The sequence below is a fragment of the Dipodomys merriami genome, unplaced genomic scaffold (genome assembly GCF_024711535.1).
Source record: "Dipodomys merriami isolate MVZ:Mamm:240054 unplaced genomic scaffold, mDipMer1.0.p SCAF_30, whole genome shotgun sequence".
Classification (NCBI taxonomy): Eukaryota; Metazoa; Chordata; class Mammalia; order Rodentia; family Heteromyidae; genus Dipodomys; species Dipodomys merriami.
Genome location: NW_027204493.1, coordinates 1,411,353 through 1,555,531, shown reverse-complemented (window position 1 = coordinate 1,555,531; position 144,179 = coordinate 1,411,353). Strand labels below are relative to the sequence as shown.

The 144,179-nt window shown below is 40.5% G+C and overlaps 1 protein-coding gene and 1 pseudogene across 2 annotated transcripts; both read left to right on the top strand.

Moving 5' to 3' along the window:
• The first annotated feature begins 23,092 nt into the window (after nucleotides 1-23,092).
• On the top strand, nucleotides 23,093-24,168 carry LOC138840652 (polyadenylate-binding protein 2-like; annotated as a pseudogene).
• Nucleotides 24,169-56,108: 31,940 nt separating this feature from the next.
• Zfr (zinc finger RNA binding protein) lies at nucleotides 56,109-128,109 on the top strand. 2 transcript variants are annotated; one of them, XM_070040981.1, is made up of 20 exons: nucleotides 56,112-56,237; nucleotides 56,528-56,627; nucleotides 73,463-73,742; nucleotides 76,576-76,720; nucleotides 80,781-80,999; nucleotides 85,440-85,687; nucleotides 87,211-87,402; nucleotides 87,849-88,137; nucleotides 93,004-93,200; nucleotides 95,911-96,030; nucleotides 97,747-97,892; nucleotides 102,815-102,977; nucleotides 103,836-104,041; nucleotides 105,057-105,207; nucleotides 107,825-107,966; nucleotides 112,570-112,667; nucleotides 113,514-113,609; nucleotides 123,443-123,554; nucleotides 123,665-123,762; nucleotides 126,590-128,109. In XM_070040981.1, the coding sequence occupies exons 1-20, from the start codon at nucleotides 56,201-56,203 to the stop codon at nucleotides 126,767-126,769; spliced, it is 3,219 nt and encodes a 1,072-aa protein (XP_069897082.1). In that variant the 5' UTR covers nucleotides 56,112-56,200; the 3' UTR covers nucleotides 126,770-128,109. The 2 variants fall into 2 exon arrangements, with proteins under 2 accessions (XP_069897083.1, XP_069897082.1); XM_070040982.1 differs by lacking the exons at nucleotides 112,570-112,667; nucleotides 123,443-123,554; nucleotides 123,665-123,762; nucleotides 126,590-128,109 and having other exon boundaries at nucleotides 56,109-56,237; nucleotides 113,514-113,599.
• The last annotated feature ends 16,070 nt before the right edge of the window (nucleotides 128,110-144,179 follow it).

Here is a 144,179-nt window from a genome sequence, read left to right as displayed (position 1 = left end):
CAAGACATTCTTTACCACTTCTACTCCCTACTTCGCTTATTGAATCTGTTATCCTACCCAGTCCTCTTGATCTGACATTTTCCCCTCTCTTGACTCAGCCCTTCCCTATCTACCATGTTTCCCCAACTCCCAGGTGTCGGGTCTTCAACTGTCTCACGAAGTGCGGCAGCTTGCCCGTTCCCCAGCCTTCCTCAGAACCCGGGAGACAATCAGACGCAGAAGGGAGTCAAGCAGGAACTCCTTTATTAACACACAGCAAGCACTTTTTAAATCAACAAGACCGGTGGCATGGGAGGGGAGGAAGAGGAACCAATCACTGCCAAGGTCACACCCTATCCATGCACCTAAGCTTCCACGGGCTGGTTACACACTGTAAAGCAAATGGGGCTCTGCCCACTCAACTCCCTCTCAGCGCCATCTTTGCTGCCCGTGTGTTCCACACCCAGGAACCATTTTTTTCTCACTTGCACACGGTAGCTTTCTCAACTTCAAAACTTAGGGGGGGAACAAGGCCCAGGACACATACAGAAACAACCTCTGAGTTTAATACAAGGCACAAATAAGGAAAACTTCCACTCCAGCCATGTTGGATGACTTCATCGAGCAGAAAATTAACCCAGGAACAGGGCTGTTTCCTGTGAGAAACAGGAAGCTGGGCCCTGAGCCACCTTGAAGCTCTAATTCTCTAGATCCTCGTCATCTGGAAGAGAGGAAAGATAAAACCCATGAACGAAGGAAGAGTAGAATTCAACAAAATCTGAGCTGGAAATTTTGAGTCTAGACTAATAGACCTTCCAGACAACCTTACAAGTTACAGATAATGTAAATTGCCCCAGCTTGGAGAAGATGCTCCCTGCACAGCTACACAACGCGCCCTGCACTTACTTCATGTTCTGCTATCAACACTGGACATTTTAATCTTTTTTTTTCTTTTTACTAGTCCTGGGGCTTGAACTCAGAACCTTAGGCATAGCCCTTGAGCTTCCTTAAGAGCAACCTTGTCCTACAAATAGGAGTGTTCACCATGTGTCCTTCACTCTCATTTTTATTTTAATTTTTTATTGTTATTATAAAGATGGTTACAGAGGGGTTACAGTTACATAAGTCAGGTAGAGTACATTTCTTTTTGGTCAATGTCACCCCTTCCCTCCCCCTCCCCCAGACTTTCCCTTCCACCCCCACCCATAGTTCATTTTCAACATAGTATCTAGTGAGTATCACTGTTGCATTTGTTCTCCCTTTGGCCCTGTGTTTCTATGCCTTCCCCTCACTCCCACAGAGACAGATAAATGAGCATACAAGAGGAAGAGAAAAGAAAAGAAAAGCAGCAACAAAGACAAAGCCTCATTTCCATTTCCTGGAGTTCATTTCACCAAGTATTATTTTATATGATTAGAGTAACTGTCACTCTTGATGCCCACAGGCACCCCCTGGACTGGGGATGGAACAATTGGAAGTTTCAGATGCAAACTTGCACCCCTGGGGAGAGGGGATCAGTGGGCATGGATCTCAGCTTCCTTGACCCTTGAGAGTAGGACTATTTAAGACACCTCTGGGACATGCTTTCCGCTGGGGCTCTTAACGCTCAGGGTGGCAATTTGCTGGCCAGTGCCCCACATACTCCATTGGCTTGCTCTCTCTCCTCCCCACATCTTGCTTCCCATTGCCTTATTGGGTTTCTGTGAACTAATCCTGCATCAGCTATTTGCACCAAATTCATAGTTCCAGATATTTCTAAAGAAGCCTACACAAATACATTTCACTGAACTCCAGGGCAGGCTGGAAGAATCTGCTGTCACAGGATTTCAACTATGAACTGATAAGAATTGGAGAGAAATTTTTATCCTCCCCACCCCCGACACACACACACACACACACACACACACACACACACACACACACACAGCCTAGGGAGAACTTGAGGCCTTGAGTTCAAGCCCTGGTACCACAAACAAATAAGCAAGAAAACAAACAAATAAGCAAGTAAATAAATTCCTAAAAATGCTTTCTTTGTCACTTTGCTAAAAATTTATTCTTCTTTGTTGAAGCTGCTCTTGCTTTGAATTACCTTTCATTGGTTTCCCTAGTGATGTATGTACTGCATGTGTTAATAAAGTTGCTTGGTTTTCTCATTGCTCTTTCATTGCAGGTCCAGCCATGAATTTGAGGAGAAACTTAGTTTTTTTTTCTCCATGGTTGACAGGGCACTTCAAGCTCTGTTTCACTTTGTACGACTTCCATTTCCCAAATCTCCTCATTCTCCAAAATTAGAGCCTCACAACCTAGTCACTTCATCCCTATCTCAGACAGCAGAAAGAAATAAGGGAGAAGGCAACACCCTCTCCTTGATAATTGTTGTACATATTCTCCTCTGTCAATATCCCAATGATCAGACGGACTTTAATCTCATGACTACCAAGCTGCAAAGAAGTCTGGGAAATGTAATCATTACTCTGGATAGCTTCCCAGGTACAAAATGAGCATTCTATTTCTGAAGAAGAGGAGAACATACACTGAAAGACAATTAATGGTCTCACTACCAGCCTCCAAGACATTCTTGTTCCCTAGTTGACCCAGGAAAAGCAGAATCATTCCTGCTTGCCCCCAGAGAGCCCCAGGAGGCCATGAAGGCTTCCGGTCCTCAAGGAGCCCTGTTCCTGGAATGCCAGGTGGCCAAGGACTCTGCAAACGCTTCCAGAGATGCCAACCTGAAGAGATGGCAATTGAGGTCATGGATGTCCCTCCTGTCACAAGCATGTAAAGCTTCTAGCTTCCTCAGCAATGGTACCCAAGCAAAGAAAGGGACTTCAAGTTGACTGGGAATATGACTCTACTCTCTCAATGAGATGGGGATTATGGCAGCCAAGGAGTTGTTCACCAATATTCTAAGCTGTCTTCCTTGTGGGTAGATGATAGGATTTGTATTATTCTTGAACTCACATGTGGTCATGTGATACATGATGTGACTAATATGCAAAACTGACATGGGTCCTCTCCAGGCTGATAAGAAGACCTGGGATGGTGAATTTTATATGTCAGTTTGGCTAGACCACGGTTGCCAAATCTAATTGTTGTGATTAATCTTTCCATTAAGAGACTTAGAACAAAAACAGATCATCTTCCACAAGAAGAGTGAACCACATCTAACAGTCAAAGTTTACTTTTTTGGCAGTACCATACTGGAGTTTGAACTCAGAACCTCACACTTGCAAGGGAGGCTCTCTACCACTTGAGCTATGCTCCCAAACATTTTTTGCTTTTCTAATTTTTCGATAGGATTTTTAACTTTCTTTTCCTGGACTCAACTTTGAGCCTCCTAGCTATACCTTCCATGTAGCTAGGATTATAAGCATGTATCATAATGTCCAGGTTATTTGTTAAGATAGAGTCTCACGGGAATGGGAAGGTGGCTCAGTGGTAGAGCGCTTGCCTTGCATGCCTGAGGCCCTGGGTTCCATTCCTCAGCACCACATAAGCAAAAAGAAAAAAAAGCCAGAAGTAGTGCTGTGGCTCAAGTGGTAGAGTGCTAGCCTTGAGCTGAAGAGCTGAGGGACAGCGCCCAGGCCCAGAGTTCAGGCCCCACGACCGGACCCAAAAAAAAAAAAGAGTCACACCAACATTTTGCCTGAGCTGTTCTCAAGCCATGATCCTTCTGATCTCTGTCTCCTGAGTAACTGAGATTATAAGCAGGTTCTACCACATTTGGCTATTGAAGCTTGAAGGGAACACTGATGTTCCCTGAGAAAGAAGTTCTGCCTCCAGCCAACCTTCAGACTCACATTATAATATCAGCTCTTCCGTGGATCTCCAGCCTGATGGCCCACTCTGTATTTGTTTGGAGTTTCTGGGTGTTGCTTGGTGGCAGAGAAAAGGAAATCCTAAATTCACTTTCCTTGTCTTCAATTTCCTTCCAGATGGTTGTAGACACCAGAGTTCAGCTCCTAAAGCAACACAGCTTTTCTTTTCTATTCTCAAACCCAGGTAACTGATCACTGTTTTCCACAGGGCAGCTTCCTGGAATGCTTTATACATATAATGTATATGCATACATGATTCAGTATGTATATGTCACTTCTGGGCATCATATAGCCCCTTCTACCTTCTACAGGCTTACCTGTAATCACTTACAGGCTAATGTCTACTCATAAGCAATGTACTCAGGAGCTCATTTAAAAGGCAGGTTTGAGGTCCAGCTGAATCACTAGGCTGGACGTCAGCCCAGAAAGTTGCATTTTTGGAAGCTCTTCTCCCCCAGGTGGCTGCATGCAGGTGGGAGGCAGATGACTCCTGGAGAAACAGTGTCGCAGGGAGATGGGGAGGACTATTCGCACAGCCCATCCTGGAGGGTCTCCAGCTCTGACTTCATTTGTTTGGAGGTAGCTGAGCCATCTGCTCAGAACCTTAAAACAAAATAAACCAAAGTGACAAACAAAAGATGGAATGTTTCTTTTAGTAATTTCTGTGCCATTTGGCCCTATTCTTTCTGTTTGCTAGGGGATCTTGTCTTTTCAGTGATGCAGTCTTTAATTACACAATTAAGGACACATGGCAGTCCGTTCTACCATAGTTGGAGATATTTTTTTGCCATGTTTGCACAAGAACAATGGCATTCCTGACAGTAAACACAGGAGGGACAAGCAGCAAAGGTCTCAGAGGAAAGCTAGGATAATCAAAAGCTAATGCATACAGTAATGTGGTTTCTTTAGAAACCTGGTTTACAACCAACAGGCAAAAGCAGCACTAAGCATCACAAAGACATGATCCATTTGGCCAATTGAAGGGTTAATGTTTATGGCCTCCAGAAAGAGGCTGCAGAGCCCCACATCTGGAAGTAATTATTCCAGCCTGGCTCTTGCTCAGCTCATCAAAAAAATAAAAATAAAGTGAAATAATAAAAATTATAATCCCTGTGCCCCCTGGTGGTTAGGAGAGGAACTACAACTTATCACAAAAGCAAGAGATGAATGAACCCTTAAATATGTATTTTAATGTTTTCGTTTCTTTCATGCATATGTTTCTAACGCATTTATAAGATTATTTCTTTGTTGCTTTGTATGTCCCTCCCCCACAGTGTAACCCCCGCTTTCACTATATTTGATGTCAGTATAACATGTGGAGGAGATGGGGGCAAACAAGTCGTTTAAGGATTCAGGTGGACCTGTTGCAACAATGAGAAGTACAAAATGTCATGTCAAAACCAGCTTTACAATGTCGGTGTGGGGGGGAGGAGGGGGGTATAATTGGGTGGGGGGAGGGGGGAGGCTGGGAAGGGAGGTGAAGGGTAAACAAAGGAGGAGGCTGCAATGCTTGGTAAGAAATGTATGCATTATCCTGCCCATGTAATTGTAGCCCCTCTGTACAGTATGTTCTCAAATAAAATAAAATAATATTAAAAAAAAAAAGCAAGAGATGTTTATATTTTATATTTTACTACTCTACTATTCAGGGTCAGATTTGTAGGCACAGATTCATCCTCGAGTTACATAATGACATTCTGATATTTTGGTGACATCCCTACATTCACTCCATACCTTAGTGTAAGGTCCGTACCTGGATGGCGAGCAGACTCCACCCTCCTCGTAGCAAAGTCTCCACCCAGTACCTGCGTTACCTAGGCAACTGGGACACCTGGAAGAGGTCACATCTGCATCCGCTGAGGTCACATCTGAATTTGATGTGGCCACACCTTTCCCCGCCCATACCCTACATAAGGCCTAACCTAGGCCCAGACGCTCTCTTGCTCTTGCTCTTCTTCTCTTGCTCTTGCTGCTCTTTTCTTTCTCTCTCTGTTCTATTCTAGCTCACTCTCTGTTCTTTTCTTGCTCTCTCTCTTTCCCAGCCACGTGGTGTGCCAACCTTGCCTGGTCCCAGCAGCTCTACCCCTTACCTGAATACCACGTGAGTGCTACTGTTCTTACCCCTCTCTCTGCTCTTTTCTGGCTCTTTTCTCTCTCTTTCCTCTCTTCCCAGCTCTCTCTCATTCCCAGGCCTTTCCCAGCCACATGGAGTGCCAACTTTGCCTGGTCCCAGCAGGTCTACTGAATAAACCTACCCCTTACCTGAATACCACGTGCGTGCTGGTGCTGTTCTTACTCAACTACCTCTTTTTGAAAACCTAACATAAATGGTGCCGTGACTTGGATAAAGCCTTAAAGTCAGGATTGCTGGGATTTCTCTGTTTTTTTTTTTTTCCTCTTTTTTCTTTTTTTGTTCTTCCCTTTTTGCTCTGAGGAATACCCACAGTTCTGACGGCCTTTTGCGAACCAGTCTGTCTGCGGCGGAATCAACGCATCGATACCATTGCTGCCTTCACATCCACGTCCACACCATTTCTCTACTCTGGTGAGTGAAACTACTCTACGGCTCTCTGTCACTCAGTCTCTGTCCAGACGTGGCGCCACGCCAGAGAGCTCCTACGGCCTTTAGCTGAAAGGCCGGTCACCTCTGAAGCCGAGGACGCTTGGCTTTGGGGGCTTCGCCATTTCTCTCTAGAGGGCTCTGGGGGAAGTCGGGACACCGCTTCTGCCTGGTCAGCTCTCCTTCACTCACCAGACTGACTCTACTTTTTGGCTTGTGCCCTGAAGAGTGCGACGCAGGCTGGGTCCCGGGGACCCCCCCTCTAGGTTCCCTCTCAAAGGCTAGCCATTCTAGGTTTAAAAATTGTCAGAGTTTCCATTTGTTCAGGTTTCCGTCAATGCCTCATGAGACTTCTCCAGACTCCGTCCAAGAGACTCGCCTCCTCCAGACTTCATCGAGGAATCAACACCCAAGTGACAGCTGCAGCCTGCTGCCTTCTCCCAGCATGGACCACATCCCAGCCTTTTACCCCTAAGACGCCCCTTGCCAGCAGGAAGTAGCCAGAGAGAGTCTTCGCCCTTTTTCATAATTATCAAAAGGCTGGAATGTAAGGTCCATTCCTGGACGACGAACAGACCTCGCCCAGTACCTGCGTTACCTAGGCAACTGGGACACCTGGAAGAGGTCACATCCGCATCCGCTGAGGTCACATCTTAACCTGATGTGGCCACACCTTTCTCCCACCTGATCCCACTTCCCTTTACCTGGACACACCCTTTCCCACCCCCTACCCTATATAAGGCCTAAACCGCGGCCAGACCGCCTTTTTCCTTTGCCAGCTGCGTGGAGTGCCAACCTTGCCTGGTCCCAGCAGGTCTACTGAATAAACCCCTTACCTAAATACCACTGCGTGGTGCGGTTCTTACTCAGCTACCTCTTTTTAAAAACCTAACACTTAGCTGATGCTAATGCTTCATATTGCAAATATTTAGCATCTCTTAAAAGCACAGCTCTTGTCTAGCTCAATTGTATGCATTAAGTTGGGCTAGTCACCCACTATATGTCACAGAAAATGCGCCATATAAATCCCTAAGCCTGGCACTGGTGGCTCACGCCTGTAATCCTAGCTATTCAGGAGGCTGACATCTGAGGATCACAGTTCAAAGCCAGACTGGGCAGGAAAGTCCGTGGGACTCTTATCTCCAATAAACCACCAGAAAACTGGAAATGGCATGGTGGCTCAAGCAGTAGAGCGCTGGCCTTGAGCTCAAGAGCGCAGGGACAGCGCCCAAGCTCACAGTTCAAGCCCCACGACCAACCAAAAAAAAAAAAAATCACCAAGAATTAAATGTAATTTGTTGACTCAGTCTTTGTTGTTGTTGTTTTTTTTTTTGAAGCAACTTTATTGAGAAGGTTCCTACACTGACCAGCCAGGGCCACAGCACAGGCTCAGGAGCTGATACTGCGACCTTGACTCAGTCTTTTTTTTTTTTTGGTCCAGTCGTGGGGCCTGAACTCTGGGCCTGGGCGCTGTCCCTCAGCTCTTGAGCTCAAGGCGAGCGCTCTACCACTTGAGCCACAGCGCCACTTCTGGCTTTTTTCTTTTTGCTTATGTGGTGCTGAGGAATCGAACCCAGGGCCTGAGGCATGCAAGGCAAGCACTGTACCACTGAGCCACCTTCCCAGACCCTTGACTCAGTCTTAATGACACTCTTCACCATTTACTCCCAGGCTTTCTGTCCAGCTTCTCCCTTCCTTTGCAATCCCTGCTTTCCCATCCCACACATCATTTCTCATGACATCAGAATCTTCTGCTGGGGGAACTTTTGTATTTACACTGTGGCCCTGGTACCACCTGGCTAGCAAATTCACATCTTTCTGGCCCGCCAAATTAGGGGGAAATCTCACAACTCCTAACCTAGATAACATGAGGAAAAGACCTCTGAACATTCAAAGGGGACTGGTCATTAGCCAGACACGAATACTCAAAAGCAAATGTTTCACTTTTAACTTTAAATTTGTTATCTGAATGTCATAGTTCACATCTGTAACCCTAGCTACTCAGGAGGCTGAGACCTATAGGACTGAGGTTTCAAGCCAGACCAGGGAGAAAAGTCCATCTGTAAGCCTGGCCTTGAATCTCTCTCTGGATCCCTGTCTCTCCATGTGATCTCTTCTACCATTGTGATGCTATCTACATGAAGCCCTCACCACAGGCAAGCCAATGCCAGAACCATGCTCTTTAATCTCCAGCACTTAAACTCAATAAGCCTCTTTCCTTATAAAACCTCAGAAGTTTTGGTAAAGCAACAAAAGTAGCCAAATACAATATCTATCCCCAGAATGGAACTCTCTGTTGCAGGAAGAGATATTGGAATTTGTTTGTTGTCATTGTTTTTTTTGTTTGAAAATGCTCTCAGTGCTGGACATAGTAGCATACATCTCTAATCACAGCATTTGGGAGGCTGAGATAGGAAAATCTTGAGTTTGAGGCCAACTGGGGCTATTACAGTGAGTATGAAGCCATCCTGAACTATATACAGCCAGACCTTGCAGAAAGCTCAGAACTCACTGATTTTATGTTTCTGGCTCTGGAACCTCACTCACAAAATAAATTCTAACATAATCTTTTGATTATGTTAGAAGAGCAAATGTGGGCTGGAGCTGTTGTTCAGAGCTTAAGTGCTTGTAGAGCATCAGTGAGGCCCTGTGTTTTAGCTTGTGGTAAGGGATGGCCATTCTAGGCCTGAAAGTAAAGGGCACATAGAGGTGAAAACACTCGGGTACAGTAAACAGCACTAATTAGAGTGTGAACCAATGAAAGTGGCCAAGTGTTCAAACCTTTCCTTGAGGAGTATGAATAGTTCAGGGAACGTGGAACCCCAAAGACAGAGATAGAGAGGGCGGACACAGAACCAGCACAGCATGTGTGAAAATGTGAGATGCTAAAGAAGCCTCAGCTCTGAGGATGGACAGATGGTGGAGAACAGCCTTCAAGAGATGCTTCCATTCAGTCTGAGGACAGTGATCCGACTGAAACAAAACTGCAGACTGGAGGGACAAAGCAGATTTCCCAGGCCCACGGGCAACTTCCAGTGGATGCCGGTGTGAGAAACTGGAATGGCTTTCCTGGGGATCTCTGCTGAATCTCAACCCTGCAGGCCTGGGTGCTTCTACTGAATCTGCTGTAAGAGATGCTCAGGATTGATTGAAAATGCCTGTTCAGGACAGTGTAGAGGCATGTCATTGGATACAACATGGAGTGACCAGGAACGAAGGGGAAAATGAGATTAATAAGTTTGAAATCAGCTGGACGGCTAACAAAAGAAACAAAAACCATAATGACTACAAGAGGGCAGGAATGTCTGTAATGTCAACCAACTTTGACAAGAGAAGCAATTTAATGCAGGGTTCTCTAATTCACCTCTCGGTGGCGTTGTATCTCTGGATAGCTACCGAGCTGCCGAGCTCTCTAGCAGGTCCAGAAACAAAAGGGTTTCTCAGCCAGGCCTCCCTCTGTGATTTCCTTGTCTTGGTGGTAATCGTAAATTTCTAGACTAAGCTTTGTATATTCAGAAACATGGAATGGACTTGGATGGGATGGAAATTTGAATTACTTGAATTTCCAAATGTGGTAGGTATGTTATAGTCAAAGAACACAGAAACATAGGAGAAAGCGCAAAGATTCTGAGTTGTTTAATGCTGGACACAGTAGTACATATCTGTAATCCTGACCCTTGGGAGGGTTGAAAGGTCAAGTGTTAGAGGTCAGCCTCTATAAAAAGAGTTCAAGACCAGTCTAAACTATACAATAAGACCTTGTCTCAAAAAACAAAAACAGAAAAAAAAATATCAAATTATGTTTTCGCTCCTGTAATTTGTAATACTAGCAATAAGTTACATATTTTGGAACAATGCTGACTTTTAAGTGGTTATAACAAGCACTGTTTTGGCAGATGAAGCAGCAAGTTGCCATGACATGAAGATATGAGGTTTCCCTTCAATGTTGGATAAACTACATTTTGCTTAAAACCTTAGGCATGAAAGAGAAGTCACCACAGAAGCTAGCTTATTAAATGAAGAGCAGAGAAGAGTGTATTTGTCAGGTTTTTTTGTTTTTGTTTTTGTTATGATTTTTTTTGTTATAAAAACATCTGAGGCTGGGAAGGTGGCTCAGTGGTAGATCGTTTGCCTTGCATGCATGAAGCCCTGGGTTTGATTCCTCAGCACCACATAAGCAAAAAGTAAAAAGCCGGAAGTGGTGCTGTGGCTCAAGTGGTAGCGTGCTAGCCTTGAGCTGAAGAGCTGAGGGACAGTACTCAGGCCCAGAGTTCAGGCCCCACGACTGGACAAAAAAAAATCTGAAGCTGGGTAATATTAGCTAATAAGAGTTAATTTAACTCCATTTTGCAGGCTGAATGTACAAACAGCAAGGCATCTTGTCAGAGTGGTCTGCTCATGATGGGAGGACCTGGAAAAGAGACAGATACCATTGATAGATTTAGTCAGGGGCCACCCTCACGCCTGTAATCCTAGCTACTCAGGAGGCTGAGATCTGAGGATTGTAGTTCGTAGCCAGTTCTGGCAGGAAAGTCCATGAGACTCTTGTTTCCAATTAACCACCAGAAAACTGGTAGTGGTGCTGTGGCTCAAGTGGTAGAGCACTAGCCTTGATCTGAAGAGCTAGGCCCAGGCCCAGAGTTCAAACCCCATGACCAACATAAACGTGGGGAGGGGAGAAAATCTTCTTCCTTCCCTCCCCTCACACTCTCAACAATGCATGGTCTGTGGCTTTTTCCCTACCCTCCACTTTTACAATGGCGACTAGATGGACCAGGTGCACCCCAAGGACCAGGAGAGAGTCATAATGTCTCTCCAAGGACAAACTGACAGCTGATATTCATTATACAAGGAATAAAGTGCTTTCAAAAAACATCGTGCTCCTGACTAGAAAATTATCCGCCCTCAGCAACCCTATAGAGGTTCTGTTCTTGCTGGCAGCCAGTGGCTCCTGCCTGTAATCCTAGCTACTCAAGAGACTGAGATCCAGAAGATCAAGGTTGGAAACCAGCCCAGGCAGGAAAGACGGTGAGACGGTGAGACTCCATTTCTAAAATAACCAGCAAAATAAGCCAGGCTGGGAGTGTGATTCAAGAAGCCCGATTCAAGAGCACCAGCCATGAGCAAGCAAGCACAAGGCTCCAAATTCAAACTCTGGTACTGGAAATAAAAATTCTTTCCTTTATTATTATTTTTGTTTGTTTGGAGGTTGAAGGAACCTGATCTATCTCTTTCTCTCTCAGTATGTGTGCATTCCCCTTTTCCCTCCCTAAAAACCTCTTCTCTCACCCTGTTACCCCAATTTAAGCTTTGCCTAATGAAACTTTTGCTAAGTTTCATTTCTATTGTCTCCATCATGAAGCTCCAGTGTCTAACATCCTCATGGCAAGACAGAACATAAGAGAGGCTGGGGAGAGGCCAGGCTTGCTCTTTATAACAATCCTTCCTTGAGAACTAGCTAGGGTCCCACAAAAATTACATCAGCTTCTTCCCATAGCCAGGCTCCAATACTTCCTCCTAGGCTTCCCAGGACCAAGCTTTGAATAAACAAACGCCCTCTGGGGGATGTGCTTAAACCATATCCAAACCATAGCCAAGAACCAACATCACCTGTGACTTGACACACACACTCGCCAGGCTGATTGCTGCCATTCCACCTAGCCACAAGTGGCCTGCGGATTAAATCTGCAAACCCACTCTCAGCAAACTCAAGGTCTTGACCTTTTTATTTCCCACCAGACGTGCAGGTATCTGGTCCAGTTGTTTCCGCTTCCCTGGATTCAATTTAGCCTGGAGGTGAAAATCAAGGAGGTTCAAATTTTAGCCTGGAGGGTGAGAATTGTATATATCACAGAGTAAGTATCAAAGTGACAGAAACAAAGAGCAACCTTCAGGCTTTTACACCCTTACCTTTTTGAGTTTCTCTCTTCCCATTCAAGATGTCTCCATGGTAACTCACTCAGAGCCTGCAAACAGCCACCCCATGGGTCTGTGAGAGATTGGATTACTGCTCCCAGTTCTTCAGTGCCTTCCTGCAACAGAATTACAACATCCACAGCCTCCGCCGTGTGGCTCCTCAGGGTCTGGAGTAGGCACAGTACCTTCTTGTGACCCATGGGTACGATGTAATTTGTTAGTGGAATAAGTAGTGGATGTTATCTGGGCAGAGGGCGCTTGTTTTGTTTTGTTTTTACCGTGCTTGTTTGGTTTGGCCTGGCTTCTTCAATTTCTGCCGTCTCCTTGGAGATGAGTCATGTGTGGGGCAGACTTAAAGCAGACCAACAGCCTGAGCAGAACCACCACCGCTGGCCTGAGCACCTCTAAGTGAAATATATAGATGCGATGTTGATGTTGTTGGTGATGAATTATGATGTGCTCTGTGCAGAGCCATTGCAGTACAGACCACCTGCTCCAGCCCTCTTTGGGGGCCATCTCATGTTTAGTATGTATGTAGCTCACTCCTAACCAGATGTGCCCTAGCCACTGCCAGCTGTGACTGGAATTCTCTGCTGCTCTAATGCCACCTCCAGGTTTGCAGCAGCCCTGCGCAGGGCCCCGTCTCTGCAGCAGGAAGTCTCTGGCTCTGAACCCAAGACTGAGTTGCAGCCAGAGAGCCAAAGGAAGCTGACAATGTGCATGATTTTTCTCACAAGTTCTGTGGCCAAGACAGTAATTATGTTGCATGGGAGGAGGAAAATGGGGATAGGTACTTCTTTTGGGTTTTTTTTTCTGAAGTTTTAAAAATGATCTTTATTGGGTGCCGTGGCTCATGTCTATAGTCCTAGCTACCCTACCTGAGATCCGACTTGTCCTACCTGAGATCTGAGCTATAATCTGTACTCCTAGCTATCTACCTGAGATCTGAGGATCGTGGTTCAAAGCCAGCTTGGGCCGAAACTCGGTGAGACTTTTATCTCCAATAAACTACTCAAGAAAAAAGAGCAAAAAGAAGCTCAGGGCCCAGGCCCATGCCCAAGCCCAGCAAAGAATTATAATAACAACAATAATATTATTATCTTTAAGTAGTTGTACAAAGCAGTCCCTTCAACAAAGCAGTTTTTGAATACAACGCATCTTGCTCAATGTCACCCGTATCAACTCTCATCGATCCCTTCCTACTTACCCCTCCCCTTACTCTTCTTAATTTTGTAAACTATACATTGAATTCTTGACTGCTTTCTCCCCTACTTCTGTTAGAATTTGACATTTTCACCTTGTTTTTAAGTGAACCTTTGAGTTTTTGTTTCTTTGGGGGGTCCAGTTGTGGGCCTGAACTCTGGGCCTGGGTGCTGTCCCTCAGCTCTTCAGCTCAAGGCCAGCGCTCTACCACTTGAGCCACAGCGCCACTTCCGGCTCTTTTTTTTCTGCTTATGTGGTGCTGAGGAATTGAACCCAGGGCCTCATGCATGCAAGGCAAGAGCTCTACCAATGAGCAACCTTCCCAGCCCCCAACCTTTAAGTTTTTAAAACAAGTATTTCACATTGCTAGGGTAGACATTATCACAAAAGTAAAGCAAATAGTATAATACACTTTACATGTATATGCAATCATGTAACCCCCCAAAAAAAACCATCAATCCTTAACAATCTGGCCCATCCACACCTGTAACTCCCTCCTCTTCTCCCAAATTATATTAAAGCAAACCTCAAATATGGTGGTATCATTTCATCCATAAATATTTGAGTATGCTTTTCTTAAAAATATATTTTTTATGTACAGTGTGTCATACCTATAATCCCAGCTACTTAGGAGAAAAAGATCAAGAGAATTGCAGTTCTAGGAAAGTCTGGACAGAAAGCTATTGAAACTCCATCTCAACAAATGAGCAGTATGTAGTAGCACATGCAGATAACCACATTCAAAAGGGAAGGAATAGGAGAGAAAAATCACACACAGCCCAAGATGGCCCCAGGCAAAAAAAAAATCGTTAAAAATAAATCAAAAGTTTATTGCAGCATTATTTACCATAGCTAAGATATGGAACCAACCCACATGCCCCTCAGTAGATGAATGGATCAAGAAAATGTGGTATATATACACAATGGAATTCTATGCTTCCATCAGAAAGAATGACATTGCCCCATTTGTTAGGAAATGGAAAGACTTGGAAAAGATTATATTAAGTGAAGTAAGCCAAGCCCAAAGAAACATAGGTCCCATGGTTTCCTTTATTTGCAATAACTAGTATATGTCTGAGTCAAGCAGAAAAGGTCAAATAAGTTGATGTTAGGGAAATGAACCCTAAGATATGTATTCAAATGTTTTTTTTTTCTTTCATGCGATTGTTTCTAATACATTTATAAGATTATTTCTTTTCTTTTCTTTTTTTTTGTCAGTCAAGGGACTTGAACTCTGGGCCTAGGTGCTGTCCCTCAGCTCTTCAGTTCAAGGCTAGCGCTCTACCCCTTGAGCCACAGTGCCACGTCCGGTTTTCTAGTGGTTTACTGGAGATAACGGTCTCACAGACTTTCCTGCCCGGGCTGGCTTTGAACTGCACTCCTCAGATCTCAGCCTCCTAAGTAGCTAGGATTATAGGCATGAGCCACCGGCACCCAGCTGTAAGATTATTTCTTTGTTGCTTTGTATGTCCTCCCCCCCCCCCAACGGTATAACCCCTGCTTTCACTGTATTTGATGTCGGTATAATTTGTGGAGGGGAAGGGAAAAAACAAATCGTTTAAATAGGGATACAGGTGGACGCATTGCAACAATGAGATGTACAAGTCGTTATGTCAAAAATGAACTTTACAACTTTGGTGGGGGGAGGAGGATTGGGCGGGGGGTTGGGAGGAGGATGGGAAAGGATGGGAAGGGGAAACAAAGGAGGAGGCTACAATGCTTGATAAGAAATGTACTCATTATCTTGCCCATGTAATTGTAACCCCTCTGTACAATAAAAAAAAGAAAGAAAGAAAAAAGAACCCCCCCCCCCAAAAATAAAGTAAATAAATAAATCAAAAAAGAGGGGCTGGGAAAGTGGCTCAGTGGTAGAGCGCTTGCCTCACATGCAAGAGGCCCTGGGTTCAATTCCTCAGCACCACATAAACAGAAAAAGGTGGAAGTGACGCTGTGGCTCAAGTGGTAGAGCGCTAGCCTTGAGCTGGAGAGCTGAGGGACAGCTCCCGGACCCAGAGTTCAAGCCCCACGACTGACAAAAAAAAAAAAAGTGTTCATTATTATGCAATAAATCTAATAGTGTCAATTTGTCTTGTCAGTATTCAAATTTCCAGTTGCCTCATCTATGTGAGAAAATTTTCTCTTTCTTTTTCAAATGAGGTTTGTGATTTTTTTTTACATTAATAAAATCAACCTGCTTGTTTTGATTTGTATGTATTTTTCAAAGTACAATCAGGACCTCAATAAGTGTTTTAAATCTCAACACACAGGAGGAAATCATAACAGCAAAAATGATATAAAATAGAATGTTAAAAATAAAAATGGAACAGAAAAGACACAAGGGGACAGCAGGTATGTGCTCCCAGCAAAGTGCATTAAGGAATTTGGGTTCTCTCTTCCTTAAAGTAAGAAGGGTTCAGAGATTAAACAGTTTTCCTCTGTTAGGAGTCTCACTTTTTATCGTTGGTATGAGATCTATCTTAGAGGTTCTTCCTCCTCCTCCTCCCTCCCTCCCTCTCTCCCCTTCTTCCCCTGCTACTCCCCCCATTCCTCCCTGCCTTTCTCCCCCTCTTCCCCCTCCCTTCCCCTTGTAGCACTGAGTTTTGAAACCAAGACCTCAGACACACTAGGCAAGCATTCTACCCCTCAAGCCATACCTTTAGCCCTTTAAAAAACAAACAAAAACACCAACTTTTTTACTTTGTCTTTGAGACAAGGTCTTTCAGCTACCTTTGTCCAGGCTGACCTTGACTCAAAATCTTTCTACCTCCCAAATAGAATTACAGGCATTTACCACCAGATGCAGTTATTTATAGGATTCACTGCCCACATACTTTCAATTACTTTGTTACTTAAACCCACCACCACCACTCCCTACACACACAGAAGGTCTTGCTATATAGCCTATGTGGCCCAGACTGGCTTTGAACTCATGATCTTTCTGGGAACTGGAATCATAGACATGCACAACTATGCTCAGCAAGATCCCTTTTAATCATAGGCTCTCCCCCCAACTCTTTTGTATTTACCTATTGGGGAAACAAGGTTATTATCCTTTATGGTTTGTCAGAAGAAAAAACACCACAGTGTCTATTTTTCACTGCTCTCCAGCACATCATTGAATCCAGAAGGCTTCTGTGACCTCAGAAGGTATGGGGCTTTCTCGCCATCCATCTGCAGGCAAGCTGTGCTGCAACAGCTGAGCTTCCTCTAATTCAGTTCAGTGCTCACACTGTTTATCGGAAGTGGGTAGCCACAGGTCCCAAAGGTCAGAGGCTCAGTTCCAAGAGTGTCCCCCCTCTGTGTTGGATGCCAATCACAAGTTCCATGTTGTTTTTACCTGCACTTCTAATCAATCGGTTATATATTGAGGTCCCACCACTCTGTCCTTGGGTTGATTTGCTTGAGCAGCTCACAGAACTCAAAAAGACAGTTGCTTATGCCTACATCTATTCTTAAAATATATGTATATAATATATATATATATATATATGTATGTATTACAAAGGACATAGATACAGAGGTGCATAGGGTTTGTATGAGTCAGGGAAGGAACAAGAGAAGATTACAGAGAGCTTCTGTGTCCTCTCCTGGCACTCTGTCTCCAGGTGTCTGGAAGCTCTCTGCCTGGCCTGGAATTCTGTGGAGACTTCTCTGCATATGGAATGCTAATAGACAGAGTGGGAAAACCCAGCAAGGACTGTCAGTTTTAGCTTTCTTGCTGGATTCTCAGCAAGATTCCTCAGCCCAGGGTATGAGTATTCCATTCTCCTGGAATGAGAGGGTCTCATGATCTACTAATATTGGACAAGAATATGTCAGAGAATCTTTTTTTTTCTTTGTGTCAGTCATGGGGCTTGAACTCTGGGCCTGGGCACTGTCCCTCAGCTCTTCAGCTCAAGGCCAGTGCTCTACCACTTGAGCCACAGCACCTCACAGACTTTCCTGCCTGGGCTGGCTTGGAACCGCAATCCTCAGATAGATCTCAGCCTCCTGAGTAGCTAGGATTACAGGCGAGAGCCACCAGCACCTGGCTTATGTCAGAGAATCTGTGTGGGCAGTTACAAGATGGGAAAGAGGAGGAAGATTAGAGTTTCTAGACCCGCTTTGGAGAAGAGAAATTCTTGTTCTTATGGCTTGCCTCAAGGAAGGAGTGAGGAGCCAGGAAATAGTGCTGAAGAAAAATACATATTTCACAGCATCACACTTCCTAACACTTGTGGATTTTGCTTACTACATCATCTGGTAGCTTAAACACACTCAGTCTTCTGTATTTTCTAAAAACTTGGAGTTGGAATTAGATCAGTATTTTTCTACAGAAAAATCTGGAAAATAGAGAAAAGCACAAATAGAACAAGGCATAATTTCCTCAAAATTTCATGCTTTAAAATTTCTTTTTTAGTAGGACAGATCAAAACAGAAAACACAGCTCCTTCCCCTCTAGAAAACTCTCTTCAAGAGTAATCTCAGAAGCTGGGCACTGGTGGCTCACACCTATAATCCTAGCTACTCAGGAGGCTGAGATCTGAGAATCATGGTTGAAAGCCATCCTGGGCAGGAAAGTCCCTGAGACTCTTATCTCCAATTAACCCAGAAAACTAGAGGTGGTGCTGTGGCTCAAGTGGTAGAGCACTCACCTTGAGCTGAAGAGCTGAGGGATAGTGCCCAGGCCCAGAGTTCAAGCCCCATGACCTACCAAAAACAAAAACAAAAACAAAAATGAGTAATCTCAGCTAACAATTTGGGACTTGGAGGAAACAGTTCAAACTTGTTGTTGTTGGGCTTAAACTTGGGGCCTGGATGCTGTCCCTGAGCTCTTCAGCTCAAGGCTAGCGCTCTACCGCTTGAGCCACAACGCCACCTCCGGTTTTCTAGTGGTTTATTGGTGATAAAGAGTCTCATGGGCTTTCCTGCCCGGGGTTGGCTTTGAACCGCCATCCTCAGATCTCCAGTCTCCTGAGTAGCTAGGATTACAGCTGTGAGCCACCAGTGCCCAGCAGTTCAATCATTTTTAAATGAAGGAAATGTGATGATCAATTTTATGTGCCAACTTGACTGGGCCATGTGGTAACCAGATATTGGATCAAACATGATTCTGGGTGTGTCTATGAGAATCTTCTTCTTCTTCTTTTTTTTTTTTTTTTGGTCGGTCATAGGGCTTGAACTCTGGACCTGAGCGCTGTCCCTCAGCTCTTCAGCTCAAGGCTAGTGCTCTACTACTTGAGCTACAGTGCCACTTCCGGTTTTCTAGTGGTTTATTGGAGATAAGAGTTTCACAGACTTTCCTGCCCAGGCTGGCTTTGAACCGTGATCCTCAGATCTCACCCTCCTGAGTAGCTAGGATTACAGGCATGAGCCACTGGTGCCTGGCTGAGAATCTTTTCGAGTGAAATTTACTTTTGAAAATTGGTAGAACTTGAAAAGCAGATTATTCTCACCCCTAATGTTAATGGGCCTCATCTAACAAATTAAAGAACTAAGCTGAATGAACTGAATGAACAGGCTGACCCCTGGATGATAAAGGGAAATTCTTCCTGCCTGAGTACTTGAATGAGATATTGGTCTTTTCTCATTTTTCAGACTCAAACCAAATCATTGGATCTTCTTGGATCTCAAGCCTCTACCTTTACATCTAGAACATAAACTAAGAGCTCTTCTGATTCTCAGGCCTCTAGGGCATGGTCTGGGTCTACACATTAGCTTTCCAGAGTTCTCAGGCTGCAGACTTAAGATATAGAATTTTCTCAGCTGGAACCTCACATGTATAAAAATTCATGAACATTTAAGTCTCTTTATAAAACAATCTAGTAATTTGCAAATACACATATCCTTCTGCATACTTGAAATCATCTCTAGACTATTTATAAAGCTTAATATAATTGTTACAAACATAGTTGTTATATTGTGCATTTAGGGAACTTTGACAAGGAAAAGTCTATGTGTGCCAGGTGTTGGTGGCCCCCACCTGTAATCCTAGCTACTCAGTAGGCTGAGATCTGAGGATTGCAGTTCAAAGCCAGCCCAGGCAGGAAAGTCGTGAGACTCTAATCTCTAACAAACCACCAGAAAACTGGAAGTGGTGCTGTAGCTCAAGTAGTAGAGCACTAGCCTTGAGTTGAAGAGCTGAGGGACAACTCCCAGGCCCAAAGTTCAAGTCCCATGACTGGAAAAAAAAAAAAGGCTATGTGTTTTTTAAGTATAGGTTAATTTGGTGAGGACCACATTTTCAGTCTATGGCTGACCTAATTCAAGGTTGGGAAACTTGCAGATAGAGAAGGTTATATACCCTATTAGAGGCCAGTAATGACTACAGAAGACTAAGTGGAGGGGATGGGACTGGAACTTGAGCAAGGCAATGAAAGCTAGGTAATATTTAAGTATGTGTAGACAAGGACAGAGTCTACAAGGAAAGCAAAGTGAAAGAACCCTTAAATCTATTAAGTAGGCCTTAGTGGGGAAGCTGGGTAGATCTGAGACTTGGGGTTGTTGAATTACGCAAGGTTTTAGATGCCAATGAAAGGAATGTAGAATCCTATGGGCAAATATATATATATATATACATATACATACGTATGTGTATATATACATATACGTATGTATATATACATATCAATAACTACAGGTAGCAAGACCAAAGGCATGGTGTTGAAGAAGTTAGATGTGCATACAAAATGGTTCAAAAAGCAATATGTCACTATACACAAGACCAAGACTTGGAAATAACCTAAATGTATATCACTGGATGAGAGGTTAAGAAAAATGGGTTACATACACACATTGGAGTATCATACAGCTTTAAAGAAGGTGGTCCTGTAATGTGTGAAACAGAGGAACCGAGAGGACATTGTGCCAGGGAAAATAAGTTAGTCACAAGAAAGATGAATACTTCATGATGCTGCTGATCCAAGATACACTAAAATGGTCAAATCTGTAGAATCAAATAGTAGAATATTGATTGACAGGAACTGGAAAGGCGGGAAAAGAAGGGTTCTTTATCAGTAGGTATGAAGTTTCAGTTAAGATGAAGAGCTGCTGTGCCATGTCTTTATAGTTAACTGTACTGTATGCCTAAAAATCTATCAAGCTTGGTGTGGTGGTAGGCACTTACAATCCCAGTTACTTGGGAGGCTGAGGCAGGAGAGATCACTTAAGCCAAGAGTTAGGAGGCCAGCCTAAGCAATATAACAAGACTCCTTCTCAAATAAATTTTTTTAAGCCAGTGGCTCAGCCCTTCCTTAATCCTAGCTGAGAGGTTGAAGTTTTCATCCTAGCTGAAGGCTCAGATCTGAGAATCACACTTCCAAGGCAGCTTGGACAGACAAATTCTCAAAAGTCTGGAAGCAGACGTGTGGCTTTGAGTGGTACAGTACCAGCCTTGAGTTAAAAAAAAAAAAAGCCAAGCAAGAATACAAGGCCCTGAGTTCAAGCCCCAGTAGCAACACGCACACACACAAAATGTTGTAGTTAAAATAATATATTTCATGATAAATGTTCTCAATAAAATAAAATTTTGGGGGGGGCTGGGAAGGTGGCTCAGTGGTAGAGCGCTTGCCTTGCATACCCGAGGCCCTGGGTTTGATTCCTCAGCACCACATAAGCAAAAAGAAAAAAAGCCGGAAGTGGCGCTGTGGCTCAAGTGGTAGAGCACTAGCCTTGAGCTGAAGAGCTGAGGGACAGCACTCAGGCACAGAGTTCAGGCCCCACGACTGGACCCAAAAAAAAAACATAAACAAAAAAATAAAAAAATTTTTTAAGTAGCAGAATTGCTTGGCAAGTTCTATTTTGAAGGAGCACATGAATACCATTATCAAGCTGTATAAAAAAATCACACATGAGGGCCTGGGAAGGTGGCTCAGTGGTAGAGTGCTTGCCTTACATGCATGAGGCCCTGGGTTCGATTCCTCAGCACCACATAAGCAGAAAAAAGAAAGAAGTGATGCTGTGGCTGAAGTGGTAGAGCGCTAGCCTTGAGCTGAAGAGCTGAAGGACAGCACCTAGGCCCAGAGTTCAGGCCTCATGACCAACAAAAAAAAAAGAAATCACACATGACATCTACAACCATATTTGCTGCCCTCCAAAAGGAAATGAAGGTTTGTACAATGAGTGCCAACACTTTCACACCCTGGCTCCTGGATACACCCTCCTACTCTTCAGTCCTCTGGACTCTCTCCTTCTCATACTTTCATTGCCCCCAGGGTGTGACTCATTGACTCTAGATACATTTTAGCTACTAGCCTTGCTCAGTCAGCTTCAAACTCCCTTCATGTGTCTGCCTGACAAGAGAGACTTACACTAAATATCAGGTGCCATATTTCAGTATCTCGAGAGTCCTACTGCCAACATTTAAATTCTAGCTCCATCTTTTTCTGTGTAACCTGAGGCCAGTGCCTTAAACGATCTGTGCCTCTGTTTCTTCATCTGTGAAATGGGGCAAGTCACAGCATTTCTCATCATAGAGTTATTTGGAAGATTAAAAAGGACGATACATATAAAGGCCTACAATAATAATAGTGCTCTATCATTGTTATTGTTATTATTATTATAACATATATAAAGCAAGAAAGATATTTATTCTTCCACTACTCTATATGTTCCAGAGCTAGTGAAGTCACCAATAATCCTGAACTTTGGCCTCAGGATCTTGTGGCTATGTACTGCAGCTCAGATAGCTTCCCTGGGAAAGCTGGATTTCTACCCTGCTGGCTGGCTCCTTTTCCATTTCATCCACTTAAGGGAGTGCCTTTGTTGGGATTAGTTCCTGCCTATCCCTGTAACCTGCAGCTCCTTCCCCTGCAGGAAGTGATATCAGACATACAGTCCTCTAAACTCAGTGCCAGTTCACAAGTAATAACTGCTGAGTTTTAGAGAATGAGAACTGTATACATTATGATTTCAAGGAAAGAAAAAGTATTATCCTAGTCCCAAGTGGGAAGGATGGGTCTTTAATGAAAAGCCCAGTCATAGGCAAAAAGAGCAACACAGGAAGTATCACAATACTAGACTTCAAATTATACTACAGCACCATAGTAACCAAAAAAAGAAGCTTAAAAACAGGCACAAAGACAAGCCAGAAATAAAACTACACAGCTATAGCCATCTAGTTTTTGATGGAGTCAGAAACATATGCTGGAGAAAAAGACAGGCTTTTTAACACATGGTACTACAAAAACTAGTCAAAAGGTAAATATTTTCTGACTAGGACCTCAATTGCCCAGAAAATAAGAGCAAGAATAAACAACTAGGACTAGACGACATCAAATGAAAAGGCTTCCATACAGCAAAAGAAATAATTACAAGAATCAATCCACAGAAGGAGAGATAATCTTTTCCACCTATGATAAAGGATTGATATCCAGAATATACGAGCTGCATTAAAAATATGCAAACTACTCAATTAATAAGTGAGCAAACATGTTGAATGAACATTTCCCAAAAGAAGATATGTAAAAATGAAAATTGTAGCAAAGAAAAAAATATGTACAACTGTCTAACAAGACATGCAAAAGAAGAGCCCGCCTCCCTCCGTTTGATTGAGTGTCATGGGTGCCTCGGGTTGAAAGAGAGAGAGGGAGAGGGGGAGAGAGAGAGAGAGAGAGAGAGAGAGAGAGAGAGAGAGAGAGAGCTGGAAGCGATCAAAGCTTGAGTCAGGGAGATGGAGGAAGCAGCTGAGAAGCTAAAGGCGCTACAGAACGAGGTAGAGAAGCAGATGACCTGGAGCCACCTCCAGGCAATGCTGGCCCAGCGATCATGTCTATTGAAGAGAGGATGGAGGCTGATGCCCGCCCCCTCTATGTTGGCAACATGGGCCATGGTGCAACTGCAGAACTGCCAAAAGCTTACTTTCATGGCTGTGGTTCAGTCAACGGGGTGACCATACTTTGTGACAAGTTTATGGCCATCGCAAAGGGTTTGCGCCTGTAGAGTTCTCAGACAAAGAGTCAGGGAGGACTTCCCTGGCCTTCGATGAGGTCCTTTCTGGAGGAAGACAAAGCAAGGTTGTTAGCAAATTAAGATGAATTAAGACTTTGCCAGAGAACCACATGGACATCTAAGTACATAGAACAAAGAAAGGTTTAGAGGGGGGTGGCAAGACTCCTTCTCACAAGGGAGGAATGAGAAGAAGCACCTGCTATTGTCTGGGGTGACCTATATAACCTAGGAGGTTTAGGAGGGGCTAGAAGGGGCTAGGAGGTGGAGGCCCTGGTGTGGACATGTGGGCCAGGGGCTTCATCATGGTGCACTAGGATTTATGGCTGCTGTCCAAATAGTAAATAAGGGTCCTGCAGCTGCCCAGACCTGAAGGTCACTCTAAGGGGCTCACGTTATCTTCTATGGTGGTAGCTGCCCCAGAGAAGGGCCATCCCAAGGTAAAGGAGGCTGGAAGTTGATTATTTACTGCCTTTACTACATGGGCCTGGTGTTGCCTAGGAAGGGGGCATGCCAAGCTGTGGAGAGGGGAAGGAGTGGACTAAGCTATGGGAAGGGACTCATCTCGCTAACACAGGTGATTCCCAAACAGACCAACAGACAGGGCATCAGTACACAGACCCGGGTTTCCCACACGCCGGCTGCCCTGCCAGGACCAGAAACTACCACAGTTCCCCATCTCGATTCTCCAATGGTTTTAACAGCAGGCCCCGGGGTGGAGTCTACAGGGGCTGGGCTAGAGCGACATCATGGCATTGCCCTTACTAAGAAAAAAATAAAGCCTACTCAGGAGGCTGAGACCTGAGGATCGTGGTTCAAAGCCATCCAGGGCAGGAAAGTCATGAGACTCTTATCTCCAATAAACAACCAGAAAACCGGAAGTGCGCTGTGGCTCAAGTGGTAGAGAGCTAGCCTTGAGCTAAAGAGCTGAGGGACAGAGAGCCCAGGCCCGGAGTTCAAGCCCCATGACCGAGCTCCCCCCAAAAAGAACCAAAAATTGTGTATAGGGGGTGGGGAGAGGAAAGAAGGAGACCAAAAAGGAATAAAAAAGAAGAAAGAAAAAAAGATGACTTTGATGGAAAATTTTATTTACTTATTTTTCTGTCGGTCATGGGACTTGAACTCTGGGCCTGGGCGCCGTCCCTCGGCTCTTCAGCTGAAGGCCAGCACTCTACCACTTGAGCCACAGCGCCACTTCGGGTTTTCTGGTTGTTTATTGGAGATAAGAGTCTCATGACTTTCCTGCCCAGGATGGCTTTGACCCATGATCCTCAGATCTCAGCCTCCTGAGTAGCTAGGATTACAGGCGTGAGCCACCAGCACTCGGCCCCCAAAAAATACTAAGAAAAATAAAAAAAGATATAATGTGGAAGCGGGGAGAATCCCCCAACCAACCTGCTCTGGGGAATAGGGAGAGACCCAGGGGCTGGGGCCAGGGGCTGCTCATCCATCTGGGGATTCACCAGGGACAAGTCTCACATTCCCCTGCCCCCTCTATTCCCTTGGGGGCTGCTCAAGGGTAGGCGGGATGGGTGGTAGGATGGTTTTTGTTTTGTTTTGTTTTGTTACCCAGGGCTGTAGAAGGACATCAAAGTGTTCTGCTCTGTTACCTTTGCTCCATCTTCTCCCTGCCTATGGCAGACCCTACCTGCCTGCTCCTGTCCTGCCAAGTCTACTACCCACCCCACCCCTCTCTCCCAGCTCCCTGCCCCTCCAGATTGCCTGGTGAGCTGTTTCATCTCCTTTTGTGTTTCCTTTTCTGTTTTGAGTGTCTGTCTTTGCAGGTTTCTGTAGCCAGAAGATGTCCTGTCCACTCCCAGTGGCTCCAGTGTAAATTCCCCTTCCCCCAGGGGCGATGCACTACCTTGTTTTGGAGGGTTTGAAGGCATTTTTATTTTTCAGTTTTTTGTTTTGTTTTTTTCCCTTTGCATTTCTTGCCCTTTTATTTGGAGGGAATGGGAGGCGTGGGAACTGGGAGGTGAGAGATTGGATTGTTGTTGTTGTTGTTTAGCTCATTTCCGGGAGGGATGGGAATTTTTTTTTTAATGTGTAATGAATAAAGTTGTTTTGAAAATTTTAAAAATATGCCAAAATGTTCAACATCTTTAGCCATAAAGGAAATACAAATCAAGATCCACCTCTGTCAGAATGGCAATCATCAAGAAAACAAAGAACAACAGATGCTAACAAGGACTCAGGAATAAAATTTCATGCACTGTTGATTGTTGTATAAACTAATGAAACTACTATAGAAATCAGTATGGAGGTATCTCAAAAAAAGATCTGAAAGAGAGTAAATCAATACATGAGAAAGACATCTGCATATCCATGTTTATTGCACTACTGTTCACACTTGCCAAATGATGGAATCAGTCAAATTGCCCAATAAACAACAAATGGATAAAGAAAATATGGTACATATACCATGGAATCCTACTCAGCTATCAATAAACATTTTCAGGAACAGGGATGGACTGTGGATCATATTGAGATGAACCAAACTCAAAAAGCCAAATACAATGTACACACACACACACACACACACACACACACACACACACACACACACACACACACACACACAATTTGATTGTAACTGTAAGTCTTTTTGAGAGGTTCAGGAGAGGAAAAGAGATTGGTGATGGATGATAATACAGAAATGTTCTGTGTCTATGCATGCAATAAAAGGAAAGTCAGCAGTATGAGCTTCGGGATATATTTGCTGAGGCACGACTTCAGGCCAGATGGTGTCCTTGGGTCTGCTGATTGTCCAGCGGTGTAGTCCTTGCTGCTCTGTACCTTCAAGTCCAGTGTCAACCACAAGATAAGGAATGTAGTGACTGTGCCTAGAGCTATGCACACATTCTTGAATGTCCACATGGGAGGATGGGGAAATGGAGATAGAACAAGAAAAAGAAAAGAAAAACATGTTTGGTTTTTTTTCCTTTAAAAAAAATGTGCATAAAGCCAGGTGCTGGTGGCTCATGCCTGTAATCCTAGCTATTCAAGAGGCTGAGATCTGAGGATCTGGTTCAAAGCCAGCCTAGGCAGGAAAGTCCAAGAGACTATAATCTTCAACTAACCACCAGAAAACCAGAAGTGGTGCTGTGGGTCAACAGATAGAGCACTCTTCCTTGAGCTGGAGAGTGCAGGGACAGTACGTAGGCCCAGAGTTCAAGCCTCAAGACCAAGAACAACAACAACAAAAATGTGTATAATTTCAAGCATGCTGGCCAGTAAAGTTCAACAACTGGGTGGAAACTACAGTTTTAAGCACATTTAAGTGTCTGTTCTTGTTACATAAGTGAACTGTAGGCTCAGCACCTGTAGAACAGATTTGAAATCTCTCATGTTGCCATGGACCTTAGAATTTCCTCTCAGCTTTTCAGTCTCCCAAATCTCTGAAACTCTGGTTTCGACTTCCATTTCCATTCCCTTTTATGGGCCATAATCCTCCTCTTTGGCTAGTCTGGCTTGGATTTGACATGCTGCTCTACCCTTTATGGCACAGGGCTCTTTTATTTTTCTCTAAAAGCTTCATTAATGTTCGTTTTCACATTTAAATCTGCAATCCATCTGCAATTGATTCTGCTTCTGGCTGCAGTGTTTTACAGAGAATGGAACTGAAAATGGTTGTTGTGCTGACTGACTGTTCTTGCCCGATTCCAACCTGATTCTCTAGCACTCTCAATGGTCTCCTGTAAAATTCCCTTGTTACACATCAGCCAGGCTACTTTCTGTTCCTTGTACTCAAGGATCCTCCATTTTCACTCTCCCAGGAAAGTGGATGTTTCCTGTTTGGGTGGAGGTAGTAGGAAGGAAGACATTGGGATGATGAAGGAAGAAGTACATTGGTTACTATTGGTGGAATCTGACCTATCACATTTACTTCTCTTATATTGGAAGCTAAATATGCCCACTCCCAGACCTTTACTTAAGACTGAGTGGAATAGGTAGCCATAAACTTGTTTATGTTGAAGATACTGGACAAAGACAGTCAAAGCTTATAGTCTTGGAACATTAAGAGATTTGCCAGTAGGCTCTTGTACATTTTAATAGACTTTACTAGAAATAAAGTGAGTTTTTCTATGACTGAATCAATGCCACATTCCACCTACATCATAATGCTGAGGGAATCAAGGATATCATTTGTGAATAGAGCTGAATGCAATCTCACTGATGTAGGAGGGCTACTAGACTTCTCTTAGACAGCTGAATGCCAAAAGGCCTTTATCCAATAGAAGACTCTACAGTTTCTCTATGCCCAGGGTGCAGATTCTTATCAAAACAGTATTCGCCCACTGCTTCCTATGGAGGCAGAATACCATAATGGATAAAAGTTCCAGTTTTGAAATCTGGGGTTAATTACTTCGTTTATATGACTTAATTAGATGACCTTGGGAATGTTATTAACTTCGCAGTACCTCAGTTTTCTCATTAAAAATCTAGAGTTCATCAATTGTGCATGAGGCTCTGGAGGAGTCCATTCTCAGCACCAAAATGATAATAAAATCAACTTGCATGGTTGTAAGAATTCAGTAGGACAACTAGATCAGAGTGACATACAAAGCATTTTTACCCAGTTTTAACATGCTCTAGGTTTTTAAAGGAATGTGATGATTGTGTAAAGGGAAAGATAGTTACACTATGTTCTGTTTAGTGCTTCAGCAGATTGCTTCAGATTTCAGATCTCATCAGCAATGCTTTTTATTTAGCTAGTATACTACCTGATTCCATCTGTACTCCATTGCTTCATGGAGATTCTAGTGCTCTGTACTGAATTTTTCATGGTAAAGTTTTATTTTAATTAATTTTTTTGAGATAGGGTCTTGATAGGTTGCCCATGCTGGCCTTGAATTACCAATCCTCCACCTCAGCATCCCAAGTTTTAGGTAATTTTTTGTTTTAAAAAAGAAAAATTTAGGGGGCTGGGAAGTTGGCTCAGTGGTAGAGCGCTTGCCTTGCATGCCAGAGGCCCTGGGTTCGATTCCTCAGCACCACATAAGCAAAAAGAAAAAAGCCGGAAGTGGTGCTGTGGCTCAAGTGGTAGAGCGCTAGCCTTGAGCTGAAGAACTGAGGGACAGCGCCCAGGCCCAGAGTTCAGGCCCCATGACCGGACCCAAAAAAAAAAAAAAAAAAAAGAAAAATTTAGGGGCTGGGAAGGTGGCTCAGTGGTAGAGTGCTTGCCTCGCATTCATGACGCCCTGGGTTCAATTCCTCAGCACCACATAAGCAAAAAGGAAAAAAAGCCAGAAGTAGCGCTGTGGCTCAAGTGGTAGAGCACTAGCCTTGAGCTGAAGAGCTGAGGGACAGCACCCAGGCCCAGAGTTCATGCCCCATGACTGGACCCCAAAAAAAAAAAAAAAAATTTAAACCAGGAAAGGTGACTGTACCTGTCATCCTAGGTATGTAGGAGGTGATAGGATTGCAGTCTGAAGCCAACCCCCTGGCAAAAAAACAAGACTCCATTTGAAAAAAATAACCTAAAGCTAAAAGGGCCAGAGGTACAGCTTTCCCAATGGCAGAATACATGTCAAAACAAGCTCAGACCTCAGTACAGAAGGGGGAGGTAGAGGAGGAAGAGAAGGGGAAGGAGGAGGAAGAGGAGAAGGAACAGAAAGAGGAAGAGGAGGAAGAGGAGGAGGAGAAGGAAGAAGAGGAGGAAGAGAAAGAATGAAAAAAGAAAGGAAGGAAGAAAGGAAGGAAGGAAGGAAGGAAGGAAGGAAGGAAGGAAGGAAAGAAGGACGGGATGGATATAAGCAAGATGGTAAGTACTTGAAATCCCAGTACTCTGGAGGCGGAGGTGGGATGATGATCAGGAGTTTAAAGCCAGCCTACTAATGACAAGACCCTGTCTTAAAAAAAAAAAAAAAAAAAAAAAGAAAAATTAAATTAAAAATTTAAAAATTATAAGTGGAATAATTGACAACTTTAAGAATAAAACAGGAGAGAAGCAATATAATATAGTGGATTACGAGCTTCTTCCATTTGGCTCTGTGAATGAGAAGAAAAAAACCAAGGTAACAAAGAAAGGATTATATCCTGAGAGAAAAAGAGGAAGGATCATATAAGAAGTATCAGAATAGCTGAAAAGCCCAAAGAAACAAGAGACATTGAAAAGAAGAAAATAATCTGAAACTCTGACCCAGACTCCCTGGGGGAGATGATACCAAGGCCACAACCATACGAAAGGCAGCTCTGGCAGACCTAGGCACAGGACAAGCCTAAAAACCAGTGTGAGGATTGAGTGTGACTACTCCTATGTGGCCGGCTGGCAGTGGAGAAGACAGGCCTATCTCTTAAGAGTACTATAATCAGTAACACTATCTTGAAAGGGGGCTTATTGTTTGAGATTAAGCTATTCTGGGGGTCTGAAAACAAGAAGCCATGGACTCCGAGAGCCTGGGGACAGCCTTCCTCGGTGTCTGAATGAGAGAGAGCCTTCCAAGAGAGGTAATAGGAAGGGGGAATAACGTAATGTGGTAAGTCTAGGGAGTTTTGGCAATGATGGGTGTGGTGATGCTCTTCACCTCTGTGATTAGTGAGCTCATCATCTGAGTTTGGCTATAGAAATAGAGTTTCCAGAACTGTGGCTGACAGAATACTCAACCTCCACCTCTTGGTGGGAGTGAGTCTAGATACCAGGTCCCATGGATCAAATGATCTTCTTAGACTTCTTTCTCCCACAGAGTGGTTAACCGCTGGGTAGGGTATGAAAGCACAGGGAGCAGAAGATGGAGTTCTTGATTCTCTTAGTTCTCCCCTTCTAGTTTACAAGTCAGTGCTTTGTTTGCTTGTCACACACATCAGCATATTCAATAAAACAGCCCTAAATTTAGATGCTTGCTGCCCCTATACACAAGGGAAGCTTCTAAAGTGAATGCAGAAGATAAACACACAAACAAACTGAATGCAGCCCTGAAGCCAACACTTGATCCTTGACCGGCCCCACTCTCAGGACCCTGACTCAGGCTCTATTCTCAGGTCACATACAGTACTAGTGTGTACACTAGGAATCTTACAAGACATTTTAGCTCGTTAGTTTTCTTCCTTTTGACTAGTGCTTGGGATCGGGACCAGTGACTTGAGCCTGTGGGCAAAGTTGAGCTACTGAATACTCCAATCTAGTGAAGGTATAATTCATCAATCCAGTCACTACACAATTCTGCCTGTACATTGATAATATTTCAACCAAAAGACTGCAAATAATTAAAATCTCCACCTAGGCATCAGTGGCTCACCTAGCTACTCAGAAGACTGAGATCTGAGGATTGTGATTCAAAGCCAGTTCAGCTAAGAAAGCTGTATGTAGCTGGGCACTTGTGGCTCATGCCTGTAACCCTAGCTACTCAGGAGGCTGAGATCTGAGGATCGTGGTTCAAAGCCAACCCCAGGCAGGAAAGTCCGTGAGACTCTTATCTCCAAAAAACCACCAGAAAACTGGAAGTGGCACTGTAATAGAGTGCTAGCCTTGAGCACAAAGGCACCTAATCCTTGTCTTCTTATTCTTTTTTTTACATAAGCATTCTGACAATTGAACCACACTCCTAGCCTAGTGCTTAAGTTCTTTTTTTCTTTTCTTTCTTTCTTTTTTTTTTTTTTTTTTGGCAGTCCTGGGTCTTGAACTCAGGGCCTAAGCACTATCCCTGAGCTCTTCAGCTCACAGCTAGCACTCTACAACTTTGAGTCACAGCACCATTTCCCATTTTCTTGTGGTTAATTGGAGATAAGAGTCTCATGGACTTTCCTACCCCAGCTGGCTTTGAACCACGATCCTCAGATCTCAGCCACCTGAGTAGCTAGGATTATAAGCCTGAGCCACTGCTCAGCCCTGCTTTTAAATTGTTAATCAGAGAAATGTAAGACCATAAAAAAGAAATAAAACTATACAAATAGGAAAGAAAAAATTAATTAGCTGTTTGCAGATAACATGATCTTATATTTAAAACACCCTAAAGACTTTACCCAAAAACTATTAAATCTTATACTTTTGTCAAAGTAACAATACACAAAAACAACATTATTAAAGAAAAACCAACAGTAACATCTTCATACTAATAGGAAACAGGCTGAGAAAGAAATTAGCTGATTCCAATGATAATAGCCTTCAAAAATAAAATACCTAAAATAAATACGATGAAGTTAAATACATGCATCATTTAAAAAAAAACCTATAGTACCATTGAAGAGCTGGGTATTGGTACTCACGCCTGCAGTTCTAGCTACTCTGGAATCTGAGACCTGAGACTTGAAGTCCAAAGCCAGCTCAGACATGAAAGTTCATGACATTCTCATCTCCAATTAATCGCCAAAAAAAGCCAGAAATGGAGCTGTGGCTCAAGTGGTAGAATGCTACCTAGCTTTGAGCAAAAAAGCTCAGGGACAGCGTCTTGGCCTTGAGTTCAAGTCTAAGGACCAGCACAAACAAACTAACAAACAAAAACATTGAAGAAATAAATTGAAGAAGACACTAGATGATGGAAAGATCTTGCATTTTCATAGATCATCAGAATTTATTAGGAAAGAAATCTACAGATTTAACATGACCTCCATCAAAATCCCAATCTCATTTTTTACAGAAACAGAAAAAAAATCAATTCTAAAATTCCTATGGAAGTATAAAATACCCCCAAATACTCAAAGCAGTCTTGAGCAAAAAAGAACAATACTGAAGTTTTCTCAACAATGAACTTCAAGTAATACTACAGATTCACACTACCAAAACAGCATAGTAGTGGAGCAAATACAATCACATAGACCAATGGAATACAACAGAAGACCCAGAAAAAAGCACTGAGGTACAGCCATCTGATTTTCAACAAAACCGTCCAAGGCATCTGTTGGAGCAAAAACCAGCCTCTTAAACAAAAGGTGCTTGCTTTTGAAAACTGGCCATCTACATGTGAGAGACTGAGACTAGGCCTATGTTTGATTTTTGGACTCCAAATGGATCAAAGACAAAAGTTTGAGTCTCCTATAAGAAAACATAGGGAAAACACTTAAAAGCACAGGCATAATGGCTTTCTGATGAGACTTAATAACTGTTGCTGAAATAACAGCAAGAATTGACAAATGGGATTACATAAAACCAAAAGCTTCTGCACATCAAAAGAAACTATTACTTGAATTAACAGAGCCCACTTACAGAATGGGAGAAATTCTCTGCCAGCTATCCATCAGACAAAAAGTAAATATACCGAGTATATGAAGTACTTAAAAATTAAATATAAGAACAAATCATCTGATTAATAAATGGGCAAATAAATTAGACAGGTAGTTCTCTAACGTACAAATGGCTAGCTAATACAGGAAGAAATATTCTAAATATCCTAAACCATAAAGGAAATGCATATCAAAACAGCATTGAAATTTTATCTCTCTCCAGTTAGGATGGCATTCATCAAGAAAACAAACAACAAATGCTGGCATAATTCAGTGGGGAAAGAAAACTTGTATACTATTGATGGGAATGTAAATTAGTGCAAGCACTATGGAAATCAGTATATAGGTTCCTCAAAAAGCAGAAGGCAGAAATATCACATGACCCTACTATAGCATTCTTGGGCATGTACCAGAAGGAATGCAAGTCAGCATACAGCAGAGAATAGCTGAACATCCATGTTCAATGTAGTACTATAATCCAAGCTATGAAATCAGTCTACATGCTCATCAATTGATGATAAAGAACAATGTAGTATTATTTAGCATAAATAAGAATGAAATTACAGCTGGGCACCAGTAGCTCACATCTGTAATCCTTGTTACTCAGGAGGCTGAGATGTGAGGATTGAGGTTTGAAAGAAAGACCATGAGACTATATTATCTCCAATTAATCACCAACAACAAAGCTGGAGGTAGAGCTGTGGTAGTAGTAGTAGGGCTTGAACTCAGGGCCTGGGCACTGTCCCTGAACCTCTTTTGCTCAAAGGCTAGCTCTCTGCCACTTGAGCCACAGCGCCACTTCTGGTGTTTTGTGTTTATGTGTTAGTAAGGAATCCAACACAGAGCTTCAAGCATTCTAGGCAAGCACTCTACTACCATGCCACATTCTCAGCCCTGATATTATGTTTTTTATAGGATTGGAAATCATTATTTCAGTGAAATAAGCAAGCTCAAATACTGCAAGTTTTCTCATAGAATCTGGAGCTTTTAAAAAAATGATGATAAGATTGTAAAAAGAAGATTGCATAGGGGTGATTATCAATGAAACAGAAGAGGACAAAAAGAGAGGACTGTAGGAAGATGGTGAGTATGAAGTACACTATATGCATGCATGAAAATAGAATGATGATGGAGGGCCAGAGTGCAGCAGTGGAACTCACTAGATACTATGTCGAAAATGAACTATACAACTTGTGGGTGCAAATGAGAGGGAAAAACTGGAAGAGAGTGGAGGACTGACATTGTCCAAAAAGAAATGTACTCATTACTTGAATTATGAAACTGTAATGCCTCTGTACATCAACTTTATAATAACAATTTAAATTTTTAATAGAATAATGAAACCCATTGCAAGTGTTTAAAAGGGTAGAAAGGGGCTGGGAAGGTGGCTCAGTGGTAGAGGGCTTACCTCACGTGCATGAGGCCCTGAGTTCAATTCCTTAGCACACATAAACAGAAAAAGCCGGAAGTGGCACTGTGGTTCAAGTGGTAGAGTGCTAGCCTTGAGCTGAAGAGCTGAAGGACAGTACCCAGGCCCAGAGTTCAAGCCCCATGACCGACAAAAAAAAAGTTGGGAGGGGGAAGGAAAGGATAAAGGGTTTTAAATGAAGTGAATATAATCAAAGCACATTATATGCATGCATGGAAATGTCACAATGAAACTCCTTTGTAGAATTAATATGCTCTAAAAAATAACCAGCATGTTTATTTTTTAATGTATTTTTTTTGTCTTTTCTTTTTTTGGTACTAAGGATTGAACCCAGAACACTGGATTTGCCAGGCAAGCACTTTGCCACTAAGCTACATCACAGCCCAGAATATTTGAAAAAGGATGTTTGAGCCAGGCATGATGGTGCATGCCTATAATCCCAGCTACTTGGAAGGCAGAGATTGAGAGGGTCATGGTTGAAGGCCACCCCAGGCAATAAGTTTAGGAACATCACATCTTAACAAACAAGCTAGATGTGGTGAGGTAAACCTTTAATTCCAGCTAGAAGGATGCACATGTAAGGGAATGATTGTCCAAGACGAGCTCCACACAAAAACTTCAAGACCTTACTCAATAAATAAGTAAAGTAAAAAGAGTTAGGGTATGGCTCAAGTGGTCTCTACCATGACTTGTAAGCATGACACCCTGAGTTCAAACCCCAATATTTGCCTTGACCAAGTAGAGAATGATTCCTCTATGGGGCTATTTCTTTTTTTCTTTTCTTTTTTTTCGGTTATGGGGCTTGAACTCTGGGCCTGGGCGCTGTCCCTCAGCTCTGCAGCTCAAGGCTATCATTCCACCACTTGAGCCACTGCGCCACTTCTCATTTTCTTGTGGTTTATTGGAGATAAGAGTCTCATGGACTTTCTTAACCTAGCTGGCTTTGAACCATGATCCTCAGATCTTAGCCTCCTGAGTAGCTAGGATTACAGATGTGAGCCACTGACACCCGGCTCGGGCTATTTCTTATAAGCTTCATGTGCAGTGAGCATACAGGCTGAAAAATATACAAATCATGAATTAACAGACTTAATTACTTTTATGTTATCCATTCCTTACCCAATTTATAAATTATTTTTAATGTATTCATCCTCTCTGATGGACTCTAATATTACCAGCTCCTTCCCACTCATTTCCCTCTAACTCTCCCTATTTATAACAGATTCATTTTGCTTGTCTTGGACTTTGTGTAACATGACAACATGATTTGTACTTATGTCTGTTTTTTTTCCTGCTCAACTTTGTACTTGCAAGAATCATCCATGTGGCAATAGTTGATTCACTCCTACAGCTGGTAATGTATAGTATAGAACTTTTCAACTATTTGAATACGGATGAATACTTGGGTAGTTTCTAATTTTAGACTGATTTGAATGGTCACTTTTAGGGACATTCTTAGCCATATCCATTAGTAAACATACATCTACTCCTGAGGTACAACCAGGAGCAGAATTGTTGGATCACAAGTATGCATTATTGAATTTTCATAGAGTCTGCCACCTGCTTTTCCAAAATCATCGAACCAACTGGCACTTTTACCATGGCGATGACAGTTCCACTTGATCCACACTTTCATTTAGATATTTAAATGCTTCTCTCTAACCTCAAGTCACAGAGAATCTTGTATGTGGGAATTTTAGATTCGCTACACAAATACACAAGTGGGAGTGTATCACCCCAATATAGAATCTGTGACCCTCCCTGGTGGGTGGTGGGCACTGCTTAGAGCATTGTTGGCTAGTCCTTGGGGAAAGATTTTGGCTGTGCTTTATCCAAGCCAGCAGCAGCTGTGGAACACCCACTTTGTCCCAAAGAGAAAGTGACATATCCCACACCCTACCAGCAAAGAGAATGAGCTGGTTATTAAATTGCTCTGGCCTCTAGCTCAGCCAGGGCTACTGTTGTAGCAGGGCAGGGAGGAACTGTGCCCTGGTAGAGGAGGCTGGAGTAGGCAGAGGAAAGGGAAATGAGGGGGCTGGCTGACAGCTAGAAAGCAGATTCAATGTGAAGTGGGAGGGAGGAAAGCCAGGGTACAAATGACTATTTCTAAGATGTATGCAAATCAGATATATCAAAACTAGATTTAAATTGAAATATTAATACATTAAATAGAAAACAGTTTCTTTTGTAATTACCACACAAAAAAAGGACAACTAAAGAGAAAAGTAATGCATAGTACAACTAGTATTGCAAGAATTTTCTTCTTGGTTGCTCTTAAATCTACAGTACATTGGGTTCAATTAAACACCAGACCAAGCTCTCTGAGCAACTGCAAAATATTACTGAAGACTTGTACAATAATGGAACACATCCCACTCTTCAAAATACATTCTAAATATTCATTCATCCTAACACTCCAGCTTGCCCAGTGCTTTCCAACTGCCTTTCTGGAAAGGTCATATGAGCTGACTTAGTTTCCTTTTCCCTTTTTTTTTTTTTTTTTTGAGATAGCATCTCTCCCTACAGCCCAGATTCACCTCCAACTTGCAATCCTCCTGCCTCAGCCTCCTGAGTATTGATATTACAGGCATGACCCACCATTCCTAGCTTTGATCTAACTGTGTAACTGACTTGGCAAGAGTAAGAGAAGAAACAAATCAGGAAAAGGGAAAGAATACGTTAGAAAGTATAAGCACGTAGAATAAGGCACATTCATAAAATGTCTAGTAGTGCCTGGTAGGAGGACAAAGTATATACCAATAAGTGGCAGATGAAGCTGAAAAAGGACACAAGGACCAATTTTCCAAGGATGTCAAATATTGGATTTTATCCTGAGAGCTGGGTGAAGATAGTTTAATAACAAAGGAGTGTTTTGCTGGAATCATATTTGAAGTTAAGAAAATTACTCAGAAAGCATTGTATATTCTGGTTTGAAAAGAATTAGGAAGTGGTTGACAAAATCAGATAGGAAATGAGAGTTTGAACTGACAATTTACTTGAACTAACACATAAATATATGTGTGTATGCCTGTATATGTATTTATACATATATGTGTATTGCACATATGCACATATACGTTTGTGATTGTGTATGTTATGTAGTGCATATGTATAGCATTATTTTTTTCTAGAAGGGTCTCTCATTTTTTGCTGAAGGTCAATGTCCTACAGCAATCATACTATCAATGCCACTATGTAACCAGGATCACGATGAGCATACTCTACTACATACAGCTTTGTTGGTTGAGATGAACTTTGAACTCCTGAGTAGCAGGGATTATAGGCATGAGCTACCATACCCCATGATTCTTACATTATCTTTGGGTTGTAAACTTTTATTTGCTCCTCTCAATCTACTCTCCACTTTTCTCTACCCTGCTCTGTAATCAAAGAGTCTGAGCTAATTTGGAGCCCTAGCTGATCAGAGAGAGAGGATTCTATCCCAGCTCTCTTCCTTTCAGGCCAACAACGCTGGTCTAGTGTCCATCTCCATATATACCTTTCTTTTTTTAGGAGTTTCAGGATTTATTACTTTCCCTAATCTTTTAGGCCAAATTACCCAAAGATAAATGTATTGCTTTCTTCTGGGGTCCCAACTAGTATAATGTTCCAGGAGTGGCCAAAATAAGTCAAAATGGGGGAAAGGGAGAGGAGAGGGATTTGGAGTGAATGGAGCTTCCCATGAAGGGCAGCTGGATCAGGAGCTAATGAGTCTTCCCTTATATACAAACCCATTGCCTCAGGTACAGCACCTTGAGGGGGGGCAGGAAATCTGGACATAGGAGGCAACAAAGACGACATTTGGGCATGTACTCTAACCAATTACTAGGAACCCCATAGGCTGCCAGAGTTTTGTATGAAACAACCTGACAAAGATATTCAGAAGAAGATCTGGACTACGATTCCAGTTGCTTTGCCAGTGGGCTTTATAATACTCAAGGACATAGATGACAGATAAAGATGCTGTACAAAGCCTCTGACAAGCCTCAATATGAAAAGCAAGTAACAAAACCCCTTGGGTCTTGGAATCAGATTGTTCTCGGCCACAAGCTGTCCTTCCACATGAAAAGCAGTTCTTGAGAGATTCTAGGTTCTCAAAGAAACTGAATGAGAGTCTGTATGAGTCTATTTTTCTTTACTATAGCAAAATACCCAGACAGCATATCCTTACACTGAAAAAAACACTTATCAAGTTCCCAGTTCTGGAGATTCAAGGGCAAGTGCTTGGTGCTAGTGAGGCCTTGTGGTGGATAATCCATGGCATCAAAATGGCAGGAGCTTATATCAGAGGAAGAATGTCTCAAAATCAGAATCAGGGAGCAAATCAGGAGTCAGATTTGTTCTTATGATAACTTGTTCTCTTGAGAGCTCAGAAGTACCATGAGAGTACATTCAATTCATTCTAAGAACAGCTCCCCTTAGGATCTGCTTCCAGGCTCCCTTTAAAAGGTTCCACCTCCCAATATGGCCAGAATGAGGAGCAAGCTTCCAACATATGAACAATTGGAAGGCAATTACATCCAAACCATAGAAAGCTCTCAAGTTCTCATAGAAACACTCATCATGAACAGGAACTACCTGATACACAAAATCACAAGTGTATACACACACACACACACACACACACACACACACACACACACACACACACACACACACACACACACACGAGCAGTACAGAAGGCACCTAGCACCTATCCTATTACTTGGAACTCTCTTTTTCTAGCTGTCCTTAAAGCCTCAAGAGGAGCTCCTTGTGACCAGTTAATAAAAGAAGCAAACAAGGAAGAATCAAGGCCTGATTCATTGGTTCATTGTGTGGCATGCTATTCTGAGTTGAAATTAACTACTGCCCTGTCCCCAACACACATAGAGTTCTGAAATATAGTGTTACAGGGCAAGTTTGAGGATTTCCACTTTATTTTCTACCATATATATAAATATAAATATATATATGTATATATATATATATATATATATATATATATATATATATATATATATAAAGATAGGCTGAGTTTGGATCTGTACTTATTATTGTACTGGCTGGTGATTTAGTCAGCTAATCAGATGTGAGCAATCAGCGCCAGTTTAAGTATATGTTGTTTTAATCCAATTATCCTGTAATGTGTTACAGCATCGAAAAGAAACGAAGATCATATGTAAACACCACCAGTCTTCCAAGTAGAGGACTCCATACTTAGGTAAAAGGACCCTCTTGGCCCATCCCTTTGCCCAGCCACCCTACTACAAACTTAGTGGGTCCATGTACGAAGAGTGTATACATTTATTTAATCCTCACATCAAATTTATAATACAAGTAGTAGTAGGATTTTTTCTGTTTTATAGATAGGTAAAACATGACACTGGAGGTTAAATCAGTTGGCCAAAGTCATACTGCATCAAGAAATTGACCTAGGATTTGAATTTGCTATAAGATGCCAGTACTATACTGTCCAATATAGCAGCCATTCATAATACAAGATTACTTATATTTAAATTAACTTAATTTCTGTCACATCAACCATACTACAAGGGTTCAGTAGCCATATGTGGCTAGTGATTGCCATAGTCAGAAGTTAGAGGGCTTTTCTGTGTTAGCAGAAAATTCTGTTGGAGATTATTGCTCTGGAGTGTGAACTCTAAACCAATGTGCCATATGGCATCATTCACTGATATGATCATCAAGTTTTCTTGATGATCATATCAGTAGCTGAAACTCTTCTCCAAGTTGTATTTTTATAATAAAAATTGAACCCAGGTTCTTGTACATGCTAGGCAAGTACATGCTCTAACACAGAGTTAAAATCCAAGCCCCTCCAAGCTTTTAGCCATCCCTGTAGCTATCTTGAGTTCTGTGAGTTCTTTAGATTCTTAAGAATATGATACTGACACAATGAAACCTTCTAACATTGGTGTTGGGTATTAGACTTGGCAGTGAATGCCATGTACTAGAATGTCAAGGGAGCTGACAGAACTAAAATAGGCTGATATTTGCTTGTGTGATGATTGCCATGTCAGGTGGTAGTTGGGGGAGGGGAGAGGAAGATATTAAAGACACATGTCACTAAACCTTTGCTCTGAAGAAAAGGATACAAGATAAATTTCATTCATACCACAAATTTAAGTGCTTACTTCTTCTAGGCATAGTCTTAGGCACTGGAAACTCAGTGGCTGAACAGACATACCTTTTGACTGTGTGGATTTTTTTTTCCCCATGAGAGGAAGAGACAGATACCAAGCAAGAGGCAGTAAGTTTCATGAGTATTAACAAAGGCAAAGTATAAGATACCAAATAGACGCCAGATACCGGTGGCTCACACCTGTAATCTTAGCTACTCAGGAGGCTGAGATTTGAGGATCGAAGTTCAAAGCCAACCCAGGTAGGAAAGTCCGTAAGACTCTACTCTCCAATTAACCAGAAGAAAACTGGAAGTGGCCCTGTGACTCAAGTGATAGGATGCCCTCCTTGAGCTGAAGAGCTGAGGGACAGCGCCCAGGCCCAGAGTTCAAGCCTTCACAACCAACAACAACAACAACAACAAGACACCAAATAGAGAAACAATATAGTTTACATGTACTAGGAATTGTAAAGGAAAAATAGTCATACCCTAAAACTAGAAACACTAAAGTGTTCCCACTTATTTAGTGACCAACCAATAATAGGCACATTATTAGTCTAGACAAGTGGGAATCTTTATGAAGATTTCAGGAAGACAGCAAACTATTGTTGGTTAGATATGTTCTAGGGAGACAGTATATTTTAGAGATTCATTCTAGAGTCAGATAGGTCTACTTTGAATCCCTCCTCTGCCATTTATTAGCTTTGTGAATTCAGTTTTATCATCTCTAAATAATCACCTACCTCATTAGTTTTTGTAAAGGTTAAATGAGATACTTCATTATAATATATGTGTTGGTGTATATTTAACCTTATGTTCTGTTATTATTGTGTACAGATGAAGGTTTTTATATATCCATTGTACATAGTATTTTAGAGTCATAATTATGACTGATAACAATATATGCCAATCACCAATGTTAGAGATGGGTTTAAGAAGATCAGATCTACACATTGACAAGGAAGGTCATTATACATTAATAAAGGGAATGATCTACAAAGAGGAAAACACAGTGGTGAATATTTATGTTCCAAACAATGCAGCATCTAAACACATTAAACAAATACTCTTAGACTTATATAACATGTTAGACCCCAACACAATAATAGTGGTGGACTTTAACACTCCACTTTCATTAAAGGACAGGTCAACCAAATCAAAGATCAGCAAAGAAGTTTCTGAATTAAATAACACCATAACTCAAATGGACTTAATAAGTAAGCATCTATTAAGAATATTTCACCCGTCAACCACACAATTCACATTCTTCTCATCAACTCATAGAACATTCTCCAAAACTGACCATATCTTAGGACACAAAACAAGCCTGACCAAATACAAAAGAATTGAGATAACTCCTTGCATCCTTTCTGATCTCAGTGGAATTAAACAACAAAGCATACTGCAGAAAATACTCAAACATATGAAGACTGAACAACACACTGCTGCATGATACGTGGGTTACTGAAGAAATAAAGAAGGAAATCAGAAATGTCTTACAATTCAAGGAAAATGAAAACACATCATACCAGAATCTCTGGGATACTGCAAAAGCAGTGTTGAGAGGAAAGTTCTGAGTGGGCACATAAAGAAAACAGTAAATAACCTCAAGTAAATAACCTCATGATGCAACTAAAGCTCCTAGAAAAACAAAACCATGCCAACCCAAAAACTGCTAGACAGAAAGAGTAAAGATTAGGGCAGAAATCAATTAAATAGAGATTTTAAAGCTATATATAAAATCAATGACACAAAAAGCTGGTTCTTTGAAAAAATAAAATTGACAGACCACAGGCTAAATTGGTGAAGAACAGGAGAGACTCAGCTCAACAAAATGCCAAAGGAAACATTACAACAAACATCCAAGAAATCCAAAAGACTATGAAGGACTACTTTCAACACCTATACTCAGATAAGATGGAACAATTAGTAGGAATGGATAATTCTTAGAGACATACAAACTGCCTAAGCTGAACCAAGAAGATATAAATCATTTAACAAGCCCATAATATGTAATGAGATTGGGGAATTAGTTAGTAGTCTTCTAACAAGGAAAAGCCCAGGTCCTGATGGATTCACAGGTGAATTCTATAAGACTTTTAAAGTTGAACTAATAATGGTAGTCCTCAAATTTTTCCATGAAATAGAAAAATAAGAATCAATTCCATTTTATAAAGCCAGCAACATTCTCATTCCAAAACCAGGTAGGGATCCAACAGAAAAAGAAAATATAGACCAACCTCTCTGATGAACACAGATGCAAAGCTCTTCACTAAAATACTAGCCAACAGAATTCAGAAAGTAACAAAAAATCATACATTATGCCCTTTTTGACGATCTGCAAATTTAATGCAGCCCCCATCAAAATCACAATGAAATTCTTTACCTACATAGAATAAACAATCCAAAAATTTATATGGAACAAGAAAAGACCTAGAATAAACAAAACAATTCTAGGCACAAAAAGTAATTCTGATGGTATCACAATCCCAGACCTTAAGCTCTTCTAGAGAGCTATAATAATAAAAATAGCTTGATATTGGCACAAAAATAGACCTGAAGGTCAATGGAACAGACTAGAAGACTCAGAAATAAAACCATATACTTGGGCTGGGAATGTGACTTAGTGGTAGAGTGCTTGCCTAACATCCGGGAAGCCCTGAGTTCGATTTTTCAGTACTACATAAACAGAAACAGCCAGAAGTTGCACTGTGGCTCAAGTGATAGAGTGCTAGCCTTGAGCAAAAGAAGATCAGGGACAGTATCCAGGACCTAAGTTCAAGCTCCAGGACTGGCAATATATACATATATATTTATTTATTTATTTATAGATATTTGATAATGGAGCCAAAGATATACAGTGGGGAAAAAAAAGGTAGCCTCTTCAATAATTGGTGGTGGGAAAACGACATCCATATGCAGAAAACTAAAAGTGGATCCCTGTTTGTCACCATGCATAAATACCAATTCAAAGTGGATCGAAGATCTCAGTGTCAGACCGGAAACTTTGAAATCAGTGCAAGAGGGAGTAGGAGAAACACTAGACCTCGTAGGCATAGGCAGAAACTTTTTGAAAAGAGTCCCAGGGGCACAGCAGATAGGAGAGAGACTTGACAAGTGGAATTACATTAAAGTAAAAAGTTTCTACACAGCAAAGGACATAGTTACTAAACTAGAAAGACAGCCAACAGACTGGGAGAAGATCTTTACCAGCAATACATCAGACAAAGGCCTAATATCCAAAATATACAAGGAACTCAAGAAACTAATTTTTCCCAAAGTTAATTAATCAATTACTAAATGTGCAAAGGAGCTATGGAAAGACTTCTCAGAAAAAGAGGTAAGAATGGCAAAGAAACAAGTGAGGAAATGCTCGTAATCCCTGGCCACAAAGGAAATGCAAATCAAAACAACTCTCATCTCTGTACGGTATTCTCACAATAAAAAAAAAAAAACTCTCATTCCATCTCTCCCCAGTTAGAGGGGCCAACATCATGAATTTTAAACAACAAACATTGGTGGATATGGGGGCAAAAAGGAACCCTACTGCACTGTTGGTGGGAATGTAAACTAATGCAACCCTCTGGACAGCAGTCTGGAGGTTCCTCAAAAAACTAAATATACCACCAGCCATACCACTCCTAGGCATCTACCTAGAACATCACAGGATCCCTTAAGGACACTTGCACAGCCATATTCATTGCTACACTGTCCACAATAGCCACATAATGGAAATGGCCCAGATGCCCTACAATAGATGAGTGGATGCAAAAAATGTGGTACCTATATACAATGGAATTTTACACAGCCATTAGAAAGAGTAATATTATGTCATTTGCAGGGAAATGGATGGACCTAGAACAAATCATGTTAAGTGATGTAAGCCAAGCTCAGAGAGACAAGTAGTGGCACTCACACACAGTGAGACCAAAAGAGGATATCTTTTGAGTATCCTCAAAGGCACAATGCCTATATGTATCTGATCATACAAAATAATATTTATCAAAATGAACCCCAGGAAATTGAAATAAGAGGTTTTTTTCTGTTTGCTGTTTTTCTTTTCTTTTCTTTTTGTCTTGTTTGTTCATTTATATGTCTTTCGGAGTGTAAGGGAGGCACAGAAATGGAGGGACAAAGGGTAAAAAAAAATGCAGCAACAGTACTATTAGACATTATGTTGAAAATAAATAATACAGCTATGGGTGGAGATGTGAGGGAAAAACTTGAAGAGATGAGACAATGGGTGATATTGTCCAAAAAGAAATGTACTCTTGCCAGGCGCTGGTGGCTCACAACTGTAATCCTAGTTACTCAGGAGGCTAGATCTGAGGATCGCAGTTCAAAGCCAGTCTGGACAGGAAAGTCCGAGAGACTCTTATCTCCAATTAGCCACCAGAAAAGCAGAAGTGGTGTTGTGGCTCAAGTGGTAGAGCATTCACCTTGAGCTGAAGAGCTCAGGGATAGCATGCAGGCCTAGAATTCAAGCTCCATAACTGACAAAAGAAAGAAAGAAAAGAAATGTACTCTTTACCTGACTTATGTCAGGTAAAAGACTAAAAAAAGAGGATCAGATCTTTAGGAACAGAGCAGTAAGATGCTGGAATAGCCTTGAGCAAGGGATTAACTGGGAAGGAATATGGAGAAGAAAATTTTAGACACATAAAGTTTTTTTTTTCAGTATATCTGCAATTCCACTCTTAATTATATATGGGGAGAACTAAAAACAAATGTTCATACAAAAACTTGCATTATCAGAGAAGTGTAGGTTCACTTCTGTAATCCCAGTACTCCAAGGCCAAAAGTCTTTAATTTAAAGCCAGGCTGCACTACACAGTGAGACCCTAAGTCAAAAACCAAGACTTGCATACCAATGTTCATAGTAGCATCATTCTTTTTTTTTTCCCGTTGGGGTTAGTCATGGGGCTTGAACTCTGGGCCTGGGTACTGTCTCTGAGCTCTTCAGCTCAAGACATGTGCTCTACCACTTGAGCCATAGTACCACTTCCCATTTTCTTGTGGTTAATTGGAGATAAAACTCTCACGGGCTTTCCTGACTAGGCTGGCTCTGAACCACGATTCTCAGATCTCAGCTTCCTGAGTAGCTAGGATAACAGGTGGAGCCAATGGTGCCTGACGTAGCATCATTCTTAATAACCAAATAATGCAACAACTCATATGTCCATAAACATATGGATGAATAATCAAGATGTGGTATATCCAAACAATGGACAATGAAATTTGAAAATACTATGCTAAGTGATATAAACCAGTCACAAAACTTGTAAACTCCATTTAGGAGTCCAAAATTGAGAAATCTCTAAAGACAGAAAGTACTTTCATTGTTGCTAAGTGTTAAGAGGAATTAGAAATGAGGAGAGACTTTAATTGGGTATAGAATTTATTATGAAGGAGATGAAAATGTTTTGAAACTAGATAGTGGTGACATTGACCATCATTTTAAAGGGTGGTATGTGAATTGAATCTTTAAAAAAGCTTAATTGAAAAAACATTAGGGGTTAGACATTGGTGGCTCACACCTGTAATCCTAGCAACTCAAAAGGCTGAGATCTGAGGACTGAGGTTCAAAGTCAGCCAAGGCAGGAAAATCTGTTAGACTCTTATCTCTAATAAACTACCAAGCAACAACAACAACAACAAAAGGCTGTAAGTGGAGCTGTGGTTCAAGTAGTAGAATGCTATCCTTGAGTAAAAAAAACTCAGGGACAGCACCTAGGCCTTAACCACCAGCATGAGCGCACGCGTGCGCGTGCACGCGCACACACACACACACACACACACACACACACACACACACACTCACAAAATTAGGTTGGGTATGGCCAGAGGTTATCTAGAAAAAGATCTTTAACTTTCAAAGACACAGCCAATACATATTCTTGGCTTTTTTTCTTTCTTTCTTTCTTTCTTTTTTTTTGTGCCAGTCCTGGGGCTTGAACTCAGGGCCTAGGCACTGTCCCTGAGCTTCTTTTGCTCAAGGCTAGCACTCTACCACTTGAACCACAGTGCCACTTCTGGCTTTTTCTGTTTATGTGTTAGTGAGGAATGGAACCCAGGGCTTCATTCATGCTAGGCAAGCACTCTACCACTAAGCCACATTCCCAGCTCTATATTATTATTTTGATATTAATTTAAAAGACTAATATGAACAATCAACAAAGAATCACACTTAACAATAAGTCTTTTTATATTTTTGGTCCTAGATCAGGACTTGAACTCAGTACCTGATCTTTTTGCTCATTGGCTAGTGCTTTATCAACCAAGACATACCTTCAATCCCTGTTGGCTGGCACTGGACATTCTGGCAGCTTAAGTCCTACCTGGCTATCTGTGTCTCAAGGTCGCCTTGACCTGGCCTAACCACATCAACCCCTGGTAAGGGTAAATTTCCCCAAATTTCCCACTGACTTATGCAGTCTCTAACTTTCTCATTCTTACAGGTTCTCTCCCTGTATCTACTCCCCTAGCTTAAAGGCAGCTGCCCTTCTCCACCCTGATGGGGGCAGCCTGTCAGTCTGTCTGATGTTAAACCTTTCCTCCCCTCTCCAACACGTGTGGTATGCTTTATCTGGCTGAGACCATTAAATCTTATAGCAGCTTCTCCCAAACCAACATGGTAGAGATGACTGGGCTGTTTTACCAAAGTAGCTTTGAATTACCAGAGACACTCCACACACAGGTCTCTATTTCTGAGACAAGAGTTCCCCAGCAGATCACAAGAGCTTATTTAGAGGACCAGACATGGCTCTACCACTTCCAGGGGGACCCCTTTTCCATACAATGTCTTCTATACAAAATCATCCATGACAGATGTGGAGATACTCAGGGAAGAACCAAAAGGCTATCCTGCCCAAATATTACCCTGAAATGCCTGTGGGAAACTGTCACCTTTGATTTTATAATGTGATTTCATAATGTCCTTGCCCCTTCTATAACCATGCTCTTGAGGATGGTAGAATAGCCACAGGGCAACAATGCTAATAACAACCAACACTTCATTGAGCGCTTGTTACATGCTGAGCAATGTTCTAAAGAACTTTAACTGTGTGAATTTATTTACCTTTCACAACAGCCATATGAAAGGGGTGTCATTATTTCTTCAAGAAACTGACAGGCTTGCTCTTCAGCTTTTGTCCATCATTGTAGTATGTGTGCTTGGCCCAGCTTCTCATCATGTCTTCCTATGACATTTTCAGAATCAAGTAATTCCTAGCTAAGAAATAAAAATGAGTCGGGTGCCGGTGGCTCACACCTGTAATCCTAGCTACTCAGGAGGCTGAGATCTGAGGATCGAGGTTCAAAGCCAGCCTGGGCAGAAAAGTCCGTGAGACTCTTATAGAAAACTTGGAAGTGGCGCTGTGGCTCAAGTGGTAGAGTGCTTGCCTTGAGCTGAAGAGTGCAGGGACAGCGCCTAAGCCCAGAGTTCAAGCCCCATGACCAACAAAAATAAAAAAGGAAATAAAAAAAATCATCCTAGGATGCAGTGGATTCAGATGAAAACTGGTAACAAAATGATGTGCAACTCTAAAGAGGAAACACAGGAAGAGAACCAAGGAATAGCACAAGATGACATCCATTCTTATGCACTATCCTAGTCAACCATACTGCCTTCACTATGGACAGCTGGACATTTTCTATTTGGAATCTGATTTTTCTTTTTCTTTGATTGTCCAAAGAATGGGCTCAGTAAAAAATCTGTGAAACTTTTACAAAGAAAACTACACGGAGCTCAGAGATATTAAATAACTTACCTGAGGTTGCATACAGATGTGGGTAGAATTTGAACATACAAAATCTGGTCCTAGAAGAAGCATCTATGTCATAAAAATCTCTTATTGAGATAGTATAGTATGATCTCCTGCACTAACTCCCTCCCCTTTTGTACCAGTGGCTGTCACTGTGCAAGAAAACATTTAAGCCAAGTGCCAGCGGCTTATGAATATAATTCTAGCCACTCAGGAGGCTAGGATGTGAGGATCATGGCTCAAAGGCAGACCAGAAAGTTAAGTTCAGGACCCTTTTATCTCCAATTAACTAGCAAAAAATCCAGAAGTAGAGCTGTGGTTCAAGTAGTAGAGCATCAGCCTTGTGTAAAAAAAAAAAAAAAAAGCTAAAAGCTAGTGCCTAGGCCCTGATTTCAAGCTCAATTAATGGCAAGAAGGAAGGACGAAAGGAAGGAAGGAAGGAGGGAAAGAAGGAAGGAGGGGAGAGAGAAATCATAAGCAAAAAAGAAAGGAAGAGAGAGAAAAAAAGAAAGAAAGCAAGAAAGAAACAAGAGATCTCTGTAGATCATGCCAGGGTCCATGGTTCTCAGGTTGTTGCTTAATTAAGTCTTTCATACCTATTTCCTGTTGTTCTCTGTCCACTATTCATTGGTCAAAAACCCATGAAAGAGCTTCACTCAGATTCTGAAGAATTTTTCCTCCATTACAGTTTGACTCTGAGACCATAGTACTATGCCATATACAGTGTTATTCTTTTCCTCAATGAGCAGATCATTCTATGGCTTACTCTTCCACAATTTTTTACAGTACTGAAAGAATAATTCTGTTGCTCTGGTTATAGGATAGTAACTGTAAGGGCTACAGGCTCCCTCAGAAAAACCACTGATATTCAAAAGAGCAACATCAAAGGTATGCTGATGGACCAGGTGCCCAGCAAATACTATTAGGCATTCTTCTCATCACAATCTTTCACTATATCCCTGCTTAAAAAAAACTGCTTCCTATGCTTAGTAGTTTTTCTTCATTTGTGTCAATTAACCCGGTCCCCATGCTCAGTCTATATTCTGCCATTCATTTTCTACACTGCCAAGCCCTGTTAAATGAGATGCAAGTCCCCGGAAGATTCTTGCACAGTGCTAGCAGGAATCTAAATTTCAGAGCTCCTCTTTCAGAATTGCCAAGAGTATAGCCCAGACAGGTCTTGGAAAGCAGCCTAGAATTTCTTAGAAAGCTCTGAGACCTTTTGCCTGGCAACCCTTTGTTGTGTATTTGAGGAGTGGAGAAGTGTACCACCATAGTCTTGGACCACAAGCCCAACAGTTCATGAAGAGCAATGAGAGATTCCATAAAACTGCTGATTGTTCTAGCCTACATCTTCTTGCCCCAAATTGATCCCATTTTAAATCCATGTATTTGCTATTGCCTTTTGCCTTCACTTTTTTTCTTGCTTCCACTTCCTGGAGTGCATTTCAATAAATATTATTTTATATGATCTGATGCACATATGCATTGTACCTTCACTTTTATGTTCTTGTTTCCACAAACTGAACATAATCTGCATGGCTTAACAACTAAGGACCTAGTTGAGATCCATCCTATTGTTTCATTCTACTTGTACTCAAAAAAGGAAAGAGGAAGAGAAAAGAGGGGAGAGGGAAGGAAAGAGAAGGATTGGAGAAGGAAGAGCAACTAGATTCCTGAATAAAGTCAGGAGTTTCCCCTGAACGGCTGTCCTACCTCAATTGGCTCTTAGGAGTTAGGTCAAGAACCAGGTTAGCTCTCTTACTGGTCCTCCTGTCCTCAAATGCTATGCACTCCCTCTACCACCAGCCTGCATTGGGGAAGTCCCAGAATGCTTGAAGTCTGAACCTGTCTGAGTTGTAATCAATGTCTCCTCATTTCCCTTGACCTCAAATCAATGACTGTAATTATCTGTCTTAGAAAAGGATCACAGATTCGGTCTTGAGTTTCCTTTCCTCCTTGTACCCTTCCTGGACTCCCGAAACAACCACAGGTTGTCCCTTTGTAGCCCATGTTATTCCATGCCACCACTGCCCAAGCAGATACTATTTATTTTATGCCTTCAGAGGTCAAATCTTCCCTTTACTATCCTTTGTCCCATTTTTTGTTATTAAGAGGCATATAGGTAATGGGTTGGAATAACCCCATTCACATGGCATTTGCTATGAGGTAGGCAGTAATCTACAGCTTTGCATCTAGGAAGAAGTTAATCCCTATTCACAATTCTGATATAGATTCAATTTTTTCATCTCAATTCACAAAAAAGGGGAAAATGAGGAACAGAGAGGTTGGGGCTGAGTTCACACAGCAGCGAGTAATCAAATTGGGATTTGAAGCCGGCTAGGAGCAGCTACAGAGTCTTTGCTCTTATTTACCCTTGCTATATTCTTCTTGGTATAGTATTATAACCATTCTGGCTAATACACCTGTATTTTAATAAGGCCTTTGGGGTTTTTTTGGGGGGGGAGTCCGGTCGTGGGGCCTGAACTCCGGGCCTGGGCGCTGTCCCTCAGCTCTTCAGCTCAAAGCTAGCACTCTACCACTTGAGCCACAGCACCACTTCCAGCTTTTTTCTTTTTGCTTATGTGGTGCTGAGGAATTGAACCCAGGGCTTCAGGCATGCAAGGCAAGCGTTTTACCACTGAGCTACCTTCCCAACCCCTAATAAGGGCTTTTGGAATAACAGGCCTTGACTCAAAAAAGGCCTTGACTCTACATACAGCAATTTTCACTGAGCTAGGGGCTGTCTTTCTCAAGCTAGAGTCACCAGTGGCTACAGGACTCCCAATTAACATTTCCTTTTTTTTAACCTTTACATGCTAATTGCAGCTCAGAATTATGACCCTGAGGCACTACAGGTTCTTAAACTGCTTTCTGAAACATCAGAGATAGATTAAGTCCTGCACCATCTGGTTTTCTCCATTCCACAAATGCTTATCGAGTACCCATCACTAGGCACCCAATGTTGGCATTCTGCTCTTATAAAGATTATAGTTTGGTAGGTGAAATAGACATCAATCATCATATCACACAGTAAGTACAAGATTGTACCAGTGACAAGGCAGCCAAGGAAAGATGCCTGGTGTTCTGAAAGCATAATAAAGATCCGACTTAGTGAGAAGGTCAAGGGAGAATGAGAAGGGGATGACTGAGTTGAGATCTTCAGGCCTGAGGATTAAGCAGGTAAAGTGAAGAAAGGAAGGGCATTGTAGGCAATAACACACTGAAGACCTTTGTGGGTGTGAGTATGGTAAATAGGAGCCCCAGGTAGTTGGAATGGAGAGAATAAAGAAGGCGCTGAAAAGGCAGGAAGGGCAGACCATGTGAAGTCTGGTGAGCCATGTGGAAGAATTTGCTTTGCCCTATAAAGTGTGAGAAAACACTCCAAGGTTTGATCCAATTTGCATTTCGCACCATTTCTGAAAATGAAGGATGCCAAATATCATAACTGGCTGCCTCTCCTTTTCTGTGTTGACCCAGAAGATTGCATGCTGCCATTTTGCCTGCACTGGGAACACTGGGACATATACTGATATAATAGACCACTTACTTTTTAGTTGAAAACAGTGAATGAGTAGTTGATTTCAAAGAGAGGTACAGGATGGGTGCCAGTGGCTCACCCTATAATCATAGCTACTCAGAGGCTGAGATCTGAGGATCACAGTTCAAAGCCAGACTGGGCAGGAAAGTCCATGAAACACTTATCTCCAATAAACCACCAAAAAAACAGTAATGGTTCTGTGGCTCAAATTGTAGAGTGCTTGCCTTGAGCTGAAAGAGCTCAGGGACAGCACCCAGGCCAAGAGTTCAAGCCCCACAACAGATCACACACACACACACACACACACACACACACACACACACACACACACACACACACACACACACACACACAAAGGAGAGAGAAGTACAAATATCCAGCTTCATTTTCTGAAATTAAAAAAAATTGGTGCTATTGTACAAAATTGCTACCTATCTCCTACCATAGAGATGTTATTGACAGGTCTGTTCTACAATTTCATAAAGGTTAGAAAATCATGTTCAAACCATTATACTACTAACTGCCAAGGAAAAAAATCTAAGTCTTTTTTTCTCTCATTCCCTCCCTCTGTCCCATCCCTATCATAAAACAATTTCAACAAGTTTCATTGTTCTATTTTTATATGTTTATGAAGTACTTTCACTATATTTACCCATATTTATCCTCTCCACTGGCATTCCCCCCTCTCTCTAAAACCTGCTCCCCAATAGAGTATGTTTTATTTTCCTATCACTCTTTTTTTCATTTTGGGGATGATATTAAGTATAAAAGAGATTTCACTATGGTATTTCACATATGCATATATTAAAATTTAGTCAGATTAACTTCCTCCATTATTCCCTTTCCCCTTACTTCCCATTGTTCAAGAGAAAAACAGGCCAAAATTTTTTTAAAAAATCACATATATCTCTCTCCCTATATATAGGTACACATATGTAAGTATATATGTACATGTATATATGTGTGTATACATATGCATATGTATATATGATTGTAACAGTGGGGCTGCTTGCAGAGGGAGGGAAGAAGAGAAAAGAGAATTATGGGGGATAAATAATATCAAAATACCTGGTATTCTATGTATGGAGGGAGCTCTTATTGATTGAGGGAGGGTAATTTGAACTCAGGTCCTCAGGTTTATCAGGCAGGGACTCTACCCCTTGAGCCATGCTCCAGATCCAGAGAGCATAAGAAAACTCACATCACATCTTTTCTATTCTAGTTCTCTGGAAAACTCCTTCCTTAAGCAAACTCAAGTTTAGACTCCTCTACAGGCAGCATCTTTGAGGAAAATGCTGTTGTAAACAGTTATCACTACTGCCACACCTACTCCCACACCTCAGAACAGTCAGGGAAAAGAAATAAACACCTCTTCTTCTTTTTAGTTACCATTCTCTAAAGACCTGCCAAGCAACCAAACATAAAACTGGTCTAAACCCAATCTCTTGGGGCAGGTGATTAACACCTGTGTTTTCTCCCCCGCTTTTGTTCAAATAACTTAGTGATAGGTTCATAAAAGCAGTAGTCAGTAGGCTTGATTGCTCAATGAACTTCAAGGCAAATTACCTTTAAAATGCAGTAAAATGTGATGGAAGGAGTGAATCTGATCAAGATAACATATGCATATTTGGACATGTCAAAATGAAATGCCCTTCTACAAGTAATTGATGTTAATACAAGTGTGGAAATAGCTAGGTACTGGTAGCTCATGCCTATAACCTTAGCTACTCTGGAGGCTGAGATCTGAGAATCGAAGTTCAAAGCCAGTCTAGGCAGAAAGGCTGTGAAACCCTTATCTTCAATTAACCAGCAAAAAAAAAAAAAAAGTGAAAATGTAGATCAAGTGATAGAGCACAAACTTTGAACAAAAAAGCTAAAGGATAGTTCCCAGGTCCTGACTTCAAGCCTCAGTACTGAAAACAGAGAGGAGAAAAAAAAAAGAAATAAAACAAAATGCAGTTTTAATATCCTACATTTTCTTTTCTTTTTTTCCCCGTAGCAACACCCTTGGGACACAATAACTTTTGCCTTGGAGAAACATCAGTACTCTCAAAAACAATGACATTGACTTTTATCAAATGTTCTACAATTTCTCTTTTGAAATGAGTAAGAGGACAAATCAGACAGGTTCTCAGAACCTGTACTTTTGTAGGAGGTGTGGGGGAGCAGGGTTGGCACAAATAAGAATTGAAGCATTGTTTCTGTTCTGAAAGGAAGAATGTGAGATTAAAGGCCTGAATTCATGGGTGAGTTCTGATTCACCAGCTGAGTGAGTATTTAACATTGAGAGGAAGAGTAGCAGGGGGCTGAGAGGCATAGAGAAGGTAAGGAAGAAGTGAAATTGAGGTCTTAAGGTGTGATAGAACAGGAAAGAGATAAGGCAGCAGTAAATAGCCATCAGAGGGAGAGAGCAAGAAAGGAAATGATTGAAAATAAATTGGGAAAGAGAAATCTGTAAGAATGCAGAAAGCAAAGGCAAATAAAAATGCTATTCCATCCTTACCAAAGAAGTTCTCATGCCCTTTCCAACCATCTTTTTTGTTGGTGGTGGTCATGGGGCTTGAACTCTGGGCCTGGGTGCTGTCCCTCAGCTCTCCAGCTCAAGGCTAGCCTCTACCACTTGAGCCACAGCACCACTTCCGGTTTTCTGGTGGTTAAGTGGAAATATGAGTCTCACAGATTTCATGCCCCGGTGGCTTTGAACTGTGATCCTCAGATCTCATTCTCCTGAGTAGCTAGGATTACAGGTGTGAGCCACTAACACCCAGCTTCCAATTATCTTTTTTTTTAATTGGTCCTCCCTCACTTGTAGCCAAACTGACCTCCTTTTTTGTTGCAACCCCTGAAAGGGAGTTCCTGAGTTAGGATCTTAACTTACACTCTACTTAACTACACTAACCAACCTACTACTGGACTGTTTTTCTCACTTCCTCTACTCAATTGGACTCCCTAACTACACCCTCCACAAACAGCAGGTGTTTTATATTATTTGTTCTGATTGTGTGTGTGTGTGTTTGTGCATGTGTGCCACATGCAGAGTTGTCTCTGAGTTTTTGGTTTTTTTCTCAAGTCTAGAACTCTACCACTTGAGCCACAGCTCCACTGCACTTCTAGCTTTTGGGTAGTTAATTGGAGATAAGAATCTCATGGCCTTTCCTGCCTGGGCTGGCTTCACACTATCATCCTCAGATCTTAGCCTCCTGAGTAGCTAGTATTACAGGCATGAGCCACTGATGCCTGGCTGTGAGAAAAGTCTTTTTTATGGAAGTTGTTGGCTTCCTTTCAGTTAATCCTGAGAAAATATTTTTCTGAAGGGTTCCTGCTTTGGTTATGTGGCTTCAGCCTTGTTATTTACAGTTTAGTTATACATCCTTTTCCTGAGCACTTTAATTCAGACATCCTGCTAGGAGCTCCTTGAATTTTAATTACATCCTGTTAATTAAGCCACATCCTCTTGTGGATGTGAACCTGAGTTCAGCCAATCTGAGTAGAGGGGCAGGGCCTGCTGGGTTAGGGATAAAGAGAGAATAGCCTGCCTGCTCAGTGTGTTTGCTTCCAGACTTCTGGCAGCTAGTACATCCTTCTCCAGAAGTAAATTTTGCCTTGCTGATTACTTTCGAGTTGGTGACTTTATTCTTACATGAGACCTCAACATCCAGAGGTATTTCTAAAACTGGCTTGCCCTGTTCCTTTCTTTGTTGTTTTGTGCCAGTCCTGGGGCTGGGCCCTGTCCCCGAGTTTCTTTGTTCAAGGCTAGTTCTCTCACTTGAGCCACTTCCTGCTTTTTGGTAGTTAATTGGAGATGAGTCTCATGGTTGGCTTTGAACCACCATCCTCAAGATTTCAGCCTTCTGAATAGCTAGGATTTCAGGTGTGAGCCACCTGTGTGTCTGGCTTGCTCTGTTCTATTCTTAAAGCTAATACCACCATCTGACAGACGTTGTTTTGTCTGTTGCTTTACTCCTAACCCTTTTAGACTGTAAATTCCACATGAACAAGGACTCTGGTTTGTTCACTACTTGTTTTTCACAGCACCTGACACCTTTGGGGATCTTCAAACACAGGCTGACTGAAGGAGCGGGTGGGGTGGGCCGAGGGCTTGACCGGAGGCGGGGTTGGCAGGCCAGGGTGTTCTGGATCGGGCCTTCTCAGCCCAGCTCACTTTCCTGTCCTCCCCTCACCCCCCCCCCGCCCCCGGTTTCTCTCTCCCTCCCTCTTTCCTCCCACTTCAAAGGCTTGGAGAGACCAGCAGCGGGGAATGCGGAGCAAGAGGTAGAATCCGACCAAGCCCAGCTCAAATTCTGGTGAAAAGTGAGCGGAAGAGCTGACACACAGAGCACAAAACGCACACGCAAAAGTGAAGGCAAGCGGTGCAAGTAAGCGGGGAGTCGTCCAAGAGGCTAACAGACGTCACTCGCCCCAGTCACGTTCCCGACTCCCCCGCGGCGGGGCGCGGCGCGGCGCGGCGCTCCTCCTCGCCTTTCCTGCAGCGGCTCGAGGTCACGACCTCCCCATCCCCAGCGGACGCCTCCCGCCCGCACCTTACACACCCGCACCTTACACGCCCACTCTTGACACACCCGCCTCTAGAAGGCCCAGCAGGCGCCCGCGGAGGTGGTGGGGTGGGGCGGGCGGTGGGAACTACATCTCCCAGGATGCCGCGCGCGGGCACGCCTGCGCAGTGCGGACGGAGGCGGCGGTCTGTTCTCCGCTGAGGAGGAGCGGGGCTGAGGAGGGAGGCAGCGGGTGAGAGTTCAGAGTTCAGCAGCAGCAGCCCGAGCCCATGATTCCCATATGCCCTGTAGTTTCTTTCACCTATGGTGAGTCTAATATGGCCCGCCAGGCCTCTGCCCGGTCCTTCCCCGGCCCCGGGTGGCGGGGGAGCGCGGGGGTTGGGGCTGGCTCCGGGGAGGAGGCGGCGGCCGCCGCCGGGGCGTGCGAGTGAGTGCGGGCGCGCGGGGCGGGAGGCGGACGGCGGCGCGGCCGCGGCCGGGCGGGCCGGGGCGGCTTCTCACGGGCCTCTCTCTCTCTCCCCCGCCCTCCCTCGGTGTCCTGGTCCCTCCGTGTCTCTCCTCCCGCCATGGGACCCGACTCTCCGTGCCCGCCGCAGTGCCCAGCCGGCTGGGGGAAGATGCCAAAATGGCGACCGGCAACTACTTTGGATTCACCCACAGCGGGGCGGCGGCGGCGGCGGCTGCGGCCCAGTATAGGTAACGGCTTCCCGTTCTCTTCCTCCTCTCTCCCTGCGAGCCCCCGGGCCCAGGTCCCGCCGTCGCCACGACCCCGCGCCTGTCCCCTCCCCCCCCCCTGCGGCCCCGCGCCCCGGCCCCGCGGCAGGCCCGGCCCGGCCCCGCGGTCCCTGCAAGCCCGCCCCGCCCGACGCCGGCTGCCTCGGGGAGCGGCCCCCATCGGGGGCGGGGAGGGAGAGACGGCGAGGTGTGGGGACGTGGAGGGCCGCTGGGGCCTTCAGCGGCCCCGGTGGCTAAAATGGCCACCCGCGGCCTTGGAGCGGGGCCGAGGCGCCCGCCGCCGCCCGCTTGGGCCCCCCGTCCCGGCCTCCGCCCGTCCAGCCCCCGCCTCGGGTCTCCCTCGGGTTGGAGGATGGAGAAAGGGGAGCCGGAGGGACCTCGCGGGGAGGGACGAGTCGCTAGTCTGTCGGACTCTTCCTGCGACGCCTCTGTCCGTTCCCCAGGCTCCCGCCCCCGGAGCCCAGATAACGTGTCGTTGTTTCGGTACCTTCTCTGCCCTGAGCTCCCCGGTCCTCCCATCAAACCATCTGCCGGCGTCACTGCATCCTCCGGCTCCCTTTTACTTTTTCCTGCACGGAGAGATGTTAATATAGCAACCACCTGTGAATTGTGTAGTTGTTAGTCTGAAAAAGGATTTGCGAAGTTTCTAGTGTTGATAAAATGGACTGCACAGACTGGTTGCAGCTGCTGAATATAGGCTCCAGGTAGGCCAGTGATTCTCCACGGGGGTGTTGGCGAGAAGAAAATGCAAGTGAGGTTGCACTGAGTCATGGTAATGCCGGGGATGAAATCCCTACCTTAAGGCCAGCTGTCAATTCTGACCGGTCAGTGGTTTTGTATCCATCTTGTCAGTCAGAGACAAAGACGCACCGAACTAGATACCTTATTGTTGGGTCATTCAATTGATTCAAACTATAAGCACACCGAGCTCTTGAGTAGTAAGCATTATAATTGTTATATACGTATATTTATATATATGCATTAGGTTCATTAGCTATTGGTTAAACCCAGAAGATAAGGTTTTTGTTTTTTCACTTCGAGAGGCAGGCAGGTTGTGTAATGGAAAAATCTTCATTTAGGAACCTGAAGATCTGAGTGACAATCTCTTCTGCTTGATTTTGTATCCTAGAAGCCATTATATGAGTTTTCACTTTGACCATCTGTAAAATAGGCTACTGGGCAGGTGTTTTGGAGCTGAAACTAAGGGGGGAAATTGCCCTATTTTATGGGACCCTAAGATGCCGTTTATTGCAAGAAACATGATTTTAATGTACACTGAACAGAAATACATGCCTATGAAAAGCAATACTTCGGACCCATTGATTGTGTTGTTTTTTTGGTGCTGGTCCTGAGGCATAAATTCAGGGTGTAGGGCACTGTCCTTTGCTCAAGGCTGGTGCTCTACTACTTGAGACACAGCTCCACTAGGGCTTTTTTTGGTGGTTAATTGGAGATGAGTTTCATGAACTTTATTTCCCCAAGCTGGCTTTAAACCTTCATCCTAAGATCTCAGCCTGCCTCTTCAGTAGCTAGGATTATAGGCATGAGCCACTGGTGCCTGGCTTCATTGATTTTTTTTTTAAGAAATGTCAAAATGTATATAATTTTAACATATCCTTTGCTAACTAGCTGTAATGTTAATCAGGTTTGCTTTGTCGTCTTTTATAAAACCTATTAGAGCTGCTTGTGGAGAGGTGAGGGAAATCAACCCTTTTTTTTCCCTGGGAAATGAGTTAGTTACTGGCCTGGGCCATAAATCTACTGCTTAGCAAGTACCAAGTGTCCTAGAAAAGGCTGTATTCAGCCATTAGAAATTCTACTTGTCTTACACAGTATGTTCTGTTTTATAGTATCCACTCAATGATAGATTTAGGATTATTAACTAGTTTTGTGCCAGTACTGGGGATTGAACTCAGGGCCTTATACTCTCGCTTACTTAGCTTTTCCTGCTCAAGGCTGGCTAGAGCACTACCACTTGGGACACACTTCCATTCTGGCTTTTTGCTGGTTAATTGGAGATAAGAATCTCCGGGATTTGTCTGCTCTAGTTTCTAACCAGGATCCTCAGATGAGGCCTTCTGAGTAGCTTGAATTATAGACAGGAGCCACCAGCACACCTGATTGATACCTGGCTGGTTTGTAGATTTTTTTTTTTAAGTACATACTGTGTATGAGAATTTTTTGGGGGGGGGGTGTCAGAAATAAATGTTGCCAATTCCTTTTCTGCAGATTGCCTTTTGATTACCTAATAGTAGTTTGTGTTGAATAGAAATTCTTAATTTTACCGTATACCAATTTACATACTTTTCCTTTATGGCACAGGTGCATGGCAAGATTATTAATTGTTCTTAAATACTTTGAGCATTTTTTTAAAATGCAGGTAGGAATAAGGGAGGAGGACATGTCAATCTAAAGATACTTAATTTGGGGATTAAAATGCTTTCATATTTTATCAGTAACATCCAAATTACTGAATTGGTTATTAATTACGCATATGTTATGAGAGGACGAGCTTTTTGATACTAATGCATATATCACCCATACTACAAAGGGTCTTTGTCCTTATGTTTATGTTACATACATGAAAATAGTTTACATTTAAGAGCAAGAAATCACACCCAATACTGATACTTTGGTCAAGGAAGCTGAATAAGTAACAATAACAAGTTATGCAAAAATAAGTTAATGGTGTTTTTTCTTCTGGTCAGGAATAGTTTACAGTGAATCTTTTAGAGGTGAAAGATCAAAGCTTAGTCTGCAAAATTTTTGTTTTTGATTTGAAGAAGTCTCAACTTGGGGCCTTGTTCTTGCTAGGTACTTTACTGCTGAGCCACACCTCCAGCAAATCTTTTAAAACATTTGCCTGTGGGACATGTTAATGAGTTGCCTCACATCTTTCAATATAGATACTGAAAGTAAACATTTTATATGTAAATTTAATTCTAGTCCTTGGTTTTCATCATTGCTATGCAAAATATTGGGTGAAGCTTTAGACTTTCTTAAACAATACTGAGTTTGAACCCAGGGCCTTATGCATGCTAGGCAAGTGGTTGGTACTGAGCTCCATCTTCAGCCCTATATTGAAGTGTAGAGCTTTGGTATTCATGATGACACACTAAATTTTGGGTTAGGATACATGATAAAGAGGTCATATGAAGTCCCACTACTAACAGCTTTTAGTTTTTTTTTTTAATAATTCATGTTAATATTTTTGTGGTGAGCATTTACTCAGTCCTTATGCTACAAATCTTAATCTGCTGTTTTTCATAGTTTTCTGTAATTTTAAAAGACAAGTAAATTGCCATTCTTGCAGATGTAATCTTCAAGAAACCTTTCCTTGCATATAGATTCTCCCTCCTGCTTTGGGAATCCTGACATCCAGGAAGGTGCTGTACCACTGAGCCACACCTCCAACAACTTAAATAAAGCTATCAGTATATCCCAGGAAGCCTCTGCATTTTTTTATTGTTTTGAAGGGTGGGTGTGGGGGTCAATACTATTTGCAAAGTGCTCCATATAGTAACTGGTATATCAAAGTTAGCCATTATTCTCTAGGTGTTTGGAAATGAGGTTCGGAAAAGGTAAGGTTAGAAGTGTAAATCTGGATATCACAATTTGTAATTGTGAATATGGATGAAATCGAGAACATACAAGGCCTGCCACTTACCAAGTGTTTAGTAAACATGTTTTGAATAAATGAAAGAAAAAGATTAAGCTCTGGTTGCAAACTTGGGGAACAAGTTTGTGAGAACGAGGGGGGGAAAAACAAATGCTGACAAAGAATGTCCTTGAAATTGGAGTTGAAGAAAGATACTTTTTTGATAAGGAAACAGTGAGAAAGTCTTTTAAGCAGTAACTATATAAGGAGGACAAACAATGGTGTGCAGTTTATGAGGTTAGCTTTATAGCTTCTTTCTTTCCCAATCCAGTCCACCCAAACTATTTTTTTTATCATAAGTATGATCCATTCTTTACAAAATATAAATTTATAAATTTAGTCATAATGCTTGTCACCTAAGTTACTATCATCTGGTTTTCCTAGGTTTTTTTTTTTAAGACCTTACACACTTTTGTAAATACTCCTAGGGCATGTGCTAAAAAAAACCTAAATTGACATAGATCATTTTCAGTGTTTTTTTCATCTCAGTGTAAATGTACATATTGTACCCTGAAGAAATGTTAATATACTTGAGAAATGATGAAATAGTTTTTTTTCTTGCATACAGAGTTACAGAGCATTTGGTTTTAATTATGTTACCCATGAAGTTTTAGTGTATTCACTAGTTTGTAAGGTTCTTTTTAAGGCTCATGTGTAGTTTTTTGAGCAGTTGTATAGCATTTTAGTTTGTTTTCCTTTTTTTGGTCGGGGACAGAGGGGTAGCAGTAGTGTTGGGGTTTTTTGAGCTTAGGGTTTCAGGCTTGTGAGGCAAGTAAGTATTCTTTGAGCCACACCTCCACTTCTTTTTTGCTTTAGTTATTTCTTAGAGTGTCATACTTTTTGCTCTGGCCAAATCAGATCAAAGTTCTTCCATATGTGCTACTATACCCAATTTATTTATTGAGATGGGGTCTTGATAGTTTTTTTCTCCAGGCCAACCTTGAATTGCAATCCACAATCTCCCCTGCCTTGAGTGACTGGTAAGACAGTATACAACATCATTCCCAGTCATTCTAGAAAATTTGGGCACAATTATTATATAGTCAGTTAATATTTAACATTGATTATAGCCAAGCACCAGTGGTTCATACTAGTAATCCTAGCTAATCATGAAGCTGAGATCTGAGGATCATGATTCAAAGCCAGCCTGAGCAGGGAAGTGAGACTCTCACCTCCAGTTAACTACTAAAAAGCCAGAAGTGAAACTGTGGCTTAAGTAGTAGAGCAGTGTCCTTGAGCTTAGAAGTTCAGTGCTCAGACTCGAGTTCAAACCTGGGACTGGCACACACACAAAACAGTTATTGGTCTTCATGTTTACCAATGTCAACAATTCATTCTGAAATAATTTTCATTCATCCTGAAGTAAATATTTCAGAATTTTCTTTAGTAATGAGCTCCCTTTTTTTGGGGGAGGGGGGGTCCGGTAGTGTGGCCTGAACTCTGGGCCTGGGCGCTGTCCCTCAGCTCTTCAGCTCAAGGCTAGTGCTCTACCACTTGAGCCACAGTGCCACTTCCGGGTTTTTTCTTTTTGCATTATGTGGTGCTGAGGAATCGAACCCAGGGCCTCAGGCATACAAGGCAAGCGCTCTACCACTGAGCCACCTTCCCAGCCCCCCCTTCCTCTTTTTTCTTTGGTCCACTGCGGGGCTTGAACTCTGGGCCTAAGTGCTGTCCCTGAGCTCTTCAGCTCAAGGCTAGTGGTGCTCTTCCACTTGAGCCGCAGCGTCACTTCCATTTTTCTGGTGGTTAATTGGAGATAAGAGTCTCACAGACTTTCCTGTCCAGGCTGGCTTTGAACCGCAAATCTCAGCCCTCCTGAGTAACTAGGATTACAGGCCTGAGCCACTGACTCCCATCTTCCCTTCCTCTTTTTAATCTCAGAATATCTTTTGTTCTGTTTTGTTGTGTTTTACAGTACCTCTGAGTTATATCTCTAGCCTCCAAAATGTTTTTATTTTTTCTCTAATTTCCACTAAATCTCTGTAGGCAGATTTTTTCCCCCCTCTGGCTACTATAAAAATTTGTCTTTTAAGTTTATAGCCTCATTTGCATACGTGTTATGTATTCTGTTTTATTTACTCCTGTTTGGGGATTGTTAGGCCTCCTACATCTGAGGATTGTTGTTTTTCATCAGTTTTGGGGAATCTATGTTTAGCTATCTTTCTTGATCTTCATTTATCATACCAACTGATTATGTTAACCAACACTGTTCTCACCTAGAGTTTTTAACTTCTTTCATGGGTAATTTTTTTGGGGGGGAGTCAGTTATGGGCCTGAACTCTGGGGCTAGCACTTTACCACTTGAGCCACAGCACCACTTCCAGCTTTTTCTGCTTATGTGGTCCTGAGGAATTGAACCCTGGGCTTCATGCATGCAAGGCAAACACTCTGCCACTGAGCCACCTTCCTAGACCTTCGGTAATTTTTTGCCAGCATGTCTAATAAGTTATGTAAGAGCCTAGTTTCTGGCTTTTTTGTATACTGTACTTAATTTCTGGAAGTTCTGCTTGGTTCTTTTAAAAGTCCGTCTGAAGGACCAGAGGTTGTAGAGCATGCCTGTAGTCTCAGATACTCAGGAGGCAGAAGTAGGAGATCTTGATCTCAGTCTGACTCCAGGAAAGCCTGAAACCTCATCTGAAAAACAAACTAAAGCAAAAAAACCCCCAAGAAATAATGACCCAAGTACAAGTATGAAGACCTGAGGTCTTCTAATTATTTTTGATCTGTGCCTTATGTTTTTTTGTTTCGTTGTTTTGATCGTGGTGTTTGAACTCTGGGCTTGGGTGCGGTCCTTGTGCTCTTCAGCTCAAGGAGCCAGCCACTGCACCACTTCTGGTTTTCTAGTGGTTTATTGGAGATGAGTCTCACGGACTTTCCTGCTCTGGCTATCTTTGAACCGCCATCCTCAGATCTCATCCTCCTGAGTAGCTAGGAATACAGGCGTGAGCCACCGGTGCCGGACAATGTACCTTATTATTTTTTAAAATCTTAGTTTGAATAATGTCTTCTACCTTTTTTAATGTACTTAAGTTTTACAGATGTATTCATGGTATCTTGTTTAAGACTTTTTTAAAATTTATAAGCCTATTTCTTCGAACATTATCTATGGCATTTAGGGAGAAATGGGTATTTTGTGGCACTTGGAATTATTACTTGTTGAGAATTTAATTTCTTGGCTTAGATTCTGATTTAATAGCCCAAACCTGCAGTTTGTTTCTTTTATGACAAGGGCTGTCTTGTCATTTATGAGAAGAACTTTTTTCATCTTTACTCATCCAGGCTGAGACAGTTTCCTTACAGTTCTCCCTTAAAGACTGAGAAGAGCTTTATCCTAATCCACTGACTTTGATGGTTCCTTATCAAGGCCCCCAAATCCCAAACTATTCTTTCTCAGTTCTTTCTTGGTTCTGCTAACACAGAAAATGATAGGCATTTTATGTAGTATTCTGCATAAAATGGGAGGAGTTTTGGGGCTCTAGGTGAGAATATGATACCTATGTGCAACAGATTTGGAGTTCTCACCATTTGTTTATTGCTCATTCAAGACCAACATTTGTTGTTGGCAAGCTACCAATTTTAGACCACTCAAAAGTGTGTTAGGCTAACTGGTGCAACTTCATGAGCTCTTGTTACCAGACCATAAGAGGATGCAAACATTGTTCAATTTGGTTCACTTTTTTACATCCTGTACATAAATTTCCTTGCAGAGCAATGGCATTTGCAGGTCAGCTACTTTTTATTAACAGGTTTGATCAACATGTATTTGTCAAGAGGGTTTCATTGTAACATTTCCATACATGCTTACGATGTTAGACCTACAAGGACGAGCAGGTGCCATCAGAATAGCCTAATGTAGTTAAGGCTTTTACCTTTCAAGTTTCCTTTATCTTTAATAAAGAAATTTTTAGAAGTATTTTGTTCTTGTTTTTAGGTACCTTACATTACAGGAGGTTTTTTGTTCTCTTAGCTTACTTAGTTGAATCCTAAGTATTCATTTAGTGGTTTATTTTGAAAAATTGTCTTAAGGCCAGTTGTTGATTCAAGCCTGCAACCTTAGCTACTCAGGAGACTGAGATCTGAGATTCTTGGTTTGATATCAGCCTGGGCTGAAAATCCAGAAGTCCAGAAGTGGAGCTGTGACTCAGGTGGTTGAGCTGGCCCAACCTTGAGTGAAAATGCTAAGGGACAGTGCCCAGGTCCTGAGTTTTAAGCACCAGTACCAGCACATACACACATTCACACAATATATGTTTTGTATCTGGCCTATTTCATTTAGGTAATATAATGTCCTTAAGGTTTGTTTTTACCTTTAGGACAGAATTTCCTTCATTTTCAAAACTTGACTTGCCATTGTATATACCTTTTGGGTGTTTTTTAAAAATTCCTTTATTGGTGAATATTTGGGTTGTTTCTACCTCTTGGTTTCTGTTAATAGTTCTGAATGTCTTGAACACTTTTAAAATTTCTTTTGGACATATACCCTTAAGAGAGATTGCTGAGTCATATAATAAGCTGTTTTGTTTGTTTTGTCTGAGATGGGACTCCTAGTAATTTCATTCATTGGCTGGCACTCTACCACCTGAGCCATGCCTCAAATCCTAACAGTTCTTTTTTATAGCTCTTGTCATATCAATTGTACTCTTTTATATTCCTACCAACATTACATAAGAGTTCTAACTTTGTCTCTTCTTTCCCCTCTCCCTGCCCTTCTTCTCCCTCCCTTATTACCTCTCCATGCAGGGGATCAGAACCCAAAGCCTTGAGCATGCTAGGCAAGTACTCTATCACTGAGCTACACTCCAGCCCCAAGGGTTTTATTTCTTCCACATGTCTCAAACAATTGTCTTTATAGTAACCCTTCTAAATGGACAATGAAATGACAACTTGTGATTTTGATTTGAATTTTGATCATCTTTTCATATATTTTTTGGTCATTTATATATCTTTATAGAACGGTCAGGTTATTTGACTTTCTTGTTCAGTAGTAAGAATTCTTATGATTTTGGATTTTACTTTTAACAAATAGTTTGCAAATATTTTTTCCTGATCTCTGAAGTGTCTTTCACTCCAGTAGTTACGTTCTTTAATGAATTTAGGTTTGACGTAGTCCCTTTTGTCTCTCTTTGCTTGATTTGCTTGTGCTTTTGATGTCAGACTAGGTACCGCTTTGATCATTTTGAGTTATTGAAAGGATTCAACTCAATTTCTTTACATGTGGATGTCTCCTTTTCCCAGCACTGTTTGTTGAAAAGACTGGTGTTTGGCCCCTTTGTCAGTTATTTGACAGTGTACTTCAGGGTTTATTTTTGGTCCTTTAATTCAGTTCCATTGTCTTTTGCAAGTATTATACAAGTATAATGCATTGAACCTGTAGATCACTTTGAGTGTAGTTGAGTCTTATAATACTAGGTATTCTACCCCAAAGACATGGGATTAAAATGTCAAAGTATTATTAAATCATTTAAAGTAAAAAAAATAGAATCACAAGGTACATGTCTGTGTTTGGGAGGCTGAGACAGGAAGATTGTAAGTTCCAGTGTGGCCTGCATAGTATGTAGTCAGTGTGAGTTGACTACATGTCTCAAAAAAGAAGTAGCCAAAAATGATGGTACACAGTTATTCCAGTACTGAAAAGGCAGAAGCAGGAAGATGAAAAATTGCAGGTATGCCTGGGCTACATAGTCTGGCCCTATTCCAATTACAAAAATGCTGAAGACCTCCAACTTCTCAAAGATCTCTGGCATTCTGTTTCTCTTTGTTTTAGTGTTAATCTTTATATCATTAAATAATATGCTACTTCTGCTAGTTCAGAGTTTATCACCTGCATGCTATTTTATTTCCTGTATTATAGTTTAAACTTACTATATAATAGCTTCTCATGCTTTTATCTTCTCCCAAAATTCAGTACTGCCAAAAGTAAATAAATAGAAACTGAGATCCTTATTCTGATCCTATATGTAATTAGACAGAGTACAGAATTCTACATTAATAATCATTGTTGCCTGAGTTTTGAAGACATAATCCAATTGTCTCCTGCTAGCCCTTGCTGTATTCTTAGTCTAATTTCCACTTAGTTCTAGGGCATTATTTTTTCATTGTTTTGATTGTTTAGAATATTTTTTTGTGTTGCTATTGAAAAATACTAGTCTCAGCCAGGCGCCAGTGGCTCACACCTGTAATCCTAGCTACTCAGGAGGCTGATATCTAAGGATCACAGTTCAAAGCCATCCTGGGCAGGAAAAGTCCATGAGCCTCTAATCTCCAGTAAACCACCAGAAAACTAGAAGTGGCTCTATGGCTCAAGTGATAGAGCACTATCCTTGAGCTGAAGAGCTGAGGGACAGCGGCCAGGCCCAGAGTCCAAGCCCCGTGACTGACAAAAAACAAAAACCCAAACAACAACAACAAAAAAAAAAAACATTGAATTTGGAAATGTGCTTCTGTTAGTGAGAAATTTTAATTTCTTTTTCATCTAGTTAAATATTGGATCTCCTAGACTCACCCCTTGTCTTAATTTTTCATATCTCTGTCTTGTATATATTTGTTAACTTACCTTCTAGGCTCTAGTTTGAAGCTTTTGTCTTCTCGGTGCAGATGAAAGGGTTTTTTGGTACTGGGTTTGAACTCGGCCTCACACTTGTTAGGCAAGCATGCTATTACTGAGCCATGCCTCTGGTTCTTTTTTGAACTAGTTAGTTTTGAGATAGGGTTTTTTTTTTAATTTCTTTTTTTTTTTTCTTTTTTGGTTGGTCATGGGGCTTGAACTCTGGGCCTGGGCACTGTCCTTTAGGTCTTCAGCTCAAGGCTATTGCTCTACCAAAATTGAGCCACAGTGCCACTTCTGGCTTTTTCTGCTTATATGGTGCTGAAGAATTGAACTCGGGGGCCTCATGTATACAAGGGAAGTACTTTACCACTGAGCCATCTTCCCAGCCCCAGAGATAGGGTTTTTCTGTCGGAAGCACAATCCAGCCTTTTTAGGCTTGTCCTAATCAGAATGACAACCTCCCACTACCCCATTCAGCTACTGGTTAATAAGAAGGGATCTTGTGAAGTTTTCTGCCCATTCTGGCCTTGAATCATGATCTTTTCTCTCTGGACCTTGAGTGTTTTTACTTTTTTTTACAAAAATTACGTCCTTTTTTATATCTGACTCCTGGCTTTTCTCAGTCTTAAACATTTTGTATTTTTCATGATTTGTTAGCTTGTCTATGTTAAAACTGACTGAACCTGATTAAATTTGACTTATTAATAGAATAAGAGATTATTCAAATACTGACGCTCTTATTCTAGTACATGCTTTATAAGTGAAATTTTATCGAAGTTCACAAATGTTGTTGCTGCTATTGTTACTGTTTTTGGCCCAACTCTGGGCCTGGGTGCTGTCCCTCAGCTTTTCAGTTTAAGGCCAGTGCTCTACCACTTGAGCCACAGTGCCACTTTGTTTTCTGGTGGTTAATTGGAGATAAGATCTCATGGCTTTGAACTGTGATCATCAGATCTCTGCCTCCTGAGTAGCTAGGATTACAGGCGTGAGCCTGCCCACAAATGTATTGTGATGGTACAACACTTGGATTTTTAAAACTTGTCCTGTTTTAACTTGATAAGTACTTGAAGAATTTAATTTTATACTCTTTATGCAGGGAGATAACTCCTTTTATCCAATCAGCCTTTGTTGGTGGTTGTATTTGGGGAATTTTGGGGAGATGGTATGATGATGTTAACACAGAGACTTTTATATGCTAGACAGGTAGGTTCACTTACCACCTGAATCACACCCCCAACCCTTGTTTTTTCTCACTATTTTTCAGGTAGAATCTCTTGGTTTTGTCCAGGTGCCTCTCAAACAGTGATACTCTTATCCATGCCCTTCCTTGCAGCCGCCATGCCAGGCATACACCACCACTCTTGGCTTTTTTTTCCCCAAGAAAATAATACAAGGGAGTTTCGTTGTGATAATTCGATATGTATGTAATAGTGTACTTTAAACACTAAAACCTTACCCTCAGGCTGGGGAGGTGGCTCAGTGGTAGAGCGCTTGCCTTGCATGCATGAGGCCCTGGGTTCGATTCCTCAGCAGAAAAAAAAAGCCAGAAGTGGCGCTGTGGCTCAAGTGGTAGAGCGCTCGCCTTGAGCTGAAGAGCTGAGGGACAATGCCCAGGCCCAGAGTTCAAGCCCACTACCGGACCCCCCAAAAAAACCTTACCCTCTCCCCATTTTCAAACAGTGTTTTTGGTTTTTATTATTGTATGCCTATGCATTTCTGCGTGTGTGCAGGCATGCGCATGTGTGACTGAATTATTTCTGTCCTCTTCGTATATGCCTACCTTCTCCTTTTCTTTTCTCCCTCTCAGAACCCTCCCAGTTTTTTCAGGTCTAGAGTCTTCGTGTGAACAAAAACGTGCAATATTTGGCTTTTGGAGCTTAACATCCTCAAAGTGATTATCTCATTTCTATCCAATATCCTGCCAACAACCTATTTTACTTTGTAATGGCTGAATACTCCTCCTGACTATATACATACACACTATTTTTGACCCCTTCATCAGTTTTTTTTGACACTTATTCATTGAGATGTCAGTCTCAAACTGTGAGATCCTCTTAATCTCTACCTATCTCCCAAGTAGCTGGGATTACAGCTCCACTTCTGGCCCATTGTAATTTTTTTGTGTTCTTTCAGAGACAAATTTGCCCTTGGGTCCTGGCTGGGCTTGAATTCTAGATATTTTTCTCTCAGCCTTCCAGGTATCAGGATTATTATGGGTATATGCTACTATCTCATCAACACCTTTTTTTCGGGGGGAGGGGGGCCGGTCATGGGGCCTGAACTCTGGGCCTGGGCACTGTCCCTCAGCTAGCGCTCTACCACTTGAGTCACAGCGCCACTTCTGGCTTTTTTTCTTTTTGCTTATATGGTGCTGAGGAATCAAACCCAGGGCTTCATGCATGCAAGGCAAGTGCTATACCACTGAGCCACCTTCCCAGCCCTCCATCCACACCTTTTAATATTCCAAAAGTCTTGATTGAATTATTTCTACTTAACCAGTTTTGTTTAAGCTAATTTGACTTAATTTTGTTTTCTTTTTTTTTTTGTTACCCTACTTGCTGTGTTAGGGATCAAACCCATACCTCACTTATACAAGGGAAGTACAGTACTATACAACTGATACCCTCAGCTCTTTCTCTCAATAGTAAAAAGTAAATTTACGTAGCCACCCTGTATGTAATTGAATTAATATAGGTTAATCTGGTTATCTGTACAGTACAAAAGGTAATTTTTCTAAGAGTATTTGGAATCAAAAGAGAATTTTCGAGGTAGGTTTAGGATAATGAATCAGAGAATATTTCTTTTAAATCGCATTTCACTGCCCTAGGAATTAGCCCAATAGGAATTGAAACTAGATTATCATTTTTCCTGATGCTTGTGGTGAAGTTAGTGCTCCCATTGAGATGATGTGTAGAGACCTGACTATACAGACCAGAATTGGGATAGGCAGCCCTAGTATGGAAACAGAAATTGTTGCTTGCACTGGCACCTGTTTTTAATATGGTTCCTGGGAAGGGTGACTATATAATTTATTGTTGAGAAACTTAAGAGAGTAAGTAACAGGGAATATCACTGATAATTATACTAAGACTAAAGACGTAAACCTGAGCATATGATAGTCTTCCTTCCTGAGTCACATGGTCTTTTTTATAGTTAAGATCAAAGGATTTCCACTTTTTCCCTTATAAAGGGCAAGTTTTAGGGATGAAGAAATATGGACAGGTACTAAGTAAGGAATGGTGGATAAGTGTACTAGACCCTCCATAGTTTCTGGTTCTGCATTAACGATGGAAAATATTCAGGGAAAATAATGAAGACTGTACTAATGAACATGTGTAGACATTTTTCCTTGTCATTATTATCTGGCAGTACAACAGCTATTTACATAGAATTTTCATATTAATAACATATTACAAGTGATAGATGACTTATAATATATACAAGGGTATATGTACATTATGTGCAAATACTATGGTATTTTATATGAGAGATTTGAGTGAAATATCTTTAGATTTTGTTATGCTGGGGAGTCCTGGAACTAGTTCCCTATTGGTACTAAAGACAACTTTATAATAATACAATTTTATCTAAACTTTTTGGTTAACCCAAATCTTTCTTATATAATCTTAAGTAAGTGAACTCTTTATTAGTTAAATGTTTAACATATTTCAGACTTGGCAAATTTATATTATGAGTAAAAATTTTCTCAGGTCTGAAATGTTAAAGGAGTATGACTTGCTAGTGGCTTGTTTTTCCCTTAAGGATATAGAATTGTCCACAAAATGAAACACACTGTTCTAGCCCACTTTCCCAGTATTTTTTTTTTTTTTTTCAGTTGTGGAGCTTGAACTCGGGACTTGTGCATGAACTGTCTGAGCTCTTTCACTCAAGGCTAGTGCTCTACCAATTTGAGCCACAGCTCTACTTTGGGACTTTTCCTACCTGGGCTGGCTTTGAACCTTGATCCTCAGATCTCAGCCTCCTAAATAGCTAGGATTAGAGGCATAAGCCACCAGTGCCCAGCTCACTTTTCCACTATTACAATGTAAACTTCCCCTTTCCTGTCTTATTATTGGCATGTATTTAGAAAGTGTTAGCTACTTTTAAATGAAAATATGGAAAGCTTATAAATAGAAATTATTTCTTTGAACTCATTTCTGTTTTGTTTTCTTTTTTATATTGACTGAAATCTGCAACCATTTAACTTTCAGCTTTTGGCTGCAGTTTTGTTCTCTAGAGCAACATGGAGTGTCATCTTTTAGAAGCCAACTGTCAGCTTGCCTATACTGAATTTCCTCAGGTCCCCTTTTATATGAACTAAAGTGTGTATATATTAGATTCATATTGATTCTTTCTGGACACATCTTGGTATGTGTTTTTTTATAATAGAGGTGTGAAATATGATGGCGTAGAATTTAAATTTTATACTTTTCATGTTACCCTGCATGCCAGTGTAAAATATTGTTCTATATAACCTGTGAATCAGATACTCTTTACTAGGTGCAAAATTTATGTCCCCCTCCCCTCCCTAAGTTATTCTTAACTATTGTCTCATATTAAAACTTGTAGTTAGCTACAATTTGCCAGCAAAATAATCATCAGTGCTCCTTGTTTTAGAAGGCATTTCTTACTTAGTAATTTAGCCTTACCGAATAAATTACTCAAACACTTTTAACAGCTAATATGCTTGGTATCTGTAGACCTTTTGTTTCATATGACATTAATTTAAAAGGTAAAGTAGAGCTAGATGCTTGTGGCTCGTGTCTATAAATTCTGTCTACTCAGGAGGCGGAGATAAGAACATTATGGTCCAATGCCAGCCTGGGCACAAAAGTCTGAGAAACTGGGTACAGGTCGCTCACAACTGTAAAAGCCAGGCAGGAAAGTCCATGAGACTGTTATCTCCAATTAACCACCAGAAAATAGGAAGTGGCCTTGTGGCTCAAATTGGTAGAGTCCTTAGCCCCTGAGTTCAAGTCCCGTGACTGGCAAAACAATAAATAAAGGTCTGAGACCCTTATTTCCAATTAAGCACGAAAAAGTTGGAATTGAAGCTCTGGCTCAACTGGTAGTACACTACCCTCAAGTAAAAAAAAAGCTCAAGGACAGCATCCCAGCTCTGAATTCAAGCCCCAGGATTGGTACCAAAAAAAAGTACAAGTAATATTTCTTAAAGAAATATAGGTAGAAATTTGATTATTGTTTGGAAAATGTTCTTGCCTCTTGGTTAAGTGGCAGTGATTGCAAAGCATCCGCCTTAGGGTTCTTTTTATAGCATATCCTGTTACGTTTCAAGAGAAAATTAATTTCTGTAATGAAATACTGCCTATATATATGCAGCTAATATATCTGAAGATAGCTAAAATATTTCATTGTAAGCTTCTACCCTAGACCAGAACTGCTAGTAATTGTTAGGAGGTATCCTGTGCATTTTAGGATATGTAACACTATCCTTAGCCTCTACCGAGGTGCCAGTAGTACACATCACCACCACCTCCTGATTTCAAAAATACCTTCAGGGTTGAGGATGGAGGTAAATGGATAGTATATGCTTACTAATAACACAAAGCTGAGTTCGGTTCCAACACCAAAAAGGGAAAATGATGATTCCAAACGTGGACAAAAATCTTCTCCAGTTAAGAACTACTGCTGTAGAGCAACAAAGTTAACAGGTTCTAAATCTTTTTTGTGTGTGTGTGGGGGGGGTGTCAGTCATGGAGTCTGCACTCGGCTTGAGTGCTGTCCCTCAGCTCTTCAGCTCAAAGCTAGCGCTCTACCGCTTGAGCCATATCGCCACTTCTGGCTTTTTCTGCTTATGTGGTGCTGAGGAATCAGGACCTCAATGCAAGGCCAGCACTCTACCACTGAGCCACCTTCCCAGCCCACTCTAAATTTTGTTGTTGTTGTTCATCAAGGGGCTTGAACTCTGGGCCTGGGTGCTGTCCCTCAGCTTTTCAGTTCAGCACTGTACCACTTGAGAGCCACAGCACCACTTCGGGTTTTCTGGTGTTTTATTGGAGATAAGAGTGTCACGGACTTTCCTGCCTGGGCTGGCTTTGAACCTCGATCCTCAGATCTCAGCCTCCTGAGCAGCTAGGATTTACAGGCGTTAGCCACCGGCGCCTGGCTCTAAATTAGATTTTTAGAGTGATAAAGAACTTTACATAAAACAAATTGTGGTCTCTTGGAGGTGTTTTATTTGGTACTGGGGATTGAACATAAGGCATTGCACATGCTAGGCAAATACTTTGTGACATTGAGCCACATCCCCAGTCTAAAAAATGCTTATTCACAAAGTTTTTAGTTTAGTACAATTTTTTTCCTTCCTAATGTTTCTTAGCCTAGTTTGTCTTCTTGCTTTGCAGTATGATAAGTAATCTAAACTATATAATATGTGTGACTATATAGCATAGTGAGATTAAAGAATAAAAGAACAAATAAATGCAGTAATAAATAGAAAGTTTGTTGACTCTAAATACTTGGTCTTTGGTAGTCCATGATTGAGTTGCAAATGTGTTAATAGATAAATTTTAAATATTAATTCCTTGATTTTAAAATTAAGTTTTATTTATTCTTCTATTTCACATATAGCCAGCAGCCAGCTTCGGGTGTAGCCTATTCTCATCCAACTACAGTTGCTAGCTACACTGTCCATCAGGCTCCAGTAGCTGCTCACACAGTTACTGCTGCCTATGCACCAGCAGCTGCCACTGTTGCCGTTGCCAGGCCTGCTCCTGTAGCTGTTGCAGCTGCAACAGCTGCTGCTTATGGAGGCTACCCCACTGCACACACGGCAACTGACTATGGTTATACCCAGAGGCAACAAGAAGCACCACCGCCTCCACCCCCAGCTACTACACAAAACTACCAGGTAAGAAGAGTGCTAGTTTCATAGCCATACCATGTAAGTTTAATGGGCAGAATGTATGTGTTTAATGCCTAAGCCAGTGTTTTTCAAACTTGTCTTCCAAAACATGTATGTAATGATAGAGAAAAGTGAATGGTTAAGACATGGTTTGCAAGCATTGTTTCCATGTAATATCTCATATATATGTTTTAGTTTTTAAGTGGTTTTACATAATTAAGTGCCTTCCTGTCATCTTAAGTTTCTGAGGAAAAATATCTCTTGCTTATAGTATGACATCACTTGTTTGTTTGAAACAGAGGTATGTCTTCTTGAAAGTGAATCCAGTTGCTTGTATTTTATAATGTCAAGATGTTAATTTGATCCTAATTCTTTAACCTGTCTTTTTTTATTTTATTTTTTTGGGGTCTGGTCGTGGGGCCTGAACTCTGGGCCTGGGCGCTGTCCCTCAGCTCTTCAGCTCAAGGCGAGCGTTCTACCACTTGAGCCACAATGTCACTTCTGGCTTTTTTCTTTTTGCTTATGTGGTGCTGAGGAATTGAACCCAGGGCCTCAGGCATGCAAGGCAAGCGCTCTACCACTGAGCCACCTTCCCAGCCCCTAACCTGTCTTTTTTAGCCAGCACCCAGTTAGCCAAATTGGTCCTGTGGGACTTTCCCCTCAGTTTTTCTACATTCTTTTTTCTTTTTTTTTGGGGGGGGGGGGGCAGGGTCCGGTCGTGGGGCCTGAACTCTGGGCCTGGGCGCTGTCCCTCAGCTCTTCAGCTCAAGACTAGCGCTGTACCACTTGAGCCACAGTGCCACTTCCTCTACATTCTTTTTTTAGCATAAGTACTAACTTTTTTGTGTGTGGGGGGGGAGATTTAACAGTATTAATATTTACTTTTTTTTGTCGGTCATGGGGCTTGAACTCTAGGCTTGGGCGCTGTCCCTGCGCTCTTCAGCTCAAAGCGAGTGCTCTACCGCTTGAGCCACAGCACCACTTCCGACTTCCTAGTGGTTTATTGGAGATAAGATTTTCATGGACTTTCCTGCCTGGGCTGGGTTTGAACTGCAATCCTCAGATCTCAGCCTCCTGAGTAACTAGGATTATAGGCATGAGCCACTGGTGCCTAATATTTGCTTTTTCTGACAAATTACTAAACTGGAATTCTTTTGATGTATGTGATTGATTGTTCATTATACCCCAAAACAGAGGGTAGTAAAATTGGTTGCTTTAATAGCATCCATGAAACCCATCATTTTATAAGCCCTGCCAGCTGCTTTATTCTTGTCCATCTGCATATCTTCCCATCCTTTTTTACTTTGTACACTGCCAAAATTCACTTAGCCCACCTTGATCTTTAAAAAGAGTGAAAAGAAAGTAACGCTAATTATAAATCAAAAGTAGTAACAGTGTTTGTTGTGTATCTTAAGAGGGGGCAGTTGATACATGTGTAACACTGGGAATCTAGCCCAGGTAAATCTAAGCTCTGCCACAGAGCTTATATCTCTCAGGAACAAGATGTTCTTTTCCCCTTATCCAAGATAAAAATTACCATTAACTTTTTTAAAAATTGGTTTTTATTTATCTTTTGCCAGTTCTGGGGCTTGAACTCAGGACTTGGGCACTGTCCCTGGACTTCTTTTACTCAAGGCTAGCATTCTATCCACTTGAGCCACAGCGCCACTGCTGGCTTTTTCTGTTTATGAGGTACTGAGGAATTGAACCCAGAGCTTTAAGCACTCTACCACAAAGCCACATTCCCAGCCCAAAAAGTTGATTTTTTTTTTTTTTTCATTGGTTGTGGGGCCTGAACTCTAGGCCTGGGAGCTGTCCCTCAGCTCTTCAATTCAAGGCTAGAATTCTACCACTTGAGCCCCAGTGCTACTTCTCTGCTTATGTGGTGCTGAGGAATCAAACCGAGGGCTTCATGCATGCAAGGCAAGCACTCTACCACTGAGCCACCTTCCCAGCCCCAAAAGTTGATTTTTATTATTTTTTTTTTTTTTGGGGGTCCGATCATGGGGCCTGAACTCTGGGCCTGGGCGCTGTCCCTCAGCTCTTCAGCTCAAGGCTAGCGCTCTACCACTTGAGCCACAGCGCCATTTCTGGCTTTTTTCTTTTTTGTTTATGTGGTACTGAGGAATCGAATCCAGGGCCTCATGCATGCAAGGCAAGTGCTCTACCACTGAGCCACCTTCCCATCCCAAAAGTTGATTTTTATTTGAATAACTTTTACTTAAAATTTTTCTGCTTTGGATAGAAGTTAAACATGCTGCTTGAAAAAAGTTTTTTTGTGTGTGCCAGTCCTGGGCTTGAGCTTAAGTCCAGGCCTAGGTGCTATCCTTGAGCTTCTTTGGCTCAGGTCTAGTGCTCTACTACTTGAGCTACAGCTCCACATGTGGCCTTTTCTGAATAGTTCTGCCTGGCTGCTTGAAATGTTTTTAATCTTGTTTGATAAAAGTTTAAAATGAGTCTTTGTATTGATGTTTTGTCTTTTGTATCTAGGTCTGATATAGAACCACATGTTTACTTCATTTTGTTTGTGAGACAGAGGAGAGTCTGTGTATGTCAGAGAGTGAGTCCTGGGCTTGAACTCTGAGCTTAGGTGTTGTTCCTGAGGTTTTTTTGCTCAAGGCTAGTGCTTTACCACCTAAGTCATAGCTCTACTTCTTTTGGTAGTTTATTGGAGGTAAGAGTCTCATAGTCTTTCCTGCCCTAGCTGGCTTCAAACTTCAATCTTCTGATCTCAGCCTCCTGAGTAGTTAGGATTACACACATAAACCATCAGCGCCCGGCTCGTTTATTATATTTTTATTTATATACCTCATAGTAAAACTTTTCTTTATTTCTTCAGGATTCATACTCATATGTAAGATCCACTGCTCCTGCTGTAGCTTATGATAGTAAGCAGTACTACCAACAGCCAACAGCAACTGCTGCTGCTGTAGCTGCTGCTGCCCAGCCCCAGCCATCTGTTGCTGAAACCTACTATCAGACGGGTGAGTTACTATTAAAGCTGAACGTAGTTAGTGATTGTTACTTGTAATCCTGGAGAATTACGAGTTTTTGGCCCATCTGAGGTTCACAGTGAAAACATTTCAAAGAGTGTCAATGAACTCTTAAATGCAAGATATTTTTAAATTAAAATCTACCTAAAATCATTGTGTTATACACAACCTTCAGACAGATTCTAACCAGGTCTTCAATTTTATCTCCTACAATGCCTGTTAATCACAAAGAGCTGGTTATGAAACTAATTTATAACATGCCCTTTTATAAAAAGAAGTCATAGCATTAACTTTTTTTTTTGTCAGTTGTGAGGCTTGAACCTCTGGGCTTGGGTGCTATCCCAGCACTCTTCAGCTCAAGATGAGTGCTCTACTGCTTGAGCCACAGCGCCACTTCTGGTTTTCTAGTGATTAATTGGAGCTAAGAGTCTCACAGACTTTTCTGCCCGCTGGCATTGAACCGTGATCTTCAGATCTCAGCCTCCTGAGTAGCCAGGATTACAGGTGTGGGCCACCAGCAGATATTAGCTAATATTAGCCACCTACTAATATTAGCTTCTTAACACATTCTCTTTGCCAGAAATGCTTAAAACATTTTATATTACTGCCTGATTTTTTAACCAATGAGGACGTCTTTTTATTTTAAATTTATTTTATTGTTATTATAAAGGTGTTCTACAGAGAGATTACAATTACATGAATCAGGTAATGAGTACATTCCTTTCATACAGTGTCTTCCCTTCCCTCACTCCCAGACCCTCACTCCCATTTCTACCCATGAGTTATATAGTTCACTTTCATCAGTGAGTGTCAGTGAGCCCCACTGCTGCATTTTTGTTTTTACCATTGTTCTGTACCCTCCTACCATCTCAAAGATAAGCATGCAAATACAACCATATATAAAAAGAATCATCAAAAAATAAAAATTGGGGGAAAATATCTTGTTTCCATATGTTGATGTTCATTTTGATGTATATTACTCTGTATAAATACACAGAAGACTTCTCTAATGTGGCTGTATTTTTTTTTTTTTTTTTTTTTTGTCGGTCGTGGGGCTTGAACTCTGGGCCTGGGCGCTGTCCCTCAGCTCTTCAGCTCAAGGCGAGCGCTCTACCACTTGAGCTACAGCGCCACTTCCGGTTTTCTGGTGGTTTATTGGAGATAGGAGTCTCACGGTCTCTCCTGCCCGGGCTGGCTTTGAACCGCGATCCTCAGATCTCAGCCTCCTGAGTAGCTAGGATTACAGGCGTGAGCCACCAGCGCCCGGCTTGTGGCTGTATTTTTATCTCCAGCATGACAGTTCTGTTGTGATTCAAATACAGAAAATATTTGTTTATGTAGAAGCCTATATATTTATAGATTTTAAAATGTAGAAACTTTTGTGTAGGTTAAATTGAGAATTTTAAAACGACTTTCTAAGTTCTGCAAATAGAGCATCTTTTAAAATTACTTTTGAAGGACCTAAAGGTTTGGTAGACTTGAAAGAGAATAGAGTTAAATTCCAGCATTTGCTTTACCACTAATAGGGGCAAGTGATTTATCTTCATGTTTCTTTTGTTTATGGGTCATGAGGCTTGAACTCTGAGTACTGTTCCTGAGATTTTTCACTCAAGGCTATTACTGTACCACTTTGAGTCAAAGCAACACTTCTGGTTTTCTGATGGTTAAATGGAGATAAGAGTCTCATGGACCTTCCTGCCCAGACTGGCTTCAAACTGTGATCTTCAGATCTCAGCCTCCTGAAGTGCTAGGATTAAAGACATGAACCACCAGTGCCTGGCTTCATGTTTCTTATCTATAAGTGACATAATTCAGAGCTCGGTATAGTCTTTCTAGTTCTATGAATTTGTGAGCTTTAAAAGTAGTTTCAAAATATTTTGAAGCAGGGTGTATACATGCCTGTCATTAATAGCACTCAGGAGGCTAAAGCAAAGAGGATAGTAAGTTTGAGAAAAGGTTGGGCTACCTAGGGAGACCTGTCTCAAGGAATAGAAGAGACAGGAGGGAGGAAAAAAAAAAAAAAAAAAAAAATATATATATATATATATATATTATTATGACTTAATTTTTATGGTCTCTGTTGATTGTTTATAATGGATTCCCTAGTTAATGATCAAAACTTATACAAAATTACTCAGAAGATTTTGGTTTAGTCTTAAGTTTTGACATTGATTGGGTTTTGTACATCTCAAGTCACAGATATTGGTTTCCTCTGTAAAACATTTTCATCTCTGTTCTGTGAGTGAAATTACTAATAAACAGCTACAGATAGAAGTTAGCAACTTACCATAAAATGAGTTTGATCCCTTAATATTTGGGTCTTTATCTTAAATAAAAATGGTATATTTTAGTGATCATTAAGAAGTGATTATTCCATTTGGTAATTGTTCCTAAGATTAAAGTATTCATTTGTTTTGAATATAGTCGTAGCAGAAAGTTGAGAGGAGAATCATACTAAGTGAAGTAAGCCTGACCAAAGAAACATAGATCCCGTACTTCATTTGCAATAATTAGTATATGTCTAGGATAATTTTATCAGATGAGCAGAAAAACTCAAAAGCTATACATATAAGACCATATAAGATGATGGTAAGCAAAATGAACCTCATGATATGGACATGAGGTCTTTCTTTGTTTTTGTTTTCAATGTACTATGTGATTTTTTTTTTGTTTCCTTTGTATCTTCTTCCCTCTTAAGGTATATCCCCTGTTGTCACTGTACTTGATTTTGGTACCCTGCATCTTGTATATAAATTTATTTAATTTGGAGAGGGGAAGGGGATTAACAAAATGTTGAAACAGGGACACAGGATGGAACCATTGGAACAATGATATTCACAAGATACTGTATTGGAAATGAACTTTACAGCTTTCGGGGTGGGGAGGAGTGTGGGAGGTGGGGGAGGAAAGAGATAGTGGGAGAACAACAAAGGAGGGGGTAACACTGCTCAACAAGAAATGTACTCATTACCTTACTCATGTAACTGTAACCCCTCTGGTACAGCATCTTTACAATAAAATTAAATTAAAAAAAAACTTTTGAGAGCACAAAGAAAAATAATGTAAGTTAATAAAACAAGCAAAAGGGGCTGGAAGGTGGCTCAGTGGTACAGTGCTTGTCTTGCGTGCATGAGGCCCTGGGTTCGATTCCTCAGCACCACATAAGCAGAAAAAGCTGGAAGTGGTGCTGTGGCTCAAGTGGTAGAGCTGAGGGACAGTGCCTAGGCCCAGAGTTCAGGCCCCACAACCAGCAAAAAAAAAAAAAAAAACCAAGCAAAGAAAAGTTGAGGAGAAATTAATGGTTGCCAATTAAGAATAGCTTTAAGCTGGGCACCAGTGGCTCACGCCTATATTCCTAGCTACTCAGGAGGTTGAGATCTGAGGATCGTGGTTCAAAGCTAGCCCGGGCAAGAAACTCCATGAGTGGCGCTGTGGCTCAAGTGGTAGAGCGCTTGCCTTGAGCTGTGGAGCACAGGGGCAGTGCCCAAGCCTAGAGTTCAAGCCCTATGACCGACTTAAAAAAAAAAAAAAGAATAGCTTTACTCAAGCTTTTAGTATTTGGAGAATGAAGTAACACCTTGTAAATTGACTTAAGTTGAGGTTCACAACGGATAAACAAGTAAAATGCAATGGATGGTATATGAATAAGTTTCATAGATTTAAAAACTGAAAATTTTAATGTGAATTGGAATATACACCTTGAGGTTCTGTTCCCAGCATTAAGCTTTACTTTAGAATAAACTGACTAGCTTAATAAGTCTGTCCCTCCCTCTCTTTCTCTTTCTCCCCTTCTCTCCCTCTCTCTCCCCCTACACACCATAGCTAAAAATCTAATGCCAGCTAGAAATGATAGTACTATTTCATTGTAAGTTTTTGCCAAAATTGGGAAAAGGTAGATGGTTGATTTAATTCATATTTTTATAATAAGAGTTGTACCCTTTTGCCACATAGAAATTGCAAGTACTGCTATTATCCATCCATTTTAATTTTAAGTATATTGTTAAATAACTTTAGTGACTTACTCAGTTTTCTGACATCTTTTCCCCTTTAGCTCCCAAGGCAGGTTATAGCCAAGGTGCAACTCAGTATACTCAAGCCCAGCAAACTCGACAAGTGACAGCCATAAAACCAGCCACACCAAGTCCAGCTACCACTACTTTCTCCATTTATCCTGTGTCCTCCACCGTACAGCCAGTGGCAGCTGCGGCTACTGTGGTGCCATCTTATACTCAGAGTGCTACATACAGTACCACAGCAGTTACTTATTCTGGTAAGATTGATAAGCTATTTACATGAGTTAACATTAAAGGGGATTTACTAAAAGCTGTCCTGATTTTCCTTGGAACTATCTTATTCCCGATAGTAGGAATTGAATTATTAGCAGGAATTAATGTAAGCATATCTTCATACTATGAAAAATGACTATACTGCAAGTAGTTCCTTTTTGTTTGTGGATAGATCTTAGCAGAATCTTAAGGTGCTCTTTGGGAATTTGCAATCTAGTTAAAAGTTGGGCATAGAATTACAATTAGAGGAAGAAACACAAAGTCTTATGTGGCCTAGCTATCTACTACAATGTTAGAACTTTTGAAAAATCTCTAAATTAGTTTCTGTAGTGGTGAAGGCAAAAAGAAAAAAAATCGTTTTTATGCACATTTAGATATTCTGCTCTAAAGCATCAACTGCTGGTGTCCTGCTGGTTAAACCACACCTCCAGTCCTTTTTTGCTGGCTATTTTTGCAAATGGAATCTAGTATTTTCTGCTTGGGCAGGCTTCAAACCATGATCCTCCAGATCTCAACCTCCTAGTAGCCAGGCATGAACTTTAGTTCCATCTCACTCTTTTTTTAAGGATAGATAAGATGTTTATCTACAGAAACTTCTAAAATTTTTATTACTTGTACAAATAAATTATATTATGATTTATTCATATATGTATACAATGTGCTTTGATCAAATTCACTACCTCTTTAGTTTCTTAATATTACTGTGGACTCATTTAATGTAGTATACTATAATCCATTACTGACATCTCTCTTCGAGGCTCACGTTGTACCAATTTTGGACAGTGGAATTCTCTTCAGACCAGTCCCTGAGTCATTTTATCATTGCCATGTTATTCTCTGAGGACATTTTCCTTTCTACTGCTGTGAAATATTACAGCTACACCTCATGGTTTTCTCTTAGCCATTTTAGTAGACCTATGGTTTCTTTTAAGTGCCACTGGCATAAAAACAATTCAAGGGGCTGGGAAGGTGGCTCAGTGATAGAGCACTTCCCTTGCATACATGAGGCCCTGGGTTTGATTCCTCAGCACCACATAAGCAAAAAGAAAAAAGCTGGAAGTGGCACTGTGGCTTAAGTGGTAGAGCGCTAGCCTTGAGCTGAAGAGCTGAGGGACAGTGCCCAGGCCCAGAGTTCAGGCCCCACAACCGGACCCAAAAAAAAAACTATTCGAACAAATGCATAGTATTTCATTGAGTGAATGCCCTGTATTTTTGTATTATATATTTTAGAGCATTTAAGGCTTTTAAATATTTTAGTTGACACTGTAACTATATTACAATATATAAAATAATGTACTAGGAAGTACAATGTGGTAGTGCGCTGGAACATTAGAAATTATTCCTCTTAGCCAGGTGCCAGTGACTCATGCCTGTAATCCTAGCTACTCAGGAGGCTGAGTTCTGAGGATCACAGTTTGAAGCCAGCCTGGGTAAGAAAGTCCGTAAGACTCTTATCTCCAATTAACCACCAGAAAACCAGAAGTGGTGTTGTATCTCAAAGTGGTGATAGTGCTTAGCCTTGAGCATAAAAGCTCAGGGACAGCATCCAGATCCTGAGTTCAAGCCCCACGACCAACCAAAAAAAAAGTTATTCCTCTTGCCAGGCACCGGTGGTGGCTCCACACTTTATAATCCTAGTTATTCAGGAGGATGAAAATGAACTGCAATCTAAAGATTCCAGTTTTAAGCCAGCCTGGTCAGGAAAGTCTGTGACACCTAAAGTTAAGCAGATAAAAGCCAGTAGTAGAGCTATAGCTCAAGTGGTAGAGTGTCAACCTTAACAGAAAAAGCTAGACCCTGAGTTCAAGCCCTAGAGCGCACGCGCGTGTGCATACACACACACACACACACACACACACACACACACACACACAGTTGCTTTATCAGATTACATCCTCCTATACCCATTTTCTATCATTTACCCTATATTTGTCAGACCCTAATAACTGCTCTCTTATTCTCTACTTCCTTCAAGGTTAACTTGTTACCTTTTACATATAAGCAGAAACATGCAACATTTGCCCTTCTGTATGTAACTTACTTCATCTAATGTAATACACTATAGTCTCATCATGTTGCTGAAATAAATGACAGAATTTTATTCTCTGTCTTGACTACATGGATATACTGTTGGTATATCTTTTTATTTTATCAGTCGTGGGGCTTGTACTCGGTGTGGGTGCTGTCCCTGAGCTTTTTTGCCCAAAGCATTTGGAGCCATCACTCTACTTGGTGGTTAATTGGAGATAAGAGTCTCTCAGACTTTCCTACCTGGGCTGGCTTCAAACCATGATCCTCAGATCTCAGCCTCCTGAGTAGCTACGATTACAGGCATGAGACACTGGCACCTGACTGGGTTTTTTTCTTTTTAAATCTTTATCCCTTCTGCCAAAGGACTTCTGCTTAATTCCATATCTTGGCTGTTATAAATAGTGCTATAATAAATATGCAGGTACTGAGGATAGGTGCCTGTGGCTCATGCCTAGTCCTAGCTCCTCAAGAGGCTAAGATCTGAGGATTGTAATTAGAAGCCAGCTCAGTAAGGAAAGTCTGAGGAAACTTGTTACTTTTCCTGTTCTCGGAGCTTAAACTTGGGGTCTGGGCTCTGTCCCCGAGCTGCTTTACAGGCTCTCCAGTACTCTAGCACCTGAGCTATAGTGCCTCTTGTGGCCTTTTCTGAATAGCTTATTGGAGAGGAGAGTTAATGAACTATCTAACCATTTTGTAGACTCTTAAATTTAAAAACTAAAATACAAAAGAACAGAATTGGAAAAACTGTTGGCCTTTGCTGCCTTTATTCCGCTGTTTTCTTCATACATAAATTATATTTAAGTAGCATGTTAACACTTTTTATGTAGAAGGACTAAAATCATTTGGGAAATAGTTATAAAGATTGCATGATAAGTGGCTACCTAGCCATGTATAAGACCTTGGGTTCAATTTGCAGCATTACACACAAAGATACTGTGAATCTTTAGTGAAATTTAAGCTATGTATATTTTGCCTATAAATTTTAGAGCATTTGGCCATTAGCTTAGTTATGTTTTTTTTCACATTCTTAAAAGCAGAGGACATTTGTTGTGACTGCCTCACTAAAGTTTATTGATATATGAAACTTTTAATTTAACCAGTTTTCTCATTTAATCATGTGCTTATTAATCCAAATCTACCTATTCTTCCTGTTTTTATTTTAGGTGTTTTCTTGTCTTACCACCTTTTCTAAACATTTATAAGCATTTCTAATAGTATAGCAGCCTGACATAAAACTTCAGGAAGGCTTTTCTCAGTAGTTGTCTGATGTCTTTTTTTCTTTTAGGTAAATCCATTTTCAGATACCTGTCATTCTGATTTGCCATATGTCTTAGCTCTTATCCATCCAATTCCTGTTTTTCTCTATATGTGTAGGTATATTAGAATCAGTGGGTTACAAGTTCTTTTCATAATAAGTGGGCTGCATTCAAGAGAGCAAAAGTTGAATTCACTTTAAGTAGCTGTTCTGTGCTGTCCTTACAACTAGGAATCTTGTCTCCTGAGCCTCACTTTTTGTCCCTTACCTATAACCATAAAGTAAAAAAGCTTACCTAGAATTAAGCTCTCTGGAAATCGGATGTGTTCCCTACTTCAAATTCTTAGTTAATAAGTAGTAAGTGCTCCAGTTGCTAGGTGGACTTACATATAAAATTAGGGATTTTTGTCAAATTTTAAACTATTGCATATTTTTAAATGTTAGTAAATAAACAACAGCTATGTAGTTCATCAGTGGAGAATTAGAATGATGGAAATGAATAAAATCAAAACATTTTTTAAACTGCTTTTTCATCTTTTGAAAGATAGAATGAGTCTTCATTTATGATACTTTCATCTGAATTCCAGCTACATATCACAGACTTTGTGCTAAACTTTAATTACGTTGCCTCTTCAAACTAGCTTCTTACTTTTTTATCAGTTGTAGAGCCCATCAATCAAGTTTTGGGGGCTCAGCTTTTGCTGTGTTTTCTCTTTTGAGCCATGAAGTATCTTACTTTGATGAATTTTCTTTTCCTATTTAGGGTTCCTACCTCACATTCTTCTTTAAATCTGTTTCCTAAATTGTAATCAGAGGATTTTTAGGGAAATAACTGATTCTAAAACAGTGTAAACTTGTCAAATAGTATCTCATTCATTGATATAAATAGTAAATTTCTTTAAATGGGGGACCAAATCTCATATTTCCTTTATATCTTCATAACACCTGGCATCTGTTAATACTTGTCAAGTAATTTATGTAGAAAGATGGTATGGTTCTAGGAGATAGACACATTATTGTAACTATGCACATGTAAATCTACCCCTTTTGGCAATATTTATTGAGTTTAAATTTACAACTAATATTTAACTTGTCCTGTTTGATTGTATAACAATATTTCTTTCGTTTTATTTGTAAGGTACGTCTTATTCAGGTTATGAAGCAGCAGTGTATTCAGCTGCATCTTCCTACTACCAACAGCAGCAGCAGCAACAGAAGCAAGCAGCAGCAGCAGCTGCTGCTGCTGCAGCAACAGCTGCCTGGACAGGGACCACCTTTACTAAAAAAACACCATTCCAAAATAAACAACTGAAACCAAAACAGCCTCCCAAACCACCCCAGATTCACTATTGTGATGTTTGTAAGATCAGCTGTGCTGGACCACAGGTACTTATCTATATTGTGTGTTTTACCATGGGTCTCAGTAGCTTTGTAATTCTGGTGAGACTGATTTACATGTTTATAGGACATTTAGGAATAAAAAAATCTTTTTCAAAACAATCAACTAAAAAAGCATATACTACAGGATTTACTAGTTGCACTATATAGTAGTATATAAAGCAAATACTGTCATAGTTAAATATATGCTTATATGCATGATTTAGACATGGATCTGTTTATAACTTCCTTCATAACTCATTTCTTTTTGTTTGTGCATTTAGTGGGGCTTGAACTCTGTGTTGAGCTCTCAGCTTTCTTGCTCATGGCTGACGATCTACCATTTTAGATATTCCTTCAATCTTAGCTTTTCGTAGGTTTATTAGAGGTGGAATCTTTAAGACTTTTCTACCTAAGCTGGCTTTGAACTTCAACCTTCTAGGAGTCAGTTTGCCTGAACAGCTAGGATAATAAGCATAAGCCACAGGCAGACTGCCTTATATGAGTGTCTACTTTCAGCCAGGCGCTGGTGACACAGGCCTAGCTACTCATGAGGCTGAGATCTGAGGATTGCAGTTTAAAGCCAGAAGTAGCATTGTGGTTCAAGTGGTAGAATGCCAGCCTTAACCATAAAACTTAAGGCACAGTGCCCAGGTACTGAGTTCTAGCCCCAGTACCAGCACACACACACCAAAAAGAGTCCAGTTCTATAGCCAGGTATAGTGGTACATTTCTGTGAACCCACATTTTAATCACACCTCTAAATCTGTTTTGTTTTTTATTATTTTCTGACAGTATCTTGCATTTTGGCTTGTTTTCACCTTGAACTGTGATCCTTCTAATCTCTCCTTTTCCATAGCTAGGATGTTAAGTTTTCTCCGCTGTGCTTGACTTATTTGTTGAGATGGAATCCCACTAACTTTTGGGATTTTTTTTTTTTTTTTTTGAATGGAATCAAGCCAAAATCCTTAGAAACCTCCTGAACTGGAATTACAAGCATGAGTCATTGTCGCTGACTTTTTTTTTTAACTTAATGGTATACTACATTTTTTAATACTATATTTTGTAATTATTCTTTTTGTCTAGCATTATACTTAAGCAATAAAAGATAGATTGTGTGTGTGTACACTTGATAAGAACTCAGGGCTCAAAAGAACTCTAGCTCAGCTTTTTACCTCATGGCTAGTGCTCTACCACTTGAGCTATACCTCTAGTCCAAGATACAGATTCTTAAAAGAAGTAGCCACACATTGTAGCTAAGTATGAGTGCTTTGTAACTTTAAAATGTTTATAAATTTATTCTTGAAGGTTTACTTATTATACACAAGTTTCTGTATTCAATCCCCAGAACACAAAAATTATTCTTGTTTAACCAGGTATGGAGAACTACAGATAGATCACATCTGTGAGAAATTCCTCATGCTTTTGTACAATTGCTTTTAAAATTTCTCATTCTCATTTTTAAATGAATACTAGAGATTTGAGCATTGGACAGTTGATATAGAAAGAAAATTTCTTTTTGTTTGAAACAGACTTACAAAGAACACTTAGAAGGACAGAAACATAAAAAAAAAGAAGCTGCATTGAAAGCCTCACAAAATACCAGCAGCAGCAACAATTCCACTCGTGGAACTCAAAATCAGCTACGTTGTGAGCTCTGCGATGTGTCTTGTACAGGAGCAGATGCATATGCTGCCCACATTCGTGGTGCTAAGCATCAGAAAGTAGGTGGTTCCCCCCCCCCCACAGCCTTATGTCTTACTCTATTTAACTTTTCAATGGAGGTTTAAGAAAAAAGGTAGCTTCAAATTTTGAAAACTGCATTATATAAGTATTGCTTAGATGTTAACATGCAAAAAGTGACATCAAATAGCTTAACTTTTTTCAAACTGAATTAAAGCAATTTTTCTCAGGAATTATGTATTTATTTTCTCCCTTCTGTCTTAATTATGGTTGATTTGTAGTTTGCAAATTCCTGTTTGTTCATCTGGTAGTACATATTTTCCATATCTGCTGCACAGAGATCATGTAAAAGTAACAAGTGTTGTCTGTAAAAATGTATTGAAAAAATATGGCAAAGGAAAAATAGGTTTTTATCTTACATCATTCATACAAACTTAAAAATTCGTACTTTGAATCCTCTAACAGGTTATTGCATTTTGTTTTGTAGGTTGTTAAATTACATACAAAACTTGGTAAACCTATTCCTTCGACAGAACCAAACGTTGTTAGCCAAGCTACTTCCTCAACAGCTGTATCTGCTTCAAAACCAACTGCCTCTCCTTCAAACATTGTGGCAAGCAATTGTACTGTGAATACTTCAATTGCAACTTCTTCAGTGAAAGGTCTTGCAACTCCAGGAAATTCATCTCTTAATAGTACATCCAACACTAAAATATCAGCCATTCCTACCAATATGGCTGCCAAGAAAACATCAACACCCAAAATAAATTTTGTTGGCAAGTACTGAGAATTCTCTGTTCCTCCTGTTCTATTAATGTGTTTCTTTCCCATTGCAAGATTAACATTTGTTTATTCACTTTTATTTTGTTGATGCTAGGATCAAGCTGAGGGCCTCATGCATGCTAGACTGGCACTCTACCACTAAGCTATGTCCTCATTCTCTGCTTTCTCTTTTTCTCTCCTTCCTATTCAGTCCAGTCTGCTGCATAGCATTTTCCCCTCTACCCTTTTCTGGAAACAATTTCATGAATTACCAAAGATTTAACTACCAAATTCACTTAGATCTTCATTCCATTGACCTAGTTGACTGCTCTTTTTTTATGGTCTGGATTTATAGCTCTGGCTTGCCTCAAACTCACTATCCTTCACTACATTACGCGTCCTAGAAGTGCATCATCACACCTGGCTGTTGATTGCTATTCTGTAAAGATTTCTTAGATCTTCTGCCATGTACAGTGATCCCTCACCTATCACAGAGCTATGTTCCAGACACCCCCTCCTCCCCCAATAATAGATGAAAATCCACGAAGTAGCAGCGTTATATATTTGCCTCTCACTATATAGTGGATTGCCTATTGCTACTTTGTGGATTTTCACCTTCCACAGGGGTTTCTAGAGCATAGCTCCCACGACACGTGAGGAATCAGTATTTATTTATGTTTTTGTTTGTTTGTTGTCAGTCATGGGGCTTGACCTCTGGGCCTGTGCTCTGTCCCTCAGCTCTTTAGCTCAAGGCAAGAAGTGCTCTACCACTTGAGCCACTGAGTCACTTCCAGTTTTCTGGTGATTAATTGGATAAGAATCTCACTGAGGGGCTGGGAAGGTTGCTCAGTGGTAGAGCACTTGCCTTGCATGCCCTGGGTTCGATTCCTCAGCACCACATAAGCAGAAAAAACAAAAGCCGGAAGCGGTGCTGTGGCTCAACTGGTAGAGTGCTAGCCTTGAGCTGAAGAGCTGAGGGACAGCGCCCAGGCCCAGAGTTCAGGCCCCATGACCGGACCCCCCCCCCAAAAAAAAAAAAAAAAAGTCTCACTGACTTTCCTGCCTGGGCTGGCTTTGAACTCTGATCCTCAGATCTCAATCTCCTGATTTGCTAGGGGTGAGCGCCCACCTTACTTTTTTGGTTTGTTTTTGTTTGTTTGTTTGTTTTTGTTTTTAATAAAACACTGCAGTATAAGCCGGGCGCTGGTGGCTCACGCCTGTAATCCTAGCTACTGGAGGCTGAGATCTGAGGATCACAGTTCAAAGCCAGCCTGGGCAGGAGAGACCGTGAGACTCCTATCTCCAATAAACCACCAGAAAACCAGAAGTGGCGCTGTAGCTCAAGTGGTAGAGCACTCGCCTTGAGCTGAAGAGCTGAGGGACAGCACCCAGGCCCAGAGTTCAAGCCCCACGACCGACCAAAAATAAATAAATTAATTAAATTAAATTAAAAAAAAAAACCCTGCAGTATAGTGAAGCCTCATTCAGTGAACTGCGATAAAGCAAGGAATGACTATATCCATCCTTCCGTTTCTCAGATGTGTTACTGTTTCTCTGCCTATGTGTTCATTTTGGATGTTGTCTCACTGTACTCCGCTATTGAATAGTCTGTGCTTATCAGTATGACCAAATGACTAAAGTGTCTTTGGAAAATTTAAAATGCCCACTTGAGTTTGAGAGCCATGTTTTAGTTATTCACTGGTCATTCTCTGTATAGCTCTAGGAATGACTAATAGTATGTCCCATTCTAACCCACAAATCCATCACAAGAACACTATAAAATAGCCAGGTGCCAGTTGGTCACGCCCATAATACTAGCTACTGAGGAGGCTTGGATCTGAGGATCCAGGTTCAGAGCCAGCCTGGGCAGGAAAGTCCAAGAGAATCTGATCTCTAATTAATGATCAATGTGCTGCAATGGAGGTGTAGCTCAAGTGGTAGAGTGCTAACCTTGAGCAGAAAAACTAAAGGACAGCTCCCAAGCCCTGAGTTCAAACCCCAGCACCCAACAAAAAAAGAAAAGGGAAAAAAATACTCAAGGCCTGGCTCATGCATTAGATAGAGCACTGCCTTGAGTTCAAATCTAGTAACATAAATTTTAAAAAATAGAATGCCATAAAATTGCTTATTTTTCAGTGAAAAACTTCATTAACATTGAAAAATGTTTTTCAGTGCCCTTTCCTGTGCTAGTTTGTTTGCTTGTTTGTTTTGTTGGTACCTGGGCTCGAACTTGGGGCCTCCTGCTCTGCTTTCTTGCTCATGGCTTAATTTACCATTTTATCCTCTAATCCCTTTCATTGTTTTCTTAGGTCTTTAAGATATTTCTTTGGTCTCATCATCTCTATCTTGGTAGTGATTCATGCTGAAGTACAGACTATGATTTGAATTTGAGTCTTAATCCCATGTTGTTGTTGTTGGTTGTATATGCCAATCTTTATATTGAGACATGATTTTCTTCCTTTCCATTCCTCTTTTCAAAGTCCATGTTCATCACCTTTTGGGAAACCTTTTTAACTGGACTAGGTTAATAACTCCTCTGAATTCTCACAAGATACATTTCCTACTTTTTACAGTACTTATTTAAGGTATCATAGTTATTTTTATCTTCCTTTTTTTATGCCAATGCTCTGGTCCTTGAACTCTCAAGAGGCTTTTTCTTTCATGGCTGGTGCTCTACTACTTGAGCCACACTTCTACTTTCCAGGTTAATTGGATTTATCTGCCTGGGCTGGCTTCCATCTGAGATCCTCAGGTCTCAGACTTCTGAGTAGCTAGAATGATAGGTATGAGCCACCAGCATCTGGCTCTTCTATCTTCTTTAATTTCTAGAAAACTGCATTATCTTATTTTTGCTTTGTTATCCTACCAAAATTTAGGATGTTGCCAAGACCTTTGTAAACACTCAGTTGTTGTTTTTTTTTTGACAGTACTGAGGTTTGAACTCCTGTCCTTTATTGCAATGCTTATTTTTTACATAGGGTCTTGCTTCCTGTCTAGATGTAATTGTTACCCACCTGACCGTCCGTAACCCACCTATTTTAGGCTTTCTATTGTAGCAGGGATCACAAGTGTATATCACCACATTCAGCTTCTTCTGTTTAGTTTCACTAGTTTCTCTGCCCAGATTGACTGGAACTGTGATCCTGTCAATTTTAACCTCTGTAATGCTAGAATGATAATCCTGCCCCATACTGCTCAGACATCATTTGAGAAAGAGCCTCAATCACATGCTCAGATGACCCAAGCAATACCCTCTTCATTTCAGCCTTCTTCATAGAATTACAGGCATAAGCCAATGGTACTTAGCTAGTGTTTGCAAGAGGTATTTTTAAGGGTTCAGTATTGAACCCAAGCCTACATGCACTCTTGCTAGCCTTTTCAGTCAAGCTGGTGTGGCGCTCTTACAACTGAGCCACACCTCCACTTTGGAATCCTTTGCTAGTAAATTAGGAGATAAGAACCTCAGATTTGTCTGCCCACGCTGACTTTGAACCTCAATCCTCAATTCTCAGTCTCCTGAGTAGTTAAAATTGCAGGTATGGAGCCCAGTTTGCAAAAGGCTTACTTAAAAGCAAAGAAACCCAATGATATAACATTGCTTTGGAAAGTTAAAGTTGTTGATTGAATGGATGGCTGAAATGACACCTAAGATCTATTGTTATGAAGGTTATTCATATTTTTGTCTATAAATAAATTTCTTTTGGTAGTGGTATTGGTGCTGAATTTCAGGACTTAGCCCTTGGTAGCAGGCACTCTACCATTTGAGCACTATTTACAGTCCTTACTTTTCTTTTCTTTTCTTTTCTTTTTTTTTTTTTTTTTTTTGCTGGTCCTTGGGCTTAAACTCTGGGCCCAGGTGCTGTCCCTGAGTTTCTTTTGCTCAAGGCACGCACTCTGCCACTTGAATTACAGTGCCTCTTCAGCATTTTTGAGTAGTTTTTTTGGCGATAAGAGTCTTCATGGAGTTTCCTACCTGGGGTGGCTTTGAATCATGATCCTCAGATCTGAGTCTCCTATGTAGCTAGGATAATAGGCATGAGCCATCGGCACCTGGTTGATGAATATCTAATGAATACCTTTAAACAGGAGTAACTTTTAAAAAATGAATAATGGGCTGGGAAGGTGGCTCAGTGGTAGAGCGCTTGCCTTGCATGCATGAGGCATGCAAGGAGTTCGATTCCTCAGCACCACATAAGCAAAAAGAAAAAAGCCGGAAGTGGTGTTGTGGCTCAGGTGGTAGAGTGCTGTGAGGAACAGCGCCCAGGCCCAGAGTTCAGACCCTACTACCGGACCCAAAAAATAAAAAATAATAATAAATGAATAACTAGTAAGCCTGACACCAGTGGCCCACATTTGTAATCCTAGCTACTCTCTCAGAAGAGGATCTGAGGACCAAAATTCGAAGCGAGCCTTGGTAGGAAAGTCTGAGACTTTTGCCTCCATTTAACCATCAAAAAGCCAGATGTGGAGATGTGGCTCACATGGTAGAGCACTAGCCTTGAGCAAACAAAGGTCAAGGACAGTGCCCATGCCCTGAGTTCAAGCCCCAGAATTGGCCCCCAAAAAGAGGAATAAAACTATTTTTCAATCATGTAGAACTTAGGATATAAACATAAATTAGGTTAAGTCCCTCATTCTTTTAGATACTTGATGTTCGCTTACAATACTTGGTCATATAAGAGCAAATGTGGGGATTAGGGATATTGTTGGGTGATGAAGGGAAAAGTAACTTTTTAATAGGATTTTGATAAAACCATGTCATTTATGTGGTTCTTCAAAAATTTTAAAATCTATTTTATGTCAGCAGGAGTTTGAAGTTTTTTGTTTAATCCTTTATACATTTATACAAAAATAAAACTAATTTTTTGATGCTTTTCTAGGTGGTAATAAGCTACAGTCAACAGGAAATAAAACAGATGACCTGAAAGGAGCCGAATGTGTTAAAAGTACTCCTGTCACTTCTGCTGTGCAGATTCCAGAAGTAAAGCCAGACTCAGTGTCAGAGTCGGTCACACCTGCATCTCTTGCTGCTTTGCAGAGTGATGTACAGCCAGTGGGCCATGATTATGTGGAAGAGGTATTGATTTGAGAATATTATTGCTGTGAAATTGGATAAGGAAAGAAATGTGCTTGTTGCAAGCACATTTTACATGTAAAAATCAATTATCACATTTACATTTAGGTTACTTATGAAAGGGTATCAAAAGATTGTTAAAAAATAAAATAGTGGGATTAGGAATATGGCTCAAATGGTAGAGTACTTGACTATCAAATCTGAGGCCCTGAATTTAAAAAATCCCAGAACTTCAAAAACTAAACATGATGCCTTTTAGGTTGGATTGTCACTGACTTGAAGTCATTTCGCATGTGACACTGTCACTGTAATGCAAAAGAATTTTCCAGGGCTGGGAAGGTGGCTCAGTGGTAGAGTGCTTGCCTTGCATGCATGAGGCCCTGGATTTGATTCCTCAGCATCATATAAGCAGAAAAGGCCAGAAGTGGTGCAGTAGCTCAAGTGGTAGAGCACTAACCTTGAGGGACAGTGCCCAGGCCCAGAGTTCAGGCCCATCACTGGCAAAAAAAAAAAAGAAAAAGAATTTTCCATTTACTTGGTAATTACACTAGTGGAAAGACCTAATATATGGTCTTTGAACACTCACCTAAGGCATAAAATTAAGATTACTGACTTAATAGATGCTATATTTTTATTTGGCTTCTCGAGCTATTAGAGAACTTGCTGTCATGCAGGTGAAGTTGAGTAAATGGAAGAACAAAGGAAAAATTAGAACATTTGATGTTGAATGATTGCTGCTAGCAGGATGATTATGAGACTATACTATGATGTAAACAGTATAGTTTGCTTTTACTATGTTGTGGACCATGTATACAGTTTTGAACTTCAGTGTAAACATCTATCAAACTGGTAATTTTTTCCCCAACAAAGTTGTGAAGCATAGATTTAAGTCCCCAGCACAGGGTCTAACAGTAGTTTTTAACTGGCTTTTCTTTCAATAAAGATTATATAGCTAGATGTGGTAGGTACTTGCCTATAACCCCAGCTACTCCAGCAGAGGCAGAAGAAACATGAATTGAAGGTCAGCCAGGTAAAGTCATCAATACCCTACCTCAGAAATAAAATACCAACCAGGTGCCAGTGGCTCACACCTGTAATCCTAACTATGCAAGAGGAGGGGATCTGAAGAGGATCCTGGTTCAGATAAGCCCTGGCAGGAAAGTCTGTGAGAATTTTATCTCTTTAAGTGCCAAAAAAGCTGGAAGTGGAGGTGGTTGGGGCTCAATGGTAGAGCTTAAATACAGTGCCTAGGCTGTTGAGTTGAAGGCCCAGGGAAGGAAAGGGAGACAAAAAGAGCTAGGTGCTTGATTTTACCAATCATTCATAACACCCTGGGATCAATACACAGGGAGTAAAATTTACATCGTGTACAAGTTTTTTATTGAGACAGACAATAGATATGTAATTTTTAAGTAATACATAAATTGATAAGTTATGTCTTTGTGTGTGTGAGCACCAGTCCTGAGACTTGAACTCAGGGCCTCATATTCTCACTTGGCTTTTTCATTCAAAGCTGCCACACTACCACTTTAGCTAAACTTTTTCTTCCAGCTTTTTGTTCTGTTAACTAAAGAAAAGAGTCTCATGGATTTTTTTTTCCATGTAAGCTGACTTCCAGCCTCAATCCTCAGAGCTCACCTGCCTGCACAGCTAGGATTACAGGTGTGAGCTACCAGCACCCAGTTACCTATTTATTTATCTATCTATCTATTTATTTATTTTTGGTCAGTCGTGGGGGTCTGAACTCTGGGCCTGGGCACTGTCCCTCGGCTCTTCAGCTCAAGGCTAGTTAGTGCTCTACCACTTGAGCCACGCGCCACTTGCAGCTTTTTCTGCTTATGTGGTGCTGAGGAATTGAACCCAGGGCCTTATGCATGCAAGGCAAGCACTCTACCATTGAGCTGCCTTCCCAGCCCCTACATATTTTAAGAGTAAGATTTTATTATCTTTTAGAAAATGTTTTCCACCCAAACAGACTAGTTTCTAATGATTTGAGTTAATCCTAAACTTCAGAACATTACAGTATCCAATCTTAATACTTGCATTATCTTAGTGTGTGTAGTAATATTCCTGCCCACTAGTCTTTCTGATGGGTAGTTAGAAAAAAAAATTATTTTTTGGTCGGTCGTGGGGCTTGAACTTTGGGCCTGGGCGCTTGTCCCTCAGCTCTTCAGCTCAAGGTGAGCACTCTACCACTTGAGCTACAGCGCCACTTCTGGTTTTCTGGTGGTTTATTGGAGATAAGAGTTTCACAGACTTTCCTGCCTGGGCTGGCTTTGAACCTCGATCCTCAGATCTCAGCCTCCTGAATAGCTAGAATTACAGGTGTGAGCCACCGGCACCTGGCACGCATAAAATTTAGAGTGCTGGAATTTGAACTCAGGATCTTGAGCTTGATATAGACAGCAAGGTTTGTTCTATACCTCCAGCCCTTCTCAACAGTTAATAATTCTAGCTTTTAGTCACAGTTCTATTCTTTCAAAACTTTATAGATACTGCCACCTAGTTTTTCCCCTTACTTAAATTCTAATTTCTTAAAACTTGAACAACATTAAATCTGTAGAGCTTACATACTTTTATGTATTAATTTATTTACTTTGCAATGGTAGGAATTGAACTAGGAGCTCAGACTACTCAGCCTATATTCTCAACCCTGTGAAGACTTGTGAATGAATTCTTAACAGCTCTAACACTCCTGTTTTCCCACACCAAGGTACGAAATGATGAAGGAAAAGTAATTAGGTTCCATTGTAAATTGTGTGAATGCAGCTTTAATGATCCCAATGCTAAGGAGATGCACTTGAAAGGACGAAGACACAGACTTCAATATAAAGTAAGAAAATGTTTTTCCTTTTTTTTTTTTAAAGTAACTGAATGTTCTGTTTGTAAATCTGTGTCTAAACACAATTTACCTGGTTAATGAACTCTCATTCTAAGATTAGCATGTCCTCCAAATATTCACTTAGATATGTTTTATTATTTAGTTATGCTGAAGCACAATATAACCTCATTAGTTTTAGTAAATGGCTTAAACTGATAAAATTACTTAGATTGGTAATCATATAAGAATAATTGCTACATGTAGAGTGAAGGGTGTTTTTGTTTTGTTTTGTTTTGTTTTTGTCGGTCATGGGGCTTGAACTCTGGGCCTGAGCGATGTCCCTCAGCTCTTCAGCTCAAGGTGAACGTTCTACCACTTGAGCTACAACGCCCCTTCCGGTTTTCTGGTGGTTTATTGGAGATAAGAGTTTCATGGACTTTCCTGCCTGGGCTGGCTTTGAACCGTGATCCTCAGATCTCAGCCTCCTGAGTAGCTAGGATTACAGGTGTGAGCCACGGGCGCCGGAGTTTTTAATTGGTTGGACTAAAAATACATGACACATGCCTTTTCTGTTAAAAAAATCAGTGGGGAAATGTCATTGAGGATAACTTGAATCCATGTTCCTAGGCCCTGGTCACTCATCTAGCTCAGGATAAATTATTTCCTAAATAAATAAGCATAGGACATTTGGGCAATACAGTACTTGCATTTGAAAACATTAGTTTATTAGGACACATTATTGTTTCCAAATAAAAGTTGTGCAAGCTGGGCTTCATTGTGACATTTTTCATACATGTATACAATGTATCCAACTCCCCATTTAAAAAATAATTTTGATGAGTCTCATTGTTTCATTTTCATACATGCAAATGAACTACAGTAACTGTATTCATCCTCATTTAACTTGTTTTAACTCCTTCTGTTATCACTCCCCCATAGCCTGTTTTATTTTCCTGTGAACTTTTTATCTCATTTAAAATTATTTATAAAGTTAAATACCTATTAGTCCTCTAAGAATTTCATAAAACTTTCTATTAACACTAAGTTACACACTAAGCCATTAAGTCTGAATAATTAAACATTTTAATTAATACACTGATAAGTCTTTTCTCCTATTATGCTGATTTTACCTTTGAGTAGGAAATTTGCACAAAAGAATTTGTATGATAAAAGAATGTGTGGAGCTCTGCACTGGTGGTTCACACCTATAATCCTAGCTGAGATCTGAGGGTTATGGTTGGAACAGCCAGGCCAGGAAAGTCTGTAAGACTTATCTCCAATAAAGCACCAAAAAACCAAAGTGGAGTGGTGGCTCTAGTGATAGCCTTTAGTATAAAGCTTAGGGACAGTGCCCAGGTCCTAGTTGAAGCCCAGGATCAGCACCCCCCAAAAAAAGAACATGTTGAATTCTTGATGAGAATACATGTAGATTTTTGGAGAACTGCTATTTCTTTTTTTTTTTTTTTTTTGTTGGTCGTGGGGCTTGAACTCTGGGCCTGGGCGCTGTCCCTCAGCTCTTCAGCTCAAGGCGAGCGCTCTACCACTTGAGCTACAGCACCACTTCTGGTTTTCTGGTGGTTTATTGGAGATAGGAGTCTCACGGTCTCTCCTGTCCGGGCTGGCTTTGAACCGTGATCCTCAGATCTCAGCCTCCTGAGTAGCTAGGATTACAGGCGTGAGCCACCAGCGCCCAGCGAGCTGCTATTTCTTAAATGTCTATATTAACAGAAAAAAGTAAATCCAGATTTGCAAGTTGAAGTGAAGCCCAGTATTCGAGCAAGAAAGATTCAAGAAGAGAAAATGAGGAAGCAAATGCAGAAGGAGGAATATTGGCGAAGACGAGAAGAAGAAGAACGCTGGAGGATGGAAATGAGGTAATACCCTTTAATGGCATGACATGATAGTGATTCTGTGTTTCTAAAAACTTAGCTTGCCTATTTAAAAGCTCTCACTCATAGCAATCCAAATTTGTTTAATGTACTTTAAAGTTGTGGGGATGGAACTCAATCCTCATACATGCTAGGAAAGCTTTCTACCACCTAAACTAGACTCTCAGTCCTTTTATGTTTTTATTTTGCTTTTGAGATTCTTGTACTACTTTTGCTTTGGCTAGTTTCAAACTAGATTCTCCTGTCACTGTCTCCAAACTAGCTAGGATTACAGCTGTGCACTACCACATCCAGCGATTTTATGTGCTTTTAGTGTCTGCTAACATCCTAGTGTTGGGAAATACATGGATTAAAATTAATGTATTGACTGTATATACTATTATGTGACTGTGGTTTTGATATTAAGAATTTTGTGGTAAGTGCTATCTTACTAAATATTTGACGTTTCACATTAGATAAGTGCCTCTATTTAAAGCAAGTAAAATCTCATCTTTACAGCTCAGTAAGATTTTGTTTAATCAGAGTTGTATAGTAGTCATAATCATCACCTCTAGAAAAAAAATACAAATCTATTCATTAACAATCCAAATTTATTCCCCCATCTTCCTTCCCTACCTCCAGTTCCTTGCAGCCATGAATATACTTTGTCATTATAGATCTACCAGTACTGAGGATTCATATGAATAGAAACCAATATTTCATTTCTCTTTGTAGGTAATAATATATCATTGTATGGATGTGTCACATTTTGCCTGACCTTTCCTCGGTTAATAGCTATTGAAAATTTTTGTGAATACTGCTATTTGAGTATTTTGTGCAAGCTTTGAAGTATAATTCATAAGCATACTTTACACATATTATAACTGTCTTCAGACCTACTAAAATTAGGATTTTTATTTCTCATGCTAACAGTGTTCTTTTATGCAGATACAAAGTTTTCTTTATAACAGTCTTCAAAGATGCCTCCCTTTTATAATGAATACCATACTCTTGCTTAAATCATAATCATTTTATAATAATACCAGGAACATCCATATTGCAAGTGTGTAGTGAAAATTAAAACTGAGAAATATACGTATTTAGAAATGTTCTATTTTTATGTTTAAATACATCAATAAAATGGACCATGTAATTTAAAGGGTACAGGGCTTGGAAAGATGGAACTAAGGCAGGAGTGACATTGACCAAGATGCATTATACTCAAAAATCGTTATGTTGAATTGAAAACCCCTTTATACAACTACTTATGAAAAAAATACTATTTATTTAATAAATATGTGAAAAATAACTAGAAAATACCCATTTCTCCATTTATATAATTTTTATAAATCTCTAATGCTTAAGAAAAGACAAGAAGATTGCCATTGCTTTCATATTCATCTTACTGTAATACATATTGCTTATGATGAGAGTAAAAATGGAAAGGCAAATAAATGTGTTTCTCTTGTTTCGTCCCTCCTTTTTTTTTTTTTTTTTTAATTTGAGAGGAGTTTTGTTTTATTTTATTTTATTTTTTTTTTTTTTTTACCGTTTATAAAAGTGTTTTACCTTTCTGTAGTGTTGTTATTTTATTTTTTTTTACTTTTTTTTGTCGGCCGTGGGGCTTGAACTCTGGGCCTGGGCCCTGTCCCTCAGCTCTTCAGCTCAAGGCGAGCGCTCTACCACTTGAGCTACAGCGCCACTTCCGGTTTTCTGGTGGTTTATTGGAGATCGGAGTCTCATGGTCTCTCCTGCCCGGGCTGGCTTTGAACCGCGATCCTCAGATCTCAGCCTCCTGAGTAGCTAGGAGTACAGGCGTGAGCCACCAGCACCTGGCTGAGGAGTTTTATTGTATAGCCACGGCCAGCCTGAACTCAAGATCCTCCCTCAGCCAATCAAGTACTGGGATTTATAACTGTGTACCACTGCACCTTGACCTGTTTTTTCTTTATTACTTTTTTGTGTGTGGTACTGTAGTTTGAACTAATGGACAGGTACACTACTGCTTGAGTTGTGCCTTTGCCCCTTTTCTGCTTTAGTTATTTTTCAGATAAAGTCACACACTTTTTCTCAGGCCCTCAGACAGGTGTACTTCTTCCTTTGCCTTGGTTATTACAGTTGTGTGCCACCCACCACACTTGGCTTGTTTGTTTAGATGTGATCTGACATTTTGCTTGGCTTGCCAGTCTGTCTACCACTTGTACACTTTTTGTTTTGTTGTGTGTGTTTTGTGTGGGTGTGTACTTTTTGTTCAGGGTGTGTGTGTGTGTGTGTGTGTGTGTGTGTGTGTGTGTGTGTGTGTGTGTGTGTGTGTGTGTGTGTGTGTGTGTGTGTGTGTCTGTCTGTCTGTCTGTCTGTCTGTCTGTCTGTCTGTCTGTCTGTCTGTCTGTCTGTCTGTCGCACCAGTACAGCAGCTTAAATGCAGGTGCTATTCCAGGCATTTTTGCTTAAGGCTGGTACTCTCAAGTGAGAGTGCTTCTTTTAGCTTTTTGCTGGAAAATTGAAAAGTCTGACTTGCCCTGCCCTAGCTAGCTTTGAACTGCTATCCTAAGATCTCAGGCTAGAATTAAGGGCACCCAGCAATGTTTTTTTTTTTTTTTTGTCGGTCATGGGGCTTGAACTCTGGGCCTGGGCGCTGTCCCTCAGCTCTTCAGCTCAAGGCGAGCGCTCTACCACTTAAGCTACAGCGCCACTTCCGGTTTTCTAGTGGTTTATTGGAGATAGGAGTCTCACGGTCTTTCCTGCCCGGGCTGGCTTTGAACCACGATTCTCAGATCTCAGCCTCCTGAGTAGCTAGGATTACAGGCGTGAGCCACCGGCGCCCAGCCCAGCAATGTTTTTTGTTTGCTTGTGTGTTTGTTTTTTAATGCATATTGAGGCTTGAACTCAGTCTTAGATTTGCTCAGCTTGTTTGCTCACTCAGCATGCATTCAACCCATGCCTCCAACCCAGATTTCTGCTACTTATTTTGGAGATGAAATCTCAAAGACTTGTCTGCCTAGACTTGGCTTTAAACCATGATTCTCTAGATTTCAGCCTACTGAGTAGTTGAGCCACCTACCAAACTGCACACACTTATATTGTACTCATTTACCCTTTTTTATATGCATACCCCTTCTTGTTTTTGTCCTTTTTTTTTCTTTGTTGGTTGTGGGGCTTGAACTCTGGGCCTGGCTGCTGCCCCTCACTTCTTCAGCTCAAGGCTAGTGCTCTGACATTTGAGCCACAGCACCACTTCTGGTTTTCTGAATGGTTTATTAGAGATAAGAATCTCACCAACTTTCCTGCTCAGGCTGGCTGTAAACGTGATCGTCAGATCTCAGCCTTCTGAGTAGCTAGGATTACAGGCGTGAGCCACCAGCACCCAGCACATTGTCCTTTATAATGTGTTGGAAATTCTTTTCTACACTTAAATCATGCGTGCATGTATGCATAATATGAAAAAAAACAACTACTACTAAATGCTAATACCTACATGCTGAGGAAGAATTGGTAGTCTGTGGTTAAAAATTCCTGTCCTCATTGAATGCATACATATTGAATAATAACAAACTATTACCTGGAATGAACATGATTTTCCAGAACCTTACACTATATTTTTGTCTTAAGGCTTAAATGACATAAAACCATGTTTGATTAGTCTTTTTTTTTGGGGGGGGGGGGGGTCCGTTGTGGGGCTTGAACTCGGCCTGGGCACTATCCCTCAGTTCTTCAGCTCAAAGCAAATGCTCTACCACTTGAGCCACATCGCCACTTACGGTTTTCTGAGTGGTTTATGGGACTCACAGACTTTCGTGCCCCAGCTTTGAGCCATTATCCTCAGATCTCAGCCTCCTGAGTAGCTAGGATTACTGGCGTGAACCACCTGTGCACAGTGGTTTATTAGTCTTTAATTAGAGCTATTCCCTGTTAGGTAAATTAAAAGGTGTTACAGTGAAAGTATAGAGGCACATTGCTTTCTTACATTCTGTTTAACACAGTTTTGTTGGTAAAGCCTTATTCTTACCAAAGTTTTCTTGCACACAGTTTACTTTAAGAGCTATTCCTAAATCTCAAACTATCTTAATTTGATGATAGAACCGAGAAGAATGGTATAAAAGGCAATAGAATAGATTCTGGAAATGTTGACCAGTAAGGTAGAGGGAATATACTAGATTGTGCTCCTATCTCAGCTGATGGATGTTTTATTTTCAGTGTATTCATTATTTTATTCTGAACTGAAAGCTATGGATTTCACAAAAATCCTGCTGGCCTTGGCAATGCAAGCTGTATTTCCTTTGGGCAACAAATTAGGGTGTGCTAAGAGGTTCTATAGAAAATGATAGCAGAGGGGCTGGGAAGGTGGCTCAGTGGTAGAGCACTTGCCTTGCATACCTGAGGCACTGGGTTCGATTCCTCAGCACCACATAAGCAAAAAGAAAAAAGTCGGAAGTGGCGCTGTGGCTCAAGTGGTAGAGCGCTAGCCTTGAGCTGAAGAGCTGAGGGACAGCGCCCAGGCCCAGAGTTCAGGCCCCACGACCAGAGGTCCCCCCCCCCCAAAAAAAAAGAAAATGATAGCAGATTCATTTCTTTGAAGATGTGAAGAAAATGCCCAACTGTGCTGTCTGTCTACACATTGGGTCTTTACATAAGTTATTTTTGGGGCCTCCTTAGCTATATTTGCATTTACAAGCCCTACCTTAAAAGAGGAGAGAGGATTGGGAGGAATGGAAAGTTTCTGGCTCCTATCCTTAAGATACAAAATTTTTTCCTAATTTTTCTCACTAGTTCTCACTTTTAGTACTTAGTGAAAACAAATAAGGGAAGATGGATACAGAAGGGAAGAAGAAAAGTCATAGCTAAACTGATTTGGGTATTTTGGGGTTTTGTTTTTAATGTCTTGGATTGTATTTTTCCCCACCATGGTTACAATACCATTTGTGTTTCAGACGTTATGAAGAAGACATGTACTGGAGAAGAATGGAGGAAGAACAGCATCATTGGGATGATCGCCGCCGAATGCCAGATGGAGGCTATCCTCATGGTCCCCCAGGCCCATTAGGTCTTCTGGGAGTCCGACCAGGCATGCCTCCTCAACCACAGGGTCCTGCTGTGAGCATCCATTTTGTTTTTTATAGTTAATCTGATCTCAAAAGTTTTTCATCTGATTTAGGTCCTTGTTCCTCTTCTTATTATAAGTACTTGCAGTTTCTGTATAAAGACTTGAAAGAGTTTCCAATTCTCTTCTATATATATATATATATATATATATATATATACACACATACATACATACATATATTATCTTCCATATATATATATATATATATATATATATATATATACACACACACATACATGAGGGGGCTTGATTATTTTTGCCTTCCAATTGGTGATGGTTTAGAATTATTTTTAAATACCAGTAATTGAAAATGTACTATTTAGTGGACGATAGGTAGATAAATGTTATAAGACCAGTGCCAGAATTACTATGTTAGGAAGACTACATGACTTATCACACTTTCTTTCTTAATTCTTCTCTTTTTAATTTATCATTGCAGTGTCAAGAATTAGAAGCAAAGAGTTTCAGAATCACGATTTTTCAAGTTCACTGAAAACCTTTTTCAGGGCTCAGTTACAGCTTATTGAACACATGTGGGTCCCTGAGTTCTATTACAACACCATGAAAGTTTTAAAAAGCATTTTCATAGTGTTAGATTATGCATATTATAATATTACTTGTTATGAGACAAAATATATGCACATCATCCAAACATGCTGTATGGAGGTACAACTTTCCATAGTTCATGTTTTCATTTTACTTAGATGGAAAAAGAAAGGTTAGTCTTGAATAGACATGTTGCTAAATTGATTTTCTTAGTGTAAAGTTAAGACACATAGATACATAATTTTAAAATATTTTTGCCAGAAAATGTTTTTTAAATGAAGTAATAACTTTTCTCTTTCTAGCCCTTACGTCGTCCTGATTCATCTGATGATCGTTATGTAATGACAAAACATGCAACCATTTATCCAACTGAAGAAGAGTTACAGGCAGTTCAGAAAATTGTTTCTATCACTGAACGAGCTTTAAAACTTGTTTCAGACAGTTTGTCTGAACATGAGAAGAGCAAGAGCAAAGAAGGAGATGATAAGAAAGAGGGAGGTAAAGACAGGTGTGTTTTCAAAGTTATTTGCTATATGTATTTTGGGTTGTTTTTTTTACACTTGAAACAAATACTGCAAAGAGCTAACTAATTGAGTCTATGTCTTAGGTAACTTGTGTCTGATATTTAAGATATTCAGCAGCTTTTTGTTAAAATGATAAACAATTATTTTGACATAGTTTCAGACCTTATGTTGTTGTTTATTGAGTTTGATATAAAAATACATCACATCAACCGTTAGGGTTTTCTCATTAACTTTAGCAGCGGCTCTTCTGTTTTTATTTGTTGTGTCTGCATCCCATTCAGTCTTTAGTTTATTAAAACACTGACTATGAAACATGAATAAACTAAATTTAAGCAGTATCTTTTATGTGAAATTTGTGTTATGATCTATAACTTCTCATTTCCTTTTACTATTTGAAAATACTTTTGTATTAAACATATCTTTTTTTTTTTTTTTTTTTTTTTTTTTTTGGGTCCGGTCGTGGGCCTTGAACTCTGGGCCTAGGCACTGTCCTCAGCTTTTCAGCTCAAGGCAAGCGCTCTACCACTTGAGCCACAGCGCCACTTCTGGCTTTTTTCTTTTGGCTTATATGGTGCTGAGAAATTGAACTCAGGGCCTCAGGCATGCAAGGCAAGCGCTCTACCCCTGAGCCACCTTCTCTTATTCTAACTTGCAAAATAAAAGCATGGCCTGGGCATAATGTTGTACAGTTGTAATCGTAGCATTCAGGAGGCACATGGAGAGGGATCATGAATTTCAGCCCATCCTGGACTACATAGTGAGACCATGTCTTATACATGCATTCATAAATAACCATCATATTAGTGTCCCATGAGAATTTCACATTTGATTTATTTTTAATACATGTTGCTTATCTAGGTAAGGTTTAAAATATTTTTCTATTATATTTGATTAAATACTGTATGTTTTTATTCTATAATTGAAGATTTTAATTTTGTGCATGTAAGTTACTTAATATTCTGTTTGAGAAGAGAAATACATAAGTGTATTTTTCTACAGAGCTTTGAAAGGAGTATTGCGAGTGGGAGTATTGGCAAAAGGATTACTTCTCCGAGGAGATAGAAATGTCAACCTTGTTTTGCTGTGTTCAGAAAAACCTTCAAAGACATTATTAAGCCGTATTGCAGAAAACCTACCCAAACAGCTTGCTGTAAGTATTATGGAAATGTTAAATTTACCTCTTTTTTGGCAGAACTAACTGTGCTTCGCTTTAAACCTCAGACAGATTTTCAGTTTTTGGCTTGACTTTTCATACTGAGTTTTTTTATTGTACCAACTGGTGAAACCATTTTCTACTTTGTCTTTTTAGGTTTCATAGTTGCTTGCGCTTGATATGAAGCCATTTTGATAAATTTATTTAAAAATCTAAAATTACAGTATATGCCCTCTATTTTTCCTTTCCCAAAGATTAGATCATAAGAAGGTAGTTCAATATGCCCTCTATTTTTCCTTTCCCAAAGATTAGATCATAAGAAGGTAGTTCAAAGCTGTATGGGGGGGGGGGGGTGTGTGTGTGGGTGTGTGTGTGTGTGTGTGTGTGTGTGTGTGTTTAAAGTTATGAACATCTTGCTTGTTTAAATATTTTTTAATTTTCTGTTTTTTTAATTAGTATTAAATTAATTGTTACAGGGTGGTTTGGCTATGATATTTCCAAACATACATACCACATCCCCCATTAGTCTTATCCCTTCAATCCCTCTTCATCATTTCCCTACCCCTCAAAACAATTGCAACAGCTTTCAATGTTCTATTTCTATGCATACACATTTATACTTTGACTGTATGTACCTTCATTCACCCTCTTCATTCACCCTCCTACCACTGATACACTTTACTGTCCTTTTGGGACTATTATAGAGAAAAATAGGGGTTACTTGAACACAAGTACTGCTATAATATGACCCTAATCTAATGACTTTCTTGGGCAGCCACTAAAGAGCAGCTACTAATGGACAAGTGGCATATATAACATGGATACACTAGGCATTGTTGATGTGATTTCATGTGCCAAGTCTCTCAGGGAAGGATGACCATATAAAGGTTATGCTACTCCTTGGTTCATGCTGTTAAAATTCTTGAATTATTTACATGGCTGAAACTTGGGAAGTAAAACCACAGATAAGGTTATTGCTATATTTTCAGTTTTCTAATGTTTATAATAATGGAAAATACTTCTTTTATCTATATTCAATGGTTTGTAGAAATACACAGTTAATAGAGCACTACCTTTTAGTTCTACCAAAGATTTTTTTTTTTGGTCTGGTCATGGGGCCTGAACTTTGGGCCTGGACACTGTGTTCCTCAGCTCTTCAGCTCAAGGCTAGCGCTCTACCACTTGAGCCACAGCGCCACTTCCGACTTTTTTCTTTTTGCTTATGTGGTGCTGAGGAATCGAACCCAGGGCCTCAGGCATGCAAGGCAAGCGCTCTACCACTGAACCACCTTCCCAGCCCATACCAAAGATTTTTTAAAGTTGAAAATTTAAAAACTGTAATGTATTTGTCAGAAAAGTTTGGGCATCTTGAAAAAATAATGTTTTTGAGAAACATTTTAATTCTAACTGTAGTACTTATTAAAACTCCAAAGTAGGAAATACTGTACCCTAACTAGATAATTAAGAGTTATGCAAAAGTTGATTGCTCTGGGGCTGGGTAGGTGGTTCAGTGGTAGACTGCTTGCCTAGCATGCATGAGGCCCTGGGTTTGATTCCTCATAGCACATAAGCAGAAAAAGCCAGAAGTGGTGCTGTGGCTCAAGTGGTAGAGTGCTGGCCTTAAGCTGAAGAGGGCCCAGGCCCAAAGTTCAAAGCCCACAACCAACAAAAAAAAAAAAAGCTGATTACTCTTTCAAAATATACCTGCTTATTAGGTAAGTGGCTAAACAAGTAAAAGTTAATTCATAACATTTAACATTAACATAGTACTGTAATTGCTTCATATAGCTGACTTAACTGCCTCCCAACCTTAAAAGTGTCATGAATAATTTCTGTTCCCTTTTTTGCCCATCTTTACATCATCAGTAAAGATTTAAGTTAGATGGTATATTGTGAACACATATAATTACTGTATAGGGCCTTTGTTTTATGTAAAACCGGAGTTTTACTATATATCTACAAAATGGTGGTGAATCTTAGCTTTTCTAGTTACTGATCAGGACTTTTTTCTTCCCTAGCAAGATGTAAATCTTGGAGTCACAAAGAATGTACAGTAGAAAAAGAATTGTGACTCTTCAGGTGCAAGTATTTTTTGTCTGAAAATATGAGAAATGAGTAATAGCAATTTTATTTATTTATTGGTTGGTTGTGGGGCTTGACCTCTGTGACTGGTGCTGTGCTCAAGGGTAGCACTCTGCCACTTGAGCCACAGTGACACTTCGGCTTTCTGAGTGTTTTCTTAGCGCTAAGAATCTCATAGAGGCTTTCCTGCTGGGGCTGGCTTTGAACCGTGATCTTCAGATCTCAGCCTCCTGAGTAGCTAGGATTATAGGCGTGAGCCCCTGGGCCCGGCTGAGTAATAGCAATTTTTTTAAACCTAAGAATTTGTTTTAAGATAGATGTACCACACACACATAGAAATAACCAAGATAATACAAATAACGGTAAATACTAGCTCAACAAAGAATTCTTAAAGAAGAGCAAGAGCTTTAATTTGTCTTAGGTAAAGTAGTATCCAGTCCTTATAGAACAGTTAAGACCGTAAGAAACTAAAAACCATAATTGCCCATTAATAAAACAGAGTTACTAATTTCTTATCATCTTTATTACATAGGTTATAAGTCCTGAGAAGTATGACATAAAATGTGCTGTGTCTGAAGCGGCAATAATTTTGAATTCATGTGTGGAACCCAAAATGCAAGTCACTATCACCCTGACATCTCCAATCATTCGAGAAGAGAACATGAGGGAAGGAGGTTGGAAAGCCATTAAACATTCTACTATTATTTGGGTTTTTGTTGTTGCTGGGGTTTTTTTGTTTTGTTTTCATTTACCTACCTACTCCTTTAAGAAGGCATTAAGCCCTAGAAGGCAACATGCTGGCATTACATGTGAATTTTGATAGATTTAACTTATACTGAACAACCAGTTTTGCTGAAGATCATTTCCGACAAATACTCTTCTTAATGATGTACTTTGTATTAAATACTTACATTATGTGATTGCTTTTCTTGATTTTTTTTTTCTTTTCTTGCTAACCTCAGATTTCTGGAAAAAATAACTTTAGAATTATTTTTACTATCATAGTTCACACATGAAAAATGTTTGCTAGTAAACTAGAAGCCACAAATATAACTTTTGTGAAGAACTTGGTCTTACCTTGTCTTTTAAAAAAAAAGATGGAAGTTTCACAAACAAAATTGGCTAAATATTTAACACATTTTAAGAGGCATTGTTATGTATAAAATCATGGATTTGGCTTGTAGTGAGGTAAATATTTCTAGTTCTCTGAGGTTGCTCTTTGGTTTAGAGCACTTTGTTCAATGCAGAGCATTCTGATACAGATTTGGGCATTTCACTGTAATATACTAGAAATATTTTTTTAAAAAATGATTTAGGTATAATTAGTGAGTTATAATTACAGTTCAGGGTTCTTTAAGCCTATTTACAATTGTAGAATATGAACTCCTGGTGCCAGCAATGTTGCTTTAGGGACTGTTCTGTAACATTTTCAAAGCTTCAAAAGCTTTTAAGCCAAAAGCATGATCAGTGTCTGCAGTATGTTGGTTCTTTTACTTTATGGGTCAGATAAAATTTACTTTGTTTCCTTTCATGTTGGTTATGCTTCTTGTTCAATCTGCAGTTAGTTATTCTGCAGTTACAGTCTACACTAACACTTCTATATGATGTAGCTTGAGTAGAAAAGCCCTTGTAAATTTGTTTTCTTACAGCAAAGCAATTTTTCAGACACTGGGCTTCTGAAAACCCAAGAAAAGATTATTTCAACCAAAAAGTGTTATTGGGAAATATGTCTAATTTTGCATACTTTGTATACCCACCATTTGTATAGAATTTGTATGTTGTATCTTAAGCTTTGCATCTTAAAAATAAATTTTCTTTTTTTTTTTTATGTGAGCATGAGATTCCACTGGAGGTCTGAATGTGGGTGTTGCTGGAGAAACAGGTCCTGAGTCAACTGGCCAGGCTATATGTAGCATCTGGGCCTTGACTTAGTTTTGAAAAGTCTAATGTGACACAGTATGAATCATTGTTGATATATGTTGTATGATATTATGCTCATATACTATTAACTGAGTGTATTTGTCCAATTATATTTAGGCTTAATTAGTATAGCATCAAGCAATTTGGTTATAAAAGTCTAAACCTATCCCTTCTAAAGGAAACAAAATTACATTTTTGTCTGACCCAGACTTGAGTTAGAATTACTGTTCTGGATTTCATAACTATTCTCATGAGGGAAATGATCAGTCTAAAATTGAAATATTTTGCTTGAAGACACTGAGCTAGAAACTTGGATGTACAAAGTGTAGAAGCATTGATAGAATGTTCCTTGCTGCAGATAACTGCAGTAAACAATGTCTTTAGCTTCATTATGAAGATTCCTTCTTTCTTGCTGCAGAATAACGGTATGTATTCTCTCACTGCAGCTCTCAGTGCTCTGTGTCTTAAAATCATTTAAAGCCTATAGCTTGCTTTGGGAGTTAGTACAAGGGGGTAAGGAAGGCTTTGCCGGAAGAATCATTGTAAATCATGAGATGTACTATTTGCACATAGTGTGGTAGCCTTTGTTATATGGAATGGTCCTGTTTGATATGAAAAATTACTTAATAAAGGAAATGATTAAACTGTCCTAATAACTGTTAAACACATAGTATTTATTCTGTGGTACTGTGTTTGGCAGTTAAACATTAAGCAAACATTTAATTGACTTAAAGCTTGAAATGTTCAAATGCTCTAACCCTTGCTACAGAGTCTTTTCTGAAGCAAATCAAGTATTGTGTGTTTTTTTCCACCTATAGCTTATCAGGCCCGGTCCAAAGCCTTCTAGCAGAGGGGATTGATTCCTGTCAGGGGTTGCTGCCAAGACATCGGAAGGATTTTTGACCAAGGTTTTCAAAAGCTCAGTGTCACATCTGCCATTTGTTGAAGGAGGGATTTTGGATGCAGAGTCTGGCATTTATTGTCCTTTGTGTGGCTGTTTTGTTTGTTTTGTCTTTGTCTCTTCTAGAATTGAGCAGTGTTCACACTAGATTTTAAATAGTTCCGTGGATTATATATTTTATATAACCATATTAATATATTCCCATTAACTTTTAACCATAAAATAGTGTGGACACAGCATGTCTTCTAATTGGTGATTAACCCCTTAAAACTTGTGAAATATATTCATGTAGGATAAGAATTTGCATTTTGTTCATAAATTAACTGATTTTTGTTTAGTTTCATTAACTGGGTTTTAGGCAATGAGTTTGATTATAGCACAACATACCTAAGGGGTTAATCTACATGAAATGTAAAAAATGGGTGCAAAAATCCACACTCTTAATTTCAACAGGAATTGGTTACTTAAAGCTCCAATTTTTTAACTTGCAATAGGTGTCTTGGCAACTTAGAATTTCTATTATTGATTTAAATTCTGGCACTGTGAATGATTATGTACCAAAAAAATAAAAACCATTTTCCTTATTTAAAAAAGTTGGAGGAAATTGTAAAACTGTGATTTAACATTAGGTATTTTAGAAACTTTTTTAGGAGATTGCACATTGTCACCTATTTGCATTCTAGGTTTAGCAAGTAATGAAAACAAGAGAATGTGTTCTGCAAGCCTGAGAGAGGGAGTAGTTTAGGGGAATTTTCTTCTTTTTTGAACTTCTTAGCTGTGCTTTCCTATATCCCTTTCCTTTTATCTCAGAGTAGTCTTTTTCTTTATTTCTAGTTGAATATTAGAAGTTTTGAATTATTATTTAACACTTACCTTAATAATTTCTTTTTAGCACTTTTTCTCATTTCAGTGTTCTCAGCATGCTACATGATTTTCTTAGATTGACTATAAGACTTACAGGTCTTCTGAAAAATCTGTATTTGATCATTTGAGAAATAACAGCTAATAAGAGAAAGCACAGGCAGGGAATAGAATTTTCAGTTTTTTTAATGTACTTTTTTATAAGATAGATATTTGAATAGTTTGCCCAGATTTGCAGCTAGTACTTTTTAAAATAAAATCATTTTTATCTTTATATTTTATTTCTTTGGGTTCTGCATATTGATTTGAAGTACTCAGTGAATTATCCTAGCTGCCCCACGATTTTGGTGCTGTTTAGCCAAAGCACTGTTAAACTAAATAGTTAATATAACATTCTATATTTAGAAAATATACCACAAATCATCAAAATCGATGTTTAAAATAAGCTTGTTGAGTAGTCTGATTAGCAAATTTATTATATTTATTTATGCATATTTTGTACATATGGTTAGATGAGTGAATATAGAGGTTAGATGAATGAATATACAGCTGCCCTTTGACTTTTTCACTTAAAAGTCATTACTTCCAGGCAACAGTAGCTCATGCCAGTCAGTAATCCTTGCTCCACAGGAGGCTGAGATTTGAGGCTTGCAATTCAAAGCCAGCCTAGACAGGAAAGTACATGAAACTCTTTATTTCCATTTAATTACTGAAAAGCTGGAAGTGAAGATGTGGCTAAAGAGTGAGAGCACTAGCCTTGAACAAAATAGCTCAGGAACAGTGCCTAAGTGCCAAGTTTAAGTCCCAAGACAACCATCCAAAAAAAGTCATTATTTAATGACTTTATTTCTTAATTTATATAAACTTAATTTCTTGTCCTGGTTTGGCATTTTCTCAAGTTTTATGTAGCTCATTTATTATGTTTGAATCCACTTAAGCCCTACATAGAATTTATCACCAAAGAATTATGCTTTTTGTATCCTTTCTAGTTCCTGTTGCTTCTTTCTGTTTTGCTCTTATTTCACTCTTTCATTATTTGGAATATTTATGAAACCTTTGAGTTTTAGAGGACATTATGTATTTACAATCCATGAGTTCTCTTACAGAGCTTTAAGCTCTCAAATACCGGGTTTTCATCTTTGATTTCTTTTCCTGATTTTTAATGTATTGGTTATTCCATATTTATCTTTAGTTCTTTGTTTATATTGGTCTAGAATAACCTATGAGATTACCTAGAATACTGAACAAACTTAGTTTTATTGTGCATTCTCATTTATTAAGGTGGATTTTTGTGTTCCCTTTGTCTTGTCTATTTGTGCTGGTGCACTGTGTCCAATTATCTTTCCTTTAGGTTCATGAGGTGGGTGGGATTTATATTTCCACAAAACATTTACTATATTACTAAATTAGGAAATTAACTTGTTTTTTTTTCATGTTGAATTGTGTGAATTTATTGAAAGTAATTCTCTGGGTACATTAAAATTCTGACAAACTCAAATGGCTCATGTGACACTGATGCTACTTTAAGGAAGTGTCTTGCTCACCTGGTCAAACACCCATTCCTCACTGCATTTTGCCAATTCAATCCATTTTAGATGTAACCTCGGGTATGGTGAAAGACCCACCGGACGTCTTGGACAGGCAAAAATGCCTTGACGCTCTGGCTGCTCTACGCCACGCTAAGTGGTTCCAGGTTCGGAACATCATTTTACTTTTTTCTTGTAGCCTTATGAGAGAGTAGTTCAGTACCACATGTTTAACTGTGCTTAAACATTTCAAAAGATTGCCCAAGCAATACTATTTTAAATTATATATCAGAAAATATGTGAACCTAGAAAGTGAGTATTAAAGATCTGCATATTGCAGTTACTATTAATTTGACAATAACCTAGGTTTGGGAGTGTTTGTAGTTTGGGGACTTTTTTATTTTTATTTTTTATTTTTATTTTTAGAGGCTATATTTAAAGTTGACTTGTTCTAGGAGCATCACAAGTTTGTGTATATTCCATAAGGCTGCAGATTAACTTTGCTTTAAATAATGGAATATGTGTTTAAAGCTTTGTGTATAGTTTAAGATTTCCCCCCTTTCTCTGAGTTCCAAGTGTAGGGAATGAAAGGTGAGGAAGCAGCTGTTTGGTTTAGTGACTTTGCAGTCTTGCAAAGGCACAGAAGGGAAACCAAACAGATTTCCTTAACCTTTCAGTCCCTAGACAAACTTTTTAGCTCTTTAACTTTTCTTCTAATGTAGGCAGATTTTTTTTCTAAAGTTTACTGTTTTAAATGAATACAGGTCAAGGTTCACAGGGGATCAAGAAATATTATTCTTGTATAATCTGTTTACTTTGGCCTAAATACCAGCTTTTAAATACTAACTGGCATAAAATACTGCTGTAAATGGCAGCTCATTGAGTCCAATTCAAGTGTCATTTTTGTTTTTATTTGAGCTTCCATTGGACAGTGGTATTTTAACTTTTTTTCATCAAGGGATATTTTCAATACTTCTAAGGTTAACTCAGTTGGTTTTTGTGTTGCCCTCAAGGCTAGAGCTAATGGTCTGCAGTCCTGTGTGATAATCATACGTATTCTTCGAGACCTCTGCCAGCGAGTTCCAACTTGGTCTGATTTTCCAAGCTGGGTAAGTATTATGTAACTGTATGGTGTAGAAAATAAACATTTTGTCCTCTGAGTTTACACTAATTTTATCTTGTACTTTATTTAGGTTTATTTTTATTTAAATTTAGGGTATTTTTTTAAATAAATCCTGGGGATATTGTTTCATTTTTCTAAGAATTTACTAATCAAAGAATCATATCCCTGGGCTGGAAGGTAACTCAGTGGTAGAGTGCTTGCCTTGCATCATGAGGCCCTGGGTTCAATCAGTTCCTCAGCACCACATAAGCAGAAAAAGCTGGAAGTGGCGCTGGCGCTGTGGCTCAAGTAGTAGAGTGTTAGCCTTGAGCTGAAGAGCTGAGGGACAGCACCCAGGCCCACACACAGAGCTGGGCACCGTTGGCTCGCTCCTGTAATTCTAGCTACTGAGGAGGCTGAGATCTGAGGATGGCGGGTCAAAGTCAGCCGAGGCAGGAAAGTCTGTGAGACTCTTATCTCCCAAAAACCACTCAGAAAACCGGAAGTGGCACAGTGGCTCAGGTGGTAGAACACTAGCCTTGAGCTGTAGAGCTGAGGGACAGCGTTCAGGCCCAGAGTTCAAGCCCCCCATGACCGACAAACAAAAAGAATTATACTGGGCAGGTACTAGATAACTGACACCTGTAATACTAGCTACTCGGGAAGTGGTTTGAAAGTCACTCTAAGCAGAAAACTGGGATTCATCTCCAAAATAAGCAGTAAGATAAAGCTGGGCTCAGGGCTGGGAAGGTGGCTCAGTGGTAGAGCGCTTGCCTTTGCATGTATGAGGCCCTGGGTTCGATTCCTCAGCACCACATAAGCAGGGGAAAAAAAGCCAGAAGTGGCGCTGTGGCTCAAGTGGGAGAGCGCTAGCCTTGAGCTGAAGAGCTGAGGGACAGCACCCAGGCCCACAGTTCAGGCCCCACAACCGGACCCAAAAAAAAAAAAAAAAAGGCTGGGCTAGAGGCATGTTTCAGAGATGGAACCCACATGGAGCAAGTACAAAATCCTGAGCTCAAACCCTGATAACCTGAAAGAAATTAGGAAGAAAAGAAAAAGAATTAGGCTGAGACCTGGAGGTACCTGATTGAAAGCCATCCTGGGCAAAAAGTTTATGAGACCCCCTCCCCCCAATTTCAACCAGTACAAAGTGGGTATGGTACCACAGACCCAGCTACACAAGGTACATAAATAGGAGGCTCATGGTCCAGGCTGGTCCCAGGCAAAAATCAAAGCCCTACTCACACTTGAAAAAATAACACAGGCCAAAAGAGCTGCTAGTATGGCTGGCTCTTGTGGTAGAATCAGCTTAGTAAGAGCAGTTCTCTGACTTCAATCCTATTTACTAAAAGGAAAAAGGAATTGTTCTTTTTCTTTTCTTTTGGTTAGTTGTGGGGCCTGAACTCCTGGGCCTGGGCACTGTCCCTCAGCTCTGCAACTCAAGGCTAGCGCTCTACCACTTGAGCACAGCACCACTTCCAGCTTTTTCTGCTTATGTGGTGCTGAGGAATCGAACCCAGGGCCTCACGCATGCAAGGCAAGCACTCTACCACTGAACCACCTTCCCAGCCCCGGAATTATTCTTATATATCTGTATTTTCCTCCTATTTTCTTGTTCTTCTGAAAAGTTAATGTTCTAAAACTATAACAGCGATAACTAGTTGCCTCTTACATAGAGAGTTAAACAAAGAGTGAACTAATAATTCCCCTATTCAGGATTCTGTTGACTTTGTTTTGTTTTGTTTTGTTTTTTTGGCGGGGGGAGGGTGGGTCCGGTCGTGGGGCCTGAACTCTGGGCTTGGGCGCTGTCCCTCAGCTCTTCAGCTCAAGGCTAGTGCTCTACCACTTGAGCCACAGCACCACTTCCGGTTTTTTTCTTTTTGCTTATGTGGTGCTAAGGAATCGAACCCAGGGTTTCAGGCATGCAAGGCAAGCGCTCTACCACTGAGCCAACTTCCCAGCCCCCTCTGTTGACTTTTTAAAAATGTATATAGTTGGGAAAATTTAGAAGTTCATAGGTAGTAACAGAATAATGTGTAGTTTGGATATTCAGTAATGCAGTGGTACAAAATAATAGGTGAAGCCCTTCCTGCTTAAAGACTTGTTATTTTACCACTTTGCCATGTTTTTATAAGTGTGTTTACATGTATCATACATGTTTGTGGGTTTGTGTTTTCTTGCTTTTGTTTTTGTTGCTGGTGTTGATCATGGTCTTGAACTCTGGGCCTGGGCGCTGTCCCTCAGCTCTTCAGCTCAAGGCTGGAGCTCTACCAGTTGAGCCACAGTGCCACATCTGTCCTTATGTGGTACTGAGGAATCGAACCCATGCCTTCATGCATGCTAGGCAAGCAATCTACCACCACGCCACATTCTCAGCCCTTAACTAATATATGCTACATTTTTTTTGTTTGTTTGTTTTGGCTGGTCATGGGAATTGAACTCTGGGCTTAGGCGCTGTCCCTGTACTCTTCAGCTCAAGGTGTGAGAGCTCTACTGCCTGAGCTTCAACACCACATCCTACTACATGTTCTTTATCCAGTTATCTGTTGATTTTTTTTTCTGTGCTAGTTTTGAGGCTTGACCTCAGTGCCTGAGTTGCTAGTCCCTTAGCTTTTTTGCGCAAGGCTGTGCTTTACCACTTGAGCCACAACTCTTTGTTCAGCTTTTTGCTGGTTAATTGGAGATAAGAGTCTCTTAGATTTTTCTGCCTGGGTTGGCTTCAGACTCGATCCTCAGATCTCAGCCTCCTGAGTTTCCAGCAGTTCAATTGTGAGCCACCAGCACCTGGCTGTAAAATTCTAATTGATGTTAATTTTTCTCTATGTCTTTGGGAAAATCTTACCTTATTTTTTCTTTATCTGCATTTTAGCCATGCATCTGTTTATTATTACTGTTGATTAGATGTGTGCATAATTAGCATTTTCAGCTCGAGTAATATTCGTGAGCTCTAATGCATTGCCTTCCACTGACAAGATAGAGGTTGGTCAGAAAAGATTGTTTTCTTGTAGGAATTTTTTTGGGGGGAGACTGAATACAGGATGTTTTGTTCTACCTTGGCATCAAGTTGGAGGTTAATTAGTAACATTAATGAAATTTTGAGGAGGATCTTCTTCACTCTGGTGCCAGCCCTACACCATTTTCCATCTGTAGAGCTGAGTAGGATCAACCTGAATGTCACCCAAACAGAATAAGCATTTGATTTCTTAGAAATAATTTCTCACTAGCCTTATTTTTGTCTGGTAGCTGTAGCCATGTGCATTGTATTATATTTCTTGATTATAGTCAAGTTTTGGTGCAAGTGATCTTGAGAGTAGGTTGTGTTGTCACTTAAACAGTAACTTTTTTTTCTTTTTTCTTTTTTTGTCAGTCATTGGGCTTGAACTCTGAGTCTGGGCGCTGTCCCTGAGCTCTTCAGCTTAAGGCTGATACTCTACCACTTTAGCCACAGTGCCATTCCTGGTTTTCTCATGGTTAACTGGAGATAAGAGTTTCGCGGGGGGGGGGGGGGGGGGGGGGGGTCTCGGAAGGTGGCTCAGTGGTAGAGCGCTTGCCTTGCATGCCTGAGGCCCTGGGTTCGATTCCTCAGCACCAGGCCCAGAGTTTAGGTCCCATGACTCCCCCCCACCCCCCCCCCGAAAAAAAGTTTTACGGGGACTTGCCTACCTGGGCAGGATTTGAACTGTGATTCTCAGATCTCAGCCTCCTGAGTAGCTAGGATTACAGCCATTAGCCACCTGCACGCGGCTTAACTTTTCTTCTTGATTTTCATGAAAGAACACTGAAATTTTTTGGAACTTCATTATCTTCAGGTTGGTTGGGGGGGCATTTTGGCTTGTTTTTTGTTTTGTTTTGTGCTGGTACTGGGGCTTGAACTCAGAGCCTTGGTGTCTGGATTGGCTTTTTTCTTTTTAAGGAAATGTATAGAGTAGTTACAGTTACATAAGTCTTGGTTGGCTTTTTGCTGGCTAATTGAAGATAAAGAGTCCCACAGACTTTTCTACTTAAGTTTGTTTGAACTGATCCTTAGATCTCAGACTTCTGAGTAAGGATTATAAGCATGAGCCAGTGTCACCTAGATTTATCATCGGTGTTGTTTAGCATGCCTATCATTTGGTTTGAATAAATAATTTAAACATGCTTGTTTTTATGACCTTTCTTTTACCATTGCAGTGTACATTGAAATGGTAGTTTACCTTCAAGTTTTTTTTATCCTGAATTCCTGGTGAACTAAATAAATAAGCACATATGGCTCACAACTGTAATCCTAGCTACTTTATGAGGCTGAGATCTAAAGGATCACAGTTCAAAGCCAGCCCAGGCAGGAAGATCTTGGAGATTTATCCCCATTTAACCAACAAAATGTCAAAAATTGGAGCCTAGGGCTTAAGAGATAGAGTACTGTACCCAGGCAGGTCCTGAGTTGAGACCCTATACTCCCTGCTCCTCCAAACAAAAGAAGTATAAAAAAGAAGGTGGAGTTTTTATAAAGATAGTTTGACATCAAAATTAGTGTTTTAGTATCCAGGATTTTTTTTTCTTTTTTTTTTTTTTGTCAGTCATGGGGCCTGAGTGCTGTCCCTCAGCTCTTTAGCTCAAGGCTAGTGCCCTGCCACTTGAGCCACAGTGCCACTTCCGGCTTTTTCTGCTTATGTGGTGCTGAGGAATTGAACCCAGGGTCTCCATGCATGCAAGGCAAGCACTCTACCACTTGAGCCACCTTCTCAGCCCCTCCAGGATTTTTTAAAGGCATAGAATTAAAATTTTATTAGGTATTTTTATAAACTTTGTTAGTTCAGAAGCATTTTATACAAAACAGAATGTTTTGTCACACAGTATAGATGACTCACCAGAACATGATGAATGAAAAATACAGACAAAATGATTACATTTATATAAAATAATGTGAATAAATGGATGCATAGAAACAGAATGTATATGTCTATAGGAGAACAGACTGGTTGCTAGGTAGGAGTTTTACTTTAGTGTGATGGAAATGTTTTAGAAGTAGAGATAATGATTACACAGCATAGTCCATGTACTAAACACTGATTACTTTAAAATGGTTAATTTTACATTTTGAAGTATACCTCAGTTTTTTTTTAATGAACCAGTCAAATGGTGGGGAAAACTGCTATACTCACACTTCTTCAAATAGCAGCTGAAGGGGCTGGGAATGTGGCTTAGTGGTAGAGTGCTTGCCTAGCATGCACCAAGCCCTCGGTTCAGTTCCTCAGCACCACATAAACAGAGAAAGCTGAAAGTGGCGCTGTGACTCAAGTGATACAATGCTAACCTTGAGCAAAAAAGAAGCTTATGGACAGTGCTCAGGCCCTGAGTAAGCCCCACGATGGCAAAATGAAAAAAAAAATAGCAGTTGAAGTAGGTGATTTAATATTGCTTTCCACATTTTTTTTCAGGGTGTTTGTAAATAATTTAGGCTTTAATAGTGGGAATTCCAGGTTATCACTAATTAGTGAAGAATTTTTCAATAATAGAACCTGATACCTTAGAGCAGAGAACATTCTCTTAGAAAGAAGAATAATCAGCAAATTATATGTGGATTGTATCGACTCATTTAGTGTAAAAATAAAATTCAGTATTTAGCTACCCTTTAAATCTCCCCCCCCCCCCGGGGGGGGCTGGAAAGGTGGCTCAGTGGTAGAGCGCTTGCCTTGCATGCATGAGGCCCTGGGTTCGATTCCTCAGCACCACATAAGCAAAAAGAAAAAAAAGCCAGAAGTGGCGCTGTGGCTTAAGTGGTAAAGCACTAGCCTTGAGCTGCAGAGCTGAGGGACAGTGCCCAGGCCCAGAGTTCAGGCCCTAGGACCGGACCCCCCCCCAAAAAAAATGCCCCCCCAATCTATTTAAATTTTCAAATCACCAAAAATTAAAAAATTTCCATTTAAGTCATGACAGCTTAGCCCTGTCATTTCATATGAAATTAAGGTACACTGTATGTGTATATTAGAAAAATGCAGCTTTCTGCAATTGGACCTAAAAATGGCAGTTGCATGCACATATTAGTATTTGTCATCTTTAATAGTAGTCATGATTGCCTCCAGAAAGTGATAGTGATAATTTAAGTTGATCAGTGAAGACTTAATAGCAGAAATTAGTGAGTGGTAGTTAGTCAGTAAATGATCATGGCTATAATGGTAAAGAAGATAACTGCTATTACTATTTAACTAGAACTGTTAGAAATGAACAACAGCCAGGCTTTTGTGTATGTATGCACATATATGAGTGTGTGTTAAGTTTAACAGCCCTGTTGTAAAGCTTTAGAACTAACACTGCTGGTTTAATTAGTATGTGCTTTTTTCATTGTTGATAGAGCTTACCAGTTACCCTCTGCAAAGATTTTACTGAATTACACTCCCACCAATGAAAATGTATTACCACAAGCTCAGCAAGTGTTTTCATTTTAACATAGCTGTTTAGCAGAGCTAGAAACAATAATCAAGGAAACTAGAGGTTTCTATGTGAATCAGCTATTAATGGAAAGATACTTATTTTTTAACTTGTTTAAAATTGTGGTGTAGTAATAGTGTCTAGTTAAAATCAAATGAAAATGTGTACTTAAATGCTTAGTACCTGCTACTTAGTAGGAATTACTACTGGAGATGGAAAGGAAAAAAATAACACTTAAAGATTTTTAAAGCAAGAATTGAGCTGTGTGGCTGGAGCTCAAGTAGACAGCTCATCTGGCACATACAGGGTTTGATCTGCCAGTGCTGGAAAGGAAAATTGAAACAAATATTAATCATAGAATATGGAGAGTGTCTTTAAGCAGCTTTAGGCTCCAAGGTTCTTTGCATTAGCTTTCTCTAAAAGCATGAAGTGAAAGATGAAATGGGCATGTTTAATGTCACTTTTGAATTTAAGCAAATCAGTGTTAGTAATTGTTCTTTATTTCTGTCACTGAGTTATTAGTGTTTTGTAAGTCTTTAAAAATAATTTTGCTTTATAAATGTGTGTGTGCTTGCATGCTCACGCATGCACACACATGCGTAGTTGGTCCTGTGGCTTTAACTGGGGCTTCAGTGCTGCCCCTGAGATTTTTTTTTTCCCTCAAAGCTAGCAGTTGAGCCACAGCTCTGCTTCTGGCTGTTTGAGTAGTTAAAGAGTCTCACAGATTTCCCTGCCCTGGATGGCTTCTAACTATAGTCCTCAGATCTCAACCTTCTTAGTAGCAAGATTACACAGATGCCTGGCATCTACTTCATAAACATTTATTTAGTATTTATTGTATGCTGGAAATTAAGTTAGCCAAGGTGGTTCAAAAATGTAAACACTGACCTTATCCTCAAACATCTTACATATTATAGTATTTTAACATCTTAAAATAATTTGTCCAAAAAATATGTTCCATACAAATAGAGCTTTAAAGATAGTGAATGAAGTTTATGCTTAAAATGTAAAATCTTTGCCTTCCTTAACAAATATGAAGACCTGAATTCAAGCAAGAAAACATTAAAACCATTAAGTGACATTTTAAAAAAACAACTTAAGGCTTAGAGTATGGTTCAAGTAAAGCTCTTTTTTTTGGGGGGGGGGCTAATCTTGGGGCTTCAACTCAGGGCCTGAACACTGTCCCTAAGCTGCTTTTTTGCTCAAGGCTAGCACTCTTCCACTTGAGCCACAGCGCCACTTCAGGCTTTTTCTGTTTATGTGGCACTGAGGAATCAAACCCAGGGCTTCATGCATGCAAGGTGAGCACTACACTAAGCCACATTCCCAGCCTCTTTCCTAAATTCTTAACTGAGTAAACTAAACTCTCATTAATTTTTTTAATTTTTATTATTTATCATTATAAATACTCATTTTCAAAATATTTTTCAGTCTAATGCTTCTAACCATTTGCCCAGCTGTTTCTATAAGTCCTATTTCTTAGAATGTACTTCTGATTTGAGACTGCAATCTCTATGTGTCTAAACATTTTAGAAGCAGTCTATTGAGATTCTGAGAAATGGCCCTGGAGTGAATAGTTTTTATGTCTATTAATCTGTGTACTTTTAAATGTATAAATATGGGGTTTTCAGCTTATGAATCACCTTAAGAAGTTTACTGTAGCTCCAAGTTTAGCTTTAAGGTACTTTTTTTACAGTTGTTATTTAAAATGTAAGTAAAGCCAGGTGCTGGATTACACATGTAATCCTAGGTACTCAAGAAGCTGAGATCTGAGGATCAAGGTTTGAAGCCAATCCAGGCAGAAAAGTCTTATGAGACACTTAACTCTAATAAACTAACCAAAAAAGCTAGAAGTGGCACTTGTGGCTCAAGCAGTGGAGCATTAGTCTTGAGCACAAAGAGGCTCAGGGACAGCGTCCAGGCCTTGAGTTTAAGCCCCTAGACTGGAAAAAAGTAATAAAATGTAAGTAATAGCTTAGTAAATATGCTATGTGCAAGGAGCCAGACTTTACATGATTATATTTGTATGAATATCCAGAGGAGGCAAATCTTTAGACATTGAAAGTAATTTGGTGAGTGTCAATGTTGGATGGAAATAAGAGAAGGAAAAGAAGAATGTGAGCGAGATGTTTTTTCTGATGATACATTTTGGTATTCGCGATCATAGCTGACCAATTTTCTAAGTATACTGAAAACCACCAAATTGTATATTTAAAAGAGTGATCTTTTACAAATTAAAAGGCTTTAAAAAAATTTTAATGAAAACATTTTTTTCTAAAAAGAGACCCTAAAAGCACATCATGGATTTGTTGATTTTAAATCCATACTTTTAGTCTTTTTTGATTTTTTAATCTTACAAGCGTAATTTGCATTGAGAGTATAATTTATGCCTTCCTGAGAGATAATAGAACTGAGTATTCATAAAACTAAAGTTTAGAGGACTAAGGATATGCATGCCCAAGTGGCAAAGCACTTGCCTATCAAGTATAAGGCCTTGAATTCAAGCCCCCAGTACTACCAAAAGAAAAACAAAACCACTGTTTGTAAATAAAAAATAGCCTGACATGGGGACATATGCCTGTGATTCCAGCACAGTGGATGTTAAGGCAGGAAGATGGCACGTTCCAGGCCACCCTGCACTTTATTAGCAAGACCCTGTATAAAAAGGGAGCAAAAAAGTCTTAATAGAATATTGTTCTACCTGAACTCTATACCATCATCCATCTAGAGGTATCAGAGAACAAATGTGTATGAGACCTAAATAGTTAAAGAATTTTAAGACCAATCATTTTTTATGGTAAAGGACAACAATAATTAAAAATAGACACCAATCTGTTAATTTTTATTAATTTTTTAAATAAGAGCTCCAAGTATAGACCAGGCAGACCTCCACCTTGTGATTCTCCTGTTGCTGCCTCAGCTTATACCACCACATGGATGGATTTATTGCCATCGTTTTCTTCTCTCTCTCTCTTTTTTTTTTTTTTGCCAGTCATGGGTCCTGAACTCTGGGCCTGGGTGCTGTCCCTCAGCTCTTCAGCTCAAGGCTAGCACTCTACCAATTGAGCCACAGTACCACTTCCTGCTTTTTCTGCTTACGTGGTGCTGAGGAATTGAACCCAGAGACTTATGCATGCAAGGCAAGCACTCTACCACCAAGCCACCTTCCCAGCCCCTATTTTTTTTGACAGGGTTTTTCTATGTTGCCTAGCTACCCTTGAACTGGCATCAAGCAGTACTACAGCCATGCGTCTCCCACCCCTTGTTTCCATTTCATGGTTTTTTAACTTAGTCTTTAAATAATTATACAAAGGGGTTTTGATTCAACACAATTTCATGATTTTTATTTTCTCTATGTGTGTGTGACCTTCCTCTTAAGTTGTGATTCTGATGTTTGTTGTTACACAATTTCTTTCTTTATGTTCTTCGTAGGCTATGGAGTTATTAGTAGAGAAAGCAATTAGTAGTGCTTCTAGTCCTCAGAGCCCTGGGGATGCTCTTAGAAGAGTATTTGAATGTATTTCTTCAGGGATTATTCTTAAAGGTAAGTTTTGTTTTTAGTAAAATAAAACAAAATTTGTTTGCTTGGTAGTTGAATAAGGACTTTTGGAAATGGTTAATGCTGATGCTTTTATTTCCTGGTGATTGTTGTAGGTAGCCCTGGACTTTTGGATCCTTGTGAAAAGGATCCCTTTGATACGTTGGCAACAATGACTGACCAGCAGCGTGAAGACATTACATCCAGTGCACAGGTAATCGAATTTTTTTTTTTTTTTTTTTTTTTTTTTTTTTTGTCATAGGGCTTTAACTCAGCCTGGGCACTATTCCTGAGCTTTCCAGCTCAAGGCAAGCACTCTACCATTTGAGCCACAGCACCACTTCTGGTTTTCTTGTGGTTCATTGGAGTTAAGAGTCTCAGACTTTCCTTCTTGGGCTGGCTTTGAACAGCCATCTCAGATCTCAGCCTTCTGAGTAGCTAGGATTACAGGTGTGAGCCACCAGCACTAGGCAGGTAATAAAATTTTTATTCACCAAACTTTGGATTACTGCCCTTAAAATTGGAGAGGGGGAGGGGTTGTATATTTTTCATTATTCTACTACTTTGGTATGTAAACCTTTAGAGAAGGTATTAAAAGACTGACCTTGAAATAGATTTTTATTAGTATATTATTTACTTATGTGTGCCATACATATTAATAATTTTAGTGTCATTAAATAATAAGTACTATGTTTGGGGATTATATTTATTTTTGTTTTTTTTTGTCAGTCATGGGGCTTGAACTCTGGGGCCTGGGCACTGTCCCACAGCTCTTCAGCTCCAGGCTAGGGCTCTACCACTTGAGCCACAGCGCCACACCACTTCTGGTTTTCGTCTGGTTCATTGTAGATAAGAGTTTCATCAACTTTCCTGCCTGGGCTGGCTTTGAACTGCAATTCTCAGATCTCAGCCTCCTGAGTAGCTAGGATTATAGGCATGAGCCACTAGCGCCCAGCTTAGTATACTAAGTTTTATATCAAGGTCAGAAAGTCTTATGTCACTTGGTTAAACAGAAGTGAGTGATAATACTATGTGGTTTTAGATATTACTGTTACAATTCAGCCTTTCCTTTTGCTGTACAGTATGATATTGGATTAGCTCTAGAGTCAGACTCCCTATATTTGGTTATCAACTCTTCCCTTTTACCATCCCATTTATAAAATGGAATTGAGCAGTTCTGTCTCAACAAAATTGTTGAGAGGATTAAATGAATAAATGTGTATACCATATACCCCTTGATACATGGAAGGGTCTTAAATGTTAGGAATATCATTACCATTATTACTTACCAATCCTATTGTAAGAATAATGGTGAAAAAAATGAATGGGGGAAAAAGTATTCAAATTAACTGTAGCTGGAATCTTAGGGTTCCAGAAATATACTAAAAAGGGAAGAAAAGATATATTTGTTGTGAACAACAATAATCCACTCTAAAATAGATACTAGTTATTAGGCTTAAATTCATGTTTATTGCCTCTACTGCTAAGGATAATTTCATTTTTGAAACATAATGGATTTAGAGTAAATTGTTAGGTGAAAAAGTAAACAAACTTTCATAGTTGGAAAAAATGCTTTTTAAAAGTTACCTTGAAGAAAATGAGAGTTCATAATTACATTCATATAACATTCATGGAATTGTAAAGAAGAAGACAACAGATTAGTGATTCCTAAAAGTTAGGGTTAGGAAAAGGGAATGGTTGTGATAGTGCTACAATTCAGTATTTTGATTAAGATTATAAATATAAGGGTGCACATGTGAAAAATGGAAAAGGTCTGTACATATATACCCAAAATTGCATGCATAACTGATGAAATCTGAATAAGCTCGACAGTGTATCACTCAGTTTTTAGTAACACATTGGAAAAAGGTAAATTGCAGAAGTAAAGCATATAGCTTCTAGGAATGTTACCAAATTAAAGACAAGAGCTGGGTGTGATAGTGCCATGAAAATAGAATTTTGTTTGTGAGCTGAGGCAAGTACATTGTCCTCTGTTGGGGAACAGCTTAGACTCATCGAAAATGATCTACAGTAACAGTGCACTTTTAAGATTGCTTATGGTGGGGCTGAGAATGCGGCATAGTGGTAGAGTGCTTGCCTAGCATGCATGAAGCCCTCGGTTCAGTTCCTCAGTACCACATACACAGAACAGCCGAAAGTGAACCACAGTTCTATGGTTCAAGGGATAGAGTACTTGACTTGAACACAGAAAGGCTCAAGGACCTTGACTTGAACACACAGAAAGGCTCAAGGACCGTAAAAAGGATTGCTTACGGCAAATAACACAAGCAAATTACCTGCTTAAATATATCTAATTCTTAAGTCTTAAGAATTTTAATGGGGGTGCTGGGAAGGTGGCTCAGTGGTAGAGCGCTTGCCTTGCATGCATGAGGCCCTGGGTTCGATTCCTCAGCACCACATAAGCAAAAACGAAAAAGCCGGAAGTGGCGCTGTGGCTGAAGTGGTAGAGCACTAGCCTTGAGCTGAAGAGCTGAGGGACAGCGCCCAGGTCCAGAGATCAGGCCCCACGTCCGGACCCAAAAAAAAAAATTCAGGAATTTTAGTGGGATGGAAGAGGCACTGTGGCTCCAGTGGTGGTAGAGTGCTAGAGCCTTGAGCTGAAGAGCTGAGGGACACAGCGCTCAGACCCAGAGTTCAAGCCCCATGACCCCCCCCCCAAAAAAAAAATTTTAGCAGGGGAAAAAAATGAGATAGGGTGGTTTTGTTGTAGAGATACAGAATCAATTGGTGTTGCTCAATACAATGTTTACTTTTACCTTACCTTACAAAATAATAAGGGGTTATTTTGGCTTCCGTCCAGTGACTTTTAATACTATATTTATAATGTTTTTGAAAATGCACATGACCTCACATGTGGATTCCGAACATAGAGCTTTCAGTTCTGATTAATTAGTTATGAAACTTCTTACTCATTCTAATTGATTATATTTCCATGAGCATACTATTTTGCTTATTACTGTTGGTGTAAGGTTATGAATGTTAGTGTTTGATTTTTACATTAACCATATTGTTTGTTGCAGTTTGCATTGAGACTCCTTGCATTCCGCCAGATACACAAAGTTCTAGGCATGGATCCATTACCACAAATGAGCCAGCGTTTCAACATCCACAACAACAGGAAACGAAGACGGGATAGTGATGGAGTTGATGGATTTGAAGCAGAGGGGAAAAAAGACAAAAAAGATTATGATAACTTTTAAAAAGTTTCTGTAAATCTTCAGTGTTAAAAACAGGTGCCGGTTTGTTGTTGGTTATTTTCCATTCAGAATAATACCTGCTTTGAAAAGTTTATCAAGAATTTAAAGAATTTCATGGAAGAACCAAGTTTTTCTATGACAAAAAACTTAGTGTACAGTCCTAGGTATTATATGAATGGAAAGAGACCCCATCAAAAAAAATTGTACTCCGACAAGGGAATAACAATGGTTTCCAATTTTTCCCATTATTTTGATCTTATTTACTGGTTGCCCTAGCTACCCATATTTTTGTGTTTTTTATTAACTAGTGTGTTGTCTTATTAAATCTTTACTGTATTTAATGCAGGATTTGTGCTTCTGTTGCTCTGTGTATTTTGATACTTTCATTTAGAAGATTTTGTTTGCCTTTTGACACTAGTTGTAAGTTACTTTGTGTTATAGATGATAACCTTACCCTTTAATATTTTACAGCAGTACGTTTTTTTGTAACGTGAAACTGCAGAATTTTTTTCTTTTGTTACTCTATATGTGAAGGATTACAACACAAAAGTTACCCTGCCATTTAAGTGCTCAGAACTGAATTTTTCTGCAGATCTTGTGGCATTTGTCTCTAGTGTGATATATAAAGGTGTAATTAAGACAGATTTCTGTTAATCTAATCAAGTTTGCTGTTAGTTGTGCATTAGCAGTATAAAAGCTAATATATACTATATGGTCTTGCAACAGTTTTAAAGCCTCTGCATAATTGATAATAAAAATGCATGACATTTTGTTTTTAATAGACTTTTAAAATTACAGTTTTAGGTTTAACACGTAGATCTTTGTACAGTTGACTTTTTGACATAGCAAGGCCAAAAATAACTTTCTGAATATTTTTTCTTCTGTATAAGTGGAAAGGACATTTTTCACATATAAGTGGGCTATTATTTTGAAAAGAACTTTATCATTGTGTAACTAACAACAATAATTAGCCCTTAATTATGGTGACCGTTCTTTATTGATGTGTGTGTGAGATTATTCTAGCAACTATTACAGTAAAACATAGTTGAATGATTCCCCCACACACATCCCCATTACCCAGGTAATTCAAGTCTATTAACAGTAAAGTTGACAAAGTATTATTGAGGAAAAATTAAGATTATCTAAAGGAAAAAAAGCAGAAATTTATTTGGTGTGGCCATCCTACATGCTTATGTCTCCTACAAAGAAGCTTAATATAACAGTGGTGTAATGGGGAATTACATCTTACTGTTAATGTATGTATGCTCTGGTACACAGATGTCATTTTGTTGTCACAGCACTACAGTGAAATACGTAAATAAAAACTTAAATTCATATAATGACTTAACATGTATTATGTTAGAATTTAACTACTTTTGAAATGATTTCATTTCAGTAAAACCATATACAAATTTACTGGGTTCTATATATTTTACTCCTAGCAAATGTTTATTGCTTACACACAGAATTCTAGAAAATTGTATAACTCAATACTGTATTCGTTCAGGGTTTTTTCCTAGACTCAGAATCTTACCCCTAGATTTATAAAGGTCCAGATAATTGTAACAGATAAATGAGAAAACAGAACTGAAGACTTTTTAGGCTTTTCTCCCAAATATTTCTGATACTGTGTAACTGTTACCCTTTAAAATTGCTATTACTTTATATTTTTAATCTTTGTTTCCTTTTAAGCTTCAACTATTTAGTCATCTGGTAAACTTTTAGATTTTTTTTCTTAGGTTTATTGTACACTCACATTCGGACACTGTGCTAGGTCTTTGGGAGTATGATTTTTTTATCAGCGTACATGGGTTATATAGGGGTCATTTGACATTCCATACCATGCCATATCCCAACCAAATTCATTCCTTCTCTCACTCTCCCTTATCCTCCTTGCCTTTACTTAAAAGCAGTTTCAACAGATTTGATTGTTGCATGCATGCAAGTCAAGCATTTTAAGTATATTCATCCTCATTCACTCTGTCTTTCCACTCACAACAGGTACCCTGCCCAATGCAATCTGTTTTTTCTTTCCCTTTTTTAAAGTGTGTATTAATTATACCAAGGAATTTCACAGTGGTATTTCAGATATGCATAGATTATATTTTAGTCAGAATTGCTTGCTTTTCCCCCCACTGTATGTTGATCAGTAGCTCTCATTGAGATTTCTTGATATCTTGATATATAGATAGATAGATAGATACAGGCATCTTGATATAGTTTCAATATATTTTGAAATTATTTACCCTCATTCCTCTAAACAGTCCCATAGTTAAAATCATGTTCTCTGTATGCATGTGTGTGTGTAAGTTTGTGTATATATGTACCTGAATATATGTAGCTTTCACAAGTAAGCAATTTGGCTTTTTGAGCTCAGTATATCTTGCTCAATGTGTTGCTCTACATTTGCTGCAAATGACTTTTTTTTTCTTTGTAGCTATGTTATATTCCATGGTATCCATTCATAAGTTAACTAGGCTCCTCAGCTTATTCCACAGCTTTTGGCTGTTGTGAATAATGCTGCAGTAATACATGGGTATGCAGGTATCTTCCTTGAATGTTGATTTATATATACCATTGGATATATGCTCAATAGAAGTATAGCAAGGGCAAAGGTAGGTCTCCTTTTAGTTTTTTTTTTTTTTTTTTTTTTTTTTTTGAGGAACCTCCATTACCGATGGTCATTGGTTACAACAGTTCATATTCCTGTCAACAGTATATGAGGGTTCCTTGTGCCATGCATCCTAGATGGAATTTGTTGTTTTCTTGATTGTCATTCACTAAGAAAATGGAATCTTAGTGTGCTTTTGGTTTGCATTTCATTTATGGCTTAGGATATTAAACATTTTTCCATGTATCAGCCATTTATACTTCTTAGAACTGTCCATTTCACTCCCCAGTTGGTTTATTTTTTCTTTTAATCTCTATGTATTCTAAATAGTGATCCTTAACCTATTGAATAGCAAGAACAGATAGACACACACACACACACCACAATTATAAGTTGTCTCTTGGTTCTAGTGATTGTTTTTTGTTTGCTGCACAGAAACTTAATTTGATGTTGCATTTGTCAGTTCTGAATCAAATTCAGAAGTAAATACCTGTGCCTTTAATTTCCAGAGTCTTTTTTTTTTTTCCTGTTTCCCTGTAGTAGATTTAAAGCTTCAGGTCTTTGATCCATTTCAAGTTGATTTTTGTACAAGTTGGTTCCAGGAGTTAAACTTAGGACTTCATGCTTGTTGAGTAGGTAACCCTGTCCTGTGTTCTACCACTTTAGCCACACCCTAAACCCCTTGCTAGATGTTTTCACACATTTTCCCATTTAACTATTCAAAACAGATTGTAGCTCAGTGGTCAGTGGTAGAGAGCACTTGCTATCTATAATGAGCAAGGCCCTAGGTTTGATCTCCAGCACCACAAAGTAAAAATAGTGTGTGCATGACATAACAAGCAATGGCACCATACATACTACTTACTTTCCAATTGAAGTCCAGAATGGCTAAAGGTCATACATCTGGGTTTATGCCTGTATTTAAATGACAGTTGAAATTGAGACCCCAAATTTAGGTTTGACCCCTGCAGTTTTCAATTACATTCTAAAAATGTTTTCATCCCATTTTTTAGGTTTGCCTTTGGTTGGGTTGATTTAGGGGTGGGGGAATTGGTTTCTTAAGGAAGGGAGTCATTGTTTGACTTTTAATTTGGTTTTGGGGCAGTTCTAGGACTGGGGCCTGAAGCTTACTGGACTGATACTTTACTACTTGAGCCATACCAAGTGGGTTTTTAGAGATGGAATCTCAAGGACTTTTTTCCTGGAGCCAGTTTTGAATCTCAGTTGTACAGACCTTGATCTCCTGAGTAGTTAGGATTAGAAGGGGTATGTGTGTGTGTGTGGTTGGAATGCTAGGGTTGAACTCGAGTCCTTGGGCTTGCCAAGCAGGTACTCTACCTCTGAGCTACATCACCAGCAAGTTTATTTTCATATTTCTGTATTTTTTTGTATAGTTTGGTTATTATAATAGCTGTGGCTAAGTCGACATTAACCATGTTGTATTTAGTAAATTATACTCTATAATCAAATGAAGCCTTGGTTACCGCCTGCTAATATATGCTTGAGCCAGTTTTGGCAGTTTATTCAGGCAGAAGCCTCTCTGGTTTTCCATATATTAGTACATGCTTATGTTATTCTTTTTCACACCCGTTAGTGCATTTCAAATGGGTGTTTCTTAATTACAGTTATGTTTATATTTTGAATAAGCTAAAATTAAATTACAAAATTACACATAATAACAATCTATTTTTCATGATCACACTGTGTTATGAATTTAAGTTCTGGATAGTTCCTATCAGTATAGGAACCATTATTATACCATATTTAATGAGAAATAAAAAGGTTTTCCAAGTCCAGTGTTATACAAAAATTAATACTGTGTCCATAGCAGTGGTCTCCAACCAAACTTTGAGTCATTTATATTTAAAATAATGAAGATTTCTAAAGCTGTGTGTGGCAACACACACCTGTAATCCCAGTATTCAGGAGGCCCTCAAATTCCAGGCTAGCCTGAACTATCTGTAGAAAGGCCTTCTTTGTCAAAAAAAAAGCTGGGTGTTGGTGACTCAAGCTTCCTTTTCCTAGCTACTCAGGAGGCTAAGATCTGAGACAGCCAGCCCGGGCAGAAAAATCCTTAAGATACTCATCTCTAACTAGCCAGCAAAAAAAAAAAGGAAGTGGTACACAGTGTGGCTCAAGTGGTAGAGTGCTCTCCTTGAGCTGAAGAGCTGAGAGATAGCACCCAGGCCCAGAGTTCAAGTGCCACGATTGAAAAAAAAATCCGGGTAGTGGTGGCTCACACCTGTAATCCTAGCTACTAAGGAAGCTCAGATCTGAAGATTGCAGTTTAACACCAGCCTGGGCAGGAAAGTCTATGAGACCCCTATCTCCAGTTAATCACCAGAAAACCAGAAATGGCTCTGTGGCTCAAAGGGTAGAGCTCTTGGCTTGAGCTAAAGAGCTTAGGGACGGCCCAGGCACAGTGTTCAAGCCCACAACTGAAAAAAAAAAAAAAAAAGTTGTGTTTCAAGTGGTAGATACCAAACGGTAAGTGAAAAAGCCCTTAGTTTAGACCCAAAAAGATAATTGCCAAAATGTTTCTGAAGAAAGATAGGGTCAATCTGAGAAACTTTATTTTCAGGGGTATGACAAACACATTGACTACATCTGCAAGTAGTACATTGTGTGCTGGGTGGCAAGCATTCGAGTTGCATCATTCCCTTTTCAGAGACAGTTGCTGTGGACTGTATCCTCCCACAAGTGATCTGTGTGTTTCATTGTATCTCAGCATCTTAGATATTGTTCCAGATGAATGTGAAGAGGGGGAAGTGCTACAGGACCATTTCTAATTAGATTCTAAATTTAGATGTTCTCAAGCAACTGGTTGGTTCATAGTCATGCTTTAATTAGACATATCAGTGACTTTAGTTTGGAGCTACCTGTGTGAAATGCCTTTTTAGAAAAAAACAATCATAGGCTGGGCTCATGCCTGTAATCCTAGCTACTCAGGAGGCTGAGATCTGAGGATTGTGGTTCAAAGCCAGCCTGGGCAGGAAAGTCCGTGAAACTCTTATCTCCAATAAGCCACCAGAAAACCGGAAGTGGCACTGTAGCTCAAGTGGTAGAGTGCTAGCCTTGAGCTGAAGAGCTGAGGGACAGTGCTCAGGCCCAGAGTTCAAGGCCCACAACTGACCAAAAAGAAAAGAAAAAAATCATAGAATGAGAGCATGAGAAGGTTATTAAGTTGGCCTCAGAACACTACTCTTCAAATAGATGAATGTTAAAAGAGCAGAAGTAGACAACATACCTAGGGCCCGATAGAGTGCTCCTACACCTGGCATGGGTCACAGCAAATCAAGAGTGAGATGTTCAGTTCTGGGTATCAGAAAGTGAGAGTGAAAGCAATGTCATGAATATTTTTACAGGACCTAGGACTTGATCTGTACTAGATAAGTTTTCTGGTGAATTTAAGTCATGCTTTGTAGTGGGAACTACGGATAAAATCACAGGATGTTATAGATGAAAAGGGGATTTTTTAAAGTATCTTCTTTTGAGGCAAGGCCAGTACTATAGCTGCAACTCCTGGCCACACACTCACATTCTTGTTCACCTTTTCCCACTCACTGTTCACACTACCACTTGATCCTTGCCGTTGAAGCCAGCCTTATGGCTGGCCCTCAGGTCTTAGCCTCCTGAGTAGCTAAGATGACAGGTGAGCCACCAGTATCATCTAATATGAATAGTTTCGGAAAAAAAGGTGGAAGAAACAACTTTTACTCAGGGCTAGGAATGTGGCTTAGTGGTAGAGTGCTTGCCTAGCATGAATGAAGCCCTGGGTTTGATTCTTCAGTACCACATAAACAGAAAATGCCAGAAGTGATGCTGTGGCTCAAGTGGTAGAGTGCTAGCCATGGGCAAAAGAAGCTCATGGGACAGTGTCCAGGCCTTGAGTTCAAGTCCCAAGACTGGCAAAAAATCTTAACCTCAGCAGTAAAGTGGATGAAAGTCACTTGCGAAGTTGTTATCCACGTTCAAAATTACAACCTGTTATCTAAAAGGTCCAGGTAGTGGTTTAACAGTATGTAAGGGGATCTTTTAAGAAACACGTAACACAGTTATATTTGTCAGTGAATATTTCTTCTTAGTAAAGAGCTCAAATGGCCAACTGCCTGTGATTTTTTTTTTCCTTAGCAGGATACAGGAATGCATGTTTGGGGATGTGGATACTGATTTCTCCATATCTTGGAACTGAATATCCTAGATCTTTTTTCTTCTTTCTGATACTGAGGTTTGAACTCATGCCCTGAGCTTGCCTTTCCTGTGCTCTACTACTTGAGCCATGCCTCCAGCGTGGCACTTTACTGGTAGTTACCCTGTATAGTATGATTATGGCTAATCTGTAGTTTTTACAATTATTACCTAATTGTGTGTGTGTGTTGTGTTGGAGTTTGAACTCAGGGTTTTGGTGTTTGTTAAGTAGCCACCACTCCCCACACTTTTTGTTGTTGTTGGTCAATGGGCTTGAACTCAGAGGACTTAGGCGTTGTCCCTGAACTTTTCTTGTAAAGGCTAGTGTTCTACCACTTTGAGCCACAGCTCCACTTCAGTTTGCTGGTGGATAATTAGAGACAAGAGTCTTAACGACTTTCCTGCCCCAGCTGTCTTCTAACCACAATCCTTAGATCTCAGCCTCCTCGGTAGCCAGGATTACAGACGTGAGCCATGAGTGCCTGTGGCTCTACTTGAGGCACTGGGTCAGCCAGGTTTGCATTGGCTATTTTTGAAATAGGTCTTACTTTAATGCCTGGACCAGGCTGAACTTCCATCTTATTTGTGCTTTATCCAAGTAACAGAGGATAACAGGCCTAAGTCACTGTACCTAGCCACTGTGCTTCCTCTAGAACTGAAATAATAGCAGATGCATGCAACCATGCCCACCCACAAAATTTTTATTCCTAGGTAGGCCTTGAACTTGGATCCCTGAATCACCCCTTCTAGTAGCTAGAGTTACAGACTTAAGCCACTATGCCCTGCTTTCATTACCTAATTTTATTTTTTTATTTTTACTTTTTTGGTCGTGGGGCTTGAACTCTGGGCCTGGGCACTGTCCCTCAGCTCTTCAGCTCAAGGCTAGCGCTCTACCACTTGAGCCACAGCGCCACTTCTGGTTTTCTGCTGGTTAATAGAAGATTCGAGTCTCACGGATTTTCCTGCCCAGGCTGGCTTTAAATTGAAATCCTCAGATCTCAGCCTCCTGAGTAGCTAGGATTACAAGTGTGAGTCATTGGTGCCTGGCTACCTAATAATTATTAAATAATACAGTGTAATCTTTTTAAGGTGTAAAAACCTAAGGAAAAAGTGCAAAATCCTAGCATGACATTCAAGGCCCATGAAGGTCCTTCAAGTCTCATCTCCCAGAAATCCCTGTTTTCTAACCTATAGTGTAACTTCCAAATGCTCACCTGTCTACACTTACGAGATGCCCCTCTTCTGACTAGAATGTCGGAGTCTTTCCTTTTCGGTGGGCTCTCTCCCTGGAGATAAGAAGACCTGGAGGGAGGGGGAAGCAAACCATAGCAGAAAGGCTTCTAAAAATGAATGGATGACTTCTCTGAACTACAAACTGAGTTGCTAGGGCTATTTTCTTTTTGGTTCCTATTTTCTCATGAAGTGGAAAGATGAGTTGACTTTCTCCCTCTTTCTGTGCCCCCAACTCAACTGAAACATAAGACTTTATATTTATACACTACTTAAACCTGTGTAAGATATTATTTGCAAACCCTGAGGAAAGCCTGCTTTCCTTGGCTGCCCTGAGAACTAGTTCTGGAGACCAAGTAAATGAATAGTGAATGTGTTTCTGTGTCCTGGAGGTAGGTGAGGAGTTGAGCAAATGGCTGATTATTAACAGCTAAGGCAGAACCTTGGTCTGATTTAAAAATAAAACAACAAAAAACATGGAGATGTTTCTTTACAGCTTAGTGATTCCTAGTTCTTAGGCCTCTTTCTGCCTTTCAAGAAAATGGATTGTTTCCATATTTTTAAATTACATTTTATCTGTAGGACAAGAGGGCCTCTCACAATGTCTGAAGTTCTTTTGCAAGCACCTGAACAAAAAAGCCTTTCAACTGTTCAGTAAGTAGCCATGCTCAGAACAGGCCTGACTGTACTCTGAGCAAAGATCAAGCATCCAGGCAGAAGGCCACATGCCTAGCTTTTTTTATGAGAAAGTTCTCCTGACCCTTATGACTGATGGCTTCTTTCTAAAATCTTTACGCTCCAGACACCAGTGGCCCTCTTACTATTCTACATATTTGAGATATATCCAGCCCTGAACCAATGTACCATAGGAGTAAGATTCTGTGTTCAAAGATTTCTTTGAACAGTTAACAAAGTTTAACAAAATGGTTATCTGGAAGCTGAAACACATTTTGACTAGCGAGGAAAGGGCAAGGGCCTAAGGGGGGAGAGATAAAATATGTGAGCTCCTGCTCACATGGCGGGGGGGGGGGGGGGGGGGGACTGGGAAGGTGGCTCAGTAGTAGAGCATTTGCCTTGCATGCAAGAGGCCCTGGGTTCAATTCCCCAGCACCGCATAAGCAAAAACAAAAAAAGCCAGAAGTGGCATTGTGTCTCAAGTGGTAGAGCGCTAGGCTTGAGCTGAAGAGCTGAGGGACACCCAGGCCCAGAGTTCAGGCCCCACGACCAGATACATCCCCCCCCCAAAAAAAAACCTTGGGGCAGGCACTGCTGCCTCTTGCTGATAATCCCAGTTATTCAGGAGGCTGAGATCTGAGGATTGTGGTTCAAAGCCAACACAGCCAGAAAAGTCCTCATGAGACTCTTACGATTAATCACTCAAAAACAAGAGTGGTGCTGTAGCTCAAAGTGATAGAACACTAACGTCAGGGATAGTGCTCCAGTCCTGAGTTCAAGCCCATGACTGACCAAAAAACAACAACAAACTTAGAAGTAAAGATTCTCTTTTTTTTTAATTTTTATTTTTTATTGTGAAAATACTGTACAGAGGGGTTACAATTACATGGGCAAGATAATGAGTACATTTTTTTATCAAGCATTGTAGCCTTCTCCTTTGAGAAGTAAAGATTCTCTTAATGCTATCTCTCAGATTAGCTATGGCCAGTCACCTGTTTTTCCCTGATCAGTAGTAGCAGAACCTCTCAATCTCAGTTTACATTGAAGGAGAAATAACACATTTTTACTTTGTGACACACCATCTTATAGCTGGATGGGATATAAATCATTACATAACTTCTGAACTAGTTTGGATAATCAAATAAATTGGTGGGGTGCTGTGGCTCACACCTGTAATCCTAGCTACCCAAGAGGCTGAGATCTGAGGACCAAAGCTTAGAACCAGCCCAAGCAGAGAAGTCTACAAGACTATTTCCAATTAGCCAGTAAAAACCGAAGTGGAGGCCTGGCTTAAGTGACTGCATGAGCAAAAAAGGCAAAGCAGCAAGGCTTTGCATTCCAGCCCTAATACCCTCCAGCACGCCCCCCCCCCCCCACATACACATTAATGATTATAGATACCAACAAAGCTTTCTTTCCTCCTTCCTGGAGATCTTCCTAAGTCCCACACCAGCGCTGGACTTGTATTCTCCTGGAATGAATCATGATCAATTTCAAGGGGGAGCCACCAAAGCAACAGTTTATTCTGGCAGCTGCCTTTTCTTCATTCTCTCAATAGTAGGGGTTCTTTGCTGGGGAAACAGGGTCCATGCACTTAACATCTGCCTCATGGGCTCCCTATGATTTGGAGGAGGTAAGAACAAAATTAGGCTTGAGTCTCACACCCCTGCCTGTATGGAACTTTTGGAATGCAGTAGCCTTGATGATCCTTAAATGAGACACAGAACATAACTAGGAGAGAAAGTCAGGGTGCTGGCAGGGGAAAGGACACCTAGGTGAGGACAGGCCATAGCCACCGAAGAATAAGGACTTACCCACATTTCTGGGGAAACTTCCCAGCTGACCAGTGTCACAGAGCAGGAAGGGGTGGTGGAGGCCCAAGTGAGCACTGTTGAAGACAAACACTTGCCTGCTGAGGAATAGACAGAGGAAACGAACCCCTGGGACTCCCTCCCAGAAAGGGCTTTGTGCAACCCTAAACTCTTCCATTCAGCCCAGAGGGCTCAAAAATAAGCCATGGCTATGACGCTAAAAAAAAAATTGCAACATCTGGATCATCTTTGTCTCTGTTCTTGAGGCATTCAAGTCCAGGGATACAGAGGGAGGAGTAAAGCAGCAAAGGCTAATGAAGAAAGAGATAGGCAAAGTGCCTGCTAAACAGAGAGGTCCCAAGGGAAGACACCACTTGGGTGTGTTGTGCAGGGGTTAATAAGGCCTCTGTAGAGAGCTGCATAACTCCTGAGATGGTTGTGCCAGCCAGTGGGCCCATTCAGTCCTCACAGCCTATGGGAATTTCCCCTCAGCCTGCCTCCTCTTTGTGCAATGCTTAGTCCCTCTGCCTTGGTTCCCCTTCTGGTGCACATTCCTGGGTCCAGCCAGTCTGCTGTTCATGTGCAAGCCTTCCAGGGGCAATGGGCCATAATGTAATGCCCCTGACTGCTCAAGGCCATAGTGATTTGATGTTTGGGGCCTGCACGCAGGACTGCTCAAGGCTATGGTGAGGGATGCAGAAGGTCTGTGGGGAGAGAGAGCCTTTGCCCTGATTGCCTAATTGCCTAGTCTGGCTTTTTTTTTTTTTTTACTCAACTAATTGCTAAGACCTGAGTTGATAAAGTCAATGCTCACAAACAAACAGATTAAGTTTCCTGCTTGGAACAGCTGCCGCTTAGAATCAGCAACCCAAAAACCACACTATACTAAGTTCAAGGGTAGCCACACAGAGCAGTGTGGCCCTGGAGAGTTGTTTTATTTTCTTGGGTTTGTGACCCTCTTTTCAAAAGGAGTTTTGTTTTGTTTTGTTTTGTTTTGTTTCCTGGTCATGGGGCCTGAACTCTGGGCCTGGGCACTGTCTCCCTCAGTTCTTCAGCTCAAGGTTAGCGCTTTACCACTGGAACCACAGCACCACTTTCGGCTTTTTCTGCTTAGGTGGTGCTGAGGAATGGAACCCAGGGCCTCATGCATGCAAGGCAAGCATTCTACCACTGAGCCCCCTTCCCAGAGGAATTCTTTACAGCTCAATGGGGTGTATAGTTCTGCAGCCCCAGAGGCAGCCCATGCTGAGTTTGTATTCCAGACTTGATATAGTTTGGTCCAGTAGGATATCCAAAGGACATCTTGTGACAAGGCAGGAAAGAAATGAGCCCAACCCTCTTATTTTTTTGAGGGTGGGACTTACTTGAATCATACCCTCAGCCCTTCTTGCCTTGTGGTTTATTTACTTAATTGTCTTCATTATGTTTCAAATAGCTTTTCACTTTTTGCCTAGGCTGGCCTAGATCATGATCCCGCTATTTACACTTCCTGCTTAGCTGACAGATATATGCCATTAGTCTTTTTTTTTTTTTTGGGTCCAGTTATGGGGCCTGAACTCTGGGTCTGGGCACTGTCCCTCAGCTCTTCAGCTCAAGGGTAGCGCTCTACCACTTGAGCCACAGCGCCACTTCCGGCTTTTTTTTTTCTTATGTGGTGCTGAGGAATCGAACCCAGGGCCTCAGGCATGCAAGGCAAGCGCTCTACCACTGAGCCACCTTCCCAGCCCCTATATGCCACTAGTCTTAGCCCTTATTAGTTGAAATCTTTTTTTTTTTTTTGGTCATGGGACTTGAACTCTAGGCCTGGGCACTGTCCCTGAGCTCTTAAGCTCAAGGAGAGCACTCTACCACTTGAGCAACAGCATTAGGTCTTGTTTTCTAGTGGTTAATTGGAGATGATAAGAGTCTCACCACTTTCCTGCCCAGTCTGGCTTTGAACCATGATCCTCAGATCTCAGTTCTCCTGAGTAGCTAGGATTACAGGTGTGAGCCACTGGTGCCTGGCTTTGAAATCTTTTGACCTGGACAAATTTCCAACTATGATCCTCCATTCTCTGCCTCTCATTACAGTCATGAGCTACCATATCTAGCTGCAGTCTCTCCCTTTTAACACTGTCCTTTATCCTGTGTAAAAGAATTGGAGAATTCCAACCAGGTATTACCAGGTTGTTGGTAATACCTCCTATCTACTTTTGATATTTTTGTTTGTGTTCTCACTGATACTGGGTCTTGAACTGTGGCTTGGGCACCATCCCCCCTTAACTTCCTTGCTCAAGGCCAGTGATCTCCCTCTTGAGCCACAGAACCATTTCCATCCTCACCATTCAAAAAAAATAGTCCTGTAGAGGGTACCTGAGGCTTCCATCCATCCCACAATCGAGTCAGAGCAATGAGGACAGTGCTGGGGAAAAAAAAAAATTATGTTGCACAGGAGAGACCTCTAACCTGAGGAGCTCCTAGCCGACCTCTCAGGAAGACATCAAAGGCATGGACTTATTCCAGTTATTTATAGACATTCAAGTGGATGAGGTAAAGCATCCCACAGAATCCAGAGACTTAGAAATTCAGAACAGGTCTGTAAGAAAGATGTTAACAGAGGTGTTGGCGTTGGAATAGATTTGTAGGATGGTATGATTTGGGATCTATGTCAAGACGAGCAGAGGCAGAAAATGGAAAAGTCACTGGGTGCTGGTGCCTGTAATCCCAGCTATTCAGGAGGCTGGGATCTGAGGATTGTGGTTCAAAGCCAGATCAAGCAGGAAAGTCCATAAGACTCTTTTTTTTTTAATTGTGAAAATATTGTACAGAGGGGTTACAATTACATGGGCAAGCATAAGACTCTTATCTCCAATTAATCACCAGAAAACTGGAAGTGACACTATGGTAGAGCACTAGCCTTGAGTGAAAAAGGTCAGGGACAGTGCCCAGGCCTTCAGTTCAAGCCCTATGACTGACAAAAGAATAAATTATTTACTGTTAATCATTTTCATTGTTCAAAATTCAAAGGTAAAAAGAGTATAATAGGGGAAATACTTTTTCTCTAAATTTCCATCTTCCCTTTCAAACAGCAACCAATGTCATAATTGCCTCTATGTCTACCCAAAGATGTTCTATGCATCTATGGAGTACGTATAAACCGGGCACTGGTGACTTCTATAATCCTAACTAGTCAAGTCAAAAAGAACATACAGGCTACTTCTAATCTGTTGTTACAAAACTGCAATAAGATTGGTTGGATGTCATTTCAAAGCTAAATGCATAGGCATTTAGGATACGTTTTTAAAATTGGAATTGAGATGATTTTAGTAGACATCCTAAAATTGCCTTCCCTCTTGCCCCATCAGTTTATCCTTACATTAGTAAAGAGTGGAAATCTCTGTTCCTCCAATCCTCACTATGGGTCCAACTCAACACTTAACACATTACATTGGGGGCCTACCTATGTGCTGGGTATAAAGGAGCCTCATCCCTGTTTTAGAGAGCTTCCGGTAGAAATTGGAAGTTGCTGGAGATGAATCACAGTACAGATAACCTTTAATGAGTAATCCAAGCAGACCATTAACTTGTGTTTGTAGAAGGACAATTACAGCTTACAAAAGCCTTTAAAGTATCCTACCACTTGGCTAGCTTAGGTTAAGTGTTTTGTTTGATAGCGGCAGTACATGCATATAGTCTCTTATATTGGGGAGGTTGAGGCATAAGACTCATTTGAGCCCAGGAATTTGAGGTCAGCCTGGGCAAAACAGCAAGATCTCATAGTAGGTTGTCATATGTAACCACAGGATTAAAAACAATGCAGAAAGCCAGTCGCTGGTGGCTCACACTTACATCCTAGCTACTCAGGAGGCTGAAATCTGACGATTGAGGATCAAAACCAGCCTGTATAGGAAAAAGTCCATGAGACTCTTTTCTCCAATAAACCACTAGAAAAACCAGAAGTGCCGCTTTGGCTCAAGTGGTAGAGTGCTCGCCTTGAGCTGAAGAGTGCAGAGATAGCACCCAAGCCCAGAGTTCAAGCCCCACGACCAACAAAAGAAAACCCAAAAAAGAATGTAGACATTTTTTTAGGTCCAAACCTGGGACTTATCCATTGAGCCATGCCTCCAACCTGGAATGCAGACATTTCTTTTCTTTTTTTTTTTTTTTGTCGGTCGTGGGGCTTGAACTCTGGGCCTGGGCGCTGTCCCTCAGCTCTTCAGCTCAAGGCGAGCGCTCTACTACTTGAGCTACAGCACCACTTCCGGTTTTCTGGTGGTTTATTGGAGATAGGAGTCTCACAGTCTTTCCTGCCCGGGCTGGCTCTGAACTGCGATCCTCAGATCTCAGCCTCCTGAGTAGCTAGGATTACAGGCGTGAGCCACCAGCGCCTGGCTTGCAGATATTTCTTAACCTAGGACTTCTCACCATCTTCAGAGGACAGTTGATAGACCCTATGTTGCAGCAAGAAGTAATATGCTTTTCTATTTTTACTTTAATTTTGTTAATTTTCTATTTTTTGTTTTGTTGGTCTACTTACTTATGCCAGTACTGGGACTTGAACTAGGGCCGGAGTGTTGTCCCTAGCTTTTTCATTCAAGGTGAGTACTTTACCACTTGAATCACAGCTCCACTTCCAGCTTTTTACTGGTTAATGGAGATAAGAGTCTCACTTTCCTGCCTGAGCTGGGTTTGAACTAGGATATTCAGATCTCAGTCTCCTAAGTAGCTAGGATTATGGGCGTGAGCGACCAGCCACCACCCTGCTATATTACTTTCCCTTAACCTTTCTCTTTAAAAGGGTTTTTAGTGGATTTATGTTATTTTCAGTTATATTTAGTTGTATATGCACATATATACACATATATAAATATATGTATACATATAGATATTTGTACATACACATACATCTCTCTCTATATATATTTAATACACTTAAATCATATGTGTTCCCCCATCACCTTCCCTTCCCCCCCCCCCCCCCCCCCCCCGCTGCCCCCGCTCCTGCCCCTGTTTTTGGTTGGTCATGGGACTTGAACTCTGGGCCTGGACGCTGTCCCTGAACTCTTCAGCTCAAGGTGAGCACTCTACTACTTGAGCTACAGTGCCACTTCCGGTTTTCTGGAGGTTAATTGGAGATAAGAGTATCACGGACTTTCTTGCCTGGGCTGGTTTGAACCATGATCCTCAGATCTCACCCTCCTGAGTAGCTAGGATTACAGGTGTGAGCCACTGGCCCCCAGCCTTCCCTTTTACAATCGTGGCCAGACCACAGGTTAAAATTGAAATTTGGGATATGGTCATTAAAAATATTTATACACACATAAGTTTTCTTTCCTGTTTACTAACCCGTCTTCTCAGCTTTTAATTTAATACTACTTCACTCACGTGCAAATAAATATTAAGTCCCTACTATGTTCCAGGAAAGCACCTGTTAGATAAAGTTGAGTAAAATACACAAATAGCTGTTGCAAGTGACTGCACAGAGGAGGAAGTGCAAAGAAAGAACTCAGGCTTCAGCCATGTGCCAAAGTAAAATGTTGCCCTACTTGTCAGTGTGGTGTCACCTGTCAGTTTCTGGGAAGAATCAGGAGTACTTTAGTCTGCTGTGAATTTCTATGTAAGCTATTTATGATCCTCTGAGAAATCAGGGCACATTAGAGCCTGGTGCCTGTAATCCTAGCTACTCAGGAAGCTGAGATCTATGGTTGGCTGTTTGAAGCCAGTCAAGCAGAAAAGTCTATGAGATTCTTATCTTCAGTTAACCACTCAAAAAACAGAAGTGTTGCAAGTGGTGCTGTAGCTCAAGTGGTAGAGCGCTGGCCTTGAGCTGAAGAGCTGAGGGACAGTGCCCAGGCCCAGAGTTCAAGCCCCATGTCCAATCAAAAAACAAACAAACAAACAAAAACAGAAAACCCCAGAAGTGGTGCTGTGGCTCAAAGTGGTACACCTCTAGCCCTTGAGCACAAAGAGGCTCAGGGACAGTGCCCAGACCCTGAATTCAAGCCTCACAACGGCCCCCACCCAAAAAAAAGGCTTTATAATATTACATGCAAATTAAAAGTAATATCTAGGGACCTCCATCCGTGCCTATTATTAGATGGAGAATGAGTTGATCTCAGCATCAAAGGAATTTTTCAGTCAGTTGGAAAAGACTCCTCTGAGGAGATCTGACCCATAAACTTAAAGTCAAGTAAAGACAGGCTAGAAGCTGGGGAACCTGAAAACAAGATGGAGAGAGATCTAAGTGTTCTCTGCTTGCTCTGTGTGTGTCCCTGAGCTCTTTTGCTCAAAGTTGGAGCTCTACCACTTTGAGCCACAGCTCCACTTCCTGTTTACTGGTGGCTAATTAGAGATAAGGAGTCTTAAAGACTTTTCCTGCATGGGCTGGTTTCAAACTGCGATCCTGGTTTGCTCAGCCTCCTGACTGGCTAGGCTTACAGGCTTACGACACTGTCGACTACTAGCTAGACTGAATTTCTTGAGAATTGTATCCTGTCTTAATCATCTATGTCTTAAACTTGATACCAAACCCTGAACCACGCGCATACTAGACAAATTCTCCACCCCTAAACTTTGTCCCCCAACTCTTTTTTTTTTGGGAGGGGGGGTCCAGTCGTGGGGCCTGAACTCTGGGCCTGGGTGCTGTCCCTCAGCTCTTCAGCTCAAGGCTAGCCCTCTACCACTTGAGCCACAGCGCCACTTCCAGCTTTTTTTCTTTTTGCTTATGTGGTGCTGAGGAATCGAACCCAGGGCCTCATGCATGCAAGGCAAGCGCTCTACCACTGAGCCACCTTCCCAGCCCCTATCCCCCAACTCTTAAAGATGGAATATAATAAGTTATATTTGCAATCTTGCTTAAAAAATAAGGTTTTGAGTCAGGTACTTATGGCTCACAACTGTAATCCTAGCCACTCAGGAA

Coding starts and splice junctions, on each gene's coding strand:
- Zfr (XM_070040981.1), top strand. CDS start 56,201: ATGATTCCCATATGCCCTGTAGTTTCTTTCACCTATG. Junction 76,721..80,780: donor TGAAACCTACTATCAGACGG/GTGAGTTACTAT, acceptor TTTCCCCTTTAG/CTCCCAAGGCAGGTTATAGC. Junction 123,763..126,589: donor ACATTACATCCAGTGCACAG/GTAATCGAATTT, acceptor TGTTTGTTGCAG/TTTGCATTGAGACTCCTTGC.